The sequence below is a fragment of the Rhinatrema bivittatum genome, chromosome 14, assembly GCF_901001135.1.
Source record: "Rhinatrema bivittatum chromosome 14, aRhiBiv1.1, whole genome shotgun sequence".
Taxonomy (NCBI): Eukaryota; Metazoa; Chordata; class Amphibia; order Gymnophiona; family Rhinatrematidae; genus Rhinatrema; species Rhinatrema bivittatum.
This window is the reverse complement of record NC_042628.1, coordinates 8,230,812-8,353,562: the sequence shown is the minus strand read 5'-3', so window position 1 is coordinate 8,353,562 and position 122,751 is coordinate 8,230,812. Positions and strand designations below refer to the sequence as shown.

At 44.9% G+C, this 122,751-nt stretch overlaps 7 protein-coding genes across 9 annotated transcripts; 4 read left to right on the top strand and 3 right to left on the bottom strand.

Annotated features, from left to right (window-relative positions):
• Positions 1–5,565: 5,565 nt before the first annotated feature.
• Positions 5,566–26,885, top strand: ARPC1A (actin related protein 2/3 complex subunit 1A). The gene is made up of 10 exons (XM_029577593.1): positions 5,566–5,740; positions 10,629–10,734; positions 11,353–11,457; positions 12,483–12,705; positions 14,530–14,637; positions 16,764–16,976; positions 23,274–23,349; positions 24,173–24,366; positions 26,200–26,290; positions 26,502–26,885. Exons 2-10 carry the CDS (start codon positions 10,671–10,673, stop codon positions 26,538–26,540), a joined length of 1,113 nt encoding a protein of 370 aa, XP_029433453.1. The 5' UTR covers positions 5,566–5,740; positions 10,629–10,670; the 3' UTR covers positions 26,541–26,885.
• A 16,863-nt stretch (positions 26,886–43,748) lies between these two features.
• Positions 43,749–59,362, top strand: ARPC1B (actin related protein 2/3 complex subunit 1B). The gene is made up of 10 exons (XM_029577592.1): positions 43,749–43,905; positions 51,921–51,986; positions 52,165–52,269; positions 52,492–52,714; positions 53,543–53,650; positions 55,032–55,238; positions 56,106–56,181; positions 57,405–57,601; positions 58,206–58,296; positions 59,014–59,362. The coding sequence occupies exons 2-10, from the start codon at positions 51,923–51,925 to the stop codon at positions 59,050–59,052; spliced, it is 1,110 nt and encodes a 369-aa protein (XP_029433452.1). The 5' UTR covers positions 43,749–43,905; positions 51,921–51,922; the 3' UTR covers positions 59,053–59,362.
• A 2,357-nt stretch (positions 59,363–61,719) lies between these two features.
• On the bottom strand, positions 61,720–77,084 carry PDAP1 (PDGFA associated protein 1). The gene is made up of 6 exons (XM_029577595.1): positions 76,888–77,084; positions 74,237–74,328; positions 72,929–73,030; positions 70,049–70,170; positions 63,304–63,455; positions 61,720–62,447 (listed from the first exon to the last, which is right to left on the bottom strand). Exons 1-6 carry the CDS (start codon positions 77,075–77,077, stop codon positions 62,389–62,391), a joined length of 717 nt encoding a protein of 238 aa, XP_029433455.1. The 5' UTR covers positions 77,078–77,084; the 3' UTR covers positions 61,720–62,388.
• Positions 77,085–77,263: 179 nt separating this feature from the next.
• On the top strand, positions 77,264–90,451 carry BUD31 (BUD31 homolog). Of its 2 annotated transcripts, none has more exons than XM_029577599.1 (5): positions 77,264–77,500; positions 78,101–78,205; positions 82,098–82,220; positions 82,402–82,568; positions 89,606–90,451. In XM_029577599.1, the coding sequence occupies exons 2-5, from the start codon at positions 78,112–78,114 to the stop codon at positions 89,654–89,656; spliced, it is 435 nt and encodes a 144-aa protein (XP_029433459.1). In that variant the 5' UTR covers positions 77,264–77,500; positions 78,101–78,111; the 3' UTR covers positions 89,657–90,451. The 2 variants fall into 2 exon arrangements, with proteins under 2 accessions (XP_029433459.1, XP_029433460.1); XM_029577600.1 differs by lacking the exon at positions 77,264–77,500 and adding an exon at positions 77,540–77,786.
• A 708-nt stretch (positions 90,452–91,159) lies between these two features.
• PTCD1 (pentatricopeptide repeat domain 1) lies at positions 91,160–100,999 on the bottom strand. The gene is made up of 9 exons (XM_029577589.1): positions 100,671–100,999; positions 99,524–100,060; positions 98,130–98,270; positions 97,145–97,363; positions 96,202–96,303; positions 93,443–94,180; positions 92,526–92,642; positions 91,695–91,877; positions 91,160–91,484 (listed from the first exon to the last, which is right to left on the bottom strand). Exons 2-9 carry the CDS (start codon positions 99,995–99,997, stop codon positions 91,314–91,316), a joined length of 2,145 nt encoding a protein of 714 aa, XP_029433449.1. The 5' UTR covers positions 99,998–100,060; positions 100,671–100,999; the 3' UTR covers positions 91,160–91,313.
• A 134-nt stretch (positions 101,000–101,133) lies between these two features.
• On the top strand, positions 101,134–108,750 carry CPSF4 (cleavage and polyadenylation specific factor 4). Its single transcript, XM_029577594.1, has 8 exons — positions 101,134–101,327; positions 103,169–103,219; positions 103,928–104,080; positions 105,113–105,208; positions 105,948–106,041; positions 106,304–106,376; positions 106,849–107,019; positions 107,468–108,750. Exons 1-8 carry the CDS (start codon positions 101,225–101,227, stop codon positions 107,534–107,536), a joined length of 810 nt encoding a protein of 269 aa, XP_029433454.1. The 5' UTR covers positions 101,134–101,224; the 3' UTR covers positions 107,537–108,750.
• A 384-nt stretch (positions 108,751–109,134) lies between these two features.
• Positions 109,135–113,360, bottom strand: ATP5MF (ATP synthase membrane subunit f). 2 transcript variants are annotated; one of them, XM_029577601.1, is made up of 4 exons: positions 113,208–113,360; positions 112,635–112,742; positions 110,892–111,008; positions 109,135–109,705 (listed from the first exon to the last, which is right to left on the bottom strand). In XM_029577601.1, exons 1-4 carry the CDS (start codon positions 113,221–113,223, stop codon positions 109,677–109,679), a joined length of 270 nt encoding a protein of 89 aa, XP_029433461.1. In that variant the 5' UTR covers positions 113,224–113,360; the 3' UTR covers positions 109,135–109,676. The 2 variants fall into 2 exon arrangements, with proteins under 2 accessions (XP_029433461.1, XP_029433462.1); XM_029577602.1 differs by lacking the exon at positions 113,208–113,360 and adding an exon at positions 112,955–113,159.
• Positions 113,361–122,751: the final 9,391 nt, after the last annotated feature.

The window sequence follows — 122,751 nt, the reverse complement described above, 5'->3', positions numbered from 1 at the left end:
GAAAAGTCCAACCTCAGGGTCCAGGGTTCATACTGTAGTGGAGTGAAATGCAAAAGTTTGCTTCTTTCCCTTTCAAGTCAGTGTAAAGTGTTTCACCACTTGAACTGCTGGGATCCCTTGCAATCTGTTATTCTAATATTATAGAATTGTGTTTTAGTCTGTGCTTTAGTCACAAGTATTATAGAAGACCAATATTATTATCTGTGGTTAGGCACCAACGTTCCACAAGTGGAACATTTTTAAGCCAGGTTTTAAGTTCTTGGTACCTAAAAGGTAAACCAACTGCATAATGAACTTGAACAATGGTTAAAGTTAGCCTTTAAAATATTAACACTAGGTTAGCGTTTAGCATTTATTAAAAATTTCTTGTTCGCATTCCTCACCAATAGCAGTCTGAGTCGAATTACATGTAACATACACATACACAATAAAATATAACAAAGCAATCTAATACACATACACAATAAAATATAACAAAGCAATCTAATACACATACACAATAAAATATATCAAAGCAATCTAATACACATACACAATAAAATATAACAAAGCAATCTAATACACATACACAATAAAATATATCAAAACAAGCAGATAAGATATTGCAATGGACAAAGTCCTATTTCCTTATAGAAAAGAAGGTTAGGCTATCAAATTTAATCAAACAATATATTTATTATTTTTCTTGCCCCTTTTCTATCTTGAAAGTATGTGCGGAAATGTAAACAAAAAAAAATAGTAAATCAACCCATTTGGCGGTCTGCTTAGTCCCCCAGTCCTAAGCTGAACTTTGACATCAAACGTTCTCCCGTGGGTCAGTGGCGGTGCTGCACACAGTGCTGTGCAGGAAGTGAGGGCCTGATTCCCAAACCCAGCTTTTCCTTGAGCAGGCCGGGGCTGGGGATGCTGTGTAGGCGCAGCGTCCATAGCCCCTTGATGGGATGGAGTCTTAAGTCAGAGCCCAACATGACACTTAATGGCCAGACTCAGGCTTATGGAGGAAGCCGCAGTCCTTGAGCTTCCCTGGCAAACAACTCACACTGTGATGGTTGGACTGAGGTTGGAGGGGAGGAACCTGGGAGAAAATGGAGAAAAGTCCTGAATAACTATAAAAGCAGGCTCATGTCGCCATAGTCGAGCAGAGGCCAATGCAACTGAGCTGGAAACCCAAAGGGGTAGGAAAAAAGTTTTAATTCCAGTGTCTTAAAGGCAACCTCAGAACTATGCCAGATATAAGAATAAGTAAAAGGTGAAACTCATCTCTGATGTAACAAAGCTCTTAAAACTCAGCACCGGCAACAGAGGGAGCATTAGATTACCGGAAAGTTAAAAACAGCCTTTTCCCCAACTTTAGCAGTGTATAATTACAATTAAGGAGCGGACTGGGAGGGAACTTCCCAACCCCCTAGCTTAACCTTACGTCCCCTTTCCCTATCCTGCCCTCCCCCTATCCCTATCCTAATTCCCTCCAAATTCCTTCTCCTACCTTTTGCTCCTGCTTCTGAGCAGGAGCAAGTTGTGCGCGCCAGCAGGTGGCAAATGGCTGCTATGCCGGGTGCCTCTAGCCCCAGACCGTCCCTTTCACTAACCCCAGGACTTACACTCATCCCAGGAGTTTACGCGTGTGGCCAGGCCCTTTGAAAATTGGTCCATGGTCCTGCACAGCCTTGCTTCCTTCCTCCTAGGCGCGCGGCCGCACCTCTCTTCAGAATTTAAAGGGCCCACGGCCAGATATGCCCTGGGCCCCACCTATGGACTGATTTCCTGTCTGAGCCCTATAAAAGGGCTGGTCTTGCCATTGTTCTTTGCCTTGCATCGGAGTTACTTCACTCTGGAGGCTCCTGCCTGCCAGAGCTCTGTCAGGTCTTCTTCACGGAGCTCCTCATCGTTTCATCTTCTTGAATTGTCACGTCATGTCTTGATTGCCTGAGGTCCCCGTCCAGGTGTCCTGGTGTCTCGTCTTTGGACGTCCCGCTTCCTGATGTTCCTGGTTCCTTAGTGTCGTGCTCCTGTGTCTTCAGCGCTCCTGAGCCTTCTGGTCCTGTCAGGCCTTGGTCCCTCAGATGACGTCTTTCCCGAGCGTGGAGTGGCCAACAGGTGGAATTCATTCCTGTGCTCTTGAGCCGTCTTGTCCTGCCAGCCTTTGTGGAGCTCCGGATGACATATGGCTCCGTCGTCAAAGTTCTGCCTCGGCTGGATTCTTCCCTGCACTGGTCCTGCTCTCCGCGTGGTCTGTGACCAGCCTCCTTGGGATGTGTAGGGCATGCAGTGGGACAGGGTGGTCCGCGACCAGCCCATTGGGTCCGCCCGTGAAGGTGGGCTGAGTAGGGCGCCCTGAGAGACAGTGCCAATGTCTTCCTGCCCAGCTTCTCATCTCGTCTGGACTTCGTCAAGTTCCTTGTCTTGTCTCTGATGCCGTCGCATTGACCCTGGTCCGTGATGCCGTCGCATCGACCCTGTTCTGTGATGTCTTCGCATCGACCCTGGTGTCCTGTCTTCAACAGCCCTGGTGTCATGTCTTCATGTCAAGGCCTCCGTCTGCCCTCATCCTCAGGCCGGCCTGCTGCTCCATGCCGATCCAAGCGGCAGGTTCGAAAGGGCTCGGAACGGTCGGAGGACCGTTCCCTTACCAACATCATCCTGTTGTTGGCGCTGGGAGCTTGCAGGTCTGGCAGAGGGTAAGACCGTAGTCCTGCCGTGCTGGAACACGCCGTCAACCCTCGGTTCGGTCCTGGATCCATCTGGGGTCGGGCTGAGGCCCAAGGGCACACTAAAACACCCATTATGTAACAAGGTATATATTTTATTGTTTGATAATAGGCTTTCGTCGTTATTAGAAATATTTTGAGAAAGTTAGTAACATTGTGTTAGTAAGATATGGAAATTTAAAATAAAAATGTTATAAAATATTGGTATACATTTTTTTTTTTAAATATTTGTAAATTATTTTTGATATACTTACCCCTATGTATGTCAATTTATAACTGTGCTTTGGGAAGATGACTTTGAATATAGTCAGATTCTGGGTTGCCATATTTTGGGAAGAGAAGATTGACTGAAACTTTTTGGGTGGCCGTCTGCTCATCACTTTTTGCGTTTGGATATTGATGGACTTCTGAATAAGACTTTTGGACTTTGAACTTAACCAGTCTGAGGGAAGGGCATGCCTCTGATATCCCAAAGGTTTGGGGCAAAGATCTTATTGTCTGAGCGACCTGAAGAAGCAAGGGTAAGAAGAACTTAAGATATTTTGAGATAAGGACTGAAGGGGCCAACCCTTCTTGAGAAGTTTCTCAGCTGAGAAGGAAGTTGAAGGGTTTGACCTAAGCAGAGTTTTGGATGTTGTTGTACTGCAGTTTTTGTGTCTGGGGATATTTTTCTATCTTTTGATTGCTTTGATGCTGGAACCCCATTTCAGGGTGAGAACTTTTTCTCCATGGATAATGGTGCAAAGGAAGTGAGAAGAAAACTAACACCTAAGTTGGACAAATTGACAACAATATTCATTGTCATCATATTTCTGATGTTGTTTTTTATTTTTATTATTGTGGCCTGGATCATCATTTTTAAGTTACAGTAAAGACTTGAAAGATTTGAACCCCTTTTACAGTCTCCAGTGGTTTTTCCCACCAGTTCACCCCTTTTTGCTTACTAAGACAGGGAGGGTCACCTTTGTTCCTCTGCGTTTCTCCCAATTGTTTTTATTTTAGTTCTCCTACTGTTGTTCTTCACTCTTTGGCACCTTCTGGAGAGTCTTGAGTTTAATTGTGAAATCATCAAAGAAGTGGTGACAGACAACACCAAGGATCAGAGAAGATAAATCTTCCTCCCTTGCTGGACCTGACCCCAGACCCATAGCACCCCTAATCTAGAAAAAGCACCAAAACAGGGGAATGGCTACACTGTTTATTAGAATATTATTGATGTTCTGTAAACTCAACATTTTAGGACTGCTTCTATAGCCAAGTCCATCAGCAAAGCATGTTCAAGCATCAGCTTTGTGTGAATTATCAAGAAGGCTGTTCACCTTGTAAAAATGTTGCTGCGTTAATTTTGTTATGGGTTTGACAGTTGCTTGGTTTTGTTAATATTTCTAGTCTTAACAGAAACATGGGGGTATCCTGCACGGAGCGGCAGTTACTACCCTTAACAGAAAAATGAGGGTAACCAGCACTGAGAGGCAGTTACTTCCCTTAACAGAAACATGGGGGTAACCTGCACGGAGCGGCAGTTACTGCCCTTAACAGAAACATGGAGGTAACCTGCACGGAGCGGCAGTTACTACCCTTAACAGAAACATGGAGGTAACCTGCATGGAGCGGCAGTTACTACCCTTAACAGAAACATGGGAGTAACCAGCACTGAGCGGCAGTTACTACCCTTAACAGAAATATGGGGGTAACCTGCACGGAGCGGCAGTTACTACCCTTAACAGAAAAATGAGGGTAACCTGCACAGAGCGTCAGTTACTACCCTTAACAGAAACATGGGGGTAACCTGCACGGAGCAGCAGTTACTACCTTTAACAGAAACATGGGGGTAACCTGCATTGAGCTGCAGTAACTACCATAAGAAACTTGCTGGGCGGACTGGATGGACTATTTAGTCTTTTTCTGCCGTCATTCCTATGTTACCATGTAGTTATTGCTGGACTCTGAATTTGGATTTTAGATTTAATTACCTTTTTTCAAATCCAAACTCAAAGTGAGTTAGAATTCAACTACTGTGGTTATTTACCTACCCAAACAGTTTTACAATCTAAGAAATAAACAGAAATGTGTGGAGTTTTATTTAAGAATGTTTCGCAGGGATCTTCAGTTACTTTACTATAGATTTGCAGTTATGAACCAGCCAGATTCTGCTAAGCAGCTTCTTCCTGTTTTCTCTGATGCTTTTTCTTAAATTGGGGGAGCATCCATAATCGATACAACAAATTAGATAAGAGGCACAATTCTAAAAAAATTATTTTTATCACATACATCAAGTCCTCAAACGTATCAGCTTTTAAACATCAGAATTTCTTCCTTATAACTATTGGAAATCAGTGATTTAAGATGGAAATTATTTCAAGAAATCATTACCCCAAAGTTTCTCTAATAAACATAAGAAAGCAGTAAGCTCAACGGACCTGATTTACAAGGACGTTTCTCCCATTCGGTATCTATGGGAAAAATGCTTAGTAAATGAGCTCTGCAGCCTTGACCTTTAAGAATTAGCTGTTTTAAGGTCTTCTGTGTTACTTTACTACCTGAACATATAAAATCAAGAACCATCGATTTTTTAAATGTTTTTTTTTTTATTTTAGGCACAAATTAAGACAACGCTTTTCCCTAGCCAGAGTTCTAGCATCGCTGAGCACAGGTCTACCAGCACTTCACAGCCGGGACATACTGTCTTCTGCGCAGGCGCCTTCCCGTGCCGGGTCTGGCTGCCAGGGCGCAGGCGCCGTCTCCCTGGACGCGCTGCCGTCCGCGCATGCGCCTTCCCGTGCCGCGACTGGCTGCCAGCGCGCAGGCGCCGTCTCCCTGGACGCGCTGCCGTCCGCGCATGCGCCTTCCCCTGCCGCGACTGGCTGCCAGCGCGCAGGCGCCGCTCCCATTTCCTGGCTTCCTTGTCATTCGGTGTCTGTTCGTAGCCGCCGCTGCTGCCGCCGCCGTCCCCGCTCGGAGTGAATTCGCGTCGACTGACCAGAGTCCGCGAATTCAGGCCTGCCCTGAGCTTCGCCGCCTTTCTCCCGCAGGTAAGTACGGATGAGGAGGACCGGGGGGCCGCCCACCGCCCTCCCGCGGTAGCGGGAACCGTCCTGCTCGGTCGAGGGTCGTATTAGAGCCGCTGCGGCTACTGAGCACGGATAGCCCGTGGTGCCCGGCCGGGGCCCGTCATTGCCGCCGATGCCCTTCGCCTTCCCTTCCGGCAAGCGTGGGTGCGGTGGGACCTGGGCCATGGCGTTTGTCATCAGGAGCGCAGGCCTCACCTGATCGTGGGCCGGAGGCGGGATGATGGGTCCCGGACCGCTGCCGCCGGCCCAGGGAGTCGCCCTGAGTCTGGGGCCATGCCCAGCCCGAGTTCAGTGTATGGAGCTGGCACCTTAGTCACTGACTGCGCGATTATTTTGTCATATGCAGTCGCTCCAAATGAAGATCACAATGGTTTCTAAGAATAATATTCATATTTTTGGTCAACACACAGTTTGGGAAAGGATTATCTGTGTTATAGCTGGGCTGGAGGGGAAAGAAGGTTAGAAACAGGGGAGAGGACGCAGGAAAGCTGCAAGTGAATCTTTCTTGTACTATATGCTCAGTAGTCCAGTTTCATCTGAGCTGGAAGCCCAAAGAGGTAGAAAGAACTGTAAGCGAAAGGTGTATTAGCATATGGAAACAGGCCAAGGTCTACTTAACTATTGTTTATATATAATCTATTGTAATATGCTACAACACAATAAACCCAGATGGCGTGGTATCTGACAGCAGATAGGATGGACCATTGTAGTCTGTCTGCCCAGCAATATTTTTAGGGTTGTAACTCTTAGGCTAACAAGGACCCATCCCAGCTGATGGCCAGACTTCCTTTTCCCAGCTTTATTTATTCATTCTTGCAGTATACAGAAGTCATATAAACATAGAAATGGCGGCAGAAGAAGACCAAACGGCCCATCCAGTCTGCCCAGCAAGCCATGTATCTTTTTTTTTCTTCCACATTACCTCTTGCCGTTGAAGCCCAGAGCAATGATGGAGTCACAACCGTGTGTATGTACACTGAACAAGGATATTATCTCCAGGTAGTAGCCCCCATTTCCGTGAGCCACATTAACAAACAAATATTGAACAAGTCTAGTAATTGGCAATACCTATAGCCTATGACCTCACCGGTAATTTTACATACTCTTACCCACCCCTGGTTTTTTTTATTATTTGGGAGATGGCAGCCTTCCATCCTTCTGCTCCGTGAAGGTGGTATACCATTGGCATCCCGCTCCGTGAATGCCACTCCATCCTTCCGCTCCGTGAAGGTGGACACCGACCACTGGCATCCTGCTCCGTGAATGCCTCTGTGGCTACTGCCGCTCCGTGCAGTGTTCTGCCGCCTCCTTCCACCCTTGGGCTTGCGGGCCCCTGTTGTTGATCCCTGTGTCTGCTACTTTTCATGGCTGTGACAACTCTCCACCCCCCCACAACAAGACTTTTAATTAGGGCTTCAAGGGCTGCTGTTTCTCCCTTTTACTGCAACAGCCTTTCTGCGCACTTCGGCGGCAGCTGTGGCAGCAGTGGCTTCCTGTTCTTTTATTCTGAGGGCTGTTGCTTGTTCAGCATTCTGTATGCTCTTTATTCACGTCCTCTAGACTTGATGGATCCACAGTGTTTATCCCACGCCCCTTTGAAGTCCTTCACAGTTCTGGTCTTCACCACTTCCTCCGGAAGGGCATTCCAGGCATCCACCACCCTCTCCGTGACGAAATAGTCTTTCTCCCTGGAGCCTCAGCTCATGACCTCTGGTTCTGCTAATTTTTTTCTGATGGAAAAGGTTTGTCATTGTCTTAGGATCGTTAAAGCCTTTCAAGTATCTGAAAGTCTGAATCATATCACCCCTGCTCCTCCTTTCCTCCAGGGTGTACATATTTAGATTCTTCAATCTCTCCTCGTATGTCATTCGATGAAGACCCTCCACCTTCCTGGTCGCCCTTCTCTGTACCGCCTCCAACTTGTCCTTGTCTCTTTGTAGATACGGTCTCCAGAACTGAACACAGTACTCCAGGTGAGGCCTCACCAAGGACTTGTACAAGGGCATAATCACTTCCCTTTTCTTACTGGTTATTCCTCTCTCTATGCAGCCCAGCATTCTTCTGGCTTTTGCTATCGCCTTGTCGCATTGTTTCGCAGACTTCTTATCATTAGACATTATCACCCCAAGGTCTCTCTCCTGCTCTGTGCACATCAGCCTCCCCCCCCCCCCCATCGAATACAGTTCATTCGGATTTCCACTCCCCATATGCATGACTTTGCACTTCTTGGCATTGAATCTCAGCTGCCATATCTTCGACCACTCTTCCAGTTTCCTTAAATCCCGTCTCATTCTCTCCACTCCTTCCGGCGTGTCCACTCTGTTGCAGATCTTAGTGTCGTCCGCAAAAAGACAAATCTTACCTTATATTCTGCCGCAATGTCGCTCACAAAGATATTGAACAGGACCGGTCCCAACACCGATCCTTGCGGTACACCACTTAAAACCGCTCTGTCTTCAGAGAAAGTTCCATTTACCATCACACATTGTCTTCTGTCCGTCAACCAGTTTGCAATCCAGGCCACCACCTCGGCACTCACTCCTAAGCTTCTCGTTTTATTCACCAGTCTCCTGTGCGGAACCGTATCAAAAGCTTTGCTGAAATCCAAGTAGATGACATTGAGCGCTCTTTCTTGATCCAATTCCTTGGTTACCCAGTCAAAAACGTCAATCAGATTTGTCTGACAGGATCTTCCCCTGGTGAATCCATGCTGCCTCTGATCCAGCAAATCTCCAGACTGTAGATAGTTCACAATTCTCTCTTTCAACAGTGACTCCATTACTTTTCCCACCACTGAAGTGAGGCTAACCGGTCTGTAGTTACCAGCCTCCTCTCTGTTCCCACTCTTGTGAAGCGGGACCACCACCGCTCTTCTCCAATCTCTGTCCTGCCCTTCATTCAGATACCCATCAGTTGCTTTGGATATCACGGGCAATATTTTACTCTGCCGTCTGGCTGGACATCAGCCAAATTCCTTCAGCTGAATATGGATTTGCCACTTCTCATACTTCCTCATGTATGTGCCACTTCTGCTGTTTCTCATTCTCCTTTGTGAAAAATCAGCTCTAATCTCAATATAATGTGTACTACTGATTTATCATGCAAACCTTATAATACTGTAGCAGTTACAACTTGCTACATTCCCCATTTCAAGACATCAAACATTTGTCATTTTGTTTTACTGGCCCCAAAGCTGTTAAGGCAAGCTGCTGTTCTAGCTATATTGTGCATTTTGCAAAGGCACTTAACTGTTCTTCCTTCCTGTATGCCTGTATACCATATGTGATTTGATAAGAGCTGGCAGTAGCCAGATCCTAAAATACAAAATGACTAGGAAATGTGCCTTTCTTGTATTGCACTAGAAGGGTGCACTTTTCCAGTTTGTTGTCATGACTGGCTTTAGGGATATGTGACCTGTGTGATCGCCCAAGCTGCTGCTGCTTCACAGATGTAGGCAGGGAAGGGTGGGTAACACATCTTTTAAATAAATTAATAGAAACTAGAATTCCACAGCAGGTGGGGGGGGGGGGGGGGGGGGGCAAGCAGGATGGCACTGCAGCTTTGGGGGGAGCTTTGGGCACTCTTTCCCGTGCTCACACAGAGAGCCACTGCCACTAAAGCCATTCCTGCTTTTTCTTTGAAAACCTGTCATAGATGTTTGTCACAGTTTGCTCTGTATTGATTCCTCTTTGGCTCTTCTGTAATCTTTGTCTTTTTTTTTCTCTCATTACTAATTAAAACCATTTCCGTCTGATATTAAATCAACTCCATCAGGATCTGCTTTCAAAACACCCAATTGTTCACTTTGGTATGAGCTTAGGGCCCTGTTTACTAAAGAGGTAGTTTTCAAAGGAGCTCCACGTGTGCATAAAATATTATTGGAGCAATTTTAAAAAGCCATATATGTGCATAAAATGCACTTACCTGTGAATATTCTATGGACAATTCAGTGGCATATATTTTAAAATTAAATTCAAAACAAACTAATTTGCTCAATAGTTTTGTTTCGTGAACTTTTTCTGATTATTGACCTACTTTGTGTTTTTCTGCTCTCTATATATGCCTTTCATTACTCACTTGATTGTACCATGAGTTGTGAGTTGCTGTGAAAACTGCTTTAGAAACCAACATTAATTTTAATATTGTAAACTCATGTTCAAAATATTTGTAAACTTCAGTCCACAGTATGGTGTTTTCTCTCAGATGCAGCCCTAATTCAGATCCAGCACTTACTGTTTACCATCAGAGCTCAGGACGTTTTTGAATTCACTAAAGCATGTCATTCATTTACTGCCGTGGATTATTATTCATTTTCTCCATGACGCTGAATTTCTACCTTGTATTATGGTCCCCACCCTCATGCTAACAGCAACAACCATAAATGGGTAGGTTGTAATCTTAAAATGACATGGGTGTGAGTCTTTTTGGAATTACATCATTGCATGCACTTCATCATATGCTTGTAGGAACAAAAATACATTTACTAAAGGCATTTTTGTGGGAAACCACATGCCAACTGATACTTGGCAGTCAATTGGAATGACTGAAAAAAAGAAATGGATCTGGCAAAATGGCTAATTAAAACCGAATTTGACTTCTGTGCATGTCCTGCTGCAGTACTGGCTGGTCCACTCTGAAATGTATTTGTCTTGGCTTCAGGTTCAGTTCTCTTACAGTGGTGCGTGTGGTCGGTTTTGCTGACAAACATCTTATCTCTGGATCCATTACATACCTTACTGTGCAGAAATATTTGTTCTGGACTTCAGAATTAGTGCAACAATGCCCAGCATTTTAGTTTACATTCTCTGATGTATTTTAAAATATTCATATTTTATTCATATAATTTCAGCCTTTTCCTTCCGGAAACAATTAAAGAAAACGGTTGCCCACTATGTCCTTGCATCAGTTTTTACTAGAGCCAATCACCTGCCATGCCTGGAACAGAGATCGCACTCGTAAGTAGCAAGTAGATTGATAACTATAAATCATGTACTAATTACCTGTGTATGATCCAGTTAAGAAGCACATCATGTGGAACTCTGTAATGACCGATTCCTTATTGATCAGGGGTTCTGCCTGCTCATCTGGAACAGGAATGAATAATTAGTGGTGGTTACCTGGAATTGCAAGTATCGGAAGGACCATGAACCAGTGAATTGAGACTACATTATATAGTTTTATGTCTTGCATTCAGGTATTATAGTTATTTCTCTGTTCCCAGAGGGTTATAGTCTAACTTTGTTCCTGAGGGAATGGTGGGTAAAGTGACTCGCTCAAATCACAGGGAGTGGCAGTGGGATTTGAGCCTTGGCTTCTCTGGTACATAGCCTGCTACTCCATGTTACATGGTTTTATTTCAAATATAGGTTTTTGAAGTTAGAAAATTTTCATCACATTTATTTTGATTGAAATAGAGGATAATTTAGATGCAAACACACAATCGTAAAACCTTTTTTTATATAAATTTTCTTTTGGGGAATAGTAAGATGCAGTTGTCAAATGGGGCTCTAGTGTAGATAAATAAAATATTTATATTTCAGTATTTTATTTTTCATTTTCTTTTGTTATGTTAGAGATTGCTATCAGTCCCAACAACCATGAGGTTCACATCTACAAGAAGAGTGGGAACCAGTGGGTAAAAGCCCACGAGCTGAAGGAACACAACGGCCACATAACAGGTAAGGAAATAATCAAGGGAGTCAAATGTTAGAGTTGCAGAGAGCAGCCCTCAATGTGCAGAAGGAATGTAAAGGGAATATGCTTTATAAATGGGTTTTGCTTATCTTGTGACCTCTGATTTTCAGGGTATGGCATTACCTTAGTAACAGGACATTTTTAAAGAAGCATTTATAAATTCTTTCTGATAGGAATGCACAAGTGCCTCCTAGCTTGAGCCCTTTGCACTTTTAAGATTTCTGAGTAGAATAGAAATCTGCTTGTATAATGGGATAGCTACAATTGTGTTTGATAAAAGCACTCACTTACCAAACACAGGCATTAACCACCTACTGATGTTTCTCGCTCGACTCTTTGTTGCAGTTTATTTATATGCTTCATAATGATTGTAAAACTTGAGTCATTCCAGCAGATTGCCACGGCTGCTTGATTGACTTCTTTCCCACCCTCCAAGATCAAAGAAGTCAAGTGACTCCCTAGTTTGCCTGTGCCAAAGCAAACCTTATAAATAGCAATTGTACCAGCTCGTTTGGCTAGAGCCAGAGGGATGCCAGGGTGCATTGGGAGAGGCAAAAGCAGTAGAAGAAGGGAAGAGAATGCTGTTCTGCAGGTCATACCAATGAGACCTCACCTGGATTACTGTGTCCAGTTCTTCTGAAAAGAATTAGGCTAGGGGAGTTCCAAAAATGGGGGTGGTCTGCAACAAAATGCCTGTAAGATGAGACTTGAAGATCGGAGAGGAGAGACGGGAGATATAATAGGCATTCGGGTATCTGAAAGGTGGTGGAAGTTTTTTTTTAAAAGGAAATTCTAGAACAGGGGATCACGAGGAAGCTCTGAGGAGGTGGACTTAGGAGCAGCCATAGCAAAAAAGGTTTTCAAAAGAGGGAAATACAGAAGGAGGGGAGATGTTGGGGACCCAAATGTGAAGGTTTGAAAATCCTTAAGCTGTATTTGAAGTGACCGGATACCTGAAGGGAGAAGTTTTCAGGGCCAAAAAGCATTGACTGTAAGTTCTAAATTTCAGGTATCGATTGGGCTCCGAAAAGCGATCGCATTGTGACTTGTGGTGCAGACCGTAATGCCTATGTTTGGAGTCAGAAAGATGGCGTGTGGAAACCCACCCTGGTGATCCTGAGAATTAACCGTGCAGCCACCTTCGTGAAGTGGTCTCCCCTGGAGAATAAATTTGCTGTCGGCAGTGGCGCTCGACTCATATCAGTCTGCTACTTTGAGTCAGAAAACGACTGGTGAGCAGAACGCCTCTGAGGATCTTGGGTAATGAAGGCAGCGCACCCCCGGATCGACATCTGAAAGGTTCATCCAGGATGACGTGCCTCAGACTTGCTTGTTTTCTGCACTCTTAGTGTATGTCTGTCCTCATGTTGGCCTTTCTACAGATACAATTCTCTAACTATTGTAACATATGCCCCCCAAAACCAAGCTAAGACGTGTGGGCAGAGCTGAATGTTTTTGGCACACTCATTCTGATGCCTTTCAGGTGTACGAAGTTTGTTTTTAAGGTGTAATGGATGACATAAAGCTACAGCTCGCTCTTCTTGACCTGATTTTAGCTGTCGCCAGTAGACGGCCGTTCAGAGAGAGAAGTCTGCTGCTTCTTTGAACCGTGCCCAGTAAAATTCGGGCTGTGGAACAGTGCGCTGGTTTACTTATCCAACAGGGAGGGAATGTGGCAGCTCCCACTGTCCACAGAGACATTTCTTCAGTCTCAGACTAATATGAGGTTTTGTGCTGCTTGGTGTGCAGAGGAAGTTTAGGGTAATATGTAAGTTGCTGTGGTGTTGCATTTAGCATCAGATAAGTTGAATTTCTGGGTACCTCCTCTTCTAGGGATTAACATGAAGAGCAACGTATACAGGACACAGTGTCCAAGGCACTGAGAATTGCAAGCTAGGTAATAGGGAAGGGGAAATTTAGACGGCATATTTGGCTCTCCATTACTCTTGTTCTGCTACATCCCAAGCCCATGTAAACCCACCTCGTATCGTGACTTCTTCAGTTATGTCCTCCCTTGTGGCCAATGTGATGAAACTGTGTAATTGTACTTTTTGATTGAAGTCCACCTTCAGATCACCTTAGGAAAAGGCAGATTATAAAATGTTTGTAAATCTGTCAAATCTTCAAGCATCAGTTTTTGCTCTATGGCCTCCTGACCTTGGTTTGAATTTGTGACCTTGAGGCTAGATTTATAAATTGGACGAAGCTGCATCAAAGAGTACAAAGAATTTGCAAATAGCAAATCCTTTGGTCAAGGGCTTAATTTCTTGCAACTGCTAGAACGGAAAAAGTCCATGAATCGGCCCAGAAGACTAAGTCCCCCAGCACTTTCTTCTGGTGCCAGGTTTGCTTCATCTTTTTCCTAATGTTGTCTGGTGGTTGATCTCTGCAAGGACCTGGTTTAATTTTGTATTCCTGTTCATGCCCCAGATCAGTCCAGACAAGTGGGTTTTGCATCCCTTCCAGCAGATGGAGGCCGAGAATAAAAACTTTTCAGGCACTGCTGCATACCCGAGAGTGCCACCTGCAGTCCCTCAGTATTGCTCCTTCTCCAGCAGATGGTAGAGGTGCAGACCTGCAGTCTGGAAATTATTGAAAAGAAAAAAGGATTTTAAGAGTGAAGACTGGGGCTCCCCAAGCTGTTAGGTTCCTTTGTGGGCCACCCCTCGGGTTGAGCAGGGGGCGTTGGTAATCCCTGTTCTGGCTCGGCCCTTTACTTCCAGAGGGGGGGAAAGCCAGGGGTCCTGGATCCATCGCTCCCTTTGAGGCTTTCTCACCTTCCACCAACAGCCAGAAGCAGGAAAGTACGTATATCTTTTTCTCGGAGCTGCTTGGTTGCTGTTGCTTTAAAAAAAAAAAAAAAAGCAGCTTGGTTGAGAGCAGGGCTGATGGGTTAAGGCTGTCGCCGAGGGTGAGAGGGGACGCGCTTGTATTCTGTGATATTGATTCGGCTGCTTATGTCTGTCTGAGCATGGAGTTCAGCCAGACAGTCTCACCTAATAACCCCGAGGCTCTGCCTCATTATCTGCATCTTGGTTCCATTTCTTTTCCTTCAGGTGGGTGAGCAAACACATCAAGAAGCCCATTCGCTCCACCGTGCTGAGCCTGGACTGGCACCCCAACAACGTACTGCTGGCTGCCGGCTCCTGCGACTTCAAATGCAGGTGAGATTGAGCAAAAGGCCCTTGGAAGGTACGAATTATGTGAAACTCTAGCTGGGGGCGGGGGGAGCTCCTACTGCTATGTGGGTTAAGGGATTGTGTTAAAGCCTGAAGTATTCAGTTGCTAAAAATAAAACTGAATTTTTCATTGTTGAAACATCAAAAGCCCTACACGTCCTATGGGACTGCATTGCTCTTGAGTACCCACTGAAAGTGTGACTAGTGAGAAGATGTGTGGGAAGGTTAGCGTGTAAGTCGTTTGAATGTAAAGAAATGTCTCGGTGGCGTCCAGAACGGTGCCTCTGGTTATGTATGCCTGGCCTGCTTCTGAGTGTCTTGTAAACAGTCCTGCTGCGTCACACACACTTTAATTGTTGCAGGGACATGCAGCACCTGAGACATTGTACTACGATACGTCCCCTTCACACGAGATCATTATTCTGCAAAGTCAGTATAGCTGAGAGGCAAGACAGATCCACGGAGAGCGGTCAGCTCTTGTCATGCAGCGTATAGATGTAGGAGCATCTCGCGTCTCCTCCAGAATTTCATTTTTAATGTATTTCCTGCCATTTTGAAAGAATATCACCCAAGGCAGTGTACAGCTTATTAAATAACAAGCAGACATGGAGAGATAATGCAGACCTTGCAGATCCTAATGTGCGATAAACAACCTAAATGCAAAATTCACTTACAAAGACTCTGTACCTGCAGCACAGAGCATAGAAAAAACAAGACAAAAACAGTTGACACCTCAGATGCCAGCAGCCCGTAGTAGAAAGAAGAAAGCAAGACCCACATATATGAGAGAAGATCCAAGATGATGTGAATTGTCTAGATTTCATATGTAATGCATAGTGGGAAAGAACCAAGGGTCATTGAAATACTAGCCCAGGTTTGATAATTGTTCTAGGGAAACCATAGCTATCAACTCTGGTTTCAAACTCGTACCCGGCTGAACACCTAAGGCAGGGAGTTGGTAGCTCTATGAGTTAAAAGCCTGACGTAATCCTGGGTTAGGCATAGTTCTACTGCAAGATAGCGCTCCTGTAAAGGCTTGCTGACAACCTATGGACGGCTTGATTTTCTTTCAGCAGAGAAGTGATTTAGGAAGGCTTCCTGAGATGACCGTATAGGCCTAGAGAGAATATAAAAAGACACCTGGCCCTCAGCTATACTGCATCAGAGCCTTGAAAACCAGAGTCAGAATTTTAAATTTGGCCCTGTAGAGCATTGGTAAAAATGTAGATCTGTTCCAGCCCCTGGCCGCCCTCTGACATGCGCACGCTGTATTAATTGAAGCTGCTGTAAATTCCTCATTAGTCAAACTGTGATGTTATAGCCCGGATTATCATGACCAAGCTCTCCTTCTCGTTGCATGGTTGAAATTTAAACAGTTGACGAAGATAAAAGCAACTTTTAAAAGAATTTGAGGATACATAGTGTCAAATCCAACCGAATCCCAAGGCTCCTTACCTGTAGTTTTGAAAGGAACTCATGGCTTCCAAACGAGCTTTTGAGATCGGTGACCTGGCCGCTTGAATTTTGAACCCCCAGAATCTCCATTTTGCTTGGGTTCAGATAGTTTGTTGTATTTAGCCCAGTTTTGAATAGAGGAAAGGCAAGCAGTTACGTTTCCCATAGCTTTTGGAAGGTCTGCGTGTTTTCATCAAAACTGAATCATCTGGGCTAGTGGTTGTTTTAAGTGGGCACTCAACCTACTCCACAGGCCACAACACAAGTTGTAAGGTGACCGCGGATTGTAAGGATCGTTTATCTGTCTGACAGGTAAGATCTGAATCGTGCTAAAGGCATGCATTCATTCCTGCTTTTACCAGCCGAGAAATGTTCTCTTGTTTCTTTAAAATAGACGTTTTAGCACGTGTGACTCCTTTGTGTGTTGAGCAACACGCTTATTTTTAGAAGCAAACAAATTGCTTGCACATTTTCTCACAACTCTCTTCTGCTGAGCTCTCACAAATGCCCTGGCAAGATCTGTGTGCTTCGTTTGGGTAAACAGTCTATAGTCTGAGTCCCGGCTCTTTCCTCTCTCCATCTCCATTTAGAAAGAAGATAAAAATGCTGTGAGTGGGGAGTTTGCTGATGTGGTGTCTTTTTTTTTTTTTAAACAGAGTGTTTTCTGCGTACATTAAAGAAGTGGATGAGAAGCCGGCCAGCACACCGTGGGGCTCCAAGATGCCATTCGGTCAGCTGATGTCGGAGTTTGGAGGGGCTGGGAGTGGGGGATGGGTTCACAGTGTCAGTTTCTCAGCCAGCGGTAACCGCCTTGCCTGGGTCAGCCATGACAGTACCGTGTCGGTGGCTGACGCCTCCAAGAATATGGCGTAAGTATTTCTATTGGGCTCAAATTCATTACTAGCAGTTTAGGCCTCCAAGTGGCCATCAGCAGTCAAACACTGGGTTTTGTTTTTTTTTATTATTTATTCTTTATTTATTTTTAACAATTATAACAAGATAATTCCCCTGACATTCAATCAGATGCATACATACATAAATTCTCACAACAAACAAAAAAAAAAAAGAATTATAAAAAGGAAAAAATGCCAACTATGTATACATTTCAATTCCACAATTAAAGATCCACGTGGCCTTATTAATCATAATATATATAATTTTAACATTTAGCATCGGCAGGAGCTATCTAAGTAATATGAGGTGGAACAAACTCGGACATTATCGAGGCATTGTAGCCAAGTTCTGAGAACTCAAACACGCTGTATTCCAGAATTGTCACGTAAAAACTGTATTAATTGCGATGGCAAGAAAAAGAGGAAAGATTTATCTCTAAATTTAATTAGACATCTACAAGGAAAACCCATCTGTAAGACCTGAGGCCTTAATATCAAAAGTTGCTTCCTCCTTTTCTGCGTAGATTTAAACAAGTCTGGAAATATTCTCACTTGCAGCCCCATAAATTTCTCGGAGCGGTGTTTGAAATATAACTTCAAAGTCCATTCCTTATCCATCTCTAGAGCAAAATTAACTTTCAATGTAGCTGGTTCAGCCTGGACTTGATCTGATAACTCCAAAAAGTCCGTAAGGTTCAAACCTACGGCTCCATTTTTTTCCTTCCCAGGACCAGAAGTCTTTCTTAAATCATCTCTCAGGGGAACATAAAATACCCGAGTGAGAGGTGGAATTTGGTCTATGGGTACTTTCAAGATTTCCTGTAAATATTTGGCAAACATATCTCTTGCTATTATATGAGAGATGTTTGGGAAGTTAATTACTCGAAGATTCTTGTTTTTTAATAAATTCTCCATATTTTCAATTTTAGTTAACAAAACCAAGTTATCTTTAACCATATTATCTTGTTTATATTTCAAGGAATCCAGTAATACTTTCTTCTCATTTTCTTGAGTATTAATAACTTTCACCGTGTTTTCTAAGGATTTGATTCAAACTTCATGGTCATCGGTTTTCAATTTAAATGGCTCAGTCTGCTTTATCATCAAATTTCCAAGCTCAGCCATGGTTTCCCATAATTATTCTAAAGTTATTTGCCCCCGGTCTTTGTGGAGAGTAAGTAGAAATGTTTAAACTTATCTGCAAAGGCCTGGATGTGCTCCCCGGTTGACTCGGCTCCAATTTGCCTCTGTCTGGGCTTCCAAGGTGCACTCCTTGCCCTCCGGGCTGTTTTTCCACGCCACTTCCTCCCGCTTGTGGGCTCCCTGGCTGGCTCTCCCCGCCAGCACTTTCGGCCTGCAGGGCTTCCGGGTCTGCATCCGGGTCTCGTAGCGTCGCTGGGTTCCTTGGCGCCTCCCTCATCATCGGGGATATCGTGGTCTCGGAGTCCGGCAGGGAACTAAACTCCTCTCTCTCCCCGTTCCCTGCTCTTGTGTCTCCTCTCCCGATGTTGCTGCTCCTCGGAGAACGTGTGCGTCCATCGGGCCGATTTTGGGCATCTCAGTGGGGGCACCAGGGAAGGCTTTCTCACGGGCGCGCCTTTTTCTAACCAAATGGGGCATTATAGTAGGAACATTTCCAGGAAAGATTCACAAGGTAAGGGCACCACGCTCGCGGTCCTATTTGCTCAGTCGCCATCTTCAACGTTAGGTTTTTCTGAGTATCTAGTATTGTAAAAGGGGAGGTTCGCCTACTGTTCCTGGTGTTTTGTACCACTCTGGTTTTTTTGGCCCCATCTAAATAACAGACAGAAACAGCCTATACTCTGAATAACTGGGCTTTGTCCAGAAAAGGGTTATCCACCCTTCTAAACGTGGCTTTCATTCGACTCCCTGAAGCTTCTATCCCAAGAGGTCTGTTCTCTTCCGGAGCAGGAGGAAGTGCAGGCAGCCTTCCTTGTGAGTGCAGCGCTCCCATTATTTCCTAAAGGACGCAAAATGTTATTTACTTTCTCTTTCTCCCATGGAAAAGCGCGGAAGCATCAAACACTCATATTCAGTAAGTTAGCTGGATAACTGGTCCTGTAGATTCAGTAAGTTAGCTGGATAACTGGTCCTGTAGATTCAGTAAGTTAGCTGGATAACTGGTCCTGTAGATTCAGTAAGTTAGCTGGATAACTGGTCCTGTAGATTCAGTAAGTTAGCTGGATAACTGGTCCTGTAGATTCAGTAAGTTAGCTGGATAAGCCCTGTATATTCAGTAAGCTGGATAACTGGTCCTGTAGATTCAGTAAGTTAGCTGGATAACTGGTCCTGTAGATTCAGTAAGTTAGCCGGATAACTGGTCCTGTAGATTCAGTAAGTTAGCCGGATAACTGGTCCTGTAGATTCAGTAAGTTAGCCGGATAACTGGTCCTGTAGATTCAGTAAGTTAGCCGGATAACTGGTCCTGTAGATTCAGTAAGTTAGCCGGATAACTGGTCCTGTAGATTCAGTAAGTTAGCCGGATAACTGGTCCTGTAGATTCAGTAAGTTAGCCGGATAACTGGTCCTGTAGATTCAGGAAGTTAGCCGGATAACTGGTCCTGTAGATTCAGGAAGTTAGCCGGATAACTGGTCCTGTAGATTCAGGAAGTTAGCCGGATAACTGGTCCTGTAGATTCAGTAAGTTAGCCGGATAACTGGTCCTGTAGATTCAGTAAGTTAGCTGGATAAGCCCTGTATATTCAGTAAGCTGGATAACTGGTCCTGTAGATTCAGTAAGTTAGCCGGATAACTGGTCCTGTAGATTCAGTAAGTTAGCCGGATAACTGGTCCTGTAGATTCAGTAAGTTAGCTGGATAACTGGTCCTGTAGATTCAGTAAGTTAGCTGGATAACTGGTCCTGTAGATTCAGTAAGTTAGCTGGATAAGTCCTGTAGATTCAGTAAGTTAGCTGGATAACTGGTCCTGTAGATTCAGTAAGTTAGCTGGATAAGCCCTGTAGATTCAGTAAGCTGGATAAGCCCTGTAGATTCAGTAAGTTAGCTGGATAACTGGTCCTGTAGATTCAGTAAGTTTGCTGGATAACTGGTCCTGTAGATTCAGTAAGTTAGCTGGATAACTGGTCCTGTAGATTCAGTAAGTTAGCTGGATAAGCCCTGTATATTCAGTAAGCTGGATAACTGGTCCTGTAGATTCAGTAAGTTAGCTGGATAAGCCCTGTATATTCAGTAAGCTGGATAACTGGTCCTGTAGATTCAGTAAGTTAGCTGGATAAGCCCTGTATATTCAGTAAGCTGGATAACTGGTCCTGTAGATTCAGTAAGTTAGCCGGATAACTGGTCCTGTAGATTCAGTAAGTTAGCTGGATAACTGGTCCTGTAGATTCAGTAAGTTAGCTGGATAACTGGTCCTGTAGATTCAGTAAGTTAGCTGGATAACTGGTCCTGTAGATTCAGTAAGTTAGCTGGATAACTGGTCCTGTAGATTCAGTAAGTTAGCTGGATAAGCCCTGTATATTCAGTAAGCTGGATAACTGGTCCTGTAGATTCAGTAAGTTAGCTGGATAACTGGTCCTGTAGATTCAGTAAGTTAGCCGGATAACTGGTCCTGTAGATTCAGTAAGTTAGCCGGATAACTGGTCCTGTAGATTCAGTAAGTTAGCCGGATAACTGGTCCTGTAGATTCAGTAAGTTAGCTGGATAACTGGTCCTGTAGATTCAGTAAGTTAGCTGGATAACTGGTCCTGTAGATTCAGTAAGTTAGCTGGATAACTGGTCCTGTAGATTCAGTAAGTTAGCTGGATAAGCCCTGTATATTCAGTAAGCTGGATAACTGGTCCTGTAGATTCAGTAAGTTAGCTGGATAACTGGTCCTGTAGATTCAGTAAGTTAGCTGGATAAGCCCTGTATATTCAGTAAGCTGGATAACTGGTCCTGTAGATTCAGTAAGTTAGCTGGATAACTGGTCCTGTAGATTCAGTAAGTTAGCTGGATAACTGGTCCTGTAGATTCAGTAAGTTAGCCGGATAACTGGTCCTGTAGATTCAGTAAGTTAGCCGGATAACTGGTCCTGTAGATTCAGTAAGTTAGCTGGATAACTGGTCCTGTAGATTCAGTAAGTTAGCTGGATAACTGGTCCTGTAGATTCAGTAAGTTAGCTGGATAACTGGTCCTGTAGATTCAGTAAGTTAGCTGGATAAGCCCTGTATATTCAGTAAGCTGGATAACTGGTCCTGTAGATTCAGTAAGTTAGCTGGATAACTGGTCCTGTAGATTCAGTAAGTTAGCTGGATAACTGGTCCTGTAGATTCAGTAAGTTAGCTGGATAAGCCCTGTATATTCAGTAAGCTGGATAACTGGTCCTGTAGATTCAGTAAGTTAGCTGGATAAGCCCTGTATATTCAGTAAGCTGGATAACTGGTCCTGTAGATTCAGTAAGTTAGCTGGATAAGCCCTGTATATTCAGTAAGCTGGATAACAGGTCCTGTATATCCAGTGGGATGAACATCTGCTGGATTCTCTCACCTAGAGTTCTTCAGCTACATGCAGGGGGGATCGGGCATCCTCCCGGTGGGCCGATCGCTCCAGTCACGTGGTCTGCCATGTGCGGCCGTGACAGAGCCGCGCTTGGCAGACCATGTGATGTGTCCTGGGCCGGACTGGGCAGCGAATACCCGGGCAGGTCGGACATCGTGAATCCGCCGCTGGCTACATGGAACCAAATAACTAAAAAAAAGGAGCAGACTATGTTTGAACATTGCCAAGTAGATTTATTTAGTTACCTAGCCTTGGGGTAGCAACTTACCTGGATATTTCCAGAGGTATCTGAATAAGTAGCAACTTACCTGGATATTTCCAGAGGTATCTGAATAACTAGCAACTTACCTGGATATTTCCAGAGGTATCTGAATAAGTAGCAACTTACCTGGATATTTCCAGAGGTATCTGAATAACTAGCAACTTACCTGGATATTTCCAGAGGTATCTGAATAACTAGCAACTTACCTGGATATTTCCAGAGGTATCTGAATAAGTAGCAACTTACCTGGATATTTCCAGAGGTATCTGAATAAGTAGCAACTTACCTGGATATTTCCAGAGGTATCTGAATAAGTAGCAACTTACCTGGATATTTCCAGAGGTATCTGAATAAGTAGCAACTTACCTGGATATTTCCAGAGGTATCTGAATAACTAGCAACTTACCTGGATATTTCCAGAGGTATCTGAATAAGTAGCAACTTACCTGGATATTTCCAGAGGTATCTGAATAACTAGCAACTTACCTGGATATTTCCAGAGGTATCTGAATAAGTAGCAACTTACCTGGATATTTCCAGAGGTATCTGAATAAGTAGCAACTTACCTGGATATTTCCAGAGGTATCTGAATAAGTAGCAACTTACCTGGATATTTCCAGAGGTATCTGAATAAGTAGCATTGTCATAATTAAAGAAAAAATATATCAATGGGCCTGTGACCTGTTTCTCCCTCCCCACCCCCAATTTCAAAAAACCCCGTCAGGCTGTGCCCCCCCCCCCCTCCCTCTTATCCCTTTCAAGGGTCCAAATCAAGTACCGGCTCTGCAGGCTGAGTTCCTTGCCCCTGCCCGCTCCCTATCCCTTTGCCATTACTGTAAAGGCTTCCACCCATCCAAAATAAATTCTAGGCTGGTCCCTGGACCCCTCCCAGAATTGTAATCTTTGCTGGAAGTGAGGGCTCTGTTTACCCTGCCGGCACTGATGGAGCCTCTGCCTCTGCTGCTCCTGTGCATGTCTGTGTGCGCATGTGAGCATCCTGCTCTCGTCTGGCGACAGTGGGGAGGACTGGGTGGGCCAGGTGGCTCTTGGGTGCCCGCTATTGCTTCTCCTGGAGCTTTTCCCTGCAGGCACTCTGAGCTCCTCTTATGGGAGACTTTCACTGCTCAAAACTTTGCAGGCAGTCGTCCACGGTTCTCATTTATATCGGGCAGTAAACCTTTGTGAGACGCTGTGAGCTTTTTTCAGGCTTTAGAGAGCACTTGTTAAGCAGTATAACTCGGACTTACATTTAACTGTTGAGCTGCTTGCTTGGTTTTTTTTTTTAATAAATAGTTTTTCTAAGATTTTCATTGCATCTCTTTGGAAAGGCTTAGTAACTGTTATATCTGTTTCAATGCATAACTGTTTACCCTGAATGCAGAAAGCATCCCATGTCACAGTAGAGCTGGTGGTTTTGCCCTGATCTCGGCTGAGAGCTGCAGATGTAAAAATCCACGCTCAGACGTCTGTTAACAAGTGTTTGTTTCTCTTTAGGATTTTGCAGCTGAAGACAGAGTTCCTCCCCCTTCTGAGTGTGATATTTGTCTCTGAGAATAGTGTGGTGGCAGCTGTAAGTGTGACATTTGGGGGGTATTGTTGATAGCGCTTCAGACCTCATGAAGTTGATCCCAATAATTCCCACGCCTGGATCTTGTACTTGGTCAATACCTGCTCCATAGTGACTGGGCAAGAGAGCAAGAATAAGGCGTGTGCTGTGCCTTGCAAGCAGGATCTGTTTAAGAACATAAGAACATGCCATACTGGGTCAGACCAAGGGCCCATCAAGCCCAGCATCCTGTCTCCAACAGTGGCCAATCCCTTATCTGTATTAGTTGAGGAGCTCTGGTAATCCCCCTCCAATGGCCATTGCATTGCTTCATTTGTCAGCTTTTTATGTAGAGAAATTTAAGGCTGACTCTTGCAGTTTTACTTTTTGAATTATCTTTAAGGGTCCCCTCTATGAGGTCTAATTAACGTAGTCAAATAGTTTACTTGATTGACTGTGAAATGCTTCCTTTTCTTTTTCTGTACTATGGAGTTTGTCAAGTTTGCTTTCTTGCTGATAAATGAATATCATAAATAATAATAAAAAAAAAAAAGCAGCAGGAACACCATTAACCTCTGGCTTTTATGGGGACAGTGGGGCTCATCTTCACTTCCCTGGTGATAACTGAACTGATGTTGCCACCACAGCCTGAAATACTCTCATTCGTTGCATCCTACATTTGCACACGTTAAGCTTACGAGATATTTAAGAAATCTGTAGGAACTTTTCATTTGTTGGCACCAGATTGGGCTCAGATTGTGACCTTGGGGTCTGATCTGGAGCACATTGACTTCCTCCTGTTTGGCTGGCGTTTAACAGTCACCTTTTGTCCCATTTTGTTTCCCAGGGCCACGACTGCTGTCCAATGCTATTCAACTGTGACGACCGGGGCTCCCTGATCTTCGTCTCCAAACTGGACCTCCCCAAACAAAGCATCCAGCGGAACATTTCCGCCATGGAGCGCTTCCGTAACATGGACAAGAGAGCCACCACCGAGGACCGCAACGCCACCCTGGAGACCCTGCACCAAAACAGCATCACGTAGGTGCCTCGGAGCCAGAGCAGGGCAATGTCTGGCATTAGCCTTGAAGGGCGTGCCCTCGGGGAGTCTGACCAGCTCACCAGGCATGAAGGGCGGGTTATCTGGGGAAACTGGACACCGTGGTCCACAGCAGATTCTTATTGATGGCTTAACGTAGTCCTTCTGATTCTAGGTATTGGATTGTAAACAAGGCCATGGCCATTTGTAAGTGTCCTACACCTCTGTTCCCAAACCTGTCCTGGGGGTCCCCCAGCCACTTGGGTTTTCAGGATATCCACTATGAATATGTATGAGGTAGATTTGTATGCACTATCTCGTGCATATTCATTGTGGCTATCCTAATTGGCAGAGTTTCTCCAAGACAGATTTGGAAGGCTCTCTCTTAGACCACACTGTCAGGTTTTCAGGATATCCACAGGATTTGCATTCAGTTGAGGCAATGCATGCACAGCTATCCTGCATATTCCTGGTGCATAGCCACCTAGTTGATAACGACTTGCACCGTTGCCTACGCAGGCTGACATATTTCTGTACTCGTACAAGGAGCAGTTTACTATTATTATTTTATTATTATTTTTAATTTTTATATACTGAAGTTCTTGTATCAGATGCAAATCACTCCGGTTTACATAAAACAGTGAGATGCCCAAGCGGAGGGGGCTTTACATATAACTATAAAACGAATACTATAAAAAACAACATACAACCGGAACATGGTATAGAGATCGTTACAAGAGAAGGAAAAACTTTTGATATCAAAAAAAAGTTTTTTGATATACTAGTACAGTAATGGCCAATGTTGATCCTCAAGAGGCACAAACAGATCTGTTTTTCAGGATATCCAGATCTGTTTATGACAAGTTTTGTCAACCCTGAACTAGTAGTTAACATTTCTATATTTGTTGCAAATCATTTTCTTTTAGGAAAATTGCACAGATAATGTGACTGGCCCTACTAGCCACCAGGGGGTGCACGAGATTGCTGGATTCCAGGCGTCCCTTTCCTGCAGCTTGCGGATGCATTTTAGCTTTTATTCTGGAGCTCTGCGAATATTAGTGCCAAACTCCAGGTCATTTGCAGGCCTGTAACAGTAGCAGTGCATGTGCTGTAGTACAGAGCAGATGGGATATCCTCTGTCTGTGAGACACCAAGAGGTGGCTGAGCGAGTAATCTGTTTCTCCCATCATTGGAGAACGTGTGCGGTTTCCTGCAAGTACATGTGACGTTCTGCGGGATGGAGGGAGTGTATCAGAGGTGGCTGAGCGAGTAATCTGTTTCTCCCATCATTGGAGAACGTGTGAGGTTTCCTGCAAGTACATGTGACGTTCTGCCGGATGGAGGGAGTGTATCAGAGGTGGCTGAGCGAGTAATCTGTTTCTCCCATCATTGGAGAACATGTGCGGTTTCCTGCAAGTACATGTGACGTTCTGCGGGATGGAGGGAGTGTATCAGAGGTGGCTGAGCGAGTAATCTGTTTCTCCCATCATTGGAGAACGTGTGCGGTTTCCTGCAAGTACATGTGACGTTCTGCGGGATGGAGGGAGTGTATCTGGCTAGTGTGTGCCCCACGCTCTTGTCTTCTGAGGGAATTGTGACCTCCAGCTTTCCGGAAGATCATTGGCTGATGGCCCCAGCTGTTTCCATAATATTGAACACCACCCTTCTGACAGCACAGCGGGGCTTCCTAAAACTTCCAGAAACACATTTAGTCCATTCCTGCCCTGCATCCTGGGCCGAGACTGACACGAGTGGGGTGTGAGCAAGCGTTCCTGTGATGAGCTCTCAGTTCACAGAGATGAAAGCAAAGCCGGTCTTTTCTCTTCCTTTTGCAGCCAAGTGTCTGTCTATGAAGGAGACAAGCGGGAGTGCCACAAGTTCTGTACTACTGGCATCGATGGAGCGATGACAATCTGGGACTTTAAGGTATGCTCTGCAGTCTTTGAATATAATTTTGTTATTGAATTTAGGGAGAGGGGATGTGGTGTATGTTGCCTTCTTGGTATTCCTCTTAATTCTGACTTCAGTAATGTGTATCGGAGCACTTTCTGGAATGAGCAGCATAATGAATATGCCCCCATCAAGGTCTGTAGCAGATGCTGCTTATCAACAGTTCAACACTTTCCTCTCTCCTCAGACCCTGGAGTCCTCTATCCAAGGCTTGCGGATTATGTGAGGAAGGGCGTTCATCACTCAGCAAGACAAGCACCATGACCTCTGCCCTGCTGAGCTCCCACAGGGCAAGAAAACCAGACGTGCAGGAAAAAAATACAGTGGGACAAAAGTGTACTTTTTATGATCAGCTGCAATTGTGCAGTTTTTTGTTGTTTTTGGGTTGGTTTAATTCCATTCTTTACCAAAGCTGCTCATCAAGTAGTTTTATGTGGGAAGATATGAATCACTAACTTAAAAGGGGTATTTTATGTAAATTGTCTGCTAGAAAATAATAAAAAAAAAAAAAACAAAAAACCCACACACACACAAAGCTTTTTTTCGTTTTCATTCCTTGTGTAAGTAAAAAGTGGAGACTGTCCCTGAGCGATGCTTCCTGCCAACAAAAGCTATTTTAGCCCCAAAAAGTCCTTCAAAAATTGGAAGAATCCATCTGAAGAAAATAGGAAAAAGCATAAGCATTGTCAAGTTAAGTGTAAAACATGGTTAAGGCAGGCTAAGAGAGAATTTGAAATTAAGTTGGCCGTAGAGGCAAAAACTCATCATAAAAACTTTTTAAAATATATCCGAAGCGGGAAACCTGCGAAGGAGTCAGTAGAGAGAGAAGTTGTTAGGGAAGGTAAGGCTGTTGCTGAAAGACTAAATTAATTCTTTGCTTTAGTGTTTACTAAGGAGGGTATTGGGGAGATACTGGTTCCAGAGATGGTTTTCAAGGGAAATGATTCAGATGGACTGAACCAAAATCACGGTAAACCTAGAAGATGTGGTAGGCCTGATTGACAAACTAAAGAGTAGAAAATCACCTGGACCGAATGGTATATTCCCCAGGGTTCGATGGAATTCAAAAATGAAATTTCAGACCTATTAGTTAAAATTTGTAACCTATCATTAAAATCATCCATTGTACCTGAAGACACGAGGATGGCTGATGTAACCCCAATATTTAAAAAGGGCTCCAGAGGCGATCCAGAAAACTATAGACCAATGAGCTTCACTTCAGTGCCAGGAAAAATAGTGGAAACTATTGTAAAGATCAAAATCATAGAGCATATAGAAAGACATGGTTTAATGAAATAAAGTCAGCATGGATTTACCCAATGGAAGTCTTGTCTCACAAATCTGCTTCATTTTTTTTAAGGTGTTAATAAACATGGATAAAGGTGAACCAGTAGATGTAGTGTGATTTTTGGAAGGCATTTGACAAAGTCCCTCATGAGAGGCTTCTACGAAAACTAAAAAGTCATGGGATAGGAGGTGATGTACTTTCGTGGATTGCAAACTGGTTAAAAGACAGGAAACAGAGAGTAGGATTAAATGGTCAGTTTTCTCAGTGGAAAAGGGTAAACAGTGGAGTGCCTCAGGGATCTGTACTTGGCCCAGTGCTTTTCAATATATATATATATATATATATATATATATATATATATATATATATATATATATATATATATATATATATATATAAATGATCTGGAAAGGAATACGACGAGTTAGGTTTATCAAATTTGCAGATGATACAAAATTATTCAGAGTAGTTAAATCACAAGCAGACTGTGATAAATTGCAGGAGGACCTTGCGAGACTGGAAGATTGGGCATCGAAATGGCAGATGAAATTTAATGTGGACAAGTGCAAGGTGATGCATATAGGGAAAAATAACCCTTGCTGTAGTTACATCATGTTAGGTTCCATATTAGGAGCTACCACCCAAAAAAGAGATCTAGGCATCATAGTGGATAACACAATGACATCATCAGCTCAATGTACTATGGCAGTCAAAAAAGCAAGCAATGTTAGAAATTATTAGAAAGGGAATGATGAATAAAACGGAAAATGTCATAATGCCTTTGTATTGCTTCATGGTGAAGACTGCACCTTGAGTACTGTGTACAATTCTGGTCACCGCATCTTAAAAATATAGTTTCACTAGAGAAGGTACAGTGAAGGGTGATCAAAATGATAGTAGATGGAACGGCTCCCCTATGAGGAAAGGCTAAAGAGGTTAGGGCTGTTCAGCTTGGAGAAGAGATGGCTGAGGGGGGATATGATAGAGATGTTTAGAATCATGAGAGGTCTAGAACAGGTAGATGTGAATCAGTTATTTACTCTTTCAGATAATAGAAGGACTAAGGGGCACTCCATGAAGTTAGCAAGTAGCACATTTAAAACGGTCCTTTTTCACTCAATGCACCATTAAGCTCTGAAACTCGTTGCTGGAGGATGTGGTTAGTGCAGTTAGTGTAGCTGGGTTTAGAAAAAGGTTTGGACCAAAAGATATTAGATTGGAAAATTCAACAGAGTTAACCATTAAGAAAGAGATGATATAGACTTTTACCTAAATAAATAACTATGCCTCACACTAAACGGAAGGCTCGAATAAGGGAGGCTATGCCCTCGTCTCCCTAATCTGGACCATCTCAGCCTCAGATTACTTCTTTCTTTATGGCTGCAGCAGGAGTGTTACCGGAGGAAAGGGCCGCAGTGGAGACGGTTCATGAGCGAGAATCTGTCCCACAGGCCGAAGCCATCTCATTCAGCCCCGGTGCTCCCAATAGCCCCTCCCCACCGAATGCCTTAAAGAAAACGTTTGGAGATTCTCCTTTTTTTTTGAAGAGAAATCTTCTGATTTAAATGTTCTGCCTAATTGATTTGGGAAAGGGGGACCAAGCTGCAGGGGGTGGCAAGGAGGATATGTCTGAATTAAAAATTATTATTATACCTACGGTCCTAAGACTTCAGAAATTACAATGGACATACTCTGGGCTGCGATCAAGTCACTAGAAACGGCAATAATAAAATTGACTAAGATTAATGTGGATTCACAACGGAAAGTTTTAGACTTGGAAAAATCTGTTTCTCAATATAATAATAAATTGGAAGTTTATGATGAAAGATTGGATAAAGTAGAATTGTTCCAGAAAAATGTGGTTAAGATGGAGATGTCCAACTTTTAAATTGTTCTCCATATATTCTAACTTTTTAAATATCCTAATTTAAGGATTGTAAATTTCCCGTACCAAAAACTGATTCTACCTAGAGAAATGTTTAAGGAATACTTACTGCATATTCTGAAGATGCCAAATCAGTCCATTCCAGCTATGGCAAAAATGTATTATATTCCACAGAGAGCACGAATAGGGGACCCGCAACCAGAGTGGTCCATGAATGTTTCAGAAAGCTTAGAAACTTCTATTGATACTGAGATTTTGTTACGAGCATCTTTATTTGTCCCATTCATTTTTCCATCTGAAAGAGACACTGTTTTACGCCCATTTCTTAGAAATAGGTTAGAGAAATTCCACGGACAACAGATCTGGATGTATCCAGATCTAGCAAGGGTAACTCAATTAAGAAGGCAGGACTTTCTTAGATTAAAATCTGCATCGCTTGCTAGGGGTGCTAAATTCTTTTTAAGGTACCCCCTGTAAAAGTGAAATATGGTATAAGGAACATAAATATGTTTTCCCTGTACGTACCAGGATCAGTCCAGGACACCTGGGTTGTGACTCCGCACCAGTAGATGGAGACAGACTAAAACTTGTGGGCGGAGCCATATATGCCCCTGTGCCAGTCACAGCCCCTCAGTCTTACTCTGTCTCCAGTAGATGGTGCAGGTCCGGTCACAGCTCCTCCCTGCCCTGATTCTGGTACTCCGTCAGGGTTGGTTTTTCTTTCCTTTGGGTTAGGCCAGGTTAGGCTTTTGGTGTTGTAATTGGAATTTTTTGCCAAATTGTCACTGACGTCCGTTTGCCCTGCCTCCCAGGGGGGTTGAGAGGTCCTGAGGGGACTACCCCCCCCCGGTTGAGGCCACTGCTAGGGTCGAGGACCCGGTTTGCCATTTAGCAGTGTCAGGGGTGACACCGGGGAGCCCGGTTCACTCACCCCTGCTGGACTAGGGCTCCAGGACCGCGGACAGCGACAGGCCTTGTTTTTTGTAAAAAAAAAAAAAAAAAAAAAAGTTTGTCTGTTTTTTCCGGCTCTCTGTTCCTTGTGTCGCCGCTCTCGGGGGGGGCGCCGCTGACAGGGGGGAAGCTGCTCCTTGCGTCGCCGCTCTCGGGGGGGGGCGCCGCTGACAGGGGGGAGGCCGTTCGCGCGACTTTGCTTTCTTCAATTTGATTTCTGTTGCGGCCCTCTTCGCGCCGTTTTCGCCGGCATGCCTCGTGGCTCCGCTTGCCGAGCCTGCAGCTCGGCGCGCGCGCGTCTCTCTCGCGACGGTCTTTGCGCTTCCTGCATCCCGGGCGATGAAGGGTCGTCCGGGACGTCTCGGGGGGCTCGTGTGCGGCGCGCGCGACCACCGCCGAGCGGGGGGGGAGCGTTGGAGAAGCCCCAGGATTTGTTCCCGCTCAGCGCGGGAGTGGCGGCCATTTTAGCCACGGGCCGCGAAATGGCGCGGGAAGCGGCAGGGCCTGCGGCCTTGCCTCCGGCGCTGTCTCCTCAGCGGAACCCGGCCGGGGGGGGTCCCTCGGGGGACCCGGGGTCCCCGGGGAGCCCAGCGGAGGCTGATTCGGGTTCCAGCTCCTTTTCAGAGGACTTTGCGCTTTTGCTGCGCAAAGTCCTGAAATGCAGGAAAAGTAAGGGCAAGCGCGGCCGGAGGGAGTCCCGCAGGGCTCCGCCGCTGAAGAAGGCCAACAGTGGGGCCCCGAGTGCTTCCAGGGGGAAACGTCCTCCGCGTGGCGTCCCACAGGAGGCGGACCTGGATTCCTCCACGGGGGCAGACACTGATGCCTCTGAAGAGCCACAAAAAGGGACCGATGACGTGGCAGGGGACGGATCCGCTCCAGCTGCAGCAGGAAAGGCGTCACAGGCAGCGGAGGGCGACGATCCCAAGGTGGTACGACTATTCCGTAGGGAAGAATTGCCACCTCTAATTCCAGCCATTCTCCAGGAACTGGGAATAGACCCCCCTCCTCCGGCGGTGGTTCGGCAAGAAGCGAACATGGATCCGGTCCTGTTGGGCCTCACGGGTCCGGCAGTGGCTTTTCCGTTCCATTTTTCTTCGACGGACATCATGTTCCGGGAATGGGACACTCCGGAGTTAGGTTTGAAGGTCAGCAAGGCCATGGACAAGCTTTACCCTCTCCCGGAGGATGCGCTGGACCTTCTCAAGTTCCCCAAGGTGGATTCAGCGGTTTCGGCGGTAACCAAGAGATCTACTATTCCAGTTACGGGAGCGACAGCCCTTCGGGATCTTCAGGACAGGAAGCTGGAAGTACAGCTCAAGAAGATTTTTGAGGTTTCAGCGCTAGGAATTCGGGCCGCCATGTGTACGAATTTCGCTTTGAGAGCTAGCTTGCGCTGGGCTCAAGTCCTCCAAGCCAATGCGGATCTTTCGGCAGAGGAGGCAGCACAAGCGGATAAGTTGGAAGCGGCAATAGCATATGGTGCAGATGCACTCCACGATCTACTGCGCACTTCGTCTAGATCCCTGGTGGCGGCTGTCTCGGCGCGCCGCCTCCTGTGGCTCCGCAACTGGGCGGCGGATGGCTCTTCTAAGGCTCACCTCGGGGCGCTGCCTTTCAAGGGTAAGTTACTGTTTGGCAAGGAATTAGATGATTTAATGGCTTCCCTGGGGGAAAATAGGGCTTTCAGGTTGCCTGAAGATAGATCCAGGTCGCGGTCTTCCTTTGCATCCAGGTCCCGTTTTCGTGGGCCCAGGAAGGCGCGCCCTCAAAGGTCGTCGGGGCAATCGTACAGGTCTTCCTCCTCTCGTACCCCACAGTGGCGGCAGCAGCAGCAGCAGTCTTTTCACCAGCAGTCCTTTCGTGGGAGGCGCTATGGTAGACCAGGGGGTGCCCTGGCCATCATGGCGCCCAAATCTTCACAATGAAAGGAGGTCGGCCCTTCTCCCGCCGCAGCCTCAGCACGCCGTTCCCAACGTCGGGGCGCGGTTGCTGTCGTTCTACGAGAGATGGGCCGGAATAACGTCGGACCAGTGGGTCCTCACCGTGATAAGACACGGCTACGCGTTAGATTTTGCTCGCACTCCAGTGGACAAGTTCCTTGTGTCACCCTGCAAGGCTCCCGAGAAGAAGGCGGCGGTGCTAGACACCATCCGCCGCCTAGAGGACTTGGGAGCCATCTCCCCCGTTCCGGTCGGCCAGCACGGCGAAGGCCGTTACTCCATTTACTTCATCGTACCAAAGAAGGACGGCACGTTCCGACCAATTCTGGATCTCAAAGGGGTGAACCGATGCCTTCGCGTTCCTCGCTTCAAAATGGAGACGATCCGGTCAGTCATCGCCGCGGTCCGGCCAGGCGAGTTCCTGGCCTCCCTGGACCTCACGGAGGCGTATCTTCACATAGGCATTCAGCCGTCGTTCCAACGCTTCCTCAGATTCTGCATTCTGGGCCGGCATTACCAGTTTCGGGCGCTCCCGTTTGGGCTCGCAACGGCCCCTCGTACATTCACGAAGGTGATGGTCGTGGTGGCGGCGCAACTGCGCCGAGAAGGTCTTCTGGTCCATCCTTATCTGGACGATTGGTTGATTTGGGCGAAGTCCGAGGATCAGTGTCGGATGGCGGTGGCCAGGGTCCTCCATCTGTTGCAGTCCCTGGGATGGGTGGTCAACTTCAGCAAGAGTCATCTGACACCCACACAGTCCTTGGAATATCTGGGAGCTCTTTTCGACACGAAGCAGGGCAAGGTGTTTCTGTCGCTCGAAAGGAGGGGCAAACTGCTAACTCAGGTGCACCGCTTGTTGTCTCTTCGCCAGCCGCGGGTCTGCGACTACCTTACGGTCCTGGGGTCTATGGCTTCCACGCTGGCGCTGGTTCCCTGGGCGTTCGCTCATCTGCGACCCTTACAGTCATCCTTGCTTTCCCGTTGGAAGCCGGTCTCGGAGGACTTCCATTTACCGCTTCCTCTACTGGGACACGCGAGGTCCAGCCTGCGGTGGTGGCTGGATCCAAGTCACCTTTCCGCCGGAGTCTCTCTCCTGGTGCCCAGTTGGACAGTGGTGACCACGGATGCCAGCCTCTCCGGTTGGGGAGCGGTCTGCCTAGGGAGCTCAGTTCAAGGCCTGTGGTCAGTGTCGCAAGCCCAGTGGTCTATCAATCGCCTAGAGACCAGGGCGGTCCGTCTGGCTCTGCAGGCTTTTCTACCATTGCTGCGGGGAAAGGCAGTCCGAGTGTTGTCGGACAATGCGACCACCGTGGCATACATCAACCGGCAGGGGGGGACACGGAGCCCCCAGGTGGCAGAAGAAGCTCAGCGCTTGATGGCCTGGTCGGAGCTACATCTCAGCAACCTCGCAGCGTCTCACATAGCGGGAGTCGACAACGTGCAGGCGGACTATCTCAGCCGTCATCGTCTGGATCCCGGAGAGTGGGAGCTGGGGGACGAAGCATTTCTTCTCATTTGCGAAACGTGGGGGGTGCCCCACATGGATCTGATGGCCACGTGGCACAACGCGAAGGCCCCGCGATTTTACAGTCGACGTCGAGAGCGGGGGGCAGAAGGCGTCGATGCGTTGGTGCTTCCCTGGCCTACGGATGTGCTGCTTTACGTGTTTCCCCCGTGGCCGATGATCGGCAAGATTCTACGGCGCATAGAGTTGCATCCGGCCAACGTGATCTTGGTGGCACCGGAGTGGCCTCGCCGGCCGTGGTTCGCAGACCTCATACAACTGGCAGTAGCGGCACCCCTTCGGTTCCAGGGAATGGCGGCCCTACTCCATCAGGGCCCCGTCTGTTTGGAGGATCCGGATCACTTCTGTCTCGCGGCATGGCTTTTGAGAGGAATCGTCTGAAGAGAAAAGGTTATTCAGATGCGGTGGTGGCCACGCTGCTGCGTTCCAGGAAGCAGTCGACGTCTTTGGCTTATGTCCGTGTCTGGGTAGTCTTTGAGGACTGGTGCGTGCAGCGCGGGGTGGTCCCCACTTCGGCTTCCGTCTCTGATGTTCTGGCGTTCCTCCAGGCGGGTCTGGCCAAAGGTCTGGCGTGCAGTTCCCTACGGGTCCAAGTGGCGGCGCTTGGGTGTTTGCGAGGTAAGTCTCTGGCGCTTCACCCGGATATTGCTCGTTTCCTTCGGGGTGCTAAGCACCTTCGCCCCCCGTTACGTCTTCCTTGTCCGGCTTGGAACCTCAATTGGGTTCTTTCCGCTCTATGCACGGCGCCGTTTGAGCCCTTGAAACGCGCAACTCTTAAGGATCTCACTTTAAAGACGGCATTCTTGGTGGCGATTGCCTCGGCACGGCGGGTTTCCGAGTTACAGGCCCTGTCTTGTAGGGAACCTTTCTTGCGTATCTCCGATTCGGGGGTTTCCTTACGGACGGTTCCTTCCTTTCTTCCGAAAGTGGTCTCGTCGTTTCATGTGAATCAATCGGTGGAGTTGCCCGCTTTTGCGTGCGGAGGCTCCTCTGTTACAGAGGAGAGGGAGTTACGGAAGCTTGACGTGCGGAGATCCCTTCTCCGATATCTGGAGGTCACTAATCCGTTTCGGGTCACAGATCATCTGTTTGTCCTCTTCTCTGGTCCAAAGAAAGGAGCTGCAGCGTCCCGCACAACGATCGCTCGTTGGCTCAAGGAGGCCATTGGTTCAGCGTACTTGGTGAGGGGAAAACCTCTTCCTGTGGGGCTGCGGGCTCACTCGACTCGATCTCAAGCAGCGTCCTGGGCGGAAGCCTCTCAGGTGTCGCCTCAAGAGATTTGTAGGGCGGCCACCTGGAAGTCGTTGCATACTTTTATCCGGCATTACCGGCTGGATGTCCGGGCTACCGATTCCGGGGGTTTTGGAGAGAGGGTTCTCCGAGCGGGACTCTCTGCTTCCCACCCTCAGTAGGTTGCTCTGGTACATCCCAGGTGTCCTGGACTGATCCTGGTACGTACAGGGAAAGGAAAATTAGTTTCTTACCTGATAATTTTCGTTCCTGTAGTACCAAGGATCAGTCCAGGATCCCGCCCGCAGTGCTGCGCTGAAGTAACGGAGAGTCCGCTCTGTGTTTTTGATTTGCTCTGTTTCGCTTGTTCGCTCTCTCGGTTGGAGAGCCCGGTTCCAGAAGGGGTGTTTCTTCCCCGTTAGTTAGCGGTATCTAGTTTTGTTCACTTCTCTGGTTGTGTTCTACTTTGACATTCCGTAAGACTGAGGGGCTGTGACTGGCACAGGGGCATATATGGCTCCGCCCACAAGTTTTAGTCTGTCTCCATCTACTGGTGCGGAGTCACAACCCAGGTGTCCTGGACTGATCCTTGGTACTACAGGAACGAAAATTATCAGGTAAGAAACTAATTTTCCTTTCTTCGAGATCACTGCTTTACAGGCATTCCTAGATACGCACCCCCTAAATGTAGCTGATGGTTGAGAGCAATTAGTAGAACTGCTGTATCTCTGATTTCCTTAGAGATTATTACTCTCTTTGATTTTCCTTAAATTGCTCATAGTTGAATAACTAATATCTTTTGGATTTCCTTGAGTAAATAATTCTGAGATATGAATCGTTTATGTAAATGTGATATACTATTTGAGAATGTAAGTATTATTACTGTACATTTATATATCAGTGATTACATATAACTTTGTTATAATCATTGAAAATACATAAATAAAAAAGGTTTGGAGAAGTTCCTAGAGGGGAAGTCCATAAACTGCTATTAATCAGGTTTTCTTAGGGAATGGCCACTGCTATTCTGCCATCCGTAGCATGGGATCTTCTTAGTGTTTGGGTACTTGTAACCTGGATTGGCCACTGTTGGACACAGGATGCTGGGCTGACCCAGTATGGAAATTTACATATGTTCTTAATTTGTGGCTAAGTAATGGAGAGATGTCTTATTGCACTATTCTTCACTGCTCCCATGACCCCTAACCGAGGTTCCTAATGCTCCTCCCCCACACACATTCTCCATAGGTTTGCTGCCGGCACTGTTTTGCTTCTCTGTGTTTGAGCAATGGGGTCCTGGCTCTCAGACTGAAGTGTGGGGTTTGTTTGTTTTTGGGGTGTGTGGTTTTTTTTTTGCAGGGGTGACCCCCAGAGTGTTGAATTACCTGCAACATTCCTGTGCTAAGCACCCAATCAGTTCCTCCCCTCCCCCAATAACCTCAATCACCGAGTCCTTATCCAAGTGTTTCAACTTCCTCAAGCCACTCCTTTCAAATGCTGCATGTATTTCAAACATAAGTTCCAAATTGTTAATGAAGGTTCTCTGTTACTATGTAATAATAATAATAAGACATCGTTGTCATATTATTCCATGAGTTAATCTGTGAACCGATGTGATATGCCATATCGAATGTCAGTATATAAAAACAAATAAATAAATGAATCTCTCTCTCTGGGTAAGATGGACTCATCCTTGCTGTCAGCACTGGAGTTTTTTCTTTGTAAGGTGCCACGCCACTGTTAATACATTCTGAATCTCAATGAGTATTAGAAAATAGGAGCCTTCAACAACTGACTATATTACATTTTAATGTTTTGCACTCTTCATTTTGCTAATTGAAAGATGACAAGGTTTCTAGTCTTTGAGTCTTCAGAAGAGAGTGCTCCATCAAGAGACAGCAAGGTATTCAGAGCGTTATCGAGCATTGCCCTCGATTTCCTACCTTTTATCGGTCCCATCTGTGGGGAGCTGGTGATGTATAATGAGAGGGAAATCGCAGACAGCCAGGTTCAGCAGGGAGGGGATCCTGGACTTTCACTTCATCAGTTTACAATGGAGGGGGCATTTACTGTAGCAAACTAAACTTTGCCTGAATGTCTTTCACCCCCTCAGGATGTCCACAATGAATATGCATGTATGCAGATATTCCTCATCCATATTCATTGTAGGTATCTGGAAAAGCAGATGGTGTCCGAGGACAGGGGTGAGAAGCACTGCTCGAAGTATTCTGTTTTGTTGAACTTCGTGTGAAGCTCTTCCAAGACTGAAAGAGGAGAGCCAAGGATCCATAATAGCAATTTAAATGCATTGATGACTGCACAGGCACGTGAAAAGGTTTGGGGATTGTTTTTCTTCTGATGGTCCACCTCAATTGCCCTTGTTAGTCTTGGGTTATTTTGACTTTTTCCCTCCTAGCAAACTTTTGCACAGAAACGTTTGTCTCACACACGGTATAACATGACTTCTCTAAAGATTGCCATACTGTGAATGAGCTGGCATGGAGGACTGAAGCAACGACATTCCCCATACCATCTCCCTTGTCCTGTGGAAGCATTTAGTGCTCTGAGGCTTGCACAGAGCTCCATCTTCCATTCATGAGCAATTCACCTTTCCTGCAGGTATCCTGAAATTCTCTCAAGGAAAATTACATGCAACATCCATTAGAATTGTACAAGATGTCTTTAATGCCTCTCTGACGTGAAGTCCCTCTTAGTCTGGCTTCCCAAGGAACCAAACGTCACCGCTGGAATTGCAATGAAATCTTGTGGACAAAAATCCCTGCAGGAAACATGAGATGCCACATATTCCATCGTTTAACCTCTAGTTCTTCGTATTCTATTGGCCACGTCAGGGTTCCACATGAGAGAATGGCCTGCTTACAGAAATATCCTCCACTCCTAGGGGGTGAGAAATAATGACGATGACATTGACTGGGCCGGCTCAGTAGTGAGTGCTATGCTTTGCCATGTGCTACTTTGATTCCTGATTGAGCTGAGGCGATGTTCACATTCCCTGGAGGGGAGGGAGTCATGACTGTTGTTGGGGATGACGGCCTTGTGGTCTGATTTAGAGCCCGTGCTAGAGGATTCTGGTTTCAGGGATGTTGCTGCAATGACCAACTAGGAATAGTGGGAGGGTGTGAATAAAGGCTCATGGCATTGGATCCCAGTCCTGGTTCCAACCAAGCTGGAACCACAAAGGAGCAGGAGGAAGCTGCTGAATCAGAAGCATCTGATGTAGTGGCCTCAAGCTGTCTGCTAGGTTCTATGAGGCAGTTTTACGCATTTCAGCAGCACTTCAGCCGTGTGCTAAGCACTAGTCCTGGCATGGGAATAGGAGTATTTGTTTCCATTAATTCTTGTTCCTTAGTGAGTGAAAGCTCTATTGCAGAGAAAACAGCATGCTAGGATCATCCTTTTGAAATATTTTGCTATGGGAAGAACAGAATCTGGATTTTGCTTTGTTTTCGCTGTAACAACAGTACCCAAGTGTGCAAGAGAAGCATTTAACTGAGCGGGAATTCAGACACTCCACCCGCACAGCGAGGAAGTCTCTCTGGTATTTGGATCATTTGAAGGACACCGTAAACTGGTGCAAAACCCAGCAGGATGAATTGAGGACCTGAGACTGTAGTGTGCTTTCTGGAAGTGCTGTAGACATGAGGTAACTTGAGCTTGCAATTCTTCAATTTATTTATTTACATTTCTCTACTGCCCATAAGGTGGCTTGGTAGAGCAGTGTATGATATATTAAACAGCCAGGTACAATCATACAATAAGCACTAACAGAAACTGAACATTTTATAAAACATGACACATCCATACCAGCAATGAAAAGCTTAAGCTATAGCAGAACTCGGTCTGAACCGAAGTGCCGGTTTCAAGCTAAATAAAAAAATCCAGGTCTTCATAAGATCCACTCTTTCCCTAAGCTGAGTACGTAAAGTGTTCCCAGACCTTCTCTACGTTTCTTTCAGAGATTAGGAGGCAGAGCTGGGAACTGGAAGCAGAGCTCAAGCGTCTTGCTGGTTTCTATGGATTAAAACCTTGGGGCCATGCAGTTGGATGCATTTATGGACCAGTGAGATGATGTTTAAATAAACATGGCTAACGACTGGGAGCAGCAGGCAAGATCTATTCCGGGAAATATTTTTGGACCTTCCACCAACCAAGCGGTGCAGTTGTGAACCCATTGTAGTCTTTTTGTATCTGCTTTCCTGGCCTAAACCCCATTATTGTAGTGAATCCTTGTCAGAATGAAGAACTGTAAGCAAGTCCTGTCTCTTTAAATAAAGGCCCAAATGTCCCTGCATACAAGGAGAGGGGGGACTAGGAGGGTTTTGCTACTGGAGAGATTTTGCTTATCCATCTTTAAAAAGGAACCAACAACTGCTCCCAAGATCCGAACCTGACCAGAGAGTGGTAAACAAATGCCATCTAAAAGTACCACTGAAGATTGAAGAGAGAGAGGGAGGGTGGGTGTCCTAACCCACTGCACCTCAGTCTTTGTAGCTTTCAGCAAAGAAAACCTTATAAAACTCCTTTATGAAAATGGGCGGTCCCCACAGTGTTAGGCAAAAACAGTAAAGCAAGGGAGGTAAAAGCCGACTCTGTATTGGCTGCAGTGTTCAAAATGCAGGGAATTCCTTTGTGATGCTCTTGTGATTGCCTGCATCATTTTCTCTTTCTCTCCCTTTTCTGAAAAGAAAGAAAGAGCGAGTACCTTCTGGCCAGGCCCTGTCTTGCTGTGACACTGTGAGACTGTTGGCTTCTGTAAGGGGGCGCTGGGCGCTACAATCAGCTTTGCTGTGCTGCGATCTCTGAGCGGCTGATGCAGAAACTGAGCATTAAAACTGTGTTGAAATTTAGCACACAGTTCAATGCACAAGCTATTTTTTTTAATGCACAGTGCAATAAGTTAATGGTATGCTAATGCAGCGGGAGTTAAAAAATATACACAAACCAGAAAATGTGTGCTTAGAAAAAACAGGATGTGTAGAAATCATTATGTGCACAAAAAGCATGTTTTCAGCCCATGAATTATGATTTATGTGTACAAAAATGCTTCCTGCACAGGAAACATTTTTTTGCATATAAATGGTATTTTATGCATGAAATACCTGCTTTCTGTACATAAAGTATGTTTTCTGTGCTAAGTACAGGGCCAGTTTCCATCTGTAGACAAACATTAGCCCTAGAAACTTTACCTCTGATTAGGAGCTAAGCTAAGAAAACAGGAGGTGATCCTATATTGAGTAGGGGGAGGAGGGATAAAGCTAAAGGCATTATTAGCATGAAATTTCCATGCAAGGGACTAACTGAAAGGCACATTGTTGTGCACAAAACTTCTTGCTGCATTGGCAGTAAGGTTTGCACACAACTGAAGCCTAAACTGTACACGGCTGCTTGCTATACTGCTGGCATCTCTCCATGCAGTCCTGGGTCTGGACTGTTTCCTACCTGGTTTTCTTTTTTTCTTGGGGGGGGGGGGGAGGGGGCTCGAGGGCGGGTGCCCAAGCAGTTTTCTTCTGTTCTTCTACTTCCCATGCCCTCCTCCCTCCCAGCTCAGCCATTGCAGTGATGACCCCCCTGGCCAGGGGTCACAGACTGCAGCTCTTTCTGTGGTACGGTAAACCTGGCCAGTAGGTGTCGGTGTTGAGCGATAATGGAGGCTCCCTTCAAACAGGGACTGTGAATGCTGCCCATAATTTTCTTAAACTTCCCAATCTTCTGTGCTCAGTAAATCCTCCTTTAAACCTGCCAGCCTTTGTGCAACGCACGACAATAGCGACAGTATGAGGGATTAGTCATGCTTGAAGGAGGAGGGCGTAGGGTGTTCGTGGGAAGCCGCTGCCTTTCGTTCAGATGAGATCGCTCACGCCGTGCTGTGCGTGCTTCCGGATTAAAAAGCGGCCAGAATTCAATTTACATTTGTGCCAGCCCCAGTTGGCTGCAGGAGCGACCACAGGTCAAAGTTTAGCAAGGCATCTGTGTTTTGGGCCAAAGGAAGAACGAGGAGCTGGTATAATTAGGGACCTTCGTTTTCAGTTTTTATTTTATTTTTCATGGGAATTCCAATGTTATAACAAAATCAATGGAAAAATGACCTTTTACATCGGGTTTTTCTCCTGTCAGTTTTCCACTGATTTTTTTTTTTTTTGTCATAACATTCTGTATTAGGAGTTACAACCCAGAAAAAGGATCTGGATATCCTCATAGACAATACCTGAACATCCTCAGCTCAGTGTGTGGTGGCAGTCAAAACCATATACAGAATGTTAAGAATTATTAGGAAAGATATGAGGAATAAAATGGAGAATGTCATAATATCTCTGTATCGCTCCATGGTGAAACCACACCTAGAATACCATGTGCAATTCTGGTCATTACATCTCAAAAATGATATAGCTGAATTGGATAAGGTACAGAGAAAGGTGACCAAAATGATGAATGGAATGGTTCCCCTATGAGGTTCTTGTGGCCTGGTTTGGCCTCTGTTGGAAACAGGATGCTGGGCTTGATGGATCCTTGGTCTGACCCAGCATGGCAATTTCTTACGTTCTTATGAGGTTGGGTCTGTTCAGCTTGGAGAAGAGAAGGCTGAGAGGAGATATGATAGAGATCTATAAAAACATGAGTGCAATAGAATGGGTAAACATGAACTGGTTATTTACTCTTTCAAATAATACAAAAACTAGAAGACACTCCACGAAGTTAGCAAGTAGAACATTTAAAACAAATTGGAGAACATTCTTTTTCACTCAATGCATAAGCTCTGGAATTTATAGCCAGAGAGTATGGTAAAGGCAGTGCAGTTAGGCTTAAAAAATGGTTTGGACATCTTCCTGGAACAGAAGTCCATAACCTGTTCTTAACCAGGTAGACTTGGGGAAATCCTACTACATATCCCTGTGCGTTAGCAGCATGGGATCTATATACTGTCTGAGATCTTACTAGGTTCTGGTGACCAGGATTGGCCATTGTTGGAAACAATACTGGGCTTGATGGGCCTTCACTCTGATCCAGCTTGGCAGTTCTTATGTTCTAACATAGATCTATCAGTACTGCCCTACTATCAATGATCAACACCATACCTACGGTGCCCGATTCTAATCTGCTTTTAAGTGCCAAAAACCAGAATAAAAAATGAATCAAATAAATAAATCAGGAAACAAGTGCGAGTCGCATGGGTCCAAGAGAGCTGGGAGTTCTGTGCCTGTAAGGTTTAGAGCTCCTCTTCCTGGGCTGTGCATACATAAAATCTAAATAATCTCTTGCACAGCGGTGCTAGGAGTTATCTAGACTAGGGTAATAGATATCCTACTGTCCATGAGCAGGTCACCACTGCAAACCCACAGATATATCCAGCAGACTCTTGAAAAGCAGAAAGGAGCCTCTGCTTTCATACTGGAAGAGAGGGAACTTATCTTATATTTCCTGTTTGCTTTGGGTTGGTTTTTATGACTCAAAGACTCTAGAACTGCTCAGTAATCACTTTAAATGAAAACCATAAACAAATGCTGTGACATAGGGCATGTGTTTCTACTTTCCCAACTGTTCTTTTATCCTATGCTTTTTTTTTACCCTGAGCAAAGCTGATTATAGAAGGAACTACTGCCCAATGCCAGGGCAGGCCAAGAGCATGGCAGACCTGGCACATTTCTCCATGCTGAAGATCATTCAGATATGATGAGGTTTGTGGGGAGGGATGGTTAAATGCAAATGCTGTTTCTTAGTTTCCTAAATGTGCTATGAATTTAAACTTTAGAAGTGGTAGGGCCCAGGGCTTGGTCAAGAAACCTGGCTATGTAGACCTTTGCAAAATGGAAATGAGTATCAGAAAGTAACCTCAATCTACAACCAGCTGCATCCCTCAGTTTGCTGAGCTTTCCAGGTCATCTTTCCTTGGGGCACCATGAAGATATCAGCCAATTCAATTGCTACAAAAAAACCCAAAACAAAACTTCTCTATGATGGCCGAAAAAGACTGCATGACCCGTCTAATCTGGCTTTACAATTCCCGTCACTGCTGCGGTGATCCCCTGTATTTATCCCAGGCTTTCTTGAATTCAGATACTGGTTTTTTTCTCCACCACCTCCACTGGGGGGGCCGTTCCACGCAGTCACCACTCTCTCTGTAAAGAAATATTTCCTAAGATGACTCCTGAGACCACGCCCTTTCCCCCCTTGTTCTAGAGCCTTTGAGATATTTAAATGTATCTCCCCTATCTCGGCTTTCCTCCAGGGTATAGGTGTTTAGATCTTTAAGTCTATCCCCCTGTGCTTTAGAAGAAAGACCACCGACCATTTTAGTCACCGCCCTCTGTCTGGTTTATATCCTTTTGAAGGTGCCATTATTTAGCAGATGTATGTAATTCTGGTAGAAATAATTGTCCAATCTTTAGTGATTTCTCATTTTGTACCAACAAACACATCTTACACCCACAAGGAGGAAGCGTTTAAAACCCCCCTATCCCAATCCAAGCCGTGCCCTCTCTTGTCTAACTGTTTCCAGAGAAGGAGGCAGACGGAGTCTGCTAATAAAGGAGGTTTTTATTGCAACCCCCCCCCCCCTGCTGCGGCCGGCCCAGATGTGCAGCCAGCTGCGGCCGGGGGGCGGGGCCGAGCGGGGACCTCTGCCTTCAGGCCGCCCACACAAGGAAGTGGGTTCTTTGCGTCTCCCGGGCAGGCAGAGTCCAACTTTTGCCTCTGGGCTGCGGTTCGTGTGGACTGCTCAGAGTCCATGGACTAAGGCTCGCCTCACTTTCAAAGGTAAGGGGTCTTTTTTTGTTTTTTAATTTGACTTTGCTCCCCGAGACGAGAAGGGGCTTGGCCTGTTTTTTGTTTTTTTTCGGCAGCCGATCGCCTGCTCTCATCCAAGGGTGGTGCCACTTTCCGTGGCAGAGGAAGGCACCGCAGGGGCACCACCGAGGCTGGTGCCACTCTTTTTTTTCCTCCTTTAAACCATGATCCCGAGTGCCTAATATGCTGAACTGTGGTTTTAACTCTTTTTTCCCCCCCGAGTGAGAATTAGCTTTAAAAATATCTACATATTTTTACTCTTACACGCGCTCTTTGCTGCTGTGATTAGTTCTGTTTTTTTTTTTTTAAATGGGGACTGCATAAGGCAGAAGTGAAAAGAGGTGAGCGGAGAGGGGGTGGGATCGTCCCGGATGGGAGGGGGAGGGTGAGGACGGACAAAGGAGGGAGGGTCAGCTCAGATCATCAGCTCCCATCTTAGTAGGTGAAGACCAGAAGTTTGACCTTTTCGGCCAGGGCCAGATGTCCTGCTGCAGATGTTTGGGCGCGAGAGCTTCCTGCACGGATTTAGCTCTTTCTCTGGCCTGTGAAGCAGAGCTTGCACCGCGTTGCTTTTCTCCGCCCGCGGTTGAGTAACTTGAGGCCCCGCTTACGTCCAGTGCAGGATTTTCTCCTTTGTTGTCACAAATGGCCCAGTTCTAAAGATTCCTGGCCAAACGATCCTTATCCTGGCCTGAAGCTCGCAGGGAGCCGCCTCTTCCATGTCTGTCCTGTTCCTGTGCAACACCGGAGCGATGGGGGCTGATTCATCAATGAAAAAAAAAATTCTTACAGATGCAACCCCCCCCCCCCCCCCCCCCGCAGCTGAGAAAAAGAGGCAAACGGCATGGACCGGGGCGCTGACCTCTGGCTCTGATGAAAGAGTCGCTCTCCCAGGCCTCTGGACTGCAGCTGGGATCTCTTTACAAGCGGCTGTCACAGCAGAGCCAGAAAACTGCTGGTGGCAACCAAAGGCAGCTCCCAGCTTCCTCTCTTTAGCAACGATGTTTGGTTTTCAGGTCTTTTTTTTGGGGGGGGGGGGGGAGGGTTAGAAGTATTACAGAGAGGAGAAAAGTGGGGATGTGACTTAAAATCTTCTGGAAACAGCAATAGGTCATGGTTTTGTCACCTGGTGGTGGCCCCTGCTTGAAGCCCAACGGGGCAGAGACCAGGGGTGGCTTCAGCAGGTCACTGATAATCCGCAGCCATCGGGTCACCCTCAGCTCGGTGCTGGGCTTGACTTGCTGGCAGTCAGCTCCATGGACCCATGCAGTTCGTGGTGGTGCTGGTGCCCACCGCAGTGGGTGCCAGCTTTCTAAAAATGCCCCTTTAGGTCTTTTTATTTTTAGTATTTTGAAAGCAGCATTTTGTGATGTACCCTTAAGCAACGGGAATGCCTTAAGGCAGGAGCGCTCAAACCGGTCCTACAGGCTCCCCCAGACCAGTCGGGTTTCTCATGCATATTCATCAGGGATATCCTGAAAGCCTGGCTGGCCGGGGGAGCCCCTCTGCCCTAAGGTCCAGAAACACCAGATACCTTTTTAATCTGGCAGCTTTTTTAGTGGTTAATTCAAACAATCAGTAGGTGCTTCATTTTGTCTCCGACTTTTAATTCACCTTTGAAAAACTTTCCAGACTTTTATTTAGCTTTTGGAGTGGGGGAAATGGGGGCGCTGCTTATAATCTGATATCACAGACAGAATGGATATCCAGAGTGCCAGCTCTGGCGAGCACTCACACCAGTCTCTCTGAATGTGTCTAAATCGGTACCAGGGCCAAGCTGAGCTTTTGCAAAACCCCAAGCAGGCCCCCTCCCCATACAAACAGAATCACTGAAAAGAGGACTTTTCTTTTTAATACAAGATGCTGCTATAATGAAAAGATGCACGTGTTTTATTTTACAACCATTTCGAAGATATATATATTAAAGTAGTACAAGTTGTGCCACCTAGAATTAAAGGAGCATACTTTACTTTCCAATGTCCACAGATAAGAATTAATTTAAAAAAACAAACCAAAACACCCCATCAGGGTGTTCATGGTATGCTCAAAATTTGATGCAGATAGCAAAAAAAGTTACTGGGGAGGAAGCTATTAGGACAAAAAAAGAAGGAGATCTAGGAATAAGACCAAATGAGGATAGCTACTGCTAAGACAGGGCCAGCTGATACTTGGAAGACTCCCAGGTATGAATAAAGCACACAGGACTAAATGAGATTTTTCTATGTAAGGATTTTGTTTTCCAACTTATCTTTCAATGCCAAAACTACAGAAAATCAGATTAAGCACATTCAACATTAATAGCATCTCTGGAATTAAATAAAAATGATAATGAAAAAAGAGAACTTAATGGTTTTGTTTGCTTTCAACTATCACCTCTGTTGAAAAGAAAAAAAAAAAATATATATATATATAATATAATGAGTTTTTTAAACAGGGAAGCCCATGATGGGATCACCTTTGGCCGCCAGTCGGTCCTTCATGTTTGTTCACAAATCAACAGAAGGGCTCACAGGAGTAAATCAGCAGGTCCACCCCCTGCCCCCACCAATCCAAGGCAGCAAGCTAGGTATAGTCTCTTTAGGGACCTTCATTTTTACTTTTTATTTTATTTTCCCTGGGAATTTATTATAACCAACAACAATCAGTGGGGGAAAAATTAGTTGCTTTTTTTTCCCCTGCTGATTTTCTTGGGTATAATAAACACTGATAAATTCCCAGAGGAGATAAAATAGAAACTGAAAAGGAAGATCCCTAGGAAGCTTACAGCAGAAGGTTTTACTGTGAGGCAGAAGCAGGCAGCTGCAAAATGGTGTCTTGTGTTAAGAGCAGAAGGAAAGGGCAGGGTGTGAAGTGTGGACTGTTCCTTCAAGTTATGGCGAAAAAGAGAGGCAGAGTTTCAGGTTGAGTAATTTCCTGCTTCTAAATGAGGTGGAGTCCTAATCATGCATTCCCCAGTGCAGTGGTAACTGGTGAGGCTTGCAGGCCTGACAGCCAGCAAGCAAGCGTTCATATTTCGACCTGCAGGACCTCCTAGAGACGTTCAGAAAGAATGGATCAGCATCTTTTCTCACCCTCAGAACTCATTTCCTGCATTTTCTCTCCCTGGTCTGTCCATCTCGGTTTCAGCCCAGTGACCTCTCTCTTCATCCTTTATTGCACAGGCTGAGTTTCTCAGGGCAGGGCTCTCCCTACACGTTTTCCAGGAGCCACTGAGTCAAGAACACCAGAGACAATGCATCTGAGTATTATTTCTAATTCAGGCCCTGCTTTCTCTCTTCCTTAGTCTGGGGGAAAAAACATCATCTGGCAGAAAAGGGAAAAAGAGGCTTTTTTTTAATTTTTTCTTTTTTAAGTAGTTTTACATCAGGAAAAGCCAAACTGCTCCCAGCAAGTGGAAGGCATTAGTCAGCAGCATTAGTGCTGTAATGCAGACTGTTTGCTCGTAACAAAAACGCAGCATTTGTGATGCTTGGCAGTTCAAAGCTATGAAAGCTGATAATCTAGAAGATATTGTGAAAAGGTCAGATCCAAACCTAGGTCAACAAGCAGCCATCAGAAAGTGCTGTGTCAGATTTATATTTTGTGCTATAAAGTACTGAGGAAAGTTCCTTGCTCTTACATTTCATCTTTTGAAGCCACGCTTGGATTCTGTGCAGCACAAAAATCTCATTAGCAGCTTGCAGCTGCCATGGACTTATTTTTTTTTTTCCCCCTGCTCAGTGTCGACTAAGGAGCCGACGCAATAAAGTGCGCCCAGCACACAGGTTAACAAGCATTGGGGCACACGTTTTGGGCACTCACCCATAACCCTGATGCAATAAGGGGATCAGCGCGTAGCTAATAGCGCTTATCACAAGTAAATTCCATGCAAATGAAGCTATTCGCTATTACCCCGCAATGCATAAAATCCCTGTGCGTCCGAGGCGTGTTTTTTAAACCATAAAATTTTACGCCTGCCCCGGAGCAGGCGTAAAGTCCCATGTGTCAAGGGCTCAACTTAAAAACAAAAAAACTGCTTTTCTGTGGTTTGCGATGCGAAATAGGAAGAATCACAGAAAGCAGCACCCATGCAAAAAAAAAAGTCTCGACATAAAAAATTTCAGGCTGCACAATACACACGCTCTGGGCCGTGCATACTGTGTGCATATTGTGCTGGTAAAATAGCTGCCGCAGGATAAAATGGCACTCGTAAACTGAGCGTCCGTTTTCCTAACCTGCGCACAGTCATGTTTCCTGGTGCCAGATGCAATGGACGCGCTAGGGATGCACAATTTATCCCTAGTGCATCCTTTTTAGCGTGGCAGCTCATTTGCTTATTGCATCGAATGCTGAGAGGTGATTGTGTGCAAGTTTTTAGCACATCCATATTGCATCAGCCTGAAAGTTAGCAAATACTTCATCAACTGAATCTGAGTACAAACTTTAATAAGTGAGCTGCTCTTACAGACAGAGGAAGATGCCTTGCAGCTTTTCTGGAGAAAATGGCAAAAACCATCCAGTACAAAGAAGAGGTAATCTCTCTATCGCTGGAAAGCCATCTATAGAGTTAGTCATCCACCCATATAGATTGCTAACCCGCTTATGTTTGCCAGCTGTTTCTCTCTAATTTCTGCTCAGTTGCCTGCGGAGCAGCCCAAGGTATCCCTGGGCTTGAGGTGTGGGGAAATCCTTCCAAACGCACCATCTGTTTGCCAGTTGGTTCCAAGACATTAAGGACAGGTGAATCAGCCCCCATCTCTTCAGTGTTTACACAGGAGTAGATGGTGAATGGAAGCAATGTGTCCCCGTGTGCTTCAGGCAGAGCAGCACCTTCACGCAGGCAGTGGGACAAAACTAGGAATGGCCTGGAGCCATGTCGTAGCCTGGAGATGAACAGATCTGGGAATTTTCTCCTCTAGGCCACCAGTTTAAATCCCAGCTCAGGTAGCCTGGCCTATGTGAAGTGAGAGGATGGTTTCAGTCCTGCTGTCACTTCATTGCTGACTTGTATGACAAAGACAGAGAGAGAGAGAGAGAGAGAGATGCTTTTGTGGGATACTACAGAAAACCATTCCCTGAAATACTCCCAAGAACACACCAGACTAATACCTGAACCCAAACTATTTACTTTTCTTGCTTTCCCAGATCTACTATAACTAAGTAAATGAATGCACAAATGAGACAGCAGTGTGGCACGAAGCATTTTATAGGAGTAAGGAAAACTAGCTGCTAAGAAGTGATATCCTGCAGGAGGTCAAGCTTGCACAGCTGACACCTGGGAGATCCCCCAGTGTAGATGGGAACAAATGGGCAGACTGGGTGGGCTAATTGGTCATCTGCTATCTTACAGAAATAATCCCAATAAGCAATTGAATAAGATAAATAATAAACTAAAAGAAGCGGCTAAATGAAAATGAGCTATTGCTGATGTGCATTCAGCTCATTGAATTTGAGGAATTTTAATACATAACCCACCTTGAGAGACAAGCAAGCTCTTAACAGGAGTCGCTTCAATTCATGTTAGGGGCACTTGTGAGGGGAGGTTATTCGGGGCCTTCTAGACACTGTATCGTGGAAGAAAAGCCTTGCAGTATTATGTACTATTATTTAGTCAGCTTGACATTATTTTGCAAACCACATTTCTTCACAGCATTTCAGGAGGAAATGAGGGGCTGGCTGCCTGAATCCCCCAGCCACGCCTGGGCTAGATAAGAGCGAGGGAGGGAGAAGGCAGGCCACAGGGGGAGACCCAAAAGGTCAGCTTTTACCAACTCTGTTATCGTAATGTTCTGTACTTCATTAAGGAATGAGATTTTTATGTAACGAGTGACATCACAGCCATTTCTACAGCCGCAGCGGGATGTCAGAAGCAGAGTATTGTGACCTTGGATGTGCGTGAATAGTGGAAGATGACTTCTAAGGGTCTAGCAAGTTTCCATTCTTCTGTATTTTTGGCAAAATTTAAAAAAAAAAAAAAAAGTCTGTCTGGGCAATGGAAGAGAGAGCTGATGGAATGAGGAGACCCCCTAAAGAACAGATGAGTAGCTTGGCCTTGGGGGTGGTAAGCAGCAGATTTAAAATTTGCCGCTAATTGCAGAAAGGTGTAAGCCAAAGGTGGTCATCCCCTCCAATGGTTAATCAGCGCGGTCACTATCGCTGGGCTGCGTTCCCAACAGCCGTGGGAGCGCATAAGAAACTGTACGTGAGGGATGGAAGCTGAGGAAAGAAACTGGACAGATGGTGTTTTGTGGCAGCTGAGGGGCAGGAAAGGGTGGTGAAGCTCCCTCTCTGAATCTCTCCAGAGAGCGCAGCAGCAGCTCAGGAAAACTTTGAAGAGAAACACAGACGAGAGAGAGCGAGCGGTCCCATCTGGAGGCAGCCTCTCCTGGGAGGAAGGAGTGCAGAGGTGCCGTGCAGGTCCGATGACTTCCAGATGAGAGGAGCTCATCTGCAGGACTCTATTTATTTATTAGGTCTGTGACCTTCAGCAGCTAGCGCTGGGTCCACAGAACACCCTCCTGCTGTAGGAGGACTCAGGGGCTCCGTCATGGAGAACACCTTCACGGGTATTCAGCCCAGACTGCAGTGAGTGCCTTCCTTTTATAATCTGATGACACGTGCCTGGCCTTTCAAGAGATACTGAGCCTAACATCAATTTCTGTAGTAGATCATTCTTTTGTCCGTTTCTTCCCATGAGGTTTGCTGTTCCTCGTGCCCACAATGGGCAGGCCAGGATCTCACAAACACAAAGGACTGATGACGGGAATAGACAAGTTTTGTGTGATTATAGATCCCGTTTCCATACAAACTGAACTCTGCTGAAAGATTATATATATAGGGTCTGATTTCTCTGTTCCTTTTGGTGCATCTATGCACCTGCTTTACAAGAGTACTCGCTCATCTAGGAGAGTAAAGATTTGGGCGCACACAAGGCAAACTGAGGCATCTAATCCACCCCCTATATTTAAAGCGCCACCCAGTGGCAATAGCTAAGCACTGCTATGTGGAGGTACCTGGGTTCTGTCTTCTGCTCCCTGGGATGCTCTGGGGGAACTTGTGACCCCCCCAGCTGTCATTGTAATGGCTGAGTTGGTGGGGGAGGGGGGGGGGGGTGCGGGGTCAGAAAGCCAGGGTACTTCTGAACAAAGCTTCATGGCATTGTAGCCTAAAAGAAGCTGCAAGCCCTAAAACGAGCAGGGGGAAACTGCACGCAAACAAGAAAAAAGTCACATCCCATCCCCCCTGCGTGCACAGCTCATGAGTTCTTCTACTGCTCTGAGATTTGGCCTCTGGGCTCTTTTTGTAACAGAAGCAAAACTAAAATGCTGGCATCCCTTGCAACACCAGAATGGCCTCCGCGGAAAGAGGAAGTCAGCGCTGAAGTAGTAACTTCAGGCACTAACAAGAAATGCGTCTTTGTACAGAAGGAGGGGGAACAGGGTGGGGTTGTTTTTTCACTTTGTTCCAGCAGGAATCTGGAGCTTGATTAGAGCGTTCCGGAAAATTGGAACCAAATTTCCTGTTTCAGCAAAGCTTATCGGAGGCAGAGCTCTCCGGATCCTTCCCTGCCTGAAAGTGTGCACTTTCAGATGGTTTGCAGAGCGGCGTGCGGGGGGTGTACGGAGCTTATTCTAAGGACCACACAGCTGTAGCTTTAGTGAAATGTTGAATGGCACAAAAGGCCTGTGACTTTTCAATAAAGCTCTTGTTAAATTAGAACGTTATTGGTTTATTTATGAGAACAGAAGGGAATAGAATTCTATTTTTTCCAACATGTTCCTGTCTTGATTGCATGCCTTCAGGTACTCACAGTACACATGCTCTCGCTCTCGATTTTTTTAAATTTGAATTTTCAGCTGAATCGAACCAGCCTCTGTAGGCCTTCATCCTCAGGGACTGTAGCTCCTTCCCCCCCCCAGTCTGGTCCCTAGATGTAGCCAGCGTGCAGCGGCTGGGAGTCCCTGGACAGGACCCTTCTGTAACTGTTCCCTTCTCTTTGTACCCAGACATGGCCTACCACAGCTTTCTGCTGGAGCCAATCAGCTGCCACGCCTGGAACAAAGACCGAACTCGTAAGTGCACTTCCTGTTTGTGGGCAGGGATGTAAGAAAAGACCTCTTACTGCAAACGTGCAAGAAATAAAAAAGAGTCAGAGTGGGATAAGACCAAAGAAAGAGGCAAGTCGAGATTTGAATCACCTTCAGGAGTCTCTCCCTGTAAATGTAGTAAGTGGTACTTGTGCTTTTGCAGAAATTGCCTTCTGCCCAAACAACCATGAGGTGCACGTTTACAAGAAAGAAGGGGATAAGTGGAATAAGCTTCATGAGCTGAAGGAGCACAATGGACAGGTGACAGGTAAGTGCGCGTGGGGCAGCGATGGATCCAGGTGAGAGTACGCTGAATCTGATATTTTACTAGAATGGGCTAGCTGGTCGTTGCGCTGGCCGCTGAATTAACAACAAAATGAATGCATGGGAAAACTCATGTAGTCTTCCTAATCGCGTCATTGTGGTGTCAGTAAATTGATTACTCATGCAGCAGTGGGATGCATCACAGGCCTTCCTGACTCTCTTCCAGGCATTGACTGGGCTCCCGAGAGCAATCGCATTGTGACCTGCGGCACTGACCGCAATGCCTATGTCTGGACCTTGAAGGGAAATGTCTGGAAACCCACCTTGGTCATCCTGCGAATCAATCGTGCCGCCCGGTGCGTGAAGTGGTCCCCCAAAGAAAACAAGTTTGCCGTAGGCAGTGGCTCCAGAGTCATCTCCATCTGCTACTTTGAGCAGGAAAATGATTGGTGAGTTCTCACCCAGATGCTTTTGCCAGCTGACAGGAGGATGCTTTTTCCTGAGTGTTTCACTAGGCAGAGACACCGGGAGACTCAATCACCTGGATCGTTAGAGGGCCTAGCATGGAGACAACAAAGCCAGCTTGCACAGAACGACTGAGAGGAGGTGAGGCAGTGCAGTGACAGCCGAGCTTTGACACAGTCTCGTATATAATTGGGAGGAAGTGGCAGTTTCCTAGCATAGACTGCAGGTTGACTTGGCTATGGTTTCCAGCTAAGGACAGAAGAAGACGTGATCTTCTGCAGGTGGTTAAACTGTACAACTGACATCTGGGAGATATCCTTAGCTAGAGTAGTGTAGACAAGGCCAAATGGTCTTTTTTTTTTTATCTGGCAACATCTACTGTGTTATGATTCTGTCTCAGGAAATAAACACATTCTGAGCTTCAGAAACTTAGCTCACGGTGCAGAGACTGAGAAGGAAACAAAAAAAAAAAAAATAGTGGCTTTTAACCAGTAAACTTTGAAGTAGCTAAGACTTGCATGGTCTGCGTCCTTAGTAGAAAGTGCCTTTTCAGTAGTGGGCCATGTTTTCTCTTGCATATAGATTATATAAAAGGAAACAGATGCAATTTCAAGGTCAGGTCACAAGCGCAGCACAGTAAGGACAGAAGTACACGCAGAGCTGGTATAAAACTCTACAATTAATAAAGTGCATCTGCCGGGCTTACTAAAAGTTAGCACTGTAGCCCAGACTTTGGCAGAGTGTTGTGCAAACCAGGCATCTTTCTAAGGAGCTGTGAATGTACCCAAACGGCGCACTCCTGTCCTTTGCAGGTGGGTTTGTAAACACATCAAGAAGCCGATTCGCTCCACCGTGCTGAACCTGGACTGGCACCCCAATAATGTACTGCTGGCTGCCGGCTCCTGCGACTTCAAAAGCAGGTGAGTTGTTCGAAGCTCAGCGCCCCAGCAATGTAAAGGTGGCATTCTTACAGACAGACAGTTCTCTTCCACCCTGCCAATGTTGGTTCGCTGTGTGCAAAGGTTTTTGGTTTCATTACACTGTGAGCATTACTGTCTTTGATGCAAAAAGCCTATCAATTTTATGCTTGCAGCAATCCAATCCTTACAGTACAGTGGAGCAGCATGCGCACACACACACACTCTCTTGCATATTCACTCTCACACATACATGCTTCTTCTCACAATCACACCCTCACTCTCCTTCCTTTCATTCACTCCCAGACTCTCAGCACATGCACACTCACTCAATTCTCCTCCTCTTCCATGCACACACTCGTCTCAGGAACTGCAAACCCTTCACTGCCAAACACTTTGAAAAGTAACACAAACCCCTATGCAAAAAAATAAAAATAAAAAAAGAAAGACACCTAGAACCTTGCCATACCTTATCAGCACTATCTATGACACGGCAGCAATACAAATATACCATGCCCTAGAACACTAATACACCACCACCTGGGGTTAACACAACAAAGGCCTACAGCAAAACTACATGGTAACAGAAACACTGCACCTCTGTCACATATGCACAACACACAGACCCTTACCTAATACAGAATATGCAGCAGGTAGATTGCATGCACTGCCTACATTGTATGCAAGTCTATCTCATGCAATTTCATTATGGATATCCTAAAAACCAGGCTTGTGTGTGGCTCTTAGGGACCGGAGTTGGCCATCCCTGCAGAAGGGCATCATGGCAGGCATTTCCTCCCATCCGCAGAGGGCTACAACTGCCATCTCTGTAGCATCCCCAGTTCTGATCAATTCCAGCCCACCATCACCACCTCATTCACTTCATAGTCTTTGATGGCACTGCCTTTTGCAATATCGGACTTACCATCCACTCTGTGAAAGATCTGAGATTAACCTGCTTTACCACACGTCATGGGAAGGTTACAGCCTTGAAATGTGACCCATTTATTGGACCAACTACAAAGAGGCAGGTACATGAACTTACACGTGACATTTGCACAAGGGACCTGTGAACTCTCAAAAGCTAATATGATATCCTCTTTATGTTAATTCAATAAGAGGGATTACAGCCCACCAAGGTTCCAGGTGGATCCAGGACCACTTCAGGATCAGAAACACAGTTTTAGGACGAATGCCAAGTCGCGTTCTGTGGGTAAAGGCTGCTCCTGTGACCTTCCTTATGGCTTGCCTTTCTTGGTAGCCGTTTGTAGCATCCTGGACCCACAGTGACGGCGACACATGTCCTGTCTCGATTCTCTGGTGACAGCTGAAACATGTACTTGCATCCACTGAATCTTCATTTTCCTTCCTTCCTTCCCCTCAGGATCTTCTCCGCCTACATTAAGGAAGTGGAGGAGAGGCCAGCCCCCACCCCCTGGGGTTCCAAGATGCCTTTTGGGGAGCTGATGTTCGAGTCTGGCAGCAGCTGCGGTTGGGTGCACAGTGTGTGCTTCTCTGAAAGTGGCAACCGCATGGCGTGGGTCAGCCATGACAGCACCATCTGCATTGCGGATGCCAATAGGAAGATGGCGTAAGTTCCACCAGACCAACCTGGCACGTGGGGGGTGGGAAGATGGAGAAAGGTCAGCGACCGTTGCAGGTTTTTCTTGACTCGCTGGATTGAGGTGCTCACACGGTGCCACGGAACAGTTGCAGTTTAACTGCAATCTGGCCTTGAGGCCCCATCACCCCGCCAACATTTCAAAGCTTGGAAAAGGGAGGATGAAGAAGTTGTGACACATAGAGCCACCTGCACCTTTCTTTATAAAGTGGCCTCATTTTAAGAAAATCTGGTTGAGGTGAAATTTAAGGGGGAGCCAGAAAGTGGCCGATGGGATCTTGGTCCTGCTCGGCTTCATGTCGTACTACCAACAGCCAGTTACTGGTCATTAAAATGTACAGTTGGTAAGTTTTGATGCAATCTCCTTGGTCACAAAGAACATCTCCATATGTGTTTTGTTTATTAAATATTTTGTTTTTTCCCATTTTGGCCAAGGACACTCTGGGTGAGATATAAAGTAACATCAGCAATATGAGACAATAATAAAACAAATGATTTAAATAAAATACATCAAACCACTAAAACCCACAGTCAAAAAGCAAAAAACAATGAACCAGCAGTACAGAAAGGCCTCTGACAAAAACCAGTCTCTTAACCAGTTTCCTAAATTGCAAAGAACCTCAGCCAGTTATTCCAGACACGAGGGTTAATAGAAGAAAAAGTCCATTTCCTGGAACAAAACCAGCTGGGACCTACATCTGTGATACAATGAGTGGGTGGACCAACTCTACTCCTCCTCTCTTAAAACGTTCCTTCCACCAGCATACGCACACAGCTCAGGGCTTACTCCCTGGTCCCTAGGAGCAGAGGCTAACTGCTGTTTCATGTCCTTTCTAGCGTCACCTCCATGAACACGGAGACCCTGCCCCTGCTGAGTTTGATCTTCATCACGGAGAACAGTCTGGTGGCAGCTGTAAGTAGCTCACAGTTTCTGCTTGTGGCTGCCGAATGGGACTTCCTACCTTTTATCTTAGTCCTACTTTTCATGAGTTACAGGAAACTGGTTCTAAGGCCACAAGGAGGGTAAAATCTCCAGTTGGGATTCCTGGGTATGGCCTAACGCATCAATGCATATTTATTTGTAAACTGCACAAAGCTATGAAGCCCTTTTGAGGACTGAACTAAAGGTGTGATGTAAGGTGAAATCAAATCCGCTTTCACTATCGATGTAACTGGAGTTGCGCCCCCTCCTCCCACGGGAGAGGAGTGCCGCGCTGCAAAAGGCAATGAACAGCCGGATGGCGCATTCTCCACTTTTTTTGTTTATGGTTGATGACCCGTAAACCCGACTTATTCTTTAGAAACTGCAAATGGAAATGCAAAATATATTTCCTATCACATACAATTGATATCTGTGAGGGGTGGAGGGTAGAATGCGGGTGGGAGGAGTCTGGATCATGGGAGGGCACTCGTTTCACCTTGTCTTCCTTTCCCCTTCCTCTCTCCCCAGTCTTCGCATGGCAGGTGCCAGCAGCACTTTCCTAACCCCTCCCTTGCATTCTCTTTGCTTGCTCTTCACCTCCTTCATTTGCACTCTTTACTTTCTCCTCCCTCTCTGACATCACCTGCTGCAGTTCTTTGGCTGGGGTCAAGCTCCGGCTCATTATGGCACTGCCAGCCCCCTGGTGGGAGTAGGCCTGGGTTCCCTGCTGGCCCGGTACTTCATTTATTGGCATGCCAGGGCTTCTTGTACTGGGGCCTTTATCCCACGCTTCAGTGGCTGGGGTGGCAGGCATTCTTCAGCCACTAGATCCTGCGTGCCACACTAGCCCCATGATTCATTCACAGGCACACCAGGACTTCTTCGGCCACTAGAGCCTGAATTCTCTGCCTGCTCCATGGGGCCAAGACCTCTGGTGCTGTTGCCATACACGCTGTGTGCAAAGATACAAAGACAAAACCCCATGCATCTAACATTTTTATAAAGAGAGATCTGCTGCTGCTGTTACAGGAAACCTCTCTAATATAGTGCAAGTATGCAGTATCTAATGTTGCATATAATCTTTGGGTGACAAACTCTTCTCATTGCCACTGCATAAGGAGGCTGCATCCGTACCCTTTAATGGCTGTAAAGAATTCCCTCTGAGAGAACCTCATCGTGCACCCAAAGCTCTAAACCTTTCCTCTGTCTTCTAGGGCCATGACTGCTACCCAGTGCTTTTCACTTACAATGAGGACAGCAGCTCTTTGACCTTTGGAGGCAAGCTGGATGTGCCCAAGCAGAGCTCTCACCGTGGGCTGACAGCTCGGGAACGTTTCCAGAACCTGGACAAGAAAGCGAGCTCCGACACCAATAACGTGACCCTGGATACCATGCACAAGAACAGTATCAGGCAAGGGGAAAAGCAAAGTGCAACAGCAGGGAAGTCAGGGACCTAGATAAGGGCCAGAAAGTCAATCCCCACTCTTAATGCACGCGTGGGTCCTGAGATTTATGATCACAAACGGGATGGGGACTAGCCAATGCAATCAAGGTATAAATGCCACAGTCCCTTCTTGTATCGTGGATTTATGAATGCCTCTATTTCATCCTACTTTTTATCTGGTCCTACCCCCCCCAGGGAAAAAGCAGAGGTCCGGACCTTCTGCTCCAGCTCTGCAGCGAATGCTTAAGCGCAGACTTTTGTGTCCTGCGTTTCACTGGGTATAGGAAGCGTAGGACGTTAGTCCAGATAACAGACCCATGGTCCTGTTCAGAGTACAATCCTGGCAGCGGAGATTAAAAGCCTGCTCTCGCCGTGCTTCTGTGTGACCTGGGCAGCTTTAAGTAGTTCTCCTTTGGGGGGGGGGGGGGGGGGGTTACTTTATTTTACAAACAACAAAAGAAATATTGCAAAACATTTAGCCCAGAGCTTGAATAGCAGTTGCCCGATGCATTCAGGTCAGTTCAGATCCAAAGAAAGGGAGCATTTACTTATCTGCTTTTTCCCTTCACAGCCAAATCTCTGTCGTACAAGGTAGCAAAGCCAAATGCTCCAAATTCTGCACCACTGGCATGGACGGGGGCATGTGTCTCTGGGATGTCAAGGTAAGGAAGGCAGGAAACATTTCTTGCCTGCCAGCTGTTCCCAGATGGCAGGTGGGGCAGCGCTGGCCCCCCGTGCCGGCCCTGAGGGGAATTTCTGTGGCTGACAGGCAGCCTCCTTCCCTCAGTAGTGTGGCTGAGCCTTTCCAGGCTCTGGTGCTAAGCAATGCAGGCTGCATCCTAAAGCGCAGGGACAATCAATACTGCTCCTGTTAAACGTTTAGCACACAGAGGTGGCATTAACCATAAACAGGAGCTTTTATTTCATTCCTCTCTCCTTGCAACCTCTGGCATAAGACTGAAGTCTGAGAAATAAGATCACCTTTGCTCGGTTTGGTTTCCAAGTGCTCTTTAGTCAAAAGTAGCTCAAGTCTCTTTCCTCCCTCTCGTCTGGCCAATAAGCGTGATGGCCAGAGTTTCCATCACATCAGGGCCCCAGGCCTGTGCCCTCCAGGATCTCCCACACCATTACCTTCCACTGTGCTGATGGGCACCAAGATTCCCCAAACGTGACGTCCGTAGTGAGAAGGACCTCAGCCGGATCAGGGCTCCTCTGCACCCCAACTTTCCAGCTGCGGGGCCCAGTGTAGCAGACGTTACTGTGCTTCTGGCTTCATGGAGGGAAGCACAGCATGGGCCATGTTAAAAATCACTAACCTAGCACCCCCGCCAGGGACGCTGCAGAACAGGGTGGAGTAACGCTCTTGCTTGTTGTTGCAGAATTTGGAATCCGCCATGAAAGATCTGAAGATCAAGTGACCGGGCTGAAACCTGGACGTCCTTTCCAGGGCAGGCTTACCATGACAAATCTACTTTTCCTTCCTGCCTTGCCAATGCTGATTTTTCTTGCAGCCTGCCCTTTTTTTTTTTTTTTTATTAGCAAAAGAAACAAAGATAGCCTTAGGTTTTAAAATAAAAAGAGGAAGTTTGGTACAAAGGCATTCAAGATATGTTGCAAAGTTCAGTTTCCTAGGAGCTGCTTAGTAACGCCCTTTATTTTTAGATAAAATACATGCTGGTCATAAACTGCTTAAAGAAACTGCCACAAATAAAGTGGGGGAAAAAAAAAGTCTCTTTTCATTTGAATAGAAGATATTAATGTTTTGTGTGGTGATCTGTTTCCAGGAAGGGATTGTAAAACTCAGCAAGAGCTGTGGATGGTCTCCATTTCTAGAAAGGGATTAATTGGCATTTTTACAGGTAATGGTCATGCTTACCTGTATGGGGGACCTTTTGGACTCTTTTCCTACCCATCTGGTACTGCTCCAGCCCTCTTGTTGTTACAGGGAAGATGGGAGGGGCCATACTCGTAGCTGCTTTCAAAGACCCAAACCTGCTTTAATGCCAGGCCATACCAGCTGGCATTAAAGCAGGTTTGGGTCTTTTGAAAGCAGCTTTATCTTACAATTTGACATCCAGGCTTCGGAAGGAGCATTCAAAAATGGAGGAAATGTTTTTCAAAGTTTGCATGAAAACAAGGAGAAATTTAATGGTGAATTCATAGCAACTAATTGGGCGGAATCTGCCATTATTAAAAATTTTAGGAATTTAAAGTGAAAACTATGAAGAAAAGTATTTTTCATAACTAAGGCCCAGGGGCAAAATCTCCACTCCTTTGCCTTTGTGTGAGGGCTTCTGCACCTCTCTGTACTCAGCACGGCATCAAAGCTTGCATCCTTGCACCAGACTTTTACCTTTCTTTCATGGTGTCACAATGTCCCCTCATGAGGGCAAGCAGGCTGGTACTGATCCCAAGGAGAAACTGGAGCTGCCTGAGGAGCGTAACTGGAGAAGCACCTGCAGCAGCCACCGGGGGACAGTGCCTCTCACATTATCTCAGCTTTTCAGACAGGTCCTCTCTTCATAGAGGAGCTCCAGATGGGTGTGAAATAGAGATGCACACGTTAAAGAAAAGTAAGAATCATACCCGTGCATTAATTTTTAAAGGCTTTTCAATATAAACCAAATGAAAAATGGCCTTGTGCTCCTCAAGTTGTCATTTTAAGTACAGTAAGTTGCAGGGTCCTGGCTAACTTTCCACCCTAATCAGCCCAGCTGGAGGGAAGTTATGTCTCCAGGATCAAAACTGAATCACCACACCAGTTCTTTTCGATGATGTGTTGAAAGTGCTAAACATAGAAATGATTAAGAGCCTTGGCCCTAGTGTGGTAAGTAAAAATGACTTGGTATTTTGCTGTGGGGTCAGTGGAATTTGGACATTTCACAGTGGCAAACTCTTTGGCATCAGCCAGGTACTCGTGACCCAGATTGGCCATGGCTGGAGACAGGATGCTGCGCTCAATGGACATTTGCTCTGACTCAGCACAGCATCTCTTATGTTCACATGGCTACCAGTGGGAAGGTCAAAGCAGTTTGCAAGCTCTTCAGAGGCTTGTCATTGATTGGTTTCAGAGTAGGGAGAAAACTGACATCCAAAACATGAATTGACAGGGTGAACAAGTGGACGATGACATGCCCCGCCATTCTTTTCAGTCACCTTACTATAAACCTCATGATGTAGAATATTGACCAGTAAATACTAATCTATAAAAGATTACAATCCCAGGAAATGAAATATACCCTCAGAACATTCACCTCTTGCAGATTACACACTTAAGTGAAAATTTCATGCACCAGCCAAACCAACTACTAGGGCTGTCCATAAACACAAAAGCAAAATGCTACATACTGTTTCTATTTACATAAGCCCAGATCCTAGCAATTTGTGGGCTGTGCAGGAGTCCATACTAGGAACTCATAATAAGGTAACATGATGAAACTAAAGCCGAAAAGGAAAAGACGTTTTAGCCCTGCCTGAGGGCACGTCCCCAGCTGAAAGCAAAATCAAATTTCTAATTCCATTGTCCTGTAGCAATCTGCCAATAGCAGGACTTTCACCTCTAAGGATGGAGCGCAAAGGTGGGATGTATTGAAAAACAAACAAAAAAAAAAACCCAACACTATAGTGCTCCAGGAATGAAAGGTCATTGAGTTTTGCTTCTGGTCTTCCACTCTGGACCTAAATCCATAATGATGCCACTATGCACTAACCTCTTATGTGCTGCTGCATGCATGCAACTTTCTCACCCCAAGGTGGCAGGATACAAATCCTTATCAGACAAGTGACAGAACGCGATGAGCCTTTCATAACCCGAGTACTAAGGCTGCCTGCAATCAGTGGGCTGCAAGCTGAGTCTGGACAAGGAGGTTTTCTGAAGATTCCAGACATGACTAAACAATTGTAGAAAGAAAGGCTTCAACAATCTGATTAAAGTTGTTTCTGCTCGGAAGTGCCCAATGACAGGAAATGGAAAACACGAGAGTAATCTGCATCCAAATTCTCCTGCTGGAACAGAGGAAAGACTGTGGCTGGACACACAGCACACATACAAGGACATTACAAATTAAGTGTATGGAAACAAGGCCTTTTTGATAATTTAAATTTTAATCAGCCGAATACACACATTCTTATGTGAGGAGAATTTTTGACCTGGGTGTATTTTACAGTTAATTGAAGATATCCTTTGAAGGGGGAGAGAGGTTTAAAAACTGACACTACCCTTGGTGTCAAGGAAGCAACATGGATAGACGAGGGATGTAAGAACGAAGCCAGACATGTCAAAGAGTAACCCCTACTCAAGAGACCAGTCTCTCAGAATATGATGCCAATGTCCAACGCCATGTTAGCTTCAGAGAAGTGTCCCGCAGATACCGCCTTCACCAGTAACTCTCCGCTTTACATCGTCTTCACTACTCCTATCAGACAGACACTAGCTTTTTACATCTAATCTTAAGCATTATTCCCTCCCTCTCCCCACAGCTAGGGTTTCTTAATCCTAAAACAATGAACGCATTCATCCTCTCAAACGGGTGCAGAAAGAATTGGCTTTCAGTCTTTATGCTCCACGGATGACCAGAGCTGCTGTCAGACAGCGGAAATCTGTGCCCAGAGGAACACGTGGTCACAGCATCCCCTAGAGGCTTAACAGCAATGCTGCAGGACACTCCCAAGTGGTGCCTGGGTAGTGTGCAAGACGGCAGAGTTCCTGTGAGGCATCGGGCACAGCTCCTTGGTAGATCTTGCTCCCATGTCTGCTATTTATTAAGGGACAGAGATTGCATTCCTTTGGCTGGCACAGTTGCTGCATCTTTCACTAAGAAGGAAAAGAAAACATTTTATTTGGCTTTCAAAATGCAAAACCAAGTCACAAGGCTGTTAGATAAATAGCATCTGCATTCACAATCTGTTTCACTAAGGGATACTGGTCACTGCTAGGGAATAGCAGCCTCACCAAAACCCCAAGGGGAAAAAAACAGTCTTTCTAAAAGCTGAAAGTGTGCAGGAATTAAATATTCAGTATTAGCAGCCGAGGTGTGGCCTAGTGGTTAAACAATGGACTGAGACCCAGAGAAACCAGGGTTCAAATCCCAGTTCTCCAATGGACAGTTTGTGAACTTGAGACAAGTCACCATCTCCCACTGTCTTAAGTACAAAATTAGACTGAAATCTTTTTGGAACAGAGAATTATTGTACCTGAATTCCTAATAATGCTCAAAGCACCTTGAGCATTTTTTGGGCTAACAACACAAAATTATTATTACTAGGGCCAATTCCTGCTTCTTCAGCCAGTGGATAGGACCGGGGAGGTCTCCCCGGGAAATACTGGCAGTGTACCAGAAGCCACACTGCACCAAGTCAGAGGTTACAGGCAGCAGGGCCCTTGGGGAGGTGGAGAACCACGACCACAGAAAGAAGAGGATGGTCAAGGAAAAACAAAAGAAAGAACGCACACGCGCTTAAAAGCTCTTCAGTCATTCCCAATTTGGAGGGGGATGCATGACACACAGCATCACAAGACCACTCGGAGCTCAGCACCTGGTGTCTCTACCACAATCTGCTTTCTGTATCCTTTTTTTCCTTTGACAAGAAGCCAGCCCGTGCGATACCCCTGTCCTATAGTGTAACAGTGCCATTGGGCATTGGCTTCAAACCAGCAGCCATTACCTCACCTTTCCTTTCCTCCTCTTTCTTCTTGGCTGCCTCTTCCCGCTGCTTCCGTATGATGGCTAGCCGGGCCAGATCTGCCTTCGCCTGTTCTGTTTTGCCAGCTAAATGCATTTTCATGTACCTCTCCTTGGCCTTCTGCTTTTCTATTTCTTCTCTGTTCAAGTGAAACAATGAACTGAATCATTCTGAATGTACAGAGGGCATCATCACAGGGAAAAAGGGGTTACACAAAGCACAGCAATAACGTCCCGAAGCAAGGAGTCAGAGCAACGGGACCAGACGGTTTTCAGGTCAACAATTCTTTGTCTCGCCCGAGCATCTTTGGGCAATTCTTAATAACAGTCCAATAAAAAGGGATCACAGCTTGCAGAGAGGCCTATGGTCTCATGAAAACGTCCAACATCAGCAAAAAGAAGGCAGTCTTCAGCTCTCCTACATCTCAGATTGTGGACTGTTTTGAAGTAAGACGGCCAAGCTGGAGTTCTGATGTGAACATGGACTGCCTTCTCACTGCTGGCACCATGAGATGAAAGAGCATGTTTCACTTTCATTACTGATAGCAAACAGCCTGAATTATCAGAGCTTTTCTCCACAAGCATCTAACGTGAGAAAGCTTTCGATAAATCAGCTCAAAGTTTCACGCTACAGTAAGGTACTAACTGCAGCAAGATGTGCTATCTGCTGGCAAGGTGCAATGTCATGCTCTGTCCCCACCCTGCCTGCTCACCACAGTATGCCAAGAGCCTGGGAATTACACAGGCCTGTCTGGACAGGTTACAAGAAGGCGCTCCCCATCAACATATGCAGTCTGCACTGGAGCTACACACCCCTATGTATCGCTGTTTGTAAAGCGCACACAAAGGGCTTTCTGTAGTACTAAGCATTTTTCCCGTAGTACATGGGTCCTGAAGGCATGTTCAATTAGGTGTCACGCCCCAGAGAGTTATCAGTCACTGGTTCATAGAGGATTTTATTTTCATTCTGCACTAACCTGATGCAAGGGACATAGATCTTGAAAGCTGGCCTCAAAATGTAATACTTTTTCATACTGGATTAATGTACCTACAACTTGTTTGTCGACCCCGCTACCTACCACAGGATTCTAAGAAATGTTCAAAATTCCTTTAGTTCTGTTCTATGAAAGACTAACTGAAAGCAATCTACTTAACAACGCAAGCCAGTCTGAGCACATTAGCAACTGTAAGAGGCCTGCACGGCGCGCAGCTCGTGCTGCTGGGGACTTGCAAGTCAGGATTACACAAAGCTAGCAAGCAACGCAGCACAGCCATCATATTTACACCGCACAACAAATACAGCAGAAAGCACTCACTGGGGAATCCAAAATGATCTTACTGTACTGCTATTCAATGCATAAAAATAGGAAAATTAGTTCTTACCTGTTAATTTTCGTTCCTGCAGTACCAAGGATCAGTCCAGACTGCTGGGTTATGCCTCCCTTCCAGCAGATGCTGAAAAGCACCCATCATATAACCCGGGGTGCCACCTGCGATCCCTCAGTATAATCAATATCAAAGCAGAATGAACGGTTGTTCTTAGAACTTATGGTAATTTAATTTATGTTATTTTATTCATCAACCAATGACTAGATCAAGTCAAAACTAACTGCCTGGAAAAAAGATAACGCATATAAACATTTCAAACCAACAATACAATGTCACGTAGATGCGCAATCTGTGAAATAATCTGCCAAGAGAAAAACAATGCTGTACGGACTCTCCTGCCAATGGGTGGGCGTCTGGACTGATCCTTGGTACTACAGGAACGAAAATTAACAGGTAAGAACTAATTTTCCTTTCCCTGTACGTACGCGGATCAGTCCAGACTGCTGGGATGTACCCAAGCTGCCCTAAAAGGGGTGGGGTGTGGAGAGTCCAGCTCGAAGCACACTGCTGCCAAAAGAATCCACCGTCGGATCCCGAACATCCAATCGGTAATGTCAAGCAAACGTGTGCAAGGATTTCCAGGATTTCCAAGTGGCCGCCCGGGAAATCTCTTGGGGCGAGACACATTGGCTTTCTGCCCATGACGCCGATTGCGAATGAAGAGAATGCGCCTCAATACCCTCTGGTACTGGGCGCCCGTGACTTATATAAGCAGAAGCAATAGTGTCTTTCAACCAGTGGGCAACAGTAGTCTTAGAAGCCTTAGTACCCTTCTTAGGACCGCTCCACAACACAAAAAGATGATCAGATAATCCGAACGAATTAGTAATCTCCAGGTACTGTAAAAGGACTCTACGGACATCCAACCTCCTCAGCTCCTTATTCTCACCAGAGAATGCTGGCAACGCGACTGACTGGTTGACATGAAATGCTGAGACTACCTTCGGAAGGAATGAGGGCACTGTCCGAAGAGAAATCCCCGAATCAGAGATACGCAGAAAAGGCTCCCGACATGACAAGGCCTGAAGTTCCGAAACTCGTCTCGCCGAACAGATAGCTACGAGGAAAATCGTTTTAAGCGTTAAATCCTTCAACGTAGCCCGCTTCAAAGGCTCAAAGGGGGACTCACAAAGGCTACGGAGGACCAAATTTAAACTCCAGGAGGGACAGATCGCGCGCACTGGAGGCTTCAAATGCTTGGCCCCTTTCAAGAACCATGCCACATCCAGGTGAGCAGCGATGGAAGCACCATTAACCTTACCACGAAGGCAGCCCAATGCTGTTACCTGCACTTGGAGGGAACTGTACGCCAAACCTTTCCGTAAACCGTCCTGCAAAAAAGCCAGAATGTGAGCAATATTGGCTTGCCGCGGGGTCAAACACAACCCACGGCACCAAGAATCAAACACCTTCCATACCCGAATGTAGGTAATGGATGTAGAAGTTTTTCTTGCCCATAGGAGCGTGGTAATAACCACTTCAGAGTATCCCTTCTTTCTTAATTGTCTCCTCTCATAAGCCAAGCCGCTAGACAGAAGCGGTCTGCCTGATCGAAAAATACTGGACCCTGCTGGAGCAGGTTCGGCAGGTGACTGAGACGCAACGGCCCGTCCACCGCTAGATTGACTAGATCCGCAAACCACGGTCGTCGCGGCCACTCCAGGGCCACCAGAATCACCGGTCCGAGATGAGATTCTATGCGTCATAATATCTTTCCTACCAACGGCCAAGGAGGAAACACAAAGGAGAATGTGGGACGGCCAGGGGAGTACCAGGGCATCCACCCCCTCTGATCCGTGCTCTGTTCTGCGACTGAAGAAACAGGCTGCCTTGGCATTCAGTCGCGTTGCCATTAAGTCTAGGCGGGGGGTCCCCCACGGCTCAAAATTAGTCGCATCGCATCTTCGGATAGCTCCCATTCTCCGGGACTGAGGAAGTCCACCTGAATGTTGTCGACCCCGGCTATGTGAGATACAGCAATGCGGGCCAGATTGCGTTCTGCTTCTTCGGCCAAGGGGGGGGGTTTGTACCCCCTTGACGGTTTATGTAGGCCACGGTGGTCGCATTGTCGGACAGAATCCGTACTGCCCGGTGTCGGACCAAGGGTAGAAATTGCTGCAGCGCCAGACGAACTGCTCTGGTCTCTAAGCGATTGATGGACCACTTGGTCTGTGACTGTGTCCAAAGACCTTGCGCTGCCCGTGACTGACAAACAGCCCCCCAACCGGAGAGGCTGGCATCAGTTGTCAATTATCCATTGAGGATTCTCCAGGTCCACCTCTTGAAGTAAGTGATCCGGAATTAGCCACCAAGCCAGACTGGATCTGGCCGGTTCTAGCAGAGGCAATGGAAGGTGGAACTCTTCCGACTTGGGATCCCAACGAGAAAGTAGTGCCCTCTGCAAAGGTTTCATATGCGCAAAAGCCCAAGGAACTAATTCCAGGGTAGATGCCATAAAACCAAGAACCTGCAAATAGTCCCACACCACGGGTGAGGGCAGAGACAACAGGCACTGTACCTGAGACATCAACAGGTCCATCCGCATCAGAGGAAGTGAAACTTTGCCGATAGTGGTATCGAAGCGGGCTCCTAAAAACTCCAACACCTGGGAGGGAACCAACTGGCTCTTGGCACAATTGACCACCCAGCCTAGGGACCGTAGTCTGCGCAATACCGAACGAACCGCTTCCCTGCAAAGGATCTCTGACTTTGCTCGTATAAGCCAATCGTCCAGGTAGGGATGTACCAAGATCCCTTCCCGTCGAAGGCTCGCTGCTACTACCACCATTACCTTGGTGAACACACGGGGAGCTGTCGCTAGCCCGAAAGGTAGGGCGCAAAACTGGTAATGTTGTCCCATGATCATGAACCTCAGAAACCTCTGATGGTGTGGTTGGATTCCTATGTAGAGGTAGGCCTCCGTCAAATCCAAAGAAGCCAAAAATTCGCCTTTGTGGACTGCTGCAATGACCGATCTCAATGTCTCCATGCGAAACCGTGGTACTCGCAACGCCCTGTTGACCTGCTTGAGGTCCAATATCGGCCGGAAGGAGCCCTCCTTTTTGGGTACTATGAAATAGATGGAGTAGCGACCGGTCTGGCGTTCGGCTCCAGGAACCGAAACAATGGCCCCGAGAGCCTTCAACCGGGACAATGTTTGGAGGACAACTTGTTGCTTCTGCGGGGGCCCGCAAGGCGACTGCAGGAAGAGATCCTGCAGGGGTCGAGCAAAATCCAAAGTGTAACTGTGATTTATAATATCTAGAACCCACTGGTCTGAGGTAATCTTGACCCATTCCTCTCGAAACAGCGAAAGTCGACCCCCGATCCTTGGACCCGAGGAATGGGCCGGTGCCCCTTCATTGAGGAGATTTATTGTTGTGGGCAAAGGCATGGGTGGCTGAAGTACGCTGAGGCCATCTGCCACGAAAGGAATATGCCCATGATTGTGCTCGGGTAGTCGACTGTCTAGGATTATAGGAAGAGGAACCCCTACCAGACCGGAAACAGCGTTGTCCACAAAAATGGCCCCTGTAGGCACCGGGTGAGCGGCCCGTCCTGGGTTTGTCCCCCGAGAGCTTGTAAACCTTGTTGTCTCTCAAGGCCTTTATAAGTTGTTTGAGTTCATCTCCAAATAACAATTTCCCCCTAAAAGGAAAGTTGAGTCAGCATGCAAGCCGCACGGTCGTTGAGGACTGAGGTCCGGCAGGGAAAGAGGAGGAAGATTCTCTCCCTCCTCCGATGAATATGCGTCTCTGTCAGCTGAAGGCAAGATGGCCGCCACTCCCGCGCTGATCGGGAGCGAGGCAGGCCTCTGCCTCACAGCTGACTGCCGACCACGCGAGCCTGGCAAGACCGCACCCCCCCCCCCGTGCCAAATTTGACCGCCGCAAAGGCCCCTCGCCCCCGGGAATACACCGGAAGCAGGGGCCCCCGGCTCTCCACAAGCGGTACACACACTGCCACGCGGCATCGGGAAACGAGTGCAGGAGCCGGGTGAAATCTCCACCCCCTCCGGGCCCGGAAGACTCTGGGCAGGCAACGGCTGACAAAGGGATCGGTCACAGGTAAAAATAAACTCTTTGGAGCTTGATTTATTTATTTATTTATTTTAATAAATCGGCCTTCAGTGGGCAGCCAGGCAATAAACAAAGGAATTAAGACATCTCTGATCTGTCCAAGGAGGGGGAGAGTGACCGGCCCACCGGTAAGTTTTCCCCCTCAGCTCACCGGGTCAGTAAAGTAATTCTCCGGGAAAATAGCTGCAGGGCAATGCCCTGCCTTGCCTGCCAGAAGATAGCTGCTGCTTCACTGTCAATTTGAAAATTTCTTTTTTTTTTTTGTATATGAAGAAAAGTTTGATTTAGTCAAAAGTTGCTTGAAAGCGAGAAATCAAACCTGACGGGAACAAATCCCGGGAATTTTAGACAGAACCAGGACCGCAGGTTATGTCTCTCAATCTGCTGGAGTCAGAGAAATACTGAGGGACCGCAGGTGGCACATCAGGGTATATTGGAGGTGCCTTTTCAGTTTTTCTCTGACTCCCCCTGCTGGAGGGGAGGCACAACCCAGCAGTCTGGACTGATCCTGGTACGTACAGGGAACTCAAGTTATAATACAACTCGGGCAATGGGGGGAAAAAAATCCATTTAAACTACAGGCGTCAGCAAAGAGAGGAAAGTGCTTTTTCCCCTCCATTTTCTCTGTCTAATGCGGGGTACGGTCTCTCTAGCAAGTTCACATTCCATTTGGGGCAATCAGTGGGTGAAATGAGGGGTTCAATCAATGACTCTGGGCTCCACCCAGACAAATCCAAGGATGCTGAAGGATCCCCAGCTCAAACTGGTTTCACAGTTTAGGGTTCACCCGTGCCACCCCCTCTCCTCCTCCTTTCAGGTGACCCAAGACGTGCAGAATAAAGAGCAGGGAGTGGCGACAGGACAGGTTCATCCTCCACACAACAAATCATTCAACGGGCTCCTGGTTTCTCTCGATACCGACATCCACTCAGTACTGGCTTCCACTCCTGAAAGCAAGGTCCGAGGAAAGGCTGCAATAAACAATTTACATTAATGGTACCTGATGCTGAACCAACACCTACCTGTGATATAATCACGTGGAAAGTGATCTAAGCTCAACTCACTGAGCCTTGAACCTTTTACCATTGGACCTACAGGCAATAGTGGCATCCATTCATATCTGCAGAACTTCAAGGCCTGGTCAGCAATGCAGGCCTTTGGCTAGTGAGAATTTAAAAAGCACAATGCCGTTTGGCCGACTTGTTTTTAAGTTAATGAATCTGAAAAAAGCCCACGAACATTAGAAATAAAAGCAGAACTGTTACCTCTCTCTCCTAGACAGCTCCTTTGGCCCATCCAGATCCAGCTGAGTTACTTTTTTGGCTGCCTGAGCTGCTCGATTGGGATTCTCTATGTCTATCAACCCTTCCACACCTTTGTGCTTTTGCTGGGATTCAGAAAGGAGAAAAACAATACATAAAGCTGTACCTCTGAAGGACCGACGAGACAAGGCCTGTGTCAATGCTAAGATCCCACTCGTTCAGCACAGGCCTTCCATCTCAGAGCTGGTAAAACCTGCACACCCATCCCCTGAGAGACGTTTTCTCCAAGGTAACCAACAGCAAATAAAGACAGTACATGGGATTTCCAACCTGCTCCAGCTTTTTGCTTTAGTGCACAGAATGACGACTAAAATACTTGATAACTTCCTCTTAGAAAGGAAAAGGAAGTTATGTGTGTTTAATTTAAGGGGTTCATCAAACATCTTACTGTTAAAGCAACACTGCCTCCTACTGATGGGACCATTTAAGCTGAAATGACATCCACAGGTTGTGGAACATGACAGTCAGGGAGACAGAGCCCCACCAGCTGTCTCCTCATTTCACATTTAATCAAATTTCCATTTTTATCATCTGTTCTCCCAAAACAAGAAGCTTTTGGAGTTCTCTCTTACTGCCGTTAGGACTGTGAGGGGTAGGCAGTGCCGCTGCAAGCTGGGACCTGCTATTTTCGGTGTCATCTAACCAAAGTCGAATGTTACCAACACTTTTGTAAGAGGGATGCTTTTTGTGTTTGAAACACAGAATCTGATGGCAGATAAGGACCATAAGGCCCAATGCTATTCCTGCTGCAGTCACCGCACAACTTAGAAATTTGGCTTTCCCCTTACTTGTTCTCCCTAATCTTATATCACTGACCCCTATTAAAGGAGGGACAGAAGATAAACCACACTTGAGTGAGTAGAGCACTACTTCAAAAGAAAAGCAGATTCTTTAATTCACTTGATTCAATGGGTTTTTTTTCCCAAAATCACTGAAGACCAGCAGGAATAATTAAAGTACTAAGTTTGCTTCCAACAACCCAGAAATGTAATCAGCTCTAGCACAGTAAGTTACTGTTCAAAGTTGGTCACAATAAAACATTTGTACAGAATCTGAGTCCTTGAAATGTAACCTTCTGGGCTGGCAGCACAGCAGCCACGGGCCCGCCCTCCTGTCTTCTGAATAGGTTCACATTTTCCTTTTTTCAGAATCCTTCATTTCTTACAACAATCATTAATAGAGAGGAAAACACATTCACTGGGTATTCATTCAAAGTATCCTTACAGCCTTGCACCGAAGGAGCAAGAAGCACCTCTCCGGGTAAAAACGAACCATTTATAGACCGATGGTGCTAAAACTGATCTCCCCCTGCTGCTTGGATTTACAGATATTACGAGTGTTAAACAGGCACTGCCCTCACACTTACATTGCACGTTCCTGCTCCTCCTTCTGACTGTGACAGAAGGGGATACTTGGAACACTGCACACAGATGTGGCTCTTGGCAAACCCGGGGCATGGGGAGCACCGTGAAATGTCACAGTGCGCTTGTGCGCCAAGAAAAAGGAGAAGTCAAGAACTGCATCAAGGTGGCTGCTCACTATTTGGCAAAATATTCCTCACAAAGAGGGTGGTAGATGCCTGGAATGCCCTTCCGGAGGAAGAGGTGAAGAGAAAGCAGTCAATGAATTCAAAGGGGCATGGGATAAGCACTGCGGATCCCTAAAGGCTAGAGTTAGAAATGAAGAAAAGGGTGCATAGGGGTAACCTTATGCCTGTTATTGCTGTAAATTGCCTAGACCCTTTGTGCATTAGGCGATTCATAAATCCAATAAAACGTAAGTGTAAATGCACAGAACAGCAGTTACTGCCCTTAACAGAAACATGGGGGTAACCTGCATAGAGCAGCAGTTACTGCCCTTAACAGAAACATGGGAGTAACCAGCACTGAGAGGCAGTTACTACCCTTAACAGAAACATGGGGGTAACCTGCACGGAGCGGCAGTTACTGCCCTTAACAGAAATATGGGGGTATCCTGCACGGAGCAGCAGTTACTACCCTTAACAGAAACATGGGGGTAACCTGCATGGAGTGGCAGTTACTACCCTTAACTGAAACATGGGGGTAACTTGCACAGAGCAGCAGTTACTACCCTTAACAGAAACATGGGGGTAAACCTGCACAGAGCGGCAGTTACTACCCTTAACAGAAACATGGGGGTAACCTGCACGGAGCGGCAGTTACTACCCTTAACAGAAACATGGGGATAACCTGCACGGAGCGGCAGTTACTACCCTTAACAGAAACATGGGGGTAACCTGCACGGAGTGGCAGTTACTACCCTTAACAGAAACATGGGGGTGAACCTGCACAGAGCGGCAGTTACTACCCTTAACAGAAACATGGGGGTAACCTGCACGGAGCGGCAGTTACTATCCTTAACAGAAACATGGGGGTAACCTGCACGGAGCGGCAGTTACTACCCTTAACAGAAACATGGGGGTAACCTACACGGAGCAGCAGTTACCACCCTTAACAGAAACATGGGGGTATCCTGCATGGAGTGGCAGTTACTGCCCTTAACAGAAACATGGGGGTAACCTGCACGGAGTGGCAGTTACTACTATAAGAAGCTTGGTGGGCAGACTGGATGGACCATTTGGTCCTTTTCTACCATCATTACTATGTAAAAAATAAAACCCCTCCACGACAAAAGATAGATGATTATTTATAAATACGACAGTAAATGACTGAGATAAGTGTCCCTATTCTCAACCTAGAGAAATTCAAGCTACTTAATGAAAAACGGAAGTTATAATCTTTTTGTGGGCCGAGAGATTGCCAGATATTTAATAAGCTGCTTAGTTATAGATGGAGGACTAACCCGATAATCTTCGTCTTCATCGCTCTCGTCAGAGTCCTTTTTCTCCTTTGCTGGACACCCCACTGCCCCCTCACCACCACCTTCACTCATTTCCTCTTCTTGCTGTGAAAGGCAAATGTTAAAACAGTTACCACCAATTAGAGGGACGGACCCCCTCCAAATATCTGCAACAAGATCTTCCTGGCAGAAATAAAGTCCTCCCTGACAAGAGAGAGGTTATTAAACAGGATCCAATGGAAGAAGTGTTAAAAGCACCTCCGTTACCAGAGCAGGGCCCCCAGGCCTCCCACAACAACGTACGTATTCCACTGTGCAAGATTCATCTGAAAATGATTAGTTCCCAGGAGTGCAGACGAGGTCTTTACTTTTATTTTAAACACATTAACATTAAAATATCTGACAAAAATACAAACATAATACAAACAAATAATCTAGGGTTTCCTATCAGACACACTGTATTAGTTCATTCCTGTTTTATAAGCATTCGACAATTGTTAGTTTGCGTAATCTGCCCTGGGCCTACCTTTTGGAAAAGAGGGAATATCAAATGCTTATAAATAAAAAAAAAAATTAATAAATCAATTTGTGGACCAGGGTGAATGCTGAAGCGCCATCCTCTGCACAATGAGCACCTGAAGGAACATAACATACAGAACCTTGCACACAGGCACCATCCCTAGTTTTAGAACTTCTCCAGGGACTATTAATACAGGTAAGACTCCATCAGAGAACGTCTGAATGAAACAGCACGGGTAGGTTCAGATCTTTAAAGAGACTCTTAGTTTTAAAACATATACATACATATGGACTAAATAACCCCTTATTACAAAAACAATATATATTTTATTTATTTATTTGATGCTTTTTTATACTGGCATTCATGACCGAGTCATATCATGTCGATTTACAGAAAACTGGGGAACGATAACTTAAATACGTTAACATAGTAAAGAAGTAAAATGTTACAATAAAACGGGGGGTGCGCAAACTGGGGTAAGAAGAAAAACATCCTCTATTCGACTAATAATCACGAAAGATGGTTTTATGATTGTTTACTCCACGCTTTCTAGAGACTAAACTAAGTGCGGCTGGCACAGCGCCACCTCATAATCCTGGAACAGCTGTGCTGGGTTATCTGAAACACTAGAAGGTCCTCGTGAGACAGCAACCAGCGGCAGGAGAGAAGGCACTCAAAGCCCAGCGTGCCACAGCCAGGTCACTTATGTCTTTCTGCTCATTTCCTCCTAAACTGAAAGACTGATGACAAAAGAAAGCCACAAGCGGCGCTGAAGACTAACGAGTACTTGCCTGTGCCTTTTCTTTTTCTGCTTTAAGTTGGGCATCGATCTCTTCAGGGCTCGTGTACTGCCTGGCACGGCCCTTGTGGCCTCCTTTTTTACCTGGTAAGGAGAAAATTGGTTCATTAGCTGATGCCACAACATTTAAACTGCAAACTTTCCCGCTTGACTTCAATAACTGAAATAAGCAAGAGGTAGATTTGCATGTACTGCCTCCATTATATGCAAATCTATCTCATGCATATTCATTGTAGATGTCCTGAAAACCAGGCCAGTTTGTGGCTCTTGAGGATCCCTTGTTTTAGAACATCAAAAGCTCAAGGCTGAAATTAAGAAAAACCAAAACAAAGAGTGGAGAGTTATAAATTAAGTGAAACAAACTGGTAATATCAGTTATCTGGCTGATATAGTGTATCAAAATAGGTAAAAAAAAATAGAAAGATGTTGTTTCTCTTTAAACAAGAGATACAAATTTACATTGTTCCAAGTAACAGATTTCAATGTTGCAGCTTCTTTGCAAATCAATGTAGACAAGGGAAGAAACTCTGTGAAGGATGCATTGGTATCAGAGCTCACTCAATAAACATCAGCCCTAATTCAGACATGTCAACATCGTAACATACTATTAAAAATAATAAGGAGAATCAGGAGGCACCATATAACAGTAACACCTAGTTATGAGAGAAAAGACTACAATCTACTGTATAAAAATCTGAATTGTAATGAGATTATGTGTCAAGAAATTAGAAGGTAAGAGCCACAGGACATTAGAAAAAAGTTACATTAATACCATTAGCAGGGCTAGGAAAAAGTCCTGAGTGCTAGGTCACCTAAAATTTGGCATCAGCCATCAGCCAGGGCTGTCAGGACAGGCCACAGCCAGAAATAGGAGCAGCACCCCATCAGGGTAGGAGGACGGTTTGGATCCAAGAGGAATAGTGGCAGCATGCCAAGGCTAAAGAGAGAAGCAATGGCTGCCAGGGGAGGGGGAAAAAAGGCTGGGTGAACAACAGTGACAGCCGCCAGGGTTGGTTAGAGCAGTAGCAGCTGCCATCAGAGCCAAGAGCAACCGTGGGCTCCCAAAGAAGGGAGAAAATGAGAAGGAAATTGAGAGAGGAAGGGGGTGAGTGTTTAAGTTCTCACACAAAGTGTGAGAAAAGTAAAATCCTAAAGTTCTTATTTTATATACTCCATTTTACTGATTCCCTGCAGATCTTCACTTTTCTACAGCTGATGACATATATTTGAATTGGAGTCTTGGGATGCAATGTTGTTTCTAGTATCAGTAGTAGTGGAGCTCATCAGAATGGACCAATCCTGTTACTTCGGTCTACATAACCTGCTGCTGCATAGGAGGAAGAGGAAACTAAAAATGTTTACAAAAAATAATCCAGTCATTGTAAATGCTTTGAATTATTAATTCAAAGCAATTACATTTCTGTGGAAATTAAGGCAATACTTCCTACTTGTTAAATCAAAATAAGCTTAATTTACAAAAACCAAACTACAACATATTTTTCCCACTTTCGAACATGTAACATAGTAATGTAACATAGTAATTTTCCAATGTAAAAACTTGTTTACGTCTTTTTTTGCTCAATGTAAAACTTCGTTGTTTAATCCTGTTCTATGTAAACCGCTAAATGTAGCGATTGTTACTGTTCTATGTAAACCGGGGTGATATGTATATTATACAGGAACCTCCGGTATATAAATTATTTAAATAAATAAAATAAATAAATAATGATGGCAGATAAAGACCAAATGGTCTATCTAGTCTGCCCAGCAAATGTCAATTCTGCATTTTGCTGGAGCTCACAGCATATACCGATGAGTATCTTGTAAAATTTCTGCAAATCCTAAGCACAGTTCTGAAAACTATCATTCTGCATTACTTCAGTAATATAATAATATAATATAAGCAAGCCAAGTTCTCTTAACATTTATGTGCTCACACCGAAAAGCTAAGAGCAAACTTTACATACTGTCATCTTGCAGAAGCAACAGTGACTCCTGTTTACCATGTGATCAATAAGACAGCTGAAGTAACTAGGAAAGGGATAAATCACAACAAACTTCCTACTTTCAATCCAGTGGCACTACTACTGTTCACAAGTTTTAAACTTAATCCCGTACAACTCCTCCTTGTATGTTGCCACCTCCAATATACACGCGTATTTCTTTGGTTACTTTCAATTAAAAAAAAAAAAACCTGATACGCAACAAAAATGGAATAAATCTAGGTAAACGAAATACTGCTATGCTCTTTTGAGCTCTGCGACTAAGAATAAAGAAAGATCTTCCGTATACTATGAAAACTGCAGAGTCGATTTTATTAACACCTCTCCCGACAGGGTGAAAGTGATAAAGTTAACACCCTCTCCACTCCCATTTTCGGCTGCTTCTGCCGGGGAGCGATCGCATAGGAACCCCTGATGGCAGGCTTAGGATGGCTGGGACCATCCAGCTCCATCCACTGGCGCACAATCAATCCCTCCAGATGCTCCTTCAGTGTATCTCACCGGTAGAGCACAGCAGGCCCCAAGCTACTTAACTGCCCCCCCCCGAAAGGAGTTTTAGCGGAAGCCTGCCCCTCTTCCCCCAGCCCATTCATCGGCGGCCTCCCGCTGCGCAGCACGCGTGCTCCCCGGCCCCGCTCACCTCCCTTCGGCATGACGGGAACTGACACTCGCTCCGGACGGGAAACACCGACAGAAACTGCAAGGCCCACACCGCTCACAGGCGCGGCACATGCGCAATGGCCCGGCAGGCGGGGCCAGGATCGTGCCGGCCGGGCTGTCCTCGGCGCCCCCTGACTCCCCTCGGCGCCGTGTTCGCCGCCTCCGTCCATAAGCGACTCGAGTTTGGGCATTAAAAAATAAATCCTCCAACTCGCCGCGTGACAAAGTCACAGGAGAGACGCGGTTTATTCCCTCCTTGTTGATCGGACCGGTTGTTGCAATAATTTCTTTGACAGGCATTTTCATGGGCGACTAATCTGACGCAATGCAGCCGCAACACGCGGTGTCGTCATTAAAGTGTGGCGCGAACTGTCGCCGGTATCCCTCATGAAACCCTAAAGGGGTTTGGTCAACAACAAAGGGTTAATGAAATATAAGATTGGTTGGCGAGTGCGGAAGTCTTTTTATTAAAGTGACTAAATCGTCATTCCTTCTCCCCACCCCAGAGGAATAGGTGACGTCATATTCAGGCGTCAGAGTAAAGAAAGTCTAGGCAAGCGGAAGAGACGCCTTCCTGCAATAAATTGTCGCTGGTGAGTTGTATCGTACGTTTCTTAGAGACTTCCCTCTTAGGAAAAACCTTTAGTAAAATGATCAAAAGATACTATTTGCTGCACGAGCTGATTTACTTACCTGTAAATTTAGTTCTCATTTATTGTAGTCAGCTTTGAAATAGTTGGTCAGTCACAAAAGGTGGCCTAGAAATCCATAATTAAATCAAGTTTAAAATAAAAGCGTAAGTGATGGTGTAACAGTGGTCGATGTCATAGTGTCTGTGGTATTTGTAATTACAAAAACGTTTCAGATCTGTTATCTATGGTAAGTTACAAAAACGTCTACATTCTGCAAAACTTAAAACAGCTGTAAATGTAGAAATCTTCAGTCCTAGTTTTCCTCCAAATACCATGCCTACTGAATTAGTTTAGAATTATAAAATAAGTTCAGATCCTTTACCTTCTTTTTTCACTTGTCGTTTTAGTTGCTCCTGATCGATTGCTACTTATCAGAGTTGAATTTTAGTTTTAATAGAAAACATCTGGTTTTAAGTCATGGTTAGCAAAATAGATATTTTAATTAATATTGAATGTGCTTGCTTTTTATATTTTTATTTATATTATCATTGATTTCTCCAGGATTGTTGAAGATGCCCAAAGTAAAGAGAAGCAGGAAAGCACCTCCAGATGGCTGGGAGTTAATTGAACCAACCCTAGATGAGCTGGATCAGAAAATGAGAGAAGGTGTGTTTTGAGTTAATGACTTTAAATGTAACTGTAATTTTAAATATGTATTTATTTATTTGTTGTTTATTGTTGTTAACAGTTCATTGTAAAGCATATACGCTGCATTCCTGTTCCATGTAAACCAATGTGATGTTTCCAACGAATGTCGGTCTAAAAAACCTTTAAATAAATAAATTTATTTAAAAACTTTTATATACCGCTTCTACAATGAAAGGTAGATCAAAGTGGTTTACAATAGTAAGCATTCATGATAAAATATAAACAAAATAAGATAAAACTAAACAGATCTTAAAAACAAAACTGCAACAAAAGCAGGACAAATCTCTCTGTAAGAACTGTTAGGATTCAAATCTTTGTGACCTGTTTAAATGTGTTGGAGCATAAGTACGTTTTTTTTGTTTTTTTAATTCCTTAATATTTGTTAATTGCCTGAGGGAATTGGGGATGCAATTCCAGAGAATGGGAGCATTTACTGAGTAGGCATGCTTTCTGGTGATATCTCATATATGGCTACTTAACAGAGTGGACCTCTAGGAGACTTTTATTCATGAAGCGGAGATGACATGAAAGTCGATACAATCATGGAGAAGAGCATATCCAGATAGCAGGTTTCTTGTATATGAGGTTGTGGATAATGGATAGAGTTTTGTATTGTATTTGCACTGGCTCCCTGTTCCTTTTCAATGAACAGAGGACAGGAGTGATATTATCACGGTGTTTTGAGTTTGTAAGAATACGAGCAGCTGTGTTTTTGTATAAGTTGTAACCGACTTAAGCAGTGTCTGGGAGCCCTAGGTATAATGCATTAAATAGTCTAACCCTGGGAGAAGTAGGGCCTGCAAAACTGTACAAAAGATTTTAGGGTATAGTAAAGGTTTTAGATGTTTAATCGATGAATCTTGTAGAAAGAGGTTTTTCCTAAAGAAGAAATTTTTTGAAATGGATAAGGCTGAGTTCAGCATTACACTGAGACTGCGAACATCGATAGTGATAGGAATAGAAAAATTGCCAAATGTTAGGTGAGTTGGTGGACTGCATTGTGAATGAGGAATGGTAAATAAATGTAAGATCTCTGTTTTAGTGGGATTAAGTTTTAGATGACTGTGAGATAACCAGGTGTTAATGGAGTTAATTTAAAGACTAGCCATTGATAAAGTATTGGACCAGGAGCTGCTGTAAAGCATGAAAAAGTGAATATCTTCTGCATGGATCTTGAATTCTACACCTAACCCAACTAAGAGATGACATAGGGGTAACAGATAAATATTAAACAAAATAGCCAAAAGTGATAAGCCTTGGGGAACACCTGTAGGAATAGTATACCATTCAGAACTAAATGGACCAATGTTGATCTGTTGAGAGTGATTAGATAGGAAGTAAATGATTTGAGAACAGTGTTGGAAATGCCAATAGACTGTAAGCCAACTAGTAAGATGGTATGATCTAAAGCATCAAAGGCAGCAGAAATATCTAGCAATATTAGTAAGTAATTTTGTGTTTGCATCGAACCCTCATAAGATGGTGTCGAATGAGGATAGAAGTAGGGTTTCGGTACTATGGCCTTTCCTGAAGCCATGTTACTTAGGATGAAATATGGCATTCTCGTTAATGTAGTTGGTTAATTGATGTAAAACAACTGATTCTAGGACCTTTGCTAGCGAAGTTGGTGAGGCTATAGGTTGTAAGTTACTCAGATCAGTTAAATCTGAGTTTTTCTTCTTTGGAATTGGGTGAACCGAAGTTTGCTTGATGATATCAGGAAAAATACTAGAATTCAGAGAGAGATTAATTAGGTGTTCTAACAGAGTTGAAATATGTTCACATACGGTTTTTAGAAGGAAGCATGGGCACATATAAGGGCTAGAGAAAACTTTCATTTTGGATAATATGAGACACAATAGTAGGGTCAGTGTCATCGAAAGAAGACACAGTACAAGTGATGGGAGGAAGGTTAGGACTGGGAACGGGCAAATTCAGCTGAGATGGCAATAACCTTGGTCCTGAAATGATGTGCAATGTTATTGCAGAAAGAGTTGTCTGGTCAGACCAAGGGTCCATCAAGCTCAGTATCCTGTTTCCAATAGTGGCCAATCCAAGTCATAAGTACCTGGCAAGTACCCAAACATTAGATCACAAGCTGCTATTGCTTATTAATTACCATAATGGCAGTTTATGGATTTAACCTCTAGGAACCTATCCAAACCTTTTTTAAACCTAGTAACACTAACTGCTGTAACCACATCCTCTGGCAATGAATTCCAGAGCTTAACTATGCGCTGAGTGAAAAAGAATTTTCTTTGATTTGTTTTAAATGAGCTACTTGCTAACTTCATGGCGTGCCCCCTGGTCCTTCTGTTATCTGAGAGAGTAAATAACCGATTTACATTAACTTGTTCAAGGCCTTTCATGATTTTGTAGACTTCTGTCATATCCCCCCCCCCCCCCCTCAGTCATCTCTTCTCCAAACTGTACAGCCCTAACTTCTTTAGCCTTTCCTCGTAGGGTAGTTAGGGATCTGACAATATTAAAAAGAATGGCAAGATAACCATTGGTGACTCGAATTTTTGTTGCATAGAAGGATTTATGAGGAGAATGGCTAAGATTACCATATTTACCATTTCCAAACACAGTACAAATCTCCATAGCAGTTGAGGAATAGTGCAAACACAAAAGAATAGTGAAAGATGATGGTAAAGCAGGGAAAATAGTTATCAAAACTCACGAATAGTCCCAAGAGGCAGGAGTACCATGAAGAGGCCGCACAAAGGGGCGCGCGACGCACTGCTGCACAGCTGCACAGCACCTCCAGCAGCGCCCTGATGTCAGAGGGGGCGGGGCCGGACCACCCGTGGCACAGAGCGGGCAGTGCACAGAGTCCCAACAGGCACAGGATTCAAAGTGCTGGCTCCCACGATGGTCCAGAAGGGAGCTGCGGGAGGCAGAGAGGTATAATTAAAAAAAAAAAAAAAGCCTGGAGCTAGCCCACTGTGCAGGATTCCTGGTTTGATCCCTGACTGGAATCTTCTGCTCCCTAGGTCAGCTGGGGCTGAGGACACTTTTGAGTTCTTTATTTAGGAAAGCCCATTAGAAGTAAATAAAAGATTGTGATGCTGAAGAGACAGGGTTAGGGGGAGCAGTCATGTGCATCACTCAAGTAGTGATCCGATCTGGGGCTTTTGATTGTAGGGTTCTGAGATTTACAGTGCTATAGGAAATGACCACAGATTGGGGTATAAGAGAGGGGGAAAAAAAATCCTCAGGCCAGCCCTGGATTTGCGAAGTGGCTCCCGTTATGCCTGTGCGCAGGCTGGCTGAGATTTGCTGCCTTTCAGCAGAGAACAGCAGGTCCTTGTGGTGGGGGGAGGGGGTGTGTGAAAGCACTAAAGGTATCTTAGGGGCAGCAAAATCCTAAATCCGTCCCTGATGAATAGATATGGCAGCGAGATTGGAGCCTTGGTTCTGATTTGAAGCAGAAAGAAACTGGTCAATTAAAAGAAACCTATAGTTTGTGTGGCTTCAGATCTGGCACAGTTTTTCACTTATCAGATGAAGCAGCATCTGGCATCCATTGTAAATATTGGCAAAATAAGGGCCCGGCTCTTCAGGGTATTTTCTCATAGACACAGAATGGGAGAAAAGCCTTAGTGAATCGGGCAGTAAAAGGGGCATTTACATAGCTAAGGAAAGGATTGTTTTAGGAAATGGTAAGCTACGTCCTACCTGTTTTATCATTGTATGCTTTTAGCAGGGTGTCCAGCTTTGTATAACTTTTTAATTCTTGGCTTTTTTTTTTTTTTTGTATTGCTGATGGATTTTGCAGCCTGTGATGTTGTTAGTGTATTGCTGGCTGAAGTGCAAATAGCTATTTAACTTCTGTCTCCTTTTCTAGCTGAGACTGAGCCCCATGAAGGAAAAAGGAAAGTTGAATCCCTGTGGCCCATCTTTCGAATTCATCACCAGAAAACTCGTTACATTTTTGATCTTTTTTATAAAAGGAAAGCCATTAGCCGAGGTATGGGGGGGTCTCCTGCTTGATTTGGCACGTTTACAAGCAGAAACAAGGCCTGTCTTGTTTTTCTCTGACATCTCTGATGTTTTTTTCTTTGATAGAACTGTTTTTTTGTTTTGTTAATTTATTTGGGAGCTGGGACTATTGTGCTGAGCTAATTTCTTACATTTTATTTTCTATGCAGAATTGTATGAGTACTGCATCAGGGAGGGCTACGCCGATAAAAATCTGATTGCTAAATGGAAGAAACAGGGCTATGAGAATCTGTGCTGCCTGCGCTGTATCCAGACCCGGGACACTAACTTCGGAACAAACTGTATCTGCAGGGTCCCCAAAAGCAAGCTGGAAGTAGTAAGTGAAGGGGTTATTACTGTCAGACTGCTCTTGGGTTCTGGATGCCTCATGGTGTCGCTCTTCGTTCCTAGAACGGTTGTGAGAGCTCCTGGAGCTTGCATCTTAAAATTCAGGTCTCCAACTAATTCTATGCAAGTAGGTAGTAATAAATCTTCCTTCTCTTTTCTTGAAAGAATTACTAGCCAAACATTCAGTGTCATGGGTTTAAGTATTTTTATGTAATTGGCTTTTTATTGATACTTTTATAAATACATAGTATCACAATAGATTTTTATGATTAGCATGTTAAGTAAACCTATTGGGACTGTTTGGGTAATCCCTAGAAACAGAACATGATAGCAGATAAGGACCAGGTGATCCATCCACATCTCCTGCTCAGCTTTATAGTTCCATCCTGTCCCTCAGGTCCACTACCTCCACAGGGAGGCCATTTCATGTGTCCACCACTCTTTCTGTAAAGAAATGTTTTCTTAAATTACTCCTGTCCCCTTTTTGTTGAGAGGCCTGCCTACTGTGTATTTATTGCTTGGAGCTATTTAAACGCCTGTTTCCTTTTTGTCCTGCAGACCAGTCTGTTCGCATGGGATTCCTCTCTTATACCAGCAGGTGGAGGCAGAGCATGTCTTTTGATTTCGTCACTGTATATTCTGGGATAGCCGGAACTCCGCCAGTAGTTCTCTGGCGATGAAGGCAACGAGGAAGAGAGCAGACGCATGGGCCCTCGGTGAAATCCAGACCTTTTCAGGCTGGTGCCAGGGCATCAGAAGCCTCCCACAAAGCATGGAGGAGCTCAATTGGAGCCCTTGCTACGAGGGGACGTAGAAAAGCTTGTAAGGCTGCAGCTGAGAAGTGAGCGAGTTGGTATACTGGCTGACTGGGGGAGAAAAATGTTCACAATGTGGGCTCTTTCTGCTGCAACTGTGACTTGTCGGGCCTGCCAAGGGAGGCCACCCAGGTAGGAACAGCTAGGGAAGGGCTAAACATGTCAGGCAGGCCCAAGGAATAAAGGTCAGGTAGTCTGTTTTGGAAGAGGAAAAGGGAGCATGAATTCTCATCGGAATTTATTTTATTGATGCACAAAGCATATTGTGAAATGAAAGGCAGTGAAGGTGAATGGATCCACTCTCCAGATAGGTCTGTAGGAGGAAAAGAATGCCAGAGAGGCAGCCACTGCCCGCTAGGCCTCTCCCCACCAGAAGATAGCAGCCCTTTGGAGTCTGAGGTTGGGGAAGATAAAGCAGTAAGGCTGTTTGGAAAATAACTGGGCTCCCTTATCCAACAAGTGATGCAATCCCTAGAGCTGTGGGCAGAGGAGAAACCTGTAAAAAGAAGGGAGACCCCATTCTGAAAGGAATTAAATGACCGGCTAAGGTTTTCCCATTGCATCAGCATGTCAAAGATAAGGGGACACCCCAGCTATAGCTCTAAGATCCAAACAAGCAGTGTGCAATTTGTATCTGCTGGCAGGAGGAAGCAGAGCGGTATTTTAAATTACCAAGGATAGAGGCACCAGTAGCAGTGTCTTCCGAGAGGACCACAGTTCCACTGGAAGGAGGCGTAGCCCCTAAGGATACGCAGCATGGCAAAAGGATGCTTTTCTGAAAAAGGTCTTTAATAAGATGGATTCAGAAGTGGTGTGAAGCAGCCAGTTTAGCGGAAGATTGCTCTTCTGAGGCAGCTCAGATAGAGGCTGGAGCAGCCTTCTTAGAGTACACACACATGATCTGGTGAGGACCTCGGCAAAGCAGGTAGCAACGGGGGTCAGGGCCAGAAGATTTTTGTAGTTGCAAAATTGGTTAGCTGATGCTCCATTGAGGGATTGCGTAACAAAAGTTCCCTTTAAAGGGCAGTTAATTGATGAAGAATTATGTTGTTCTTTATTTCTATGCTGCTTATGTCAAAGGACCCTAAGCAGCTCACAAAAATAATCCATAGAGACACTTAGAATTAAGGAGTTAACAAATGAAGAGAAAAAAAAAAAAAAAGCATGATCTGGTGCGCACCGTGGCTAGAGGCGTGTCATCCGCCGTGGCGGCCAGAAGATAACTCTGGCTCCGAAGCTGGTTGGCTGACGCATCGTCCGAAACAAGACTCACGAGGACGCCTTTCAAGGGGAACCCTCCTGTTCGGAAGCGAACTGGAGAAGCTAGTCAACAAATGGGGCGAATCCCCACGACTGTGGCTACCGGAGGACAGGAATAAGAGAAACCAGCGACCCTTCCCCCGAACTTCTAGGGGTAGAGGACCACAGCGCTTCAATCCATACAGAAGCACATATCAGGTGGCTCGCCCCGCAGGCAGGAGCCAGTCCTTTCGGAACAAGCACAACAAAAAGGGAGCCGGCTCGGGTCCAGGTCCCAGCCGCACCCCACAATGAAAATCAGCCGACCCGTCCAAGGGAAGAAGCCATAGAGGGCAGACTTACCCTATTCTACCAAAGATGGGTCGAGAGAACTTCGGACAAGTGGGTCCTAGCCATCATTCGAGAGGGATTGTTTATTCTAAAGAAAGTACAGCTGCAATTATTAGGGAAAGGCAAAGGGATAGGGACAAGGAACAGAACAAAGCAGGAGGAAATAGTTTGTTCTGGGGGGCGACAGGTCCATACAACTGTACACTCACCCAGCCACCCCAAAGTTTCAGTAATGTGGATAATCTTTCATACTGACCAATCAGAGTATATGCAGAGTGTTGATTCTAGATTAGTGCAGTGCATTTCATTTGAGAATGTATTAGACCAATCAGCTAATGGGTCTGGCTGGCTGGCTGCATTCCAGCACGTAGGCAGAGTCCTTTGCATTCTGTATCTAACACTGGTATACAGGAATACAGCACTAAGAGGTGTCAGAAAGACAGTGCATACCTACAGGATATTATCTGGATTTTCACCACATCCCTCCGGACAAGTTTGTGAAATCCCCCTGCTACGACCCCTCCAAGAGGACGGCAGTGGAAACTACGCTGACCAGATTACTCACCTTAGAGGCTATAACACCAGTGCCCTCGCAACAAATAAATACTGGACACCATTCCATCTATTTTATCGTCCCCAAGAAAGAAGGGACGTTCCGACTCATCCTGGACCTCAGTCTGTCAACCGCCACCTGAAGATTCCTCGCTTCCGCATGGAAACCCTACGCCCTGTCATAAGGGCGATAAAACCGGGAGAATTTCTTACATCCCCGGATCTGTCGGAAGCCTACCTGCACATTCCGGTCCATCAAGAGCATCAGCGTTTTCTACGCTTCATGATCCTGGACCATCACTACCAGTTCCAGGCACTACCATTTGGGTTAGCCACAGCACCCCGGACGTTCACCAAAATCATGGTGGTAGTGGCGGCAACACTGAGGAAGGAAGGAATCCTCGTACACCCATATCTGGACGATTGGCTGATCAGGGCAAAATCCCCAGAGGAAAGTCACCAGGCGCCAACAGAGTTAAAACTCTACTGGAGAGCCTCGGGTGGGTGGTCAACACAAACAGCTGTCTGCAGCCCTCCCAGTCTCTAGAATCCCTGGGAGTTCAATTCAACACCAAACAAGACAAGGTCATCCTGACACCGACAAGGAGATCAAAACTGATGACCCTGTTGAGTGAGCTTCGTCCCACAGTATGGGACTACCTCCAAGTCCTCGGCCTCATGGCATCCACACTGGAAGTAGTGCCATGAGTAAGAGCTCATGGCACTACTAAATAAGAGCTCGCATGAGACCCCTACAGCGCTCCCTACTGTCACGATGGAACCCGCTGTCCCAGAACTACACTGTTCATCTCCAGCTCTCGGACAAAGTTCGGAACCAACTACCATGGTGGCTACAAGAAGGCCATCTGAGCCAGGGAGTGAGGCTATCCTCACCGACCTGGATCCTGCTCACCACGGACGCCAGCCTACGAGGATGGGGGAGCACACTGCCAGGAGCTGACCACCTGGGGCAATGGAACAAAGAAGAGTCGGGATGGAACACCAACCACCTAGAAGCATGGGCAGTCAGACTAGCCTGCCTACGGTTCGGTCACAGACTCCGGGACAAATCAGTCAGTCATGTCGGACAACGCCACAACAGTGGCCTACATCAACCGTTAGGGAGGAACCAGACGCCAACAGGTGTCTCTGGAAATAGACCCCCTAATGACGTGGGCGGAAGCGAACCTTCGAGATATCTCGGCTGCCCACATCATGGGGAAAGACAACATCACTGTAGATTACCTCAGCAGAGCAAGTCTAGATCCAGGAGAATGGAGACTGTCGACCACAGCCTTCCAGTTGATAGTAAACCGTTGGGGAAAACCAGTCCAATGCCCAAGTGCCCAGCTTCTTCAGCCGCAGACAGGAACCTCAGTCCCAGGGAATCTATGCCCTGGTACAGACCTGGCCACAGGAAACCCTACTATAAGCCTTCCCGCCGTGGCCCCTATTGGGCGGAATCATCCACAAGATAGAACACAAGGGACCAATACTTCTAGTGGCCCCGGACTGGCCAAGAAGGCCGTGGTATGCAGACATGTGAAGGCTACTGACAGAGAGCCCTCTCCTGTTACCACCACACAGGGATCTGCTCCAACAAGGGCCAATCCTCCATGAGGACCCAGCTCGATTCTCTCCTACGGTCTGGCCATTGAGAGGACTCGCCTGAGGAAGAGCGGATTCTCAGGGGCAGTAATAGACACCCTGCTCCGAGCACGTAAGTTCTCCACATCCCTAACATACATAAGGATTTGGAGAGTATTTGAAGCCTGGTGCGAGGACCGCTACATCATCCCACGATTTTGGAATTCCTGCAGAACATCCTATAGAAGGGATTGTCTCAACGCCACCAAGGTACAGGTGGCCGCATTGTCATGTTACGGAACCAAGAATGAGGACGGTAGTCTAGCCTCTCATCCGGACGTCTACCGCTTCCTGAAAGGAGTCGAGCAGATCCGACCTCCCCTAAAGTGGCCAGTGCCTCTGTGGAACCTCAACCTAGTTCTAGACTTCTTAGCAGGAGCCTCCTTCAGACCTCTCCATGGCCTGACCCTACGACTATTAACATTGAAAACGGCCTTCCTGGTAGCAGTCTGTTCGGCCCGTCGTATCTCCGAGCTACAAGCACTGTCCTGCCAGGAACCGTTCCTCAGACTCACTCCGGGAGCCATTCAGTTACGCACGGTCCTGTCCTTCCTCCCCAAAGTGGTTTCTCACTTCCATCTTGCTACTATCGCCAGATGAGCATAAGGATCCGGAAGAATCTCGCCATCTGCACCACCTCAACATTGGCAGACGCCTAGTCTGATACCTGGAAAGGTCGGAATCCATACGAAAGACGGACCATCTAGACAGGAAACAGAGAGTAGAATTAAATGGTCAGTTTTCACAGTGGAAAAAGGAAAACAGTGGAGTGCCTCAGGGATCTGTACTGGGACCAGTGCTTTTTAATTTATTTATAAAGGAACTGGAAAGGGGCATGACGAGTGAGGTGCTTAACCTTGTGGATGACACAAAATTATGCAGAGTGGTTAAATCTCAAGCAGATAGTGATAAATTTTAGGAGCGCGTGAAACTGGAAGATTTCCAAATGGCAGATGAAATTTAATGTGGACAAGTGCAAAGTGAAGCATATAGGGAAAAATAACCCTTGCTGTGGTTACACATTGTTAGGTTCCACATTAGTTTACTACCCAGGAAAGATATCTAGGTGTCATACTGCATTGAAATCATTGACTGGGTGTACTGTGGTGATCAAAAAAGCAAACGTTAGGAATTATTAGGAAGGGAATGGCAAATAAAATGGTGGATGTCATAACACCTCTGTATCACTCCATGGTGAGATCGCATCCTGAATACTGTATGCAATTCTGGTTGCCGCATCTCAAAAAAGATATATATTTGCACTGGAGAAAGTACAGAGAAGGGCGGCCAAAATGATAAACTGGATGGAACAGCTCCCTTATGAGGAAAGGTTAGGGATTTTCAGCTTGGAGAAAAGACGGCTGAGGGGGGGGATATGAATGGGTAAACCTGAATCAGATAATACAGGGTGGCCCATGGAAAAGTAGCCCGCCTCCAATGCACTGGTATTGGAGGTGGGCTACTTTTCCATGGGCCACCCTGTACAAAGACTAGGGCACTCTCCATGAAGTTAGCAAGTAGCTCATTGTAAAACAAATGGGAGAAAATTCTTTTTCACTTAATGCATAAATAAGCTCTGGAATTCATTGCCAGAGGATGTGGTTAAGGCAGTTAGTGTAACTGGGTTTAAAAAAGGTTTGGATAAGTTCCTAGAGCAGAAGCCCATAAACTGCTATTATTCAATAAGGATTAGTAGCTTGGGATCTTCCATTTAATGTTTGGGTAATTGCCAGGTTCTTGTGGCCTGGTTTGGCCGCTGTTGGAAACAGGATACTGGGCTTGATGGGACCCTTGGTCTGACTCAGTATGGCATATCTTATGTTCTTATGAACTAGTGGGCCTGAAAGTCCACTTGACCAGGGCCCAATTGTCGACTTTGGGCAACATATAAGGCAGCATCTCCACTGGATATCTGCAAAGCGGCAGCTTGGGCAACTTTACACTCATTTAGATACATCATAAGCTAGACCTACAGGCAAGGGAGGAGAATTGCTGGCCACACTAGAGGCCGTACCCCTCCCCAATATGTGGGTTGTGCCGGAGCAGTGTTGAGTACAGATTGGTCTGCAGGACGAAAAGGAAATTAACAGGTAAGCCTAAACTTCATCATCTTATCTCCCCTTTGCTTCATTTTCTGTCGTGTAAGGTAGAGGAAATGTTTTTAGATCTTTGTCTGCCCCCTTATGTTTCATGATGAAGACCACTGCTCGTGTTAGTACTTATCCTCTGGCCAGACTTCACCCTGTTGATCTCCTTTTGCAAGGGCTGGCTCCAGCTCATTCTATTTTAAGGCTTGTTATAAGAAGCATTAAAGATAAGTGCACTTTCTGTTCAGAAATTACACAGCATAGAGAACTCTTACCTTTTCCGGTGAACATTTTATGAGAATATAAATCCCTGGCTTTTTTTTTTCCTCCCACAGGGAAGAATCATTGAATGTACACACTGTGGCTGCAGAGGATGCTCTGGTTAAAACTTTTTTATTGGACTCTGGGGGAGGGGGGGTGTAAACTTAAACCCTGAGACAGTGCGGTGGACCACACAGCTCATGCACGCTTCGCTATTGGTCGAGTGAATGCCACCCTCGAACTTTGCCATGATCAGACTAGAGCATAGGCAGAACTCATTTCAGTCTTCTGTAATTTGATTTTAAAATAAACCTTTGTCCTTTAGAAATGTTGCACTAATTGATCTGTGTCTGATAGAGGCAGTAGGTGTTGTAAATGAACCATATCTGTTATTCTTCTGCTGCCTAATGCTTGCCCCCACCCCATGTGCTCCCCCCTATAATGATCCTTCTGCAGCTTCACCTTTGGCAACATTGTTACCAACATTTCACTTCCTCTAGACAGTCGGGTTTGGTGCTGACCCTACCACTATACACCTCTAAGATGGGAATGGGTAATGTGGTTTATGCCCACACTATATTCTTAAAAATGTAAGTTGACAGAGTTTTTGTTTAGCATTTTGGCTAACCAATGAACTAAAGCTTTTAATCTGGGTACAGCATCAAATATAATCCCAGATTTTAGCCAGCCTACGGCAACACTAACTTCAGCGCTAGTTGTTTAGAAAAGTGAATGAATGTTCTGTAAAATTTGCAAAAGCATGGAACCCTCATTACTAGTGTGATGGTCTAATAGTCTCTGTGTGCTATTTATTGTAAATGAAGACGTATTCCTTTCATTAATTCTGTCTTGTGGGTGTGTAGGTGGCTAACATTACCTAATAAAGACTGTGGCCCACATTCATAGATGCGGTCTATACACCTCTCGATCCAGTGTAAGTTTTGTTTTGGCTCTTTGGGCCATCACACGTCCACTACAAGAAATGCATTAAACTTTGAACATCAGCTAGTCTAGTCCTGTGATGCACTGCATGCATTTTCACGTAGAAGAGTGAATTATTTGAGATAAGGCTAGTTTTAGGACATCACGGAGGTGATACAGGGGTTGTCTCCCTTTGCCCCATAAGGATTTCTCTGGGTTCATAGTACCACCAGGGCTAACTAGTTCTGATGGGACCTCATTACACAACACAAACTGGCTCTTGATATTTTTTATTCCTGATTTATACCATCTTTCTTCTAGATAGTTCTATCTCACACATGCACTAGTGTGAGATTTGTCATTTTAGCCAGTTGGAAGTTGTAACTAAATTCAGCACAAGTCCTTTGTACTGTAACTAATCCTACCTTCTCTCTAATCCAAGGTGGGTGTATGTATTGGAGGGAGAACTGTAGAAGCTTTTCTAAAGAAGATGTTGCATACAATGTGAGGCGGCCCGTAGATACACTGGAGCCTAAAAGAAGTAATAGTCCTGATCCTCTGCTGATTTTTATCTCCCTGGTCTGTGGTGGCCTTGTGCTTAAATGTGAAGGGACTTGCACCCATTTCCTCCCATAAGAAGAATGCCCACTATCCCTGTCTCAGGCAGGTACTGATAATTCCTTAAAGGTAAGAGCGGAGGCTAGGAAAAAGATAGAGATGGAAACATCCACTATATTAGCAAGTACTGTACAGGTTAATGTTGTTCACAATGCACTTCCGGAAGATGAGGTTAAAAAATACTCTGCAACAGTTAGAGCGGGCCAGACAGGGTGAGTCCACAGGAAAGAGCCGTGTGCTGCTTTACAGTTCCCCCCCATCAACATCTGGTTCCTTGTTCTTGGCGTGCAGTTTAGATGTTTGGTACTGGGCCCAGGGGTGCTGGCTGTGCTCTGCAGGCATCCACTTCAACCAACGAGAGTAGTAACCTCGGAAACCATCGATCTTTTCCAGGAAGACATTTTTTCTTTTGTACTAAAACAGAAACCCATTGAAACCAAATGTAGAAGTTAATAAGTGATCTCCACCCTTCCCAAGTTTGTTCTGACTTTAGAAGAAACACACACTACCACTTCAGTAAAAGGCTAGTTCATGTAGCTTACTGCCGATGCACGTGGCTGAAATGGAGGCAGAGCAGGGTTAGCGTAGACTGCCCCTTCTTTCTACTGTTTCTCAGATACTTACCCTATCAAAGCTGGGTGGATACTGGGCTGCAAACTCGAGTTGACGGATGATGATCTCATTGGGAGGGACCAGGTTCTCTCTCATGTCTCTCAAGATATCGGTGAGGTAAAGATAATCCAACTGTTTAACAGCAACATTAATAAGGGTGCTATAGATGTAGTTATTCGGTACCATCCCCGAGGTCTGAAACATTCCAAACACAGAATATTAAACTCAGCTTAAGCCCCAAGGTACAAAGGACAAAGCGTTTTTCTAAGAGCTGTTACCTTACTAACAGCTGCAGATCTTGGAAGAGAGATGGTCTAGGAGAGAGGGTACAACTACTGCAAGCCTAGATGTTTTTTTTTCTTCAGAAAATGCATTGAAGTAAAAGTTACAACTTACTGCCACAACTATATTACCAATTACAGCTTGAAGCTACTTTGTTAATCATTTTATTTGACTAATAGTTTACAAATCAAATAGCATGTACCAGGTGGAATAAATGGGGGCTACTAAAGGTGGGTCATCCAAAGGGAAGACTTTAACAAAGATAATGCATCACTTTTTTTTTTAAACATAAATGAGTACATTAATTGCTTTGAAAAGTAATGATACAAGCTGTTCCATGAGTGAGTGGGGGGAGAGAGAATGAGAGCAGCTGAGATTTCAGCCCTGTCACTAAGAAGCCCCTGGTGGGAGTGATTTAACAGAGTTAGCAGTGGTGGCAAGCTCAGAACTGCACTAGTGATAATAATAATGCTTGTTCTGTAAATGATGTAAAAAAACTATGACATGGTGTGTTCCTTGTGAGACGGTGCTACACAGAGACATCTCGGACTACCTCTGTACCTTCATGTCTTTGAGTAACTGAAGTCCATCTTTCTTTTTGCGGCAGGCAATCGCCAAGTTAGAAAATGTTTGCAGATCAGGGGCCAGTCCTCTCTTCACCAAAACAGGCAGCAGTTCCTGCAGCAAAACATGCAAATAGTTAGACGTACGTAATTGGTCCCTCCAGTACAAAAACTCACAAGCTGGCCCACACCATCTCTCTAGCATCCTTTAAAAATGCCACAAATGCTGTGTCAATTTAATAGCCTGGGAGTTCTCTTATACAGAAGAGCTTGAGGCAGTGCCCAGCTCTAGCTTCAACTCCTTGGGCTGAGTAGCAGGGGCTACTACAGAAGCATCCATAGCCAAGAAAAAGAGGGAAAAAACCCCTCCAGCTTCTTATGGTAACACCTGCTACCCAAAGGTAGGCTCTGCACAAGGCTCTTGAGCGAGCTCCATCCTGCCTTCTAAACTACAGGAATTTACTGCAGTGCTTGGTTTATATGTGCGAATGGTTAAGCAGCCATAAAGAGAGCCTTATAATGATACAAAAGGATGGGAATGGCTTCCTAATCTTTTTAAAGCCTGCTGCCAACAGCCTAAGACAGCACCTCAGGAATTCTCAACTTGGGGAGGGACCTTTAGGTATCAACGCAGGAGAGTGGGGGCTCTGTCTTCCTTTCAATTTAAAAGGTAAATTTCTCCTTCAAACTAGTGCTGCAATCCCGCTAAACATTGCTGCTGATGTGGGGATAGCGTCCACATCTGCTAGGAGACTGAGAGATACTGAATGGCTGAGGTCACTGCAGGGGTGTATCTAGGGTGACATCACCTTTGAAACCTGACTCCGTCTCCATCTGCTGGCAGCGGAGCACATAACCCATTGGTCCTGAGTCCATCTGGCTGGGAACGTTACAATTTATGATCCTTATTCTCACCTTTGCTCCATCCAGGTCCCCAAGTTTACTTCTCTTCCTCAATAGTGTGTTAAAAAATGGCAGGTCTGCCCTAATCTTGTGCTGATCCATGATATTCAACAAAAAGGATTCAGATTGGCTTTTAGGTTCTACTACCTCAGCCAACAGTGTAAACGTTTTGATGTCGGGTGCCACGCTGTCCTCTTTCATTTTCCTCAGGAAGCCCTCCAGGTTCCCAATCAGAGCCAGACGGTCAAAAGCTGTGGCCACTGCCCCTAATGAAACCACATTCCCCCTCGATATTTTCTGATCCAGCAAGTTTGGAAGGTGGTAGGTGGTTTCTGAGTGCTGGCCTGTACCTCCTTCATCAGGCCTTGAGACACTCAGGTTTCTGTTTAAAGCCACATGATTGAGATCAAGCTTTTCGCTGTCTTCAATGGCAGAAAAACACTGATTCTTTGCTTCCTTTTTCTGTCTGGGTTTACTCTCCTCAGGATCACCGGCACCATCTGGAAAAATTTGTTTTTCTAAGGTCTCAACATCTAGTTCAGATGCAGTATGAGTGTTGCCTTTCTTCCTCTTCTGACCATGCCGGCCTGCCTTCAGTTTTAACCGACTGGGAGTTGGTTCTTCAGCTCTCAGTAACAAATCAGAAGCCACAGCGGCATCTCCTATCCCACAGTCCCTTGTAGCACGAAGCAGCAAATTGTAACTGCTAGCATTGGGCTTTATCTCAAGTTTCAACATCTGCCTCCAAACCTGTTAAGAAGAAAAGAGAATTTATCAAAATAATCAAAGGGATTGTCTAGATAAAGCCTTTCTCGTGAAAGAAGGTAATAAGGTGGCTTGTCCAGATTCCCTGCAGAGCTTCAGTGATAGGCACTCCCTAATTCTTTTTAGGAAGCTATAATAGGTGTGGCGCATAAGGAAGGGGAGGATTCGTTCGTTATGTGCCAGTTCTAGGCCTACTTCTTTATTGAATATAAGGTTTTCACAAAACTCCTGCGCCTTAGATTTGAATGGTATATTTGCAGTTAACGCATCCTGATCAAACGGGATTTATTAAAGGTTGATAAGGGCGGGATATTATTAGGTGTTTGATTAATGTGCTAGTTGCAGTTAAGGGACAGTTATCACTTGACGCAGAAAAGGCTTTTGATAAAATTGAGTGGCCTTATCTATTTCTATTCTCTCCAAATCTGGCTTTGGGGAAACTTCTGTTTGGTCCAAGTCTTTATAAGCTGCAACCTCAGCTGTGGATCAGGTGAACAGATGCACTTTACAGGCAAGGGGGTCTGCTTTTCCCATTATTATTTGCCCTAACAATAGAACGAGTTGCGATTTCTGGGAGAGGAAACGCATGTTCTCCCCTTACACTCAGCTGATCTACAAATTTACTTACAGGACCCAATTACTCTGCTCCCATTTGTTATGGATTCAGTAAAGGATTTCGGAAATGGGTCTGTGAACTTTACTGACTCAATGATATTACCCTGTAAAATGAGCCTGAAAGATTCGAGTGTGGGGTCACTGACTACAGGCTTTCAGATTGGGCTTAGGGCTAATGATTCCTAATAATTTAACTTTACTTTTTCATTGAATCATGATCAGTTGCTAAGAAAAGTTACATTGAATTTTCTGGACTGGGAGGATATGGCAGTTTCTTGGTTGGGGAGAATGAATGTAATTAAGTTGTTAAGTCTCCCTCTAACATTAAAAGATTTCAAAGGGGCATGGGATAAACACTGTTGGATCCCTAAAGGCTCGAGGATGGAAATGAGGAATAGAGTGCATGGGGGTAACTTGCTGGTATGGCGGTTTCTACCCTTAACAAATAAGCCTGATACTTTTGATGCAACTCCAACATTGCTCTCTGCTTCAACGGCAAGAGATAACGGGGAACTAGACTCAAACTTTAACAGTCTGGGAAACTGATAAGTATAGGGGTGACTCGTATGGCGTGGCAGATTGGATGGACTGTTTGGTCCTTTTCTGCTGTCATTTCTATGTTTTGAGCTACCAGACATACAAAAATGCATTAAAAAAAAAAAGACAGTACCTGCTCAGTAGAGCTTTAAGCAAGACAAACATCCAGAGTGAAAAAAAGGGACTTTGCAAATTTCATTTATTAAGGAAATGGTTAAAATTAATGAGTCTGTAAAGCAGGAAAGGTGGGAGTTAAGATTTAAAAGCAGCCTCAAAAAGGTGGGATTTTAGATAGGATTTACATAAAGCAGGACCCCCAGCTGTCAACCACCCAGTGTGCCCTTCCCAAAGAGCCCCCTAGTCCTGTACTATCTGAAAGAATAAACAACCTTCTTTAGTTAGCTGTTCCACCACTCAGGATTTTATAAACCTTTATCACACTTTCCTTCCCCTAATAAATCTACATTACATATAATTCTAGAAAATATTTTTAAAAATCCAGGAGCACTGACTGCGCAATCCGCCACTGTTGGATCTCTCCCAGCTGCATTATTCTGTTGATTCATGTCACGGACACACTAATGGAATGTAACAGACTTCAGTCTGTTTAAAAATGTTCTGGAAGTGAGATTTTCCTTGGATTATGAAGAAAATGAAACAAGTTCTATATTTTCAGATCTGCATCCTCCCTCATTTTAGGTTTTACCTGGTGTCCGTTCTTCCACTGCACTGAGCAGGAAGCAAAATCGCCCTAAGGATGCCAGTTTGTGTGCAGATAACACGTCAGATACCCACTAACTGAAGGTAAAGCCATTGCCAGGCCTAGAGCTGGAGAGAAGACAGAGAGAAGATACCTGCAGGACATATCTGAAGCCAGTATCCTTGTCCTTTATGCAGCCCATCAGCAGGATATTAAAGGTCTCCTCTGTGACCCTATGACCTTTGTGAACTATTTCCTACAGAGAAATCAAAATGAATACATGAGTAGCAATGTATGTTCTACACCCTGATTACTAACCAGGCAGAACCCCCATCCCCACTCCCCAATAGCCAACGAGAAATACTTATTGCCAGAGAAGGAAAAGGAAGAATTTTAACCACTGCCAGTAGGATATGTCGCAGGAGGAGCTCACATCTACATCAGTCCCTCAGCCCTTAAACGGATAGTGACGGCCACTGGTTTTAGAGAAGCTCCTATCTCTTCTGTCCTCCACCAAGAATATCACAGCAGCGCTAACCAGAGGGGAGCTCAGGGCTACTGTTACCTGTGCTATCTTCTTCCAATTGGAAGAACAATTCTAGTAGCACTCTCCCTCGTGAAGGAGTCACTGTAGACAGTGGTTCTCAACCCAGTCCTTGGGACAGACACAAAAGGTTGGGTTTTTAAGATGCCCAAATGAAAATGCAAGAGAGAGATTTGCATACAATGGAGGCAGTGAATGCACATCTACCTCATCCATGCTTATTGTAGGTATCCTGAAAATCCGACTGGCTGGGTGTGCCCCAGTGGAGAGGGGAGATAAAGGCTAACAGGTAATCCAGTCCTAGAAGAAAAACAGGGGGGAATTCTATATAGCACTTGCTTTCAATAAATACGATGTATGGATTATAAAATGAACTTCTCACTTGGCACCTCCTTTCCATCTGACAACACATTCTGCACTTCCTGTATCTCTACAGTCCTTGTTCAACATTAAGCAAGGTGCATTGTTACTGGTAGATAATCCACATGCCAGATGCCCGGCGCCCTGCCTACAGAATAAGTCAGACTCAAACACAAAGTATCCTCTACATTACCTTGAATACTTCAAAGCAGGCCCTAAGATCTGAGCAGATAGCACAGACTTTCAATAGAGACTGGTATGTGATAAGATTCAGCTGGATGTTTTTAGACTTCAGCTCTTGCTGTAGCTTTAAGGATTGCTGCAGCCCTGAGTCCTTCCATGGTGACTGTGCGCACGCATTGAACAAGGCCGTGTAAGTGGCATCTGTTGGTTCTAAATCTCGTTTTTTCATCTAGATAAAAAAAAACACAAAAAGAAATATTGTGATAATTTCAGTCTTACTTCATAAGGTACTGAGATCAGGGTCTTATGTAGCATTTCAGCCTCCTGTCATTAAGAACATAAGAATTACTCTACTGGGTCAAACCAAGGGTCCTGTTTCCAACAGTGGCCAGTCCGGGTCACAAGTACCTGACAAGATCCTAAACAGTAGATAGATCCCATGCTGCTAACTTCCAGGGATAAGTAATGGCTTTCCCCAGGTCTACCTGGTTAATAACAATTTATGAACTTCTCCTTCAGGAACTTGTCTAAACATTTGTTAAACCCAGCTATGTTAACTGCTTTTGCCATACCATCTGGCAATGAGTTCCTACATTGAGTTGAAAAGTATTTTCTCTGATTTGTTTTAAATCTGCTACTTACACTTCATGGAGTGCCCTCTACTCTTTTTGTTTTTTGAAACAGTAAATAACCATTTCACATTTACCCATTCTATTTCACTCATGATTTTATAGACCTTTATCATATCCTTCTCCAAGCTGAAAAGTCCTAACCTCTTTAGACTTTCCTCATAGGGGAGCTGTCCCATCCTTTTTATTGTTTTGGTCACCCTGCTCTGTACCTTTTCCAGTTCAACTTGATCTTTTTTGAGATTCAGCAACCAGAACTGCACACAGTACTCTAGGTGTGGTCTCACCATTCTTTTCCTAATAATTCCTAACATTCTTCCATTATCAGGAGATGAATCCTGTAGTCTAGGAGTTATGAGTGCTTACATCAGAGTAGAGTTTGAAGGCCTTCTTCACATAGCCAACTCTACCACAGCCCCCGATGAGTACAGTATAATTGCTTTCCTCTGGCTGGAGACCCTCTTCCTTAAGCATCTGCACCTCGAACAGCTCCAGAGCCTCTGCCAACTGAAGGCAAGTGCCAAGAGAGAAACAATAAAAGGATTAGAAAACACAATTGTGTACATTCATTTCTTGACATTTTTTTTGTTTTTTAAAGAAAATGTAATATTATATTCTGAGCAACAGGACTGAGAATCAGGGGAGCCCGTGTTCAAATCCGGCTTCTCCCAAGGATACGCCTTATGACTTTGGGCTAGTCATCGCCAGTGCTCCAGGTACCACTTAGATTCTAAGTCCTCAGAGGCAGGGAGCTACCTATTGGACCTGAACTGAAACTTGCCTTCATTACAGATTGGGAGAGGCAAGTAACTAAAACCCAAATCTAAGCCTCTTCACTTCATTAATACACACACCGAATTCCAAAGAGATAAGAAAAAGTGTGTGCTATCTTATGCTATTTCCTAGCTGATGGAACAATTGGCTGAGTGGATCAAAATATTTTATAATAAAAAACTTATGGAGATGATACCCCCTCGTCTGGGGTGGGAGAGAGCCATGGTCCTCGTTCAAGGGTGACATCTAATGGTCAGATTTAGGATCTATGGGAATTTTTGTTTCAAAGAGAGCCCTAGGAAAAAGTTCCCCTGCATCCCACAGGAAAATGGTCCAGTTGTTCTTCTACTCTGTGTTAACACTGTACGAGATGTCAAGTCAAATCCAGCAATTTTACTGATTGCATGCTTCCTGCTGCTTTATAATTAGGGTGTCTATTTCTTGGCATTGATAAATTGTAAATTTAGATGTTGACTTTCCAGCAAAGTTGGGATTCTTTAAGGGTGCAAAATCAGTGTTTATTGTGTTTTTGCGGCACCAGTATCATTGCTGGGAAACTTTTCTGGCTAAACCAAATATATAAATTTGTGTATCGGAGAAGTTATTTAGTTATAATTTCTTATCTTCCACAAACAGCATGGAAAAGGCACAAAATCGGAGTGGAGGATCCAAGGTAGGCAAGAGGAGGGGTATTTTTCTGGGGTTTATTCAATAAACCTTTTTTTTTTTTTGCATTTGGGGTGTTTATATTGATTAAAATCTTAACTAAGAAGCCCTGTTTATAATACAAAAGGGCAGTTTGAGTTTCTTCCCAGTGTACTTCCAGAAACATTTTTTTTTTTTTTAGATCAGTGTTGCATCCTGATCAAAACAAAAAGAAATTCCATCAACCTTCTTAAATTCTTTATGATAGAACAGAAATTCGGAGAGGAACCGTAAAGCTGCTGTAAGGACCACAAAGCAAGGCTTAAGACCAAGAAACCTACCTTGCCTTCTTTTATTAGGGCCTTGCACCGTAGGAAATACCAGTAGGGAGTGTTCTTTGGACCTTGCCTGCGTTTTGGTTTTGTCTTCTCTACCTCATCGTCTTGGAGGTCTAAATTCTGCAAGTCTGCTGATGTTTTTAGAAACATTCTTCGGGAGGAATATTTATCAGAAAGCATCCCAAATCCTTCCTCCCTATCTTCTTCCAGTGCCTTACTGAGGTTGCTGCTTTCCACAGTTCTGTCCTCTTTCTGGTTACTGTCACCTAAAGTGCACAACCCTTGAGATGTACTCAAAAGTCGCAGCATCCCCCAATGTTGGTTCCATTGCAGTAATCGGATGCAGTGGGAGACCCTCCTGTTGCTATGGCTCAAACAAACAGAAGCGGGCACCAGAGGACAGAGTGTGCGATAAAAGTAATTCAGAGAAACAGATCCCACTGGAAACTGACAGGACAGAAGCTGTAAAAGTCTCATGATGGTCCAGGAGTATTAATGTGTTCTTCAGCTGCAGATCAATGTATCCTTATTTCCTAAATGCTATAAGAAATAAAGATAAACCCTTAATTAGAACAAATTCTGAAGGTCTGCAAAACCAAATCACTGGTTTTTTTGCCCTGTATTCCATGTCAGCTGGCAAATGTTGCTGACAGTATTATTTACCAAAGTGCATTATTTAAAGGTGGAGACGTTTAGGACTGAAAGGAACCATCTATATTTTAAAGCCAGGTCTGCCTGACATTAAAATCCCTAAAAGGTATAAATAATGCATAAGAAACAAGCCTTTTTCAGTGGACAGAAAGTTCTAAAAGAAATCATGGGATGAGGCTCCAAAGGGGTAGAGAGTCAGGACTAATATTAGAAAATACTTCTTCATGAAAAGGGCCTCCCAGTGGAGGCAAAAACAATAACAGAGGACCCCTAGTTGGGAAGAAGTGAAGGGGAAAGCCAGAGATCAATTGGGGTCCTTGGCATTCCTCCAGGCACTAATTTGGACCTTGTTTGATTGAACTCGGTGGTCGGTGAAACAGATAAGTATGGGGAAAGTAAGTGTGGGAGCTGGCTGGGCAGACTTTGGTCTTTTTCTGCCGTCATCTATCTATGTACATGACGATTACTCGCCCTTCACCTTTTGATATCAGATACGTACCTAACTAACAATATAAAATATCATACAGCACACGCCCTCCCCCGTGTCACATTCCAAGGGTTTTCTAACGGTGGGAACCATGCTCGCATGCTTTGGCCAGTTTCCTGGACTTCAGAGAGTCCCACGTTACTCGGCCATTCCAGCGATAAATGCTGTCCGGCGGGTAAGGGTCAACTTGAAATCCAGCGGAATGCTTGCCTCGAGGAAGGTAATGATGACCAAGCAGCCCCTTTAAAAACGGCCATGAAGCGCAGGCCTCTCCGCGCTAAGCAGAGAACAGAAAAAGCCCGCAGGGCCCCCCCCCCCTGCAAGGAAAGCCGAAGCCTGCGGACCACCGACCCCTTACCCAGAGACGGAAGATGGGAAAAGCGCCGAGGCCGCCCGGCCATCCACACACCGGCTCTCGATTAGCCGCGCCTGGCAAGGGCTAAGGGTCGTCTCCATGGCTGCGGGGTGAGAGGTGAGTCCCGGCATTCCGCGGGGCGCTCGTGCCGCCCGCTCTCCCTCCCTCTTTCTCTGCGCTCGGGCCCCGGCCCCGCACGGCGCTCGCCGACATGCAGGAGCTCATCGCCTGCGTGGATCACATCAGGTTCGACCTGGAGGTGGCTGTGGAGCAGCAGCTGGGGGCACAGCCGCTGCCCTTCCCCGGCATGGACAGTAAGTGCAGCCCGGCCCCTGCTCTGCCACGGGGGAATCAACGTCCCGGGTCCCGCTTCCTGCTCTGCTCCGGAGGATCAGGGTCCCGCTCCTTGCTCTGTCCCGGGGGGATCAACGTTCCGGGTCCCGCTCTGCCCCTGGGGGGGGGATCAACGTCCCGGGTCCCGCTCCCTGCTCTGCCCCTGGGGGGAATCAACGTCCCGGGGCCCGCGCCCTGCTCTACCCCGGGGGGTGGGGGATCAGGGTCCCGAGGCCCACTCCTTGTTCTGCCCCCAGGGGGAGGGGATCAGCGCTTTGAAACTGAGGAGCTGCTCGGGAATTAGTTTTATTACCTCGTTCTGTCCACACTTTATTAACCCGATTTTAAGCCATGGGAAGTTAGAGCAGCCTCCCTCTTGGTGCACTTAATGTGTACAGGCGTGGGAGAGGGAGATTCAGCCCTTCCCTTGGCGCATAAGCATACGACTCCTTCTTCTTGGAGGGGCCAGTTCCTGCTCCAGTATTAAGGTTTCACGTGAGAGGAGGACTGAATCGAGAAAGTTAGACTCTATTTTTCTTGAGACTGGCCGGTCCGTGGTGAGATTCCTGGACTCCATGATTGTCAAAAAGTATGTTCACGGATGAGTATTTTTAGACGTTAAGACCTTTTGCAGTCAATTTAGGAAACATAGGGGTAAATGACTGAACAGTCTGGCAGCGACATGTCTTGCTGATAACCCACATCAATATATAGTTTGACCTAGTTCTAATTGTTATTTTTTATTTTGTTGGCTAAGTCTTTGCTTTCCTTTGGACTATTGATGTTTCTAATGTCATCATGTTGACAAAGTTAGAGAAGGCTAAAGTGATGGCTGGAAGTACTTGGAGGATGGATGGAGTAAGAAGGAATAAGTCACATTGAAATCTGTAATCTCAAGAGATTGTAAAGATAAGTAAGTCAAGGCTGTTCTTGGGGAAAAGTGTATGCAAGTGGTTGAGAGAAAGCATTTTGAATATATGGGAAGCTGAAGATTTGGAGAGGCCATAGGGCATAGTAGTAATTGAGGCCTGGGATCATAGATTTATTTTATTTATTTTATTTATTTAAATTTCTTATATACCGGCATTCGCGATGGGAGTCGCATCATGCCGGTTTACAAATAACAAGGTGTGACAACAGAATAAATACTTAATAACTTAAAAACATTAACATGTGATAGAAGAATAAGGTAGCAGTTACAATAAAACAGGGATAAAATGCAACTTGGAATGTAGAGAAGGCAAAAGAGAGATTAACAATGAGATAACAAAAGAATGTATGAATAAGAATGTATGAATAGATGTATGAATAAGTCTTTCAGTTTGGTAGGTGATCAGAATATGGTGTATACTTTTGTCTATCTTGACCCTGGTTTATAAATAAAGTAAAAAAAAAAAAAAGAATATAGTGTATACAGTCAAAGTTAATGCAGGGGATAGTTGTGGATTTTAGCAAAATGTGATTTGGTTGAAAGACAGAGAAAATGCAGCAAGGATTTGTGTTGATTCTTTTATCAAACTCATCCTTTTCTTTCCACAAGAAGAGAATATCCAGGAAATTAAGGTGGAGCCAGACATTGGTGTGATACAAGCAGGGGTAGATTATCTAACATCAAATGAAGTTATTACTCCAGTGGCAAAAAATAGGAGTTAAAAATTACCTTTTGATCTGAATACATTTTGAAGTTTCCACCAGGTGATAAAGCATTAAGTTGGATTCAGTTAGCACAACTGATATTTTATACTTCATACCTCATCTCAATCTTTCTACTGCTGTCATGCTGGTGCTTAAAGTTGTACTTGTTTTTGCCTTGTCTCCTCAGAATCGGGAGCTGCAGTCTGTGAATTCTTCTTAAAATCGGCATGTGGTAAAGGTAAGGGAAATCCTGGCTAGAGCTTCCAGGGAGAGCAATAAGGCAATAAGATTTCCTAGAGCTTATCAGCTCATACATTTTAAAAAGGAGGAAAAACCCCCTTTCATTGTTTAAATAAAATCTTGAAAATGAAGAACCATCAGAACACTAATGAAACTCAAGGGAAGATGATAATGGACCCAAACTTTTATTAGAATTAGACTTTGACAGTGCCACTATATGGCTCCTCAGTCCCCCTTTACTGGAGGTTTAGATTTTACCGTTTTAACAATGCTACGTTTGAGAAATCAGTCATCTGGGTGTTTCTTCAGAAGATTGATTTTCAAGTGTTTGTTTGATCTTCCCAGCAATTGCTACACTAGAAACTTCGGGAAGTGACTGTGGAGTTTGTGCATTTAGTGTTTTGTATAATTAAAAATAGAAGGTTAACACTCAGTGATTAATTTGTATGAAGGGTTTATTTGTTTGCATACTGTGAGTTATTAGTAAATGAGACCCAAATGTTCGAAACAAATTGTGTTGTGAATGAAATACACGATGAAAGAATGTGTTGGGGGATATGATTCATGACCTGTGGAAATTTAGAGAAGAAATGGAACCTTTAGAGCTTTTGATGACATTTTTGAGTGCTGTTTGGCATGAACAGAAAGACATGGAAAACTGTTTCACAAGAATAATCCTTCTCTTTCTTTTCTCTCCTACTTACAGGGGGGATGTGCCCTTTCCGGCACATCAGTGGAGAAAAGACAGTTGTCTGCAAACACTGGCTGCGAGGATTGTGCAAGAAAGGAGACCAGTGTGAATTCCTCCACGAATATGACATGACCAAAATGCCAGAGTGCTATTTCTACTCCAAGTTTGGTAAAGTGACCCATGCTGCTGTGTGGACCGTCTCCTGAGGATTTCCCAGTTACTCTGTCCACTATATGAATGAACAAGGGCCAGAGCTGGCTGCCATTTTCAACCTGTCCAGAGTTGTAGCTCGTCTCTGTTTTGCATTATCTTCATGAAAAACTAGAGAATAGAAATTAGGTTTTCAAGGGATATCCTGTTTGTGTTTTATATAACATTTTTTTTATCCAGCTTTTTGTGGCATTTTTATCTTCTCACCATCTCCTTTTTTTTATAGGAATACACTCAAGTTATTGTAATGTGTGTGCTCTTATCTTTTTACTGTGCAGTTTAAGAGAAGTTGTCATGGTATTCTGCCATATGATTGTTTTCACAGGGAGTTGAGCTGCCTAGTTACAAAAGACAGATAGTGATGTGTATGGATTCAGAGATAAAGCTTAAGCACTGCTAGGGTGGCTTGATCAAACTATACATGTACATTCTCCTCTGCTAAACCGGTGCATGGAAGGGGCAAGGAGATAGTGGACAAGTGTGGTATAGATTTAGCTGGGATCATTCCTTCAGGTTCTTGTCTCTTCGTTATTTTTAAATATACAATGGGTATCAACATGCTGGAACATAATTGTAACATAAGGTCTTCTATAGAGAAACTGCCTCTGTTAAAAGAAACTCCAATTGTTGGTATCTAGAATGGTACTGCAGCAGTTAGGCTGACCATTACAGCACAGAATTGGGATTCTTCCATCCCAGTACTCTTAATGACTAGCCCCAGCTGGCAGGAGGACCCTTTCAAGAGCCCATATGAAAGCCCATTCATGGTACCCCTTGCTCCTGTGGTAGGTTTCAAAATGCCCAGATGCCATGTTAAGATCCAGAACCTGCAGCTTATTACAACAGAGGCAGGGGGTAGATTTAATGTCTGGGACTGGCTCAGCATTGCAGGACTTCTAGTGTGGAATAACTTCAGTGGCATTTCTGGACAGGTCATTATTCTCCTTGTAATATTAATATCTATTTTCCTTATGTTTGACTGTCCTGCAGGAGAATGCAGTAACAAGGAGTGCCCGTTTTTACATATTGACCCAGATACTAAGATTAAGGACTGCCCTTGGTACGACAGAGGCTTCTGTAAACATGGTAAGTCTGCTCTGCTCGGTACGTCTCTTTACCAGCCTGAAAAGCAGAACCATTCATGAACAGTTTAAGACGTGGCACGAGACTTGAGTTGTCCTCTGTTTCCAATGGAATGGGATAGAACAGAACAGAATAGCCAGACTTCAAAAGCACATGTAGTCAATACTTCCTCGGTAGTATAGATTGTGTAACTTGTCCCTCCTTGGATGGTGCTACATACCGGTAGCAGATAACTGCCCTCGCCTCTGGCCACAATCTCAACGTACCCACCCCCATCCTGAAGAATCAGGTTATTCCCCCTTCTTTGTATGATTGATGCATGGTCTTGTTCTAGCCGTTCACTTGACTGGGTATGTTCTTATTGTACCCTGCTCTGAAGGTAGGAAGGACGGGCAACAAACGTTTTTAAATAAATAATTATTAATTTCATCAGGAACAGTCACTGCTGCCAGCTAAGGGCTTTGCTTAAATTGCTTAGGCCATATTTTCTGCCATTTCTTGTTCCCTGAAAGCTGTAGTTTATCGCCCCTGCTGTGTTCTAGAGGTAACTTTTAGAAAGAGATGGGAGAGGGTGGCTCTGAGAAGTTATAGCACTTGCAGTCTCCCTTTTCTAGGCCCACAGCTTGAGAAGGTAGGGTGCTGACCAAGTGTAACTCTTGCCTTTTTCATGACTTCTCCCTACTGAGGGAACAGTTGACAGGAATATGCCTTTTTTTTTGTCCTTGTAAATGCTTGATTGTAGGTCCCCTCTGCAGACATAGGCACACCCGAAGAGTCATCTGTGTCAATTATCTGGTGGGATTCTGTCCAGAGGGGCCAACTTGTAAATTCATGCAGTGAGTAACTTTTGGAATTTGTTCTCTCACCATCCGTCATGTGGAGATTTGGCAGCAATTGCCATCTCTAGGTGGTAGAAAATCAACTCTGCACATGTAAATAAAAAACTTTGTAAGTAAGCATCCATGTTCTTGAGGATACTTTCATATCCAGTGATACTCCTTCATCTGTTCTGTTTAATGCTGTACTTGCTCTTCCTTTCCATTTATTTTACCTTTATAATTCAATAGTATTTTTTATTTCTCTGTCTGTGTCAACCAGTCCTCGATTTGAGCTGCCAATGGGAACCTCTGAGCAACCCCTACTGCCTCAGCCTACACAGATTCAGCCAAAGGTACTGCATTTCCTTATCAGGCATATGAGATTTAAAACAGATGCTGTTCATTTGTGAAGTATGGTCTTCTGATAATTAAACTAGTTTCTCTCTCTGTTTTTATAGGGGACTATAAATATTCATTTTTTTTTCAAATGTGTACCTATTGAACATTGACTTGATATATTTTGGCTGTGTCCTCTCTCTATTTACCTTGTATTCTGCTCATCCCTGCAGTTACTGCTCTTATTTTTGTACAGCTTGTAGGACCTTTACGTTCTCCTGTTCAGCCTGATGTCCTTTGCTTGTTCACAGCATGAAAAACAGAATTCTGTCCCTAATTTCCATGCATAGCAACTCCTACAGATTACTCGGTACCTGAAGAGGCAGAAGCAACCATGTCACAGGATTTACCTCCATGTACTGCACTTTGATGCGGAGGCCAATGGAATTTTCTTCTGCCATGATTACATTTTGTTTAATCTCTTTTTAGCAAAACAACAACGCGATATTACAGAGGTCGTCTTCTCTGATCCAGTTAACGAATCAGAACTCTCCTATTAACCAACAAAGGACACCACAGGTCATAGGGGTGATGCAGTCCCAAACCAATAGCATCGGAGGCAGAGGTCCCCGGCCACTGGAACAGGTCACCTGCTATAAGGTAATGAACAGAAAAGTAGGTCTGAATTGCAGAGAGGGTTTTAGACTCAGACCTCTTGCCCCCTCCCCCTCAACACTCTGCATCCTGTTTTCCATCCCACTCTGTCCACCTGTGCCCCTTTAGTTTTTCTGAGCCAGTGCTGTTGTACCAGGAAATAATGTTTTTGCCCATGGCTTCTGAGGCCTACCGAATGGCTTAGGAAAAGGTTAGGTAATAAAAGTAGCTGACCTCTTCCTCATCTGCTGTCCCTATACAGAAGACTTTACTTTTCCAGCACTACACACAAGCTTAGTGGCATTTCCAGAAGATTTTTTGTAATTTCTCACTGGGTTTCAATATCATTAGCATGAACCTGGATTTACACATGTGCAATTTCTTTATTTAAATACACAAGGTCCTCAGCTCTATGTGTAATACTTAACATTGGGTACTGTTTGTTTCTTTCTAGTGTGGTGAGAAAGGACATTATGCCAACAGATGTAGCAAAGGACATTTAGCTTTCCTTAGTGGACAATGACAACACATGGATCAATGGGATAGGATGGCTTTACCCTGTTGGCACCACCGCTAGGCATGAAGAGTGTGTTAACCCTGCTGTCATCTCTGGAATCCTTTTTATGCCAGCACCAACAGAAGTGTGTCTGCTTGGCTCCTGCAGACCAGAAATGTTTCTTCATTTTAATTTTTTTTTTTAACGGACTGGGTTGCCTTCTTTCATGATTCCTAGCCAGCGGTAGGCATGGAAATAATGTGCCAACTCTACCGCACTGTATTAACAGCAGTACAGATTTTGCTCTGAAGAGATCTTTTTATGAAAAGTTTGTTTTTCTGCAATTTCATTAAGGAAGTCTTTATCCTTCTGTTGTCCTTCAGTGAAGGAGAAACCTTTAAACAAAATGTCACTTGAGCCCCATCATCCTGTGGTGCGGACTTTTGCTTAAAGCTAGGATGTGTGTCCGTCCGTCCGTCCCCCTGCAAACGTGCTGTTTACTGTCTAAACAGCTGCACCCATGCAACTTGCAGAGGTTGCATTTGCTTTATAGTTGAGCATGAACTAACTTTTCTATTGAACCTGACTACTGGTGTTCTAATAGGACAGGATATGGAAGAAGGTCCCAGCTAGTGACATTTCCTCATTCATGTCCTATACTTATCGTGGATATTTTTGTTGCTTTTAAAATGTGATTAACTGTAAGAGAGCCACTTTAACACCAGATGTAAAATAATCTTTACAAGTTCTGCTGAAGCAGCTTGATCCACAGTACAAGCTCTTGTAAGTGTTGTGTTTCTGGGCTGGGCATCTTTTCAAGAAATCGTGTCTACCTTTGGAAGCAGCCTTTCAGAAGGATTACTGTTTCGAATCAACTGTTCTTGGTCTTCTGAGCTTCACCCTCTACAGGTCAAAAGCCCAGTATCTGCGGGCTCTTAGAATACAGTCACGGTTAATGGGGGCTTTCAGCAGTGCTTTGGCTACAGCAGGTTACACTGTAGGGACAGAGTCTGGTTCTAGAATAAATCATTTTAACAGCAAGTGGGTTAACCAGTCACACCTTTTACATTTTTTTTTTAAAGTACTTTCTTAAAATAAGTGTTCAGAAACTTTTTTAATTTAGCAAAATTTCAGTTTCAGAAGGGGTTGAAATGATACCCCGGTACTTAACTCAAGGGCTGTATCGTTCCAGTCATTAGATAGTACTTTTTATGCAGTTGAATAAACTTTTTTTTTTTTTACTTAAATGGTTTGGAGTTATTTTATAGAAAGAATATATATATTTAGATGTCAGCAGAGCCCTGGTTAAGAGGAGCTTCCCTCTGAGGGCATGTGAAATTTTTTTTTGGGGGGTGGGGGTTGGCAGGATCACACTGGGATCACAAAGTGGTGCAGCTTGTCATACCAGGCTCCCCCCCTTTTTTTTTTTTTACCAAGTAGATCTAAATTAGTTGGGTCAGCAACGGGGGGGGGGGGGGGGAAGGAACCAGAATGCCCAGTGGCCCCTGCTTCTGGGTTTGTGAAAGAGCAGGCCCTTTCAAGACTGGGAAAACTTGCACTAGCCACCTAAGAAATAGTGCATGTTTCACACCCACGTTCTACACTAATTGGTTAAATCTGAACAACATAATAGATTATTTTTTACCTCCACTTATATAGACAAAGTACTTTGAATTCTGGCCAAGGTGATCTAAAGGATTTTGTGGCTCCCTGTCCCTAAGGTTCAGGTGTTTTTGCTATGGCCAATGTCACACTGTGGTGTCCCTCAGGGCACTTTTTCACCCCTGTGACAAGGCAGTTAGTCCATTTTACTTCTAGGAAGATTAGATTTTGTAACAAGTAGCAGAAACTGCTGATTAAAGACTAGTTATTTGGCAAATGAGATAATGAGATGTTAGAAGCTGTGTTGCATACAGATAGTAATGCAGCCGGTCTCAGACCTCTAAACTACAGCCCAACATGAACCTATGCTAACATTTAAAAAGGACTGACCCCATAGTTTATATGTTCATGGCATCACTGTTGTGGAAGCTACTAATCATAAAATGTGCATTAACTATGCTCGTTTGGACAACGGCATATTTATTGGTCACAGAATCTGCATTAATTTACAATACTACAGAATGTAAAACCCACAGCCGAAGAGCAGGTAAGAGTTTTTACAACATCAGTGATACTTCCGCCAGCGATCATGCTCTGAAAGAAATAAGAAAAAAAATCAGACAGCTACAAACTGTAATATATAGCGGAAAAGAATTTGCAAATGGCCAGTGTAGACATAGATTTTCTTTTAGTGCATGATTACTATATGCGTAACTATCTACACGAAGAGGAGGCATTCTGGGAACAGGTGAGGGAGTTTTTCACGCTTCTGTGTACACTTTTGGCAGTCAAAACCTATGCATAATTTTTCAGATAAGCTACCCTGCACAAGTTAGCAGTGGAAATGCATGTGGGTAATTTATACACATTTTCCCTTTGAAAATTTGTGCAAAGTCAGTGGTAAAAAGTGCCCACAGACTTTGCACCAATGGGAGCAGTTATAGAATTATTCCCTTTAAATCTAAGGGGCCAGAAAACTTACTAACCCTTATATATCCTTAAAGCAGTGGTTCTCAACCCCATCAGGAGGCATACCTAACCAATATATATTTCTCTGATGCATATCATTAGATAGATTTTGCATACAGTGGGTCTCCACTGTATACAACTCCATCATGCAGTTTCATGCCAGATATCACTGTACTGCTGGCTCAAAGTTTTTGCTGGCAATAATGTACTTACTTTTCCTCCATTATCTGGCACCTCTGCCCCTCCTCATCCAGCTAGCATAGATGACCTTTGTCAGCTCCAAGGGAAAGGGGTGCCTGCCTCTGAGGTGCACTCTCACTGCTGCTGGCTGGCAAGCAGGAGCTGCCATTTTGACTCTTTGAGCACATTACCTCTGTGGCACAGCCAGACCTAGCCAGTTCTGCTGACAGGATTAAACCCAGATCCCCTGTCCCATAGAATGCTGGAGCCTGAAGCACAAGTCCAGCCTAATATACCTATATCTTTACTGTAAAAGCTGTTAGATCACCAGAATATTTTAACATGGCAATGTACACCTGGCACTAGTTCAAGGATTAAAATTACATTTCAGGAACCACTGATTAGGTTAATAATAATCCCCATCCTGGAAGAATCATTTTATTTTCAGCAGGAAAATCCTTTGATACTTAAATATGAGGATTTTTTTTTACCCACTTTTAAGGCAAATTCAGGCACTAACTATACAATACATAAACAAATTTTGACAGTCCAAAATAATGCTGGGCTACTACCAGCAAGAAAGCAAAATGTGGTCACGCTCTGTAAATCGTTAGTCTGAAGTCATACTTACTGATATGCTCATAACTCCAAATATAGCTTATGACAACGTAGCCAGCAAGCAGCATGGTAATACCACCGATACCCCCTTTCTTCACATTGATGTACTTGTTAAAATACCTGTCCTGACCTGAGGTTTAGGAAATAGTCATTATTACATGCTATGTACGTATTATTGCTAAGCAATTGTTTGCTAACAGCCAATGAGCAATTTTGTTTATTATGTTCATGTAAGGAAAAGGATAGCGGTTCATAAAATCATGATTAGGATGGAATAGGGAAAAATTGTTTACCCTTTCAATTAGTACTAGGACTAAGGGACACTCCATGAAACTATCAAGTAAAAGAATAAAAACAAAATGTTTTTTCACTCAATGCACAAACTGTGGGAGTTTAAAAGAGGTTTGGACAAGTTTCTAGGGGAAAAGTCAATAAACAATTATTAGCCAAGTTGATTTGGAAAAGCTACTGCATAGCCTAGCCTTGGGAGCAGACAAGGAGGAATGGAGCTACTTGGTATTTCCTAATGACCCGGATTGATCGCTGTCAGAGACAGGATGCTGCTGGGCTCAGCAGCCTTTTGGTTTGACCTACCTATGCTCTTATGTCATCTACCACATTTCCCTCCATAATTATCTTAAGAAACCCTAAACGTCATCTCCCCAAATACAGCATCTAGATTTTATACTATATTCTCAACTCGCCACCAAAACCCAGATCCAGGCAGTAGGCAGAGACAGGTTTTTTTCCTGCCCCACCAGCACCACCTTTGCAACCAACATCCAGGCTTTGGTAATCTCTTGCCTGGACTACTGTAACTCCCTCGTTGCTGGAATTCCTAACATCCTAAAGCATGTTGCTTGTATGGTAATAAGGCAAACAAATTTGACAGTATAACCCTACTCTAAAAAACATTCATTGGCTTCTGCACTGAAATCAAGTCCTTAGTTCTAGATTAAAAAAAAAAAAAAAAAAAGGCCTGGCCCCGACCTACCTCAGGAAATGTTGCCTTCCCTATATACCTTCTGCACTCACAAACTTAGGTATGCCTGGAAGTGCCATCCCTCAAAACAATGAGCCTCACCACTATGAAGAAAACCTTTGCAGGCAGTCCCAACACTGAACTCCTTGCCACCTTACATCAGACTTGCCCTCTCTCCTCTTTCAGAAAACTGGTGAAAAGGTGGCTTTCTTTGATGCAGCATTTTTTGCAAACCAGTAGCACAAACCTTATTAAAAATTCTGGAAATAATTTAAAACAGCATCATTGCACTATTTATATTTGGAATATCTTCATTACTTAAGTAATATAATTAAATATTACCTAACTACTGTAAGCTAGTATACCAAATGCATCCTTACACTATAATTATGAACATTCTATCTGTAACATGAACTGCCTTGCTGGAAACTCATAAATAATATTTTTGCAACAGGAGGTTTGATCCTGCTGCTTTAGCCATTGTTATATCATTGTCTCCAACTGAGTCAGATAGGATGTTAATCCCTGATATTATACAGCTCCAAAGCCAAGAAGGGATCATGCCCCACCTTGTAGCAAAGACCCCGCACTTCGATCTTAACCAAAAGAACAAGTATACGTTGTTCAACTATAGAACGGAGACTATTTAGCACTTCTGATTAGGCCATTCTTGATACTGAACGTGAATTTCGCTTCTGAGCATGTTCTCATGTAGAGCTCAAACACATTTTACGGATTAACCTAGCACTTAGTGTTTCGATGACGAATACTGACCTCGGCGGAAAGCTCCCAGGATCCCATCGACGCTGAAATTACTACTTGCAAGCCATGCGGGCAACTCTCCTAGCTTGACGTTCATCAGTTTCTTTTCTGAAAGTGGCACTGGCAGGAGCAAAAAGAGCGATTCACACACTGCACTGCAGGAAACACCAGGCACTAGCAATTTAGCAGCGGCTCTTGATATTTATCATCCTACGGGACACTCTTACCATGCTGTCTCGCTATGATCATCCACGGCATAAGAAAAATCGGTTCCATAATCCTAAAGTCTGACACAACACTAGGAAAGAATCAGTCTATGCAAACAGCACTACCTTTCATACACGGCTTTCAAGCTGGTCTTAGGGAGAGAGAAGAGCGTCCTCCTCCGACTCGGGCCTAGTGCAGGGCTTCCCCGGAGAGAAAGTCCTTGAGCCAATGGCAAGCTGGGCAGCAGGCCCTTCCCGCCGCCCTTGGCTGGAGGCGGCAGCGGACTGAACCCGCTGGCCTCCGCGGATAGAGAACAGAGTCCCACCGCGCCGAGCTCTGCAGATAGAGGAACTAAACCCGCAGCCCCCCTACCCTCACCTGGTTTATCCGCCATCTTGGTGCTCTGCGGGTATCAGCGCCCGCACAGAATCCTGGGGAAAAACCTGCGAGCTGCAGGAGAACCAAGGACGCTCGAAAAGGCTGCCGGGAAGAATTGAGGTTGTCTTAAAAACAGGAAGTGGGAGGGGACTGGAAGCCCGCGTTTCCGGGTGGGTGCAATGGGCGGCCATGTTAAGACGGTGCGACCATAGTATGTAATGAGTAGGGTGGAGCGTGTGTGTTATGCAGGGAATCTGCTTCAGCGCACTTGTACCAGGTGGTTTGTTGTTTTGCTCAGGGGATAGTATATGGGGAATGAAAGTGGAGTTTGTATTTTATTGATATTAATGCATTTGTGGTTATGTTTCCGAAAGCTCATAAGTGCATTTAGCCTTGGAGGTATCCCTACAAGGGCAAATCAACTGAAGCTAGGCCCTAAGATACTGAAATTACGGAGTTGGGGCTGGGGCAACTTCACAATTAGGGGCCAAGGCAATTCCCCTATTTGCACCCCCCCCCCATCGCCACAAGCCTCTACCTTATTCAAGGATACACATAAATATGGTTCAGTATAGTCAATAGCAGTTTGAAGCTAGTGAGGGCTTGGCTGATAATGGGCCCTGCTTACTGCTCACTAACTTCAAACTTGTGCTAACTGAACCATTTTTTTACCTATGGACCTCGACTTCTCTTTTTAAGGATGAAAGAGCCTGGGACTGTAGGGAAAAAAAGCAATAGTACCTGCATGTAATCCGCTTTGAAGTGCCGAAAAGCGGAATATAAATTGGATACAAAATACAAATAGAGAATTTAGTGCAGCTATTAATCTAGAGGCATCATCCTTAGGGGAAGGCTTCAAGAAAGCACAGGTAAACCCAGTAAAAATGCATTGAGTCATTCAAGGCTCATACCGATAAGCCCTTACCTGAGTTTGGCACTAATTATTCAGGGCTAAGGGCTGGAACCTATATCACAAGGTTTCCGCAGCAGCCAACATCCTTTCTGCTTGGGTGTATCAGCATGGTGTATCAATATAAGACCTTATTAGCACCTTCTGATGTTCAATAATTTTGTGAAGGCTCTCTAAATGAAAGCCCAGTAAACAGATAGCTGTGAATTCCAATACTGTTATTATTTAGCAAGATATGATAGAGCATCTTGACAAGCTAAAGATTAACACACCTCACTAGCAGGCTGATGCAATACAGTACGCTCAGGCTGGCACATAGGTTAACCCACAGTTGGACGCACCTCCATAAACCCTTATGCAATAAGGGGATTAGCGTGTCCAAACCAGCGTGTAGCTAATAGCATGCATCACATATAAATGCCATGTTGATGAGGCTATCAGCTATTACTCCCTTATGTAAAAAACAAATGTGCACCCAACGTGCACGTTTTTACCCTCAAAAGTTAATGCCAGCCCCGAAGCTGATGTTAAGCCTGGAGGAGAAATATTGCTTTTCCTGAAGCAAGTAAATCTGTGCTGCACTTTCCAACTCAAGGGTTTCTTTTAACGAGAAACTCCTCACCTCGACTATTTGGAAGAAGGAGCTGAAACCCCAGGACCTTATGCATAGATGATGCTTGCTTGCCAGTAATTCTCCCCTTCTTTTCCCATGCACCCATGCGCCGCTCCAGCTAACGAAAGGCCAGCAGGTGGCAACAGTGCAAAGCCAAACTCTGGACCATCTTGATGTTTTCTGCCCTGTCTTGGGTCTTTTCCTTTTCGGACCTGTGCGCTGGTTTCTGTCTTCTTTCCCTGCAGTAGAAAAGGAATGCTTAGCACAGGGCTCTCCAAACCTGTCCCGGTAACCCCACAGTTGGTCGGGTTTTCAGATCATCCGCAGTGAATTTGCAAGAGATCAGTTTATTTTTTACTTAGATTTAGCTCGTTCCTTTTCATTGCTAGCTCGAAGCGAGTTACATTCCTTTGCAACTTACCTGCTCCCCAAAGTAGCAGTAAGTTGCGCGGGCCACCCGGCTGCCGGTGCTCGTATCACCGAGAGTGTGCCCGTGCCCCGCCCCTGGCCTGCTCTTGTTTTAGGCTGCCTGTTTTCGGCGCGTACCGGGTGCGCACGTGGCTGCGGGCCTTTAAAAATCCCAGAGGTGCCCGGCCTCGCGCATATCTCCCGGTTTATACTCGTGCCGGCGATTTAAAATTAGTCCTTAAGGGGGTAATGGGGGCTCAGGTACAAGTGAAGTGACTTGCCCCAGGTCACAAGGATCATCAGAGGGATGTGATCCCTAGCTTCCCTGGTTCTCAGCCCGCTGCTCCTCCAGTTGGTATGCATTGGAGACCTAGTATATGATCTCCTGCATATTCACTGTGGATGTCCTGAAAACCCAACTGGCAGTGGGATTCCTGGCTTACTGTTTGTAGAATGCCCAAGACACCTTAATACTTCCAAACCCAGCCCTTACTGTGTGTCCCTTCCCACTAACTTTTGTGCTTTGTCCACCCTAAATTGTCAGGATATGTCAGAAGCGATGTGGGGACTCTGACAGGGGTGCTTTATTTTCAGGTTCTTGGAGATGGAAGTCTCCGGGATGGAGGCTGTCTTAGTTCTGAGTGGAGCGTCCTGTAAACAATTGGTTAACCTATTGAAAGTCTAATCTTTAGCTAATACTTTGATGGCTTTCTTTCAATGCATGCACTGTTGCTGCGTGTCCTTTTCCCATGGTTGCAGATCACTCTAGATTTCTGTGGTTAGAGCAGTTTTCTATTCTTCTTGCATTTATTTAATGAGCTTATGGATTATTATATCACATACAGGATTCTGACATCACCAAATGTCTTTCAGATTCAGCCAATCGGATCGATATGCTAATCTCTCTGTAAATGATGAAACAGTTGTGACCTCATTCGGAATGCCGTGTACAGTTCTGGAGACCGCACCTTCAAAAGGATATAAACAGGATGGAGTCGGTCCAGAGAGCGGCTACTAAAATGGTCAGTGGTCTTCATTATAAAGCATATGGGGACAGACTTAAAGATTTAAACATGTATATCCTAGAGGATAGGGATAGAGACTATTAAATACTAATGCACAGGAGGCAGGCCTCTTAATGGAAAGGAGTGTGTGGAACAAGGGTTCATGGGATGAGGGTGAAAGGGGGTAAATTGAGGAGTAAGATAAGGAAATATTTCTTTACATGGAAGGTAGTGGATGCATGGAACAACCTCCCAATGGAGGTGGTGGAGACAAGGACAGTATTTGAATTCAAGACAGCAGGAGACAAGCACGGGATTTCTGAGGGAGTGAAAGGGACTGTAGAGATTAGTAGCTGGTGTGGATAGGTAGACAAGATAGGCCGTATGATCTTTTTCTGCCGTCTCATTTCAGTGTTTCACCATTCCACCTTGTGACATGGGGGAAGTTTCCTCACATCTTATAATATTTATTTAAACAACAACTTTTTGAACATTGTAATGTGATACTTTGAGCACAGAGAGATGCTAGCCTACAAAACTTACTTAGTTCAGTTCCCTCCTGTTTACCACTCACTTTGTGACCACGAGCAAATCACTTTACCTCCAGGGGGGAAACATTTTCACCCACTGTCTGGACAAAAAATAAAGTTAGCCTTCTAAACTTAACTTCCTAACTTTGGCGGGATATTAGGTGGCAGAACCCCACCACTGAATATACCTGGCAAATCTTAAGTTAGCCAGTTAAGTTTATGTGGCTAACTTTAGGAGTCCTGTATGGCATGACCTGATAAGTTATCTGGCCAACTCTGAATACTGGGGTTAGTCAGAAAAGTTATCTAAGTAATTCAACTCTGTCCCTGGAACCCCTCTGTTATCTGGCTAAAATTTAGCTGGATAAGTGGAAGAAGTATTCAAAAGTCAGATTTTGCCAGAAAACTCATGTTATTTGGCTGCCATTGAATACGCCCCCCTATTTTACGTTATAAATGCTGCCATACGGATGGCTTCCCATACATAGCAAACTTTTATGCTATAAAACCACCAGAAATAAAGTTTAACAAGTAGAAACAAAGTGATAATGTTATAAACTTCCTTCACTAGCTTTTGGGAGCTGATAACCCCTTCCTCAGGTCAGAAGGCGCTTTATATGTTTTGCATGGTCCCCCTTAATATGTAAGAGTCTTCCTCTTAATGTGAACTCATCAGACCTCTTTACCTAGCAGGGCACAGTATTTCGCATCCATCTGCACACGCCAGGGGCGTTATAAAGCAGGTCTTCTTTTTCAAACCCTACTGACAGCGCTGTGACCATAGCGAGCCACCTCACTCGCGTGGCACGCTGTCAGCTTCCTTTCTCAACCTCCTAATAACGGGGCCAATGCAAAAAAAAATCAGCATGGAAAACGCTTTCCTATTGCGGGCTCAGCCACCTCTCCTGGGCCCGAGATTGAATATTTACATGAGGGGGTCGCGCTGCCAAGGAGGCGCTAGGGACAAATGGGCGCCCAGGAGAGGTGGCTGCAGCGGGTTAGCCTTTTCCTAATCTGTGCTCGTTAACTGAGCGTCCCTTTTCCTCACCTGACTGCCGGCACACTTTTATTTTTTTTTTTAAACCTTTCGGTTCCTCCGACTTAATATCCTGCTTTTCCGTACACTTTTTTGGGCTGCTCAGAAATTAACGCCTGCTCTGTGGTGAGCGCTATTGGTTTCGCCGGAGGTCGGACGCGCGTTTTGGGCGCGCTAATCCCCTTATAGCATAAGGGGTTGTGGACGCGCGTCCAGCCACGGGTTAAACAGCGTGCTCGGCTGAGCACAGTGCATTGCAGGGGCCCCAAAGTTCCCGGCACTTCTGTAACTTCCACGCGTGCCCGCACGAGGGCAGCAGAGATGCGGGGACGACTCTGCGGGAGAAGGGGCGCTGAGGAACGGAAAAGTGCATGATGTGCCTTCGGCTTGCAATCTTCAGTGGCAAGAGATGGCTACAAATAGCAATCGGCTTTATTCAGTAATCATCTGCGTTCAGAGAAATTGAGCTGATGCTTCAGTTTTAATGTAACTTCCCAAGATCGCTGACGGCTCTCATTGTCCGGGGCGCTTACAAGCCTGCAATTCAGCTCCCAGTTGCAATGATATTTAAAGGCTTGAAATCGGGGAGCAGCCAAACACCTTTTTGGTTGGAGGAGGGGGGGGGGCACCCTTGCTCTGCCCCCAGCCCCATGTCCACTCCCTCTGCCAATTTCTTTACATTTACAGTTTGTCATTTCTTCCTATACATCATAGGGTGTAATTTTATTCCTGCTAGAAAGGCAGACACAGAGCTAAAGGAGACAGTGACAAAACCAGCTCTGCTGGTACTAAGCGACTATTCTCCCCTGCGTATGTACGGTGGCCTGGGGAGTGATGTGCTCTAAACTACATTGGTTGCCTACTCGATTTAAGATCTTAATATTGACTTTTCGGGTATTGAGAGGAGCTGCACTGATAGGTGCCAGCTCGACCGTTGCGGTCTAGTCGAGGGGCATGTTTGGTGGTGCCCGGCTTTAGGGAGGCGGAATTCTCTCCTGGCAGAGGTTAAAATGAAGCAAAATCAAAGCACTCTTATTCTTAAGATAGGAGATTTCATTGGGTTATCAGGATTAAAATCAGACTGGAGTGTGTGATATTTGTGCAGTTCTGTTGTATGTATTTTTAGTCTCTTATTATGCCTATGTGTTTGGATATAGCCTTGGGCAATTTAATTAAATCAGGGTGGTGAGTTATAAATTTGTTAAATAAGGTAATCAAGTCCAAGAGATGTAATCAGAGACCAAGAAAAGGGGGCCTAAATATACAGAAACTATTCTAATTCTTTGGGTACCACTCGCCTGATTAAAAAGAACATGCAAAGTCACCTCGCAATGTTGCTTGTATATATTACACTGTACAGTGCCGTTTGGCACAACACAAGTAGTAAGAAGTTGAAATTGCTAGCCGAAAGCACTTAAGAGATTTTTTTTTTTTTATAGCTTTCCCCTGCTTTGTAAGAGTGAATTATGTTCATTTTCAAATGCTCAGACAGAGGAGCCCGTGGTTGTTGAAAGCAGACTGAACAACAGTCACACCCTGAGAAGTTAAGGGTCAGAGTATTTGCTCATTCAACTGACTAATTAAAGGTCTAACAAGACAATCAACATTGTTTGTGCTTTAGGAACAACTTTGTAGAACAGGCAATAATGAAGAGTGTCCAAACCTTTGCACATGGCATATTCACTTATTATTTTCAATCTGTTAAAGTAACTTTTTTATTTGCATATTTTAAAAAAGCAAAACCAATTTTTTTTTTATGAGTGTGTATTCACCTTTTATGACCTATGATTATACTGTTGATGCCATTTTGGACATCAATCGTCCAGACAATATGATGCAGTTCTTTGGTGCCATTCTGAAGATCATTTAAATATAGATATAACATTTTTCTCAAGATGCCTTTATATGCCCACAGATATTAGCATGAAATTCTTGTTTTTTATATGTTATATTTTACTCTTGGGAGTCCTCATTTTAATTTTGGTACATTTCACACCGGGTGGCTGAGACTGAATGGAAAAATATTTTCAGGTATTCCACGGAGCAAACATAATTCAGGAGGCATCTCTCTTTTCAGAAGGTACAGCTTCAACTAAAGGTTCTCAGAATTACTAGGAGAACTCACACGTTTACGTTAAGTGGGTCACCCTCCGCTGAATTACACAGGGCAACATTGATAACGTATGTTAAACAACAAATCACACCTCGAGGATGCGAATCATCAAAGCACCTAAGAGCTTTCTAGATAAAAGTGAATTCTTAGCCAAATGGGCATCGATTTTGAACACCTGTACACTAGATTTTATGCTTCTGATGATTGAGCACACCAAGGTAGCGATTGTTGAGATAAATGCAGAAATTATTTTAGTACAAGAGACCACATAAGATTCGTTTGACACAACCTTAAAAGAACTTCACCACGATACTGACAAATTTAAAGCTGATATCAAAAGAACCTAGGTAGCCAAATTTCACCAAGACCAGCAGGACTACGCAACTACTTGAGTCTATCCTTGGCTCAACTGCCCTTCCAGTGGGAGGAAGGTATCTTTTGCCTCATCAGACAGATCTTTGAGTGGCTCTGACAGTCAAGAGGAGTGTCTGCAAGATCATTTTGAGTTACCTACGAGACCTATTTTAGACAGTGGGTCCCCATCTTTCCAGACCACAGTGCTCTTATCACTGTCCTCAGTATCCTATGGCGCCAGACGAGCAACATTGGCACAAGCCAATCACACGGTTCCAAATGTCGCTGGAACGGCAGTGATTAATCTGTCACTCGGTCGCAAGAACAGGTACTAAATAAAGGACTATAGTTCGTAACCCCTATGAAAGCCGAATAAGCCTACATCAATTTTTTTCGGACATTGCAAAGTAAGCTTTTTTTTTTTCTCCCAATCATTTCTTTATTGTTTTCCAAATGAAGACAAAACATTAATGCACAGAGAGAACATCAATAAAATAAACGTATATACTACTAATATCTTACAACAGAGATCCGAAGAAAACCTCCCCCGCCCAACCCCCTACCATCCTCCCCAAAGTTGTCAATAGTAAATGAATAGATGGTAATTCTTGATAATAATAGGAAGAGAAAGAGCCTGACCTAAAACAAAATTATAATGAAAGAACAATACCATAACTCAAAGTTAGTTTTATAATCACGCATGGCCGGAGAGAGAGTGACCCAGTAATCATGCCAGAGAGTTAAACAAGCAGTAAGTGATGTTTTAGATTTGCTTTTAGCAGACGTGTTCAAAGTGCGACAACTTATACAATCTGGCCCTCCACTGGTCCATCTTGGGCGGCTGTGACGAAATCCACATTGCTAAAATGGATTGAATCGCCAGTAGAAAAAGCCTTTGTTGTGCAAGTTACGCCTGCTTCAAGCAGGCGTAACTTGCACAACAAAGGTGGGGATATTTAGGTAGGGCTGGGGGGTGGGGTAGATAGGGGAAGGGAGGGGAAGGTGGGGGGACATAGAAGGAAAGTTCCCTCCGAGGCAGGCTGCGCGGCTTGGCGCGCGCCGACCCCAGATTTTATAAGATACGCGCGGCTACACGCATATCTTATAAAATCTGGCGTACTTTTGTTCGCACCGGTTGTGCGAACAAAATTATGCGCGCGCGTACTTTTTAAAGATCTACCTCTAAGAACATAAGAACATGCCATACTGGGTCAGACCAAGGGTCCATCAAGCCCAGCATCTTGTCTCCAGCAGTGGCCAATCCAGGTCATAAGAACCTGGCAAGTACCCAAAAACGAAGTCTATTCCATGTTACCGTTGCTAGTAATAGCAGTGGCTATTTTCTAAGTCAACATAATTAATAGCAGGTAATGGACTTCTCCTCCAAGAACTTATCCAATCCTTTTTTAAACACAGCTATACTAACTGCACTAACCACATCCCCTGGCAACAAATTCCAGAGTTTAATTGTGCGTTGAGTAAAAAAGAACTTTCTCCGATTAGTTTTAAATGTGCCCCATGCTAACTTCATGGAGTGCCCCCTAGTCCTTCTATTATCCGAAAGAGTAAATAACCGATTCACAAGTAGATTTGAATGATAAGTTACAGATTACCAGTAGTAGGTCTGCTATTTCATATTTGAGTTCCTTTATAACTCTGGGATGACTTACCATCTGGTCCCAGTGATATGCTACTATTTAATTTTTCAAATTGCTTGAGCACTTCTAAATTTACACTGATTTAATTCAGTTCCTCTAATGGAATAATGGTTCTGGTATGGGTATCTCCTCATCAATGTCCTCTGTAAAGTCTGAAGCAAAGAATTCATTTACTTTTTCTGCTACTAGTGACTTTGTACCTCACTTCATGCAAAATAACATTTTCTACCGTAGTAAAACAATTTTGTAAGATTATCAAAACATCTGATTTCCTGAGATTAAAGCCTGCATGTTTTCCCCATTTATCTACTATATCGAGAATAATCTTATCATTGCTAATACTTCGGATAGCCTTAATTAAAGAGGAACAGGAATTAGGTTTCCCCGATGTAACCTTAAAAATATCTTGAATCCGGCATTGTTCTGGCAGAGCTTATGAATGTAATGCCTTGCCTAAAAATATGCATAGAAATCTTTGGAAGTTAACTGATAACTCTCACATAGTTCCTGAAAACATTTTTAACTGCACTAGAATTTGCATCGGCGCGTGCTTCTTAAAAGATTTCCCCCCTTGCACGCGCAAGCCACCACCCACCCTCACTTGCGTGTGCCGATATAAAATCGGGTGCGCACGTGCACGCGGGTATCGGATTTTATAACGTGTTATAAAATCAGCACGTCCACCTGCACGCACCGGGAACCACACGCCCCCTTTTAAAAGTGACCCTTAAGGTTTTTAGGGAAAAACTAAAGGCAGTTATTTTTAGCAAAGCATTTTAAATTGTGTTTTAGAATTATTATTTGTTTATGCATGTATGCAATGTATGTTTAAACTGTGAATGTTTTAACTTTGTAATCCGCTGTGAATAACATTTTGGAGATGCAGAAAATAAGTCTTGCATAAATAAATAAATAAAT

Coding starts and splice junctions, on each gene's coding strand:
- ARPC1A (XM_029577593.1), top strand. CDS start 10,671: ATGTCCTTGCATCAGTTTTTACTAGAGCCAATCACCTGCCATGCCTGG. Junction 11,458..12,482: donor ACACAACGGCCACATAACAG/GTAAGGAAATAA, acceptor TCTAAATTTCAG/GTATCGATTGGGCTCCGAAA. Junction 12,706..14,529: donor TTTGAGTCAGAAAACGACTG/GTGAGCAGAACG, acceptor CTTTTCCTTCAG/GTGGGTGAGCAAACACATCA.
- ARPC1B (XM_029577592.1), top strand. CDS start 51,923: ATGGCCTACCACAGCTTTCTGCTGGAGCCAATCAGCTGCCACGCCTGG. Junction 51,987..52,164: donor CTGGAACAAAGACCGAACTC/GTAAGTGCACTT, acceptor GTGCTTTTGCAG/AAATTGCCTTCTGCCCAAAC. Junction 58,297..59,013: donor TGTGTCTCTGGGATGTCAAG/GTAAGGAAGGCA, acceptor TTGTTGTTGCAG/AATTTGGAATCCGCCATGAA.
- PDAP1 (XM_029577595.1), bottom strand. CDS start 77,077: ATGGACGGAGGCGGCGAACACGGCGCCGAGGGGAGTCAGGGGGCGCCG. Junction 74,329..76,887: donor TCCCGTCATGCCGAAGGGAG/GTGAGCGGGGCC, acceptor TCTCCTTACCAG/GTAAAAAAGGAGGCCACAAG. Junction 63,456..70,048: donor GAGCTGTCTAGGAGAGAGAG/GTAACAGTTCTG, acceptor TCACTTGAACAG/AGAAGAAATAGAAAAGCAGA.
- BUD31 (XM_029577599.1), top strand. CDS start 78,112: ATGCCCAAAGTAAAGAGAAGCAGGAAAGCACCTCCAGATGGCTGGGAG. Junction 78,206..82,097: donor GGATCAGAAAATGAGAGAAG/GTGTGTTTTGAG, acceptor CTCCTTTTCTAG/CTGAGACTGAGCCCCATGAA. Junction 82,569..89,605: donor CCAAAAGCAAGCTGGAAGTA/GTAAGTGAAGGG, acceptor TTCCTCCCACAG/GGAAGAATCATTGAATGTAC.
- PTCD1 (XM_029577589.1), bottom strand. CDS start 99,997: ATGAGACTTTTACAGCTTCTGTCCTGTCAGTTTCCAGTGGGATCTGTT. Junction 97,364..98,129: donor CCTTCAAACTCTACTCTGAT/GTAAGCACTCAT, acceptor TTTTTTATCTAG/ATGAAAAAACGAGATTTAGA. Junction 94,181..96,201: donor GCTTCAGATATGTCCTGCAG/GTATCTTCTCTC, acceptor TCTTCTTAACAG/GTTTGGAGGCAGATGTTGAA.
- CPSF4 (XM_029577594.1), top strand. CDS start 101,225: ATGCAGGAGCTCATCGCCTGCGTGGATCACATCAGGTTCGACCTGGAG. Junction 105,209..105,947: donor CAGAGGCTTCTGTAAACATG/GTAAGTCTGCTC, acceptor GCTTGATTGTAG/GTCCCCTCTGCAGACATAGG. Junction 106,377..106,848: donor CTACACAGATTCAGCCAAAG/GTACTGCATTTC, acceptor ATCTCTTTTTAG/CAAAACAACAACGCGATATT.
- ATP5MF (XM_029577601.1), bottom strand. Junction 111,009..112,634: donor CCTGGGAGCTTTCCGCCGAG/GTCAGTATTCGT, acceptor CCTAAACCTCAG/GTCAGGACAGGTATTTTAAC. Junction 109,706..110,891: donor TTGGAGTTATGAGCATATCA/GTAAGTATGACT, acceptor TATTTCTTTCAG/AGCATGATCGCTGGCGGAAG.